We start from the raw sequence: 120,460 nt of genomic DNA, 5'->3' as shown, positions 1-120,460 counted from the left end.
ATTTTCATGAGTAAGACATTGCGTCAAATATTCTTCATCATTTTGAATCTCTTATTTTAAGGTATTTCTCTGACGGGCATTAATTACGGACTTCAAAATTCATTAAATACGATTTGGCGCGCGGATTTCAAACCGCCGATGTCTTTTCAATTGCCCTAGTAATAGTTCATCTTCCACGATCACACTTCGTCACCACGTCTCACTTCTGCACTTTGTCTCCTCAACCCACGTCTCATGTTTTTACTTTATCTCTCGCATTCCTACTAACCATCTTCCACAGCCTTCAACTGTGAGAATTCTCCCTATTCCAAAACTCTCTTTCTGCAGATTCGCAGAATGACCAAATCCGACGGAAAGAAGTCTGGTGCCTAGAAAATCGACTGCCTAACTAAAGGAGTTAGATTCGACCAGTCGGTGGATTATCCATCACTTGAGAAGAAACCGGAGTACCCAAAAGTAGAAGAAATTCTGATTCAACATCAATGGAAGACCTTTGTGACCAAGGAAGCTGATTATCTTCTCACCGATGTTGTTAAACAATTTTATCAGAATCTGAAATTCAACAATTCTGGTGAACTCTTATCCGAAATCACTGTGTTCATGACCCCAGATTTCTCAGATAAATAAGAAGAAACACTCAATGTTACAGACATTGTCAGAATTCTGTTCAAACTCTCGAGCAGAGGTCCTTTACTCTCCACCATTTTAGATGACGAAGCCAATGCCACTCTCAAAACGGCAATGAAGAATCCAGACGAGTCAACCGAAGGGACACTTGTTCTATCTCTTCTCAAGCATGAATACACTCTATAAGGCAAAATCATTCAAAAGTGCTGGATAGGCGCGACAGGAACGCCGGACAAGGCTTCTCAACCTTAGAAGAACATTTTGGCCACTCTCCTGAAGGAATGACCCTTCAATTGGGAAGAGGCGTATCTCAAACTCATCTTCAGCGAGCGTAAGAACTCCAAGCCGACAAATTTGCTCCGACAGGGAAACAGGGTTTCCCAAATTATCATACAAGGGACGAAGTATCTCCCTATTGTTTATTGGCCGGAGATACAGCCTTTTACAGACAATTATCGACTTTTCAAAGTTGCAAAAAATGGACCCAAACCTTCCCCAAAAATGAAGGTAATCGTTCTCTCCTCCCCTGAGTCAACTGAATCAGAACTCCCTGAACCCTCCACCTCTGAGCATCCCATTCCTTCTACCACAAACGTACCTCGTTGTTCTCATTCCTCCATTCCGAAAATAATATCAAAAACTGTCTCCAGACCAAAGCCTAAAGCTCCATCAAGAACTCCCATCTCTCCCAAATCCAAAGGCAAAGCTGTACTGCAGACTACTTCAGAACCAACTCCCACTGGTTCATCAGCTAAAAACCAAGCAGTCACAGCACTGCAGTCCGAAGCTCGACAAGATGCAACAAATCACTTACGGCATCTTCTTGGTGATTTTGATACAACTCTTGAAGTCTACCAGAATCTCCATAGACTTCTCACCTACACTTTCATGAAGACGGCTCCCTGCCCTCAGGTTAATGATCTTCAAAACACTGAAACTGAAGATTCATTTGAATTTGAAGAAGCCTCTTTGACCAGCCTCTTCCAAATTACAAGAGTCTGGGATGTAATCTATGGCTTTGACAAATTTGCCATGGATTATCTTGAATCCCTAATCTATTCCAGGCATACTCTGATTCTCAACTAGGATGCCGGCACATCCAAAATCATTGAAGAGCCTACAATTCCTGATTCTGTAGATATATTGCCTCTTCCATCGCCTCTTCATCAGGATCCAGAATCTAGAATCCCTCTCTGAGAAACATCTGCATCTGAGACTGCTCCTCAAGCGGACTCTGCAGCTGATATCACTTCTCCAGAGCAGCTGATGACTGATCCAATCAGCCAGTTGCTGATTGAAACTTCAACTGCTATGCCATCCTCCTTTGAGGATATTCAGCCCAGTGACATTGATAAAGCTGAACCTCCGAGCTCCCTGCCTGCAGCATAGATGAAATCAGCTGACAACGCTGATCCCTCATCTCGAGAAGGACGTGTTGAGGATATCACAGAAACACCTCGACCTTCGTCACCGCCCATCTTCACCAGTGATGAGCCCACTCCAACAGAGGGCCACAACATCAGTAAAGGGCGTATGTTTGCTCCCTCCTCCCCCACTGAAGAAGAAGTTCTCCCTTCTGCTCCAACCACAGCCGAGGTTACTTCAGCTACTGATGCTGCTTCAACCTCTCAAGGACCAGCACAGGCACCCCCTGCTCTGTTGGATTTGTATACTGAAAGCAAGAACCTTTTATGCTTGTATGCAATGATTCTTATGTTCACTGTTTAATCTCCTATCTGATTGTGTTCATGAATGCATATGTATGTTCCTTATCTCTATATAAGTAGATTATATGGTGTGTTGTAGATCACAGAAGGCCATATAATTGGAATAACCTTAAGAGATATAAAATGATCACAACCGAGATGACTTCAGGACGTGTCATTGGTTTAGGTTGCAGTATAGATGGAAGCAGTTTGTCTTGACTACTTGTCTATACTGGTACATCATAACGTATTGATAGGACCACAGTGAGATGAATTCTTCTGTCTGACTTAAGTGAAGAATCAAGATCTCGGTGACTTAATAGAATCTTAATACTAATAAGATTTCAAATATATATGTTGATTCGTATAGCACTTTGACAAACTATGGGTGAGAGTTATATAGTAACTTGAGTACTCTGTATCTTGGGTGATAGCGGTCAATATATGATATTTGATTATCTGTATTTGTACCCTGATGCGTCTTCGACTTTTGGGCCATTTGGCCCTCTTTTTCTCTTTATTTGTGTCAGTTCAGGTCTGTCCAGGGGGAAAACAAAGTTGTGGAGGAAGGAAGATCGGTAGAGCGGAAACGAAGGAAATACGATCAGAATGGGCATTACCGAGCCCAGATTGCTAAAGTCATGATTACCAGCATGGAGCTTCGGCCAACAAGTACCTCTCCAATTCAACTTGGGGCATGGGAACCTGGAGCAACCTGGTATGAGCCACACCGATAAGAGCAGTCAGTCTGATCGTTACCAGAAGAAGCAGACAGCCAGAGCCATAAAAGGAAGGTAAATCGCGGAGATTTCAAGGAAACAAGTGGAAGATGGAAGAAGAGGCTGGAAGGATCGAAAGAATGGGAAAGGTTGACTAAGCTTGCAGCTGGACGCCATCTTCAATCGGATCAATCAAGGATCGAGCTAATTAAGGAAAGAATATCCCGGCGAAGATTTGGAACCGGCACAGCTAGGGTTAGGCCTCTACCATCCGGCAGTATAAAAGATCAATGATGTGCAGCGTGCACAAGCTCTTGGCACCCCTGAAACTATTGCTTTTACTCTTTAGCTATTACTTTAATTCGCCGAGTGTGGCATCCAAAACAATTCTACATTTCCGTATTTTCTCTATTCTGTTGTGTTCCTACTTTTGAACAATATCAAAGGCTCGAAGCCTAGGTATTATTTTATCTATTTCAGTACTTCTTTTGTTTAATCATGTGTTCAAATCTATTTTACAATCATGAATTCTGTTATGTGTGAGTAATCCTTTAGGTGAGGTTTAGGGGTGGAAGTGATTGTTGTTAACATGTAAACATTCGTGAGGCACTTGTTCTTTCGGTTGAATCTCGTGGTTCCAGACGGTTCTGTGCCAAACCATGGACAGTAGGGGCCTAACGGGAGACCCTCGTTCGGTAAAACGCTGTCCGTGTCAAGCAAAGGCCAGGGTGTACCAGGGTACAACATTTGGTATGCCCAAGACCGAGTAGCTGAGCAGCGTCAACAAAAGGCGTTGTAGATCCGGAAGGTGAGGAAAGGATTGATGGGATACACTGTCCTTCCTCAGTCTTGGGCTTCTCTAGAGAATATCCATCAACTGTGACGAGGCATAAAGCCATGGTTATCAAACGAGGAAAGCAATCTCGGCGCCGTAGCATGTCTATGACTGGTCGGTCGACAAGGCCGGAAATAGTTGAGTCCAGGAGGCATGTGTCACTCTAGTGCGGAGTTGGGGACCTCGGGAGAGAAGGTTGGTGAGGGTCATACTTGGTGAGTAACGGGTGTGACTACCATCTAAGGAGAAGTGAAGCATTGCCTTGTGACCGGGGATTGTGTGACCTTCGGACCAAGTGACCACAATGAGATCAACCATCCTATATGTGAAGTGTAACCCCGTGAAACGCCCCAATGTCTTTGGGCCACGCCTTGGGTTTGCATGGATCATAGACGGATCATCAGTGTGCCTATGACCGAAACGAATGTTAACAACAGTTATAACCTAACCGAATAACCTCACCCCCTTGTTATTATTGATCTTGTTTATTTATTGTGCAGAGTATACGAATTGAGAATTGTGACACCTCAGTTTGTCGTAGGAGAACAAAGTGGTTCCTCACTCCCTGTGGGATTCGACCCTGCGCTTACCGCTAAGACTAAGTTCTTATCGTGAGAAGTAGGAGCGTGTATTGTCCGTACTGGGCTTACACAGGTATTTTGTCCACACCGCACGACGGGTGTGCGTCAAAATTGGCGCCGTTGCCGGGGAGTGACGCGCAGCAATTTTGTTCTCTCCTCATTCCATTTTCCGCTACTGGTGTATGCGTGGAACTCGTAGAGCTGTAAGAGCTTTGGTGTTTGACCCTGATATTGATCGCACCGAAAGACGACTACGCGCAGGAGCACGGATAGCGAGACGCGAAGCTATGGCAGAAGATGCAGAGCAGGCCGAAGCCGTACCGGAGCAGACCCTCAGACAGTTGGCATACCCAACTAACCTCAACTTGAGGCCGAACGGAATCACTTTACCCGCAAATCCGTTCGCACCTCGTCGGTATGACATGAAGCCCTCATTACTTCAGATCTTACCGAAGTTCAATGGTTACCAAGGAGATGATCCTCATACTCATCTCCAAGATTTTGAGATGACAATCATGCACCAATCAAATGATGAGCAGCAAGAGTATGTCAAGTTGATACTCTTCCCTTTTACCTTGGTGGACAACGCAAGAAGATGGCTGTATGACCTACCCGAGGGTAGTGTCACTACATGGGCGCAACTGCAACAGGCCTTCTTGGAAGAATTCTTCCCAGCAGCACGAGTGGAACGGATGAGATGGGATATCCGCAGCATCAGGCAAGATGGGCTAGAATCCTTCTACGAATACTGGACAAGATTCAAGAGAATGTTGAGCAATTGCCCCCATCACCAAATCTCTCCGAAAGATCAGGTGGAGAGTTTTGTAAAGGGCATGCGGAGGAATGACCGCAGTTTAGTCCTAGCAGCATGTAACGGATCATTGATGAGTAAGACCCCGTTGGAGGTCTTCCAGTTGTTGGGCACCATGGCAGAAGAATCACGTGATGAAGGGCATGAAAGGAATCTGGAAAAACCAAGGAAAGCTGAAGAGAAGGGGGAGATGTCTAATCTGGAGAAAACAATGGAGAAGAGCATGAACGAACTCAAAGAACTTCTTTCGGGCCTGACTATACCGAAGAAGATTCGCCAGTGTGGCCTCTGCGATGCCACCGGACATCAATCGGAAAACTGTCCAAATTTTGGCGAGGATATTGTTGATGTCAATGCTATTGGAGGACATGATGGGAATCCACGAAAGTATGATCCTTATGCAAATACTTACAATCCAGGGTGGAGAGATCACCCCAACTTTCGGTGGAAGCAAGATGGTCAACCCCAACAGCAGAATAATATGGGCGTACCAGTGCAACGTCCTCAGTATAATCAGAACCAGCATCAACAACAGTACCAGTTAGGACCACCTCAACACCACAACCAGAATCAGCAACAACCCCCGTACCAACCACCACATCGGAGAGCACCCTGGGAAGAAGCAATTGAAAGCATGGCCAAGGAAAGTGAGAAATTTCGCAACGAAATTCGTGCCGGCATGAACCAAACCAACCAGCAAATTAGTCATTTGACTAAAGCAGTGGCCAAACTGGAGGAGAACGCTGGTAAACTCCCAGCCATGGGGATCAACCCCAAGGAACACGCCCAAGTTGTGCTAACTGAGTTTCCCGAGGGAGAAGAAAGGGAAGAAGAGTTGTTGGCAGAGGCTGAATTACTTCAAGGAGGTTGGAATAAAAACAGGAAGGGTCCAACTGATGAACAAGCTGAGAGTAGCAACCCAACCGAGGCACCCTACCCAGGACGCCTGAAACAGAAAGCTAGAGAGAAAGAAGCAAGTGAAATGATGAAGATGTTTCAAAGGGTTGAGTTGAGCATACCTCTACTAGATGCTATTAGGCAAATTCCAAAATATGCCAAATTCTTGAAAGACCTTTGTTCAAGAAAAGTTAAAATGGAGGAAGAAGTCCGATACGTGATGGGAGAAAGTGTTTCGGCGGTGATCCAACGGAAGCTACCCACTAAGCGGAAGGATCCAGGGATGTTCACTATTCCATGCAACATAGGATGGACTAACATGGATAAGGCGATGATGGATCTGGGAGCCTCCATTAATGTGATGCCATTGGCTGTATACAAGAGACTGAATATTGGCGAGATGAGGAACACCCGTGTGGTCATACAGTTGGCTGACAGGTCCAACGCTTACCCTGAAGGAGTAGTGGAAGACGTGCTGATCAAGGTTGGGGATTTGATTTTCCCAGCAGACTTCTATGTTCTAGATACCGGACCTGAAACTGGAGAGAACGCCATACTATTGGGAAGGCCGTTCATGATGACCGCCGGAACCAAGATCGATATGAAAACCGGAATCTTGACATGTGAGTTCGATGGAGTTCAAGTGGAATTCAACATCTATGAGACCATGAAGAGGAAACAAGCAATAGAGACGGTGGACATGGTCGATGTATTTGAACCCCTGGTGCAAGAACAGGGAATTAATTTCGGTTCCAGGGATACCACAGAAAAGGTGATTCAATATGGTCTGACTGATCGAGATGCCGAACAAATGGAGGACGAGGAAATGAAGGAAGCCATCATGGAGCTTTACTCTCTCCGAGAAAGCACTCTAGAAGCCGAGGTGGAGGTAGACCAGAAGATCAAGGAATTAATTCAGGAAGTCTATCTAGCTGGGGGAACAGAGACAAGCAAACCAGAGTTATTGGCTCAGTATGGGCAGAACGAGAAGCTGCTGCCTTCAATCCAGAAAGCCCCCGTTTTGGAGCTCAAGCAACTACCTAAGCATCTACAATATGCTTATCTGGGACCAGAAGAGACGCTACCAGTTATCATCAATTCTGATCTAACCGTAGTGCAGCAAGAGCGATTGGTCAGAGTATTACGGGAGAACAGGGAAGCCATCGGCTGGACCTTAGCCGATATCAAAGGAATCAGCCCCACGGAGTGCATGCACCATATATACCTCGAAGAAGGAGCCAAACCCGTTCGAGACTCTCAAAGGAAGATGAACCCGGTCATGAAGGAGGTGGTACTAAAAGAAATTCTTAAGCTATTGGAATTGGGAATCATTTATCCCATATCTGATAGCCAATGGGTGAGCCCAGTCCATGTCGTACCGAAGAAATCAGGGATACAGGTTGTGGAGAACGATCAAGGCGAGCTTGTGCCCACTCGATTACAAACTGGATGGAGAGTTTGCATTGACTACCGGAAGCTGAATGATGCTACCAGGAAGGACCACTTCCCACTACCCTTTATCGACCAGATGTTGGAGAGATTGGCCGGTAATGCCTATTACTGCTTTCTAGACGGATATTCTGGATATATGCAAATTTTTGTGGCACATGAAGACCAGGAGAAAACTACTTTCACCTGCGTATTTGGAACATTCGCATACCGGAGAATGTCGTTCGGACTCTGCAACGCACCGGGAACATTTCAACGGTGTATGATGAGCATCTTCTCCGATCTATTGGAGAATTGCATTGAAGTCTTCATGGACGACTTCACCGTATATGGTAGCTCTTTCGACACATGTTTGAAGCATCTAGAGCTTGTCTTGAAAAGATGTGTGGAGAAAAGCTTGGTCCTCAATTATGAAAAATGCCATTTCATGGTGAGAGAAGGAATAGTGCTTGGGCACGTGATATCAGAAAGGGGGATTGAAGTGGACAAGGCGAAAGTCGATTCCATCGCCAAATTGCCCTACCCGACAACCGTAAAGCACATACGGGCATTCCTAGGTCATGCAGGTTTCTACCGGCGATTTATCAAGGATTTCGCCAAGATTGCCCAGCCCATGACCAGACTCCTTCAACAAGATGTGCCGTTTGAGTTTGATGATGATTGTAAGGAGGCATTCACAATTTTGAGAAACAAGTTGGTGTCGGCCCCCATCATTCAACCACCAGTATGGGACGCACCGTTCGAGATCATGTGCGATGCCAGCAACCACGCCGTTGGAGCAGTACTGGGACAGAAGAAAGGCAAGGAGAGTTGCGTAATCTACTACGCATCTAAAACACTGAATCCAGCACAGTGCAGCTATACCACTACTGAGAAAGAACTCCTGGCGGTGGTGTTTGCCATAGAGAAGTTTCGTTCCTACCTTTTGGGAACAAAAGCAGTGGTCTACACGGATCATGCCGCGTTGAAGTATTTGATGGCCAAGAAGGAATCCAAACCTCGACTCATCAGATGGATCTTGCTATTACAAGAGTTCAATATAGAGATAAGGGACAAGAAAGGAGCTGCAAACCTCGTAGCAGATCATCTGAGCAGGTTGCAACTGGAAGAGGATGACGGTCTGCCCAAAACCGATACCTTCCCAGACGAGAAGCTATATTCGATGAGCATTTTAGAGGAAGAAGAAGGGCTATATGCTCTAACCAAGCAGGAGCCCTGGTATGCGGATATAGCTAACTATCTGATTACTAAGGAGTTACCCTCAGGATTGATAAGATTCGAACAACGGAAGTTGCTCGCGCAAGCACGATACTACCACTGGGAAGATCCCTATCTCTGGAAGACTGGAGCAGATCAAGTCATACGGAGATGCATACCTGAGGATGAGCATGCCCAAATTTTGGACATGTGTCATGGAACAGCAAATAGCGGACATTTTGGAGGAAAGCGCACGGCCCACAGAATTTTGGAGAGTGGATTCTACTGGCCCACCATATTTGCGGATGCAAGGAAATGGGTACAGAGCTGCCCGAAGTGCCAAATGACTGGAGGAATTACCGCAAGGGATGAAATGCCACAAGTTCCAATCATGCCAGTCGAAGTTTTCGACGTATGGGGGATTGACTTTATGGGACCCTTCCCAAAGTCAAGGAACTACGAATACATTCTAGTGGCAGTAGATTACGTATCAAAGTGGGTTGAAGCCAAGGCAACCGCAAGTAATGACGCCCATACCGTGGCAAGTTTCCTGAAGGAGCAAGTGTTCGGGAGATATGGTATACCTAAAATCCTAATCAGTGACCAAGGATCTCATTTCTGTAATGCCATTATCAGAGCGCTAACCAAGAAAATGGGGGGTGACACACAAGGTCACCACTGCTTATCACCCCCAAGCAAATGGCCAAGCCGAGATTTCCAATAGGGAGATAAAGAGCATCCTGGAAAAGGTGGTGCACCCCAACCGAAAGGACTGGAGTGATCATTTGGGAGATGTGTTATGGGCATACAGAACTGCTTTCAAGACACCCATTGGAATGTCCCCGTTCCGCCTACTCTATGGCAAAAGATGTCACTTGCCCGTGGAAATTGAACACAAGGCGTACTGGGCAATCAAGCAAATCAACCTCGGTATGACCCTAGCTGGAGAAACAAGAAAGCTGCAACTGAGTGAGTTGGAGGAACTTCGGTTGGAGGCTTACGACAATGCGGTGCTCTATAAGGAGCGAACCAGAAGGATCCATGATGCCAAGATCAGGAAGAAGGAATTCCTAGTGGGACAGAAAGTCCTACTCTTCAACTCACGCTTCAAGATGATGGCTGGAAAACTCCGCTCAAAATGGTCAGGACCATTCGTGATCAAAGAAATCTTTTCAAATGGAAGCATTGAAGTATATGATCACAATGGAGTTGATACGTTCGTGGTGAATGGGCACCGCCTTAAGCCCTATCACGAGCTTGCTGAAATAGACAAAGAGAATGAGGAATGTCACCTTCTCGACCCTGAGTACGAGTGAAGAATGAAGGAAGGTCGAGCTCAAGACGAGAAACAAGAGCGCTTGCTGGGAGGCAACCCAGTGTGGTACTTCGGTATGGCCTTTACCGAACTCTCTTTTTCCTTAAGTTTGTTTTGTTTTGTTTGGATGCACTAACATGTAGGGAAGTCGGGCCGAGATAATTTGGAAGAAGGCCCAGAGGTTGATCCGAGCCCACTTTGCGTTGCAAAGTGTGTAGGTGGAGAGTTAGGGATTGGAACGGTCTGGAAGAGGGCTTACGAAGGGAGGTGACGCGAGCGTGTCAGAGGCAGGCGGCGATGTGACTGCAACTCTTCGGTTTCCGCAGATTTTTTGAATTTCAAATTTTTGGCCATGATTTTTATTTCCTTAAAAATTCTTTTCTGCCATAACCGTCGCACTTACCTTCTTCAAAGCCTTAACCCACGATTTTCTCCCCCACAAACCCTAACCTCCGATAACCGCTACACCACGATCACCACTCACCCCAAACCCTAAATTTCCATAATTACCGATCACCCTTCTTAAAGACCAACCTTGCCTCCGAAAATCCCATAAAATCTAAAACTGCTGCACAAATTCTAAGTCTTTTCGAGCTCTACAAATCACAATGGCGAAAACCAAAGGAGCAGGCTCTGGAAATACTCAACCACCGAAGAAGAAGGGCACCAAACTTCCACCTCCAAAGCACACCACAAGGCGAAGCGCTTCGGAGGAGACCTCCACCAAAATTACTGAAGATCCTTTGCTGAAAATCCAGCCCGAAGACAGAGGGCGTGCCGAAGTTCTCCAACAAGAGGAGCAAGAAGTAGCAAAAACAGCCGCCGAGTCAACCCAACCGGAAGAAGGGGAGCCCGAGCTCACCCCTCCTGTGAAGAAGCCAAAGAAGGCTCAGGCGAGCAAAGCAACTCCGGCGCGAACCACTGTCGCACCACCACTTGTTCAAGCCCAACCGCAACCACAAATTCCAGAAACCTCCATTCAGGAAGGAAGAACAGCCTCTGAGGATACGGAAGAAGAAGAACAAGAGAAAGCGGAGGAGGAGGCTGATGAAGCAGAGGGAATTGAGGTCGTTCAGGAGAAGGAAGTGGAAATCCCAACACCCCAGAGCAAGAGACCCGGAGTGAAAAGAAAACTGGATGTTGCAAAACCCCCATTACCAGCTAAGGCCAAACCAACGCAGGCAGGCAGTAAGACCCGAACCAGAACTGCACAGAGCAAGAAGCCACGGAAACCCACTGCAGTCGAAAAAGGGAAGGCCAAGGAGATGGAGGAGCCAATGGAGGTAGATCCAGAGATAACCGAGACGGTTGAAAGCTCCAACTCAGAGGATGTGATCGCCCCTGCTAAGCCGGTGACGAGCACACTCACCTCAAAACCCAAGGGCATCAAGCGCAAGGGAGTGGTGCGACCCAGCACTACGGAAACGGTCATACCAAGAGACAGTGAGAGGTATGCCGTCCTGAAAAATCGGGAGATAACCCCTTGGTACTTTCTGGTGACTGAAGTGTTGGAGGATTTCGGGATAAGAGAACGTGTGGAAGGATATTTCAAGAGCATTGGCTGGGGGAAGATTCTGAAGTGGAATGTGTTGGCATTCAGAAATTTGTCGGAAGAGTTTATGAGCACGGTGGAGTTCAAGCCAAAGGGAAATTACTTGATCGAAACACCAGGTACCTTTCGCTTCCAATTGCGGGGGAGGATGTTCCCGCTGTCCATCAACGATTTGAACATCCACCTGGGAGTAATCGAGGACAAGGAGGTGTACGATGATGAGTACAAGCAAGCCGAAACCATGGCCCCACCGGAGTGGCGCATTCAGATTGACCAGTACTGGTCCCAACTCTCAACGGGGGCCAAATATGTGAAGAATATCAGCAAATCCAATGAACTCCGCGACCCAGCCCTGCAGATTTGCCATCGATGGTTGGCCTATAACATCTATGGCCGGATCGAGGGATCCAACGTCGTCACGCAGCAGGAGCTCTTTGTGCTCTGGTGCATGGTGGAGAGAAAGAGGGTGAACTTTGGGTTCACCGCTGCACTGCAATTTCAGTATGGGGTAACCCATACCAACAAGTATCTCTCCCTATGCCCACTGGTGACCCTCTTGGCAAAGAAGCTTGCTGGATTCAACGAGAAAACCCCGGATGAGGCGGCTGTGGCAGAAACCCGACTCTTTGATATCGGGCGGCTGGTGCGTTGGCGGATTGTTGAGATGGATGAAGGTGGTGACTACCGTTTGATCCAACCAGAAGGCAGCTCAGTTTGACCTGAACCAAAGATTGCACAGGAACAGGGAACTTCTCGCCCAATCAGTGGCGAGATTATCAAGTTGACGATCGAACTGAAAGAGATCAAAGATGAGCTGGTGATGCTGGGAGGAGAAGTGGCTACGCTGAGGGATACTGTGGAGGAAGGATTCAAAGCGGTGGAAGCTTGTTTTAAAGAAATCAAAGAGATGATGGCTGCGGAGGCGAGATCCTCCGACCAAAATGACTAAGTCTTTTCCCCTGAACTTGTAGATTAGGTTTTATTTTATCTTTTGCTTTTCCTGTTTTAGTGTCTTTAAATCTGTGTTTGAGTCGAGTCCACTTGCATTGGTTGATGGTGAAAGATTGTGCATGCTGATTTCTGTCTTGGTATGATTGGTGGATTGAGTATGAAATGCATGATGGTAGTTGTGAGGTTACTGAGAGTACCCCACCGGTGAGATCAGGGCCAAAAGTGAAAAATGCATGTTTCTGGTGAGAATTTGCTGTGACTAGGAAATCTAGACTTTGTTTGAGGACTTATTTTGCTAGTACATGACTTGTGTGATTTGGGCACGATTCTTTGATTAGGGCCCCAGATTCTTCTTTGTGTTTAATGTGAAAAGAATCCCTTGTATGCCAATTTGAGCCGAATTCATTCTTTCTTGAGCCTTGTTATTGCTATATCTAGGAGAAAGAATTTATGAAGTATATGAAATGGTGGACAGGGAATTATAGAAAAAGAGGAAATTCTGGGCACAAAAGAAATATATTTGATGAATGAAAATGTTTGCCCACAAAAGAATCAAAGAAAAGATGAACCCCATTGACAACGGGGGGATAGAGGGTTGGTTGTAGCTGTGTTGAATGAGTATATTGAGTAAGGGTGATACTAGCCACTGGACCATATTTGCCTCACCTTAGCTCCGTATACCCCATTACAACCCAATAAAGACCCTTTGATGAGTCATACTAGTGTGCTTAACTTGTAGTCTTTAATCAAATTCTTAGAGGAACTAGCACAGCAAATTATGAGTGCAAACACAAAGCACGGTGCTTGAGCGAGAAGAGAGACTACCATCACACTTTATGCATGATCATTACTCTGGTTTGTGGTTTGACTGAACTGAATGATGCATGTTGGTATGATCTGATCCTGAAATTTATGCAAGTTTCGTGTCTCTTAGTTTTATTCCTTTTCTGTCACCCTTTTCGTCCGTGTCTTCTGTGAATCCACCTACATACTTGAGGGCAAGTATGCTTTAAGTGTGTAGGTGTGATGCGTCTTCGACTTTTGGGCCATTTGGCCCTCTTTTTCTCTTAATTTGTGTCAGTTCAGGTCTGTCCAGGGGGAAAACAAAGTTGTGGAGGAAGGAAGATCGGTAGAGCGGAAACGAAGGAAATACGATCAGAATGGGCATTACCGAGCCCAGATTGCTAAAGTCATGATTACCAGCATGGAGCTTCGGCCAACAAGTACCTCTCCAATTCAACTTGGGGCATGGGAACCTGGAGCAACCTGGTATGAGCCACACCGATAAGAGCAGTCAGTCTGATCGTTACCAGAAGAAGCAGACAGCCAGAGCCATAAAAGGAAGGTAAATCGCGGAGATTTCAAGGAAACGAGTGGAAGATGGAAGAAGAGGCTGGAAGGATCGAAAGAATGGGAAAGGTTGACTAAGCTTGCAGCTGGACGCCATCTTCAATCGGATCAATCAAGGATCGAGCTAATTAAGGAAAGAAGATCCCGGCGAAGATTTGGAACCGGCGCAGCTAGGGTTAGGCCTCTACCATCCGGCAGTATAAAAGATCAATGATGTGCAGCGTGCACAAGCTCTTGGCACCCCTGAAACTATTGCTTTTACTCTTTAGCTATTACTTTAATTCGCCGAGTGTGGCATCCAAAACAATTCTACATTTCCGTATTTTCTCTATTCTGTTGTGTTCCTACTTTTGAACAATATCAAAGGCTCGAAGCCTAGGTATTATTTTATCTATTTCAGTACTTCTTTTGTTTAATCATGTGTTCAAATCTATTTTACAATCATGAATTCTGTTATGTGTGAGTAATCCTTTAGGTGAGGTTTAGGGGTGGAAGTGATTGTTGTTAACATGTAAACATTCGTGAGGCACTTGTTCTTTCGGTTGAATCTCGTGGTTCCAGACGGTTCTGTGCCAAACCATGGACAGTAGGGGCCTAACGGGAGACCCTCATTCGGTAAAACGCTGTCCGTGTCAAGCAAAGGCCAGGGTGTACCAGGGTACAACATTCGGTATGCCCAAGACCGAGTAGCTGAGCAGCGTCAACAAAAGGCGTTGTAGATCCGGAAGGTGAGGAAAGGATTGATGGGATACACTGTCCTTCCTCAGTCTTGGGCTTCTCTAGAGAATATCCATCAACTGTGACGAGGCATAAAGCCATGGTTATCAAACGAGGAAAGCAATCTCGGCGCCGTAGCATGTCTATGACTGGTCGGTCGACAAGGCCGGAAATAGTTGAGTCCAGGAGGCATGTGTCACTCTAGTGCGGAGTTGGGGACCTCGGGAGAGAAGGTTGGTGAGGGTCATACTTGGTGAGTAACGGGTGTGACTACCATCTAAGGAGAAGTGAAGCATTGCCTTGTGACCGGGGATTGTGTGACCTTCGGACCAAGTGACCACAATGAGATCAACCATCCTATATGTGAAGTGTAACCCCGTGAAACGCCCCAATGTCTTTGGGCCACGCCTTGGGTTTGCATGGATCATAGACGGATCATCAGTGTGCCTATGACCGAAACGAATGTTAACAACAGTTATAACCTAACCGAATAACCTCACCCCCTTGTTATTATTGATCTTGTTTATTTATTGTGCAGAGTATACGAATTGAGAATTGTGACACCTCAGTTTGTCGTAGGAGAACAAAGTGGTTCCTCACTCCCTGTGGGATTCGACCCTGCGCTTACCGCTAAGACTAAGTTCTTATCGTGAGAAGTAGGAGCGTGTATTGTCCGTACTGGGCTTACACAGGTATTTTGTCCACACCGCACGACGGGTGTGCGTCATACCCGTATCCGGTATAGGATAATGACATCCCCTTAAGGAACTCAATAAGGTTTATTACGTTAAACCCTGCAGGTTGATTAAGTTCAGACGCAATAATAAGGTTTGAGTGGTACTGCTTAAGGATTATCAAGAGATTAATTAATTTAAGCTGTCAGAGCTCTAATTAATTAATGGGTGTCGGATATTTTAAATACGAAGATTTAATAAGTCTAAATACAAGCCCCAACTCATCACCGGTAATAAAGGGGTAAGTCAATATTGGTTCTCTAATGGAATGAACTAATATTTATAAATTAATTATGGTCTGGGCTGACCATGGATAACTAATTTATTTGAGGCCCATCTTTATTCCTTGTATCTGGTCCCTGGACTGGCCCAAAGTCTCCTAGCCCTAGAAGAGGCAGAAATCGCCCAGCACAGAGAAGTAGGGGCCCCATAGCTTATTTAATCTATTTAAATACAGCTGTCTGCTCTCAAGAAAAAACAAAAATAAAAATTAGGTTTTTGAGAGCAGAGCAATAGGCGCCAAACGTGTGGAGCAATTCTTCTCTCTTGGGACTTTCATAGTTCGTTGTCCATCCAACGGTGAAAGTTGAGCGGGATACAATTCAGAAGGTCAGAGCTGGAGTCGTTCAACATGATCATTGACAACCTCTGCGTACAGTTTACAAGTAAGTAATCCTAACTCCAACGTGCAGCACTTAAATTCATAGGAGCATGTTAGGATTAATCGTTGTATGGTAAATTAAGATATCCAAGAAACGATCCTGTTGGGGCTAAAAATCCTTCAATTGGTATCAGAGCCTGGATTGCTTTTCTTGGCTTTGTCAGTTAATTTACGTACGATTAATAATGTGCGTTGTTTTTACTGCTGCTGTTCTTCGTTGTCTGTTGATTCGTGGGTTACGTCATTTTGACGTTGTAATTATTTTTCACCATGAGAAAAACTGTGGTTAGATTAGGATTTCAAATTGTATTTTGTTTTTCCGTTGTAATCTGTAATTGTTGAAAATCGAGACGAAGACGACGACGAATCAACATCGAATGAACGGTGGTTGGAGAGCCGGGAGGCGGCGACCGCCGAGGGCACGAAGGGCTGCGCACTGCGCGAGCTCCGTGCGCCATGGCGCGCGCACAAACTCCCGGGCTGGATGGCTGCTGGCGGATCGGGGGTAGACGAGGCCGCTGCTGCGTGCGCCGATGAGGGTTGCGCGTGCGTGTGCGCTTGCACACCGTGCGCTGCGCGTGCGGTCCGGTGCCGTGCGGCTGCTGCTGCTCTCGGTGCTGTGTACTGCCGAGGAGGCGTGGCTGCTGGAGTCAGGCTGGGGCGAGGGTTGTGCGTGCTGGGGCGGCGCGCGTGCGCGTGCCTGCGCGCTGTGTGCTGCGCGCCCGGCGCTGCACTGCACGGCCGTCTGCCCGCTGCCGACGTGCTACTGTCGTGCCGAGACTGCTACTGCCGAGCCGAGGTCGCTGCTACCGCGCTGGGGCTGATGCTGCCGCGCTGACCTGGCTGCTGTCGAGGCAAGGTGGCGGCGGCGCCTAGGGGTCCCAAACCCTAGGTGGCGCATTTTTCCCAAACCCTAGGGGGCCCAAACCCTAATTCCCTATACGGGCCTGATGGAGCTGTTCGGGCCAAGTTTTACTTTTGTTATTAAAATGTAATAGATTAGTATTGGGATTCCACGAATAGGTCACGAAGAACTTTTTCTTTTATTCTATTCTTTGCATGTCGTGGTGTTAATCCTTTATGCTCTTTACCTGCTTTATTTGTCTTTGCTTGTTAATATGTGTTTATTAACTGCGCTTTGACAAGCATGCTAGGTTTATCGTTTTCTTAAGCATGTTTTAGAATTCTGCGAGCATGTTTTACGTGTTGCGTTCTAGAAGAGCATGTTTAGGATTATGTGTTTTGAGCATGATCAAACCTTTTGAAAGAAAAAGACTAAGCAGTTTTAATAACTTTTAAGCACTTAAAAATTATTTTAGACCTCCACATGCGGCCTCTAGACAAAGTGATTGGCAAATTTGAGTAAACGTCCACACAGCGTGGCTTACTTCATATTTGTTTTTCATAAGTTTGTCAGATGAGGTTTCTATTAAAAATATTTAAATCCATTAAAGTAGTGGGAGTTATGCAGTAAACGTCCACACAGTGTGGCTTACTTGTATAATTTTCACAAGTACTTTGGAGAATAGAATTAAATAAGATAACCAAGAAAATTAAATTGAAAGCGGCATGGTCCGAGTGAGTATGTCAATTTCGAGAATTTAATTATCAAGGTTAAATTGTGATCATTGCTTAGATATCATATCAAGTACAATGTACAACTCCCCGAGGAGTCCCTTCTTGATTATGATATGGTCTAGTTAAGTTCCAACTATTAATTTCCTTTGTCAAAAGGTTAAGTTGACATGGATGGAAATTAAAAGACTAGGTAAATAGTCTGGTTGAGAAGTTCATGTGTAAACGTCCACACAGCGTGGCTTACATATGGGATTCTTTGGGCTGTTGGAGGTTTCATTAATATTGTTTTATCAAAAGGTTACAATATTATTGTTACGAATTATGTGCTTCATGTTCTTACATGTTTATTTTGTTTACATTCAGATATGTCTATGTCTCCAATCATCTCTATTCTTGCAAACCATCCTCTCACCGGTCCAAACTATACTGAATGGAAACGCCATATTATGTACATTCTTGACGCTGAGGAGCACAATTTTGTGCTTACTACTCCACGTCCCGCGGCCCTTACTGATGAGTCAACTGATGCGGAATGTGAGGCGCATAGAAGGTGGCACAAGTCAAATAATATGGCCAAGTGCTATATTATGATGACTATGTCACAAACTTTGCAACTCCAACATCAGGTCATGAATGACGCGGCTGACATCATGTTGAACCTCTCTGAGGTTTATGGGGAGTCCGAGAGATCTGCTCGCTTTAACATAATGAGAGAAATCTTAGCATGTAAGATGAGCAAGGGCAGTTCTGTACACGAGCATGTCATGCACATGATAAATTTTTTTGACAGGCTCGAGTTGCTCGGAGGAGGTATCGAAGGCAAAGCCAAAGTCGATATCATCCTGAACACTCTTCCCAAGTCTTTTGAGAACTTCCGTCTCAATGCCGTTATGAGCAAAGTCAACTATACTCTTAATGAGTTGTTGAATGCTCTAGTTACGTCAAAGGGAGTCTTGGGTAATAGGAAAGAAGTATTTGTCACTGCCAAGGGATCTGCTTCTACATCGAAAGACGGGAAAAAGAAGCGTAAAGGTCCGAAGGGCAAAGGTGGCAAGGAAGCTAGTAGGAGTGGCAAAGCGGGCGGCCCTACCGGCAGCGTGAAGAAGCCAACTGGAAAGGAAAAGTGCTTCAAGTGCGGCAAGACTGGGCACTGGAAGAAAGATTGTCTGGTGCTCAAGGAAAATGGACAAGGTACGTCACAAGTTCTAGTAATTGAGACATGTTTAGCTTCGTTTTCTACTCATTCTTGGGTAGTGGATACGGGGGCCACTGACCATGTTTGTTACACCTTACAGGGCTTCAAGCCGACAAGGAATCTGGAAAGTGATGAGATCACCATCTCCATGGGCAATGCGTCGAAGGTCGCAGCTGTTGCTATTGGAGATTTATCTTTATGTTTTGGTGATGACATTTTAGTTTTGAGAGAAATTTTATATGTGCCGGAATTTCGGTGGAACATAATTTATGTTTCAAAATTGTTTTTGGATGGATATTCTGTTACTTTTGATAGAGGTGTCTCTATCATGAAAAATAACATGACTATTTGCTCCGAAATTTTGAACAACTCTCTCTATACTATTACATGTCCAATTAATAACTCTGTCCATGTTGCATCTACATTACAAATCTGTCCGAATCCAAATAAAAGGAAATACTTTTCTCATGAACAATATACACATGCATGGCACCTAAGGTTATGCCACATCAATCTAAATAGGATCCAAAGGCTCGTATCAAATGGAATCTTGAAAGACTTTCAAGTTGTTCCATTTATAACCTGCGAATCCGGTATAGAAGGAAATATGACGGCAAGGCCTTTTAAGGCAAAGGGGAATAGGGCCTCGCATATGTTAGAATTGATTCACTCTGACTTGTGTGGACCGATGTCCACAAAAGCTCGTGGAGGGTATGAGTATTTCGTCACTTTCATTGACGATTACTCAAGATATGGGTATATTTACCTACTTCAACGCAAGTCTGAATGCTTTGAGAAATTCAAAGAATTCAAGGCGGAAGTGGAGAAGAGATCGGGTAAATCTATCAAGTCATTGCGGTCTGATCGCGGTGGCGAATACCTCGGAAACGAGTTTTTGCAATACTTGTCAGATTCTGGGATTGCATCCCAAGTGACTGCACCAGGTACTCCCCAATAGAATGGTGTAGCGGAGAGAAGGAACAGAACTCTTTTGGAAATGGTACGATCAATGATGAGTTATGCGACGTTGCCTATTTCGTTTTGGGGATATGCCTTGGAAACAACGGTTTACTTGCTGAATCTAGTACCGTCCAAATCGGTTCCAAAAACTCCTATCGAGTTATGGTCTGGGCGTCAGCCCAGCTTAAACCATATAAGGATATGGGGTTGTCCTGCATATGTGCTAGACAAGGAAGCGAAGAAACTGGAACCTAGATGCGAAGTAATGTTGTTTGTAGGATATCCTAAAGGAACGAAATGTGGTTATTTCTATAATCCTAAGGATCAGAAAGTGGTTGTTAGCACCAACGCATGATTCTTTGAACAGGATTATATAGATAAACACAAGTCTAAGTCCGAGATTGTCCTTCAAGAAATCGAAGGCAATGGACAGGCGATTCCATCACCCCAGCCAAGTGTGCAAGTGAATGCACCACAGGACACTGCACAAACCATTGTCACAACTGTACCACCACCGCTTCGTCGTAGTGGGAGGGTTATCGTTCAACCCGATTGATTTATATTCTTGGGAGAATCTTCGGATCTTTTTCCTGTTTGTAAACAAAAGGATATCGACCCTGATAACTTTAGACAAGCGATGGAAGATCTAGATGCAGATTCTTGGTACGACGCCATGGTTTCTGAAATAGAATCCATGACTGCTATGGATGTATACGAGAAAACTAAACTACCAGATGGCTTTTTAGCTATAGGTAGTAAGTGGGTATACAAGAGAAAGAGAGATTCGGATGGCGAAGTCGCAGCTTTTAAAGCTAGACTGGTGGCGAAAGGTTATACCCAGGAACAGGGTATAGATTACGATGAGACCTTTTTGTCGGTTGCCATGTTTAAGTCTATCCGAATACTCCTTGCAATAGCAGCCCACATGAACTTCGAGGTCTGGCAAATGGATGTCAAAACCACTTTCCTAAACGGTTTCCTTGAAGAAGAAAGGGACATCTATATGCAGCAACCCGAAGGGTTTGTGAAGAAGGGCGAAGAGCATCTTGTATGGAAGCTGAAGAAGTCCATTTATGGACTTAAGCAAGCTTTGAGGTCATGGAACAAACGTTTTGACGAGGTCATTAAATCCTATGGATTTACTCGTTGTGAAAATGAAAGTTGCGTGTACCGTTTAGATGCCAATGGTGACGTGGTTTTCCTTGCACTTTATGTAGATGATATCCTCCTCATTGGCAACAATGTGGCGCTATTATCAGACATAAAGAAGTGGTTATCCGAACAGTTTCAAATGAAGGACTTAGGAGATGCAGCGTACATCCTGGGGATCAAGGTTGTTCGTGATCGCCAGAAAAGAATGTTGAGCTTATCTCAAGCGTCCTACATCGATACTATGATTGCTCGTTTCAGCATGCAAACTGCCAAGAAAGGTTTGCTACCTTTTAGACATGGCATTCCTCTGTCTAAGGACATGTGTCCTAAGACGCCTAGTGAGGTTGAGGAAATGAGGAAGGTACCATATGCTTCCGCTGTAGGTAGCCTCATGTATGCAATGCTTTGCACGAGACCTGATATTTGCTATGTCGTTGGCATGGTTGCAAGATATCAGTCAAACCCTGGACCAGGACACTGGACTGCGGTAAAGCATATTCTCAAGTACCTGAAAGAACTCGAGATTATAGGCTAGTTTACCAATCAGACAGTCTAACTCCTTTGGGTTATACCGATTCGGATTTCCAGGCTGATCAGGATGAGAAGAGATCTACCTCTGGCTATGTGTTTACCTTGGGAGGTGGAGCCGTATCATGGCGGAGTGCAAAGCAGAAGTGCATTGCAGACTCCACCATGGAAGCCGAATATGTAGCTGCTTCTGAAGCTGCTAAAGAGGCTGTATGGTTCCGGAACTACCTCTTGGATCTAGGAGTGGTACCTAATTTGCCTAGAGTATCATAATTTATTGTGATAACTCGGGTGCAGTGGCAAATTCTAAGGAACCCAGGACCCACAAAGCGACCAAACACATAGAGAGAAAGTACCACATCATACGAGAAATCGTAAACAGATGAGATGTGCTGGTTGAGAAGATTAATACCTTGGAGAACTTAGCTGACCCTTTCACGAAGAGCTTGCCGCAAAAGGCCTACGAGAAGCATGCTCGAGGAATGAGATTGCGGTTGATGCCACCCACTTAGAGAAAACTTTCAGTATAAGTGGGAGAAGAAGTGAAGTGATTGTGTAATAGCTAGTATTTAGACGCATTGTATACTAAAAGATTGTTTTAGTATAAGTGGGAGATTGTTGGATTTGTATACTGAAAGCAAGAACCTTTTATGCTTGTATACAATGATTCTTTTGTTCACTATTTTTATCTCCTATCTGATTGTGTTCATGATTGCATATGTATGTTCTCTATCTCTATATAAGTAGATTATATGGTGTGTTGTAGATCACAGAAGACCATATAATTGGAATAACCTTAAGAGATATAATATGATCACAGCCGAGATGACCTTAGGACGAGTCATCGGTTTAGGCTGCGGTATAGATGGGAGTAGTTTCTCTTGACTACTTATCTATACTGGTACGTCATAACGTATTGATAGGACCACAGTGAGATGTATTCTTCTATCTGACTTAAGTGAAGAATCAAGATCTCGATGACTTAATAAAATCTTAATACTAATAAGATTTCAGATATATATGTTAATTCGTGTATCACTTTGATTTACTATGAGTGAGAGTTATATAGTAACTTGAGTACTCTGTATCTTGGGTGATAGCGGTTAATATATGATATTTGATTATCTGTATTAGTACCCGTATCCGATATAGGATAATGACATCCCCTTAAGGAGCTCAATAATGTTTATTGCGCTAAACCCTGCAGGTTGATTAAGTTCAGGCGCAATAATAGGGTTTGAGTGGTACTTCTTAAGGATTATAAAGAGATTAATTAATTTGAGCTGTTAGAGCTCTAATTAATTAATGGATGTCGGATATTTTAAATACGGAGATTTAATAAGTCTAAATACAAGCCCCGACTCATCACCGGTAATGAAGGGGTAAGTCAATATTGGTTCTCTAGTGGAATGAACTAATATTTATAAATTAATTATGGTCTGGGCTGACCATAGATAATTAATTTATTTGAGGCCCGTCTTTATTCCTTGTATCTGGTCCCTGGACTGGCCCAAAGTCTCCTAGCCCTAGAAGAGGCAGAAATTGCCCAGCACAGAGAAGTAGGCGCCCCATAGCTTATTTAATCTATTTAAATACAGTTGTCTGCTCTCAGGAAAAAACACAGATAAAAATTAGGATTTTGAGAGCAGAGCAATAGGCGCCAAACGTGTGGAGCAATTCTTCTCTCTTGGGACTTTCATAGTTCGTTGTCCATCCAACGGTGAAAGCTGAGCGGGATACAATTCAGAAGGTTAGAGCTGGAGTCGTTCAACACGATCATTGACAACCTCTGCATACAGTGTACAAGTATGTAATCCTAACTCCAACGTGCAGCACTTAAATTCATAGGAGCATGTTAGGATTAATCGTTGTATGGTAAATTAAGATATCCAAGAAACGATCCTGTTGGGGCTAAAAATCTTTCATGCTCCCCCTGAGCAACAAGAGGAAATCATCGTTGCTCCCCCTGAGCAACCAGAGAAAATCATCGAAATCTCTCGCCGACCCGGTGTCATTCGATATGACTCGGATGTTGACACTGATGAATTCCTCACTGAGTGAAAAAAGAGAGAACTCAGTTCAAAATTCCTGAATGAACTGAAAATCCAATTGATGCTCTGTTGGATGTAATCTCCGATCAACAATTCGCAATAGAGACACTCAAGCATGAAAGGGAACGATAGGACATCTACGGCGCCAAGTTCCTAAGGTACCTCAAGGCTGTTGAAGCTCAGGCCCAAGACGACATGATCAATCATGATGCTCACATCATCGTTTTTCGAAGAAGAATTCATCAAGCCGAAATTAATCATCTCACTCTCCAAAGGGACCTACTTCATGAAGCATTCCAAAAGTTTAGACGGAACTCAGCGATCTTCATCAATACGTCTTGGAAGCATAAATAAAATCCAAGCAACAACTTTTTGATATTCAAAATCAACTTGGAAAAATGCGCATCGAGTTCATGACAGACTTCATGACTGCTACAGATGCTCAACTGATGATCGCGCAAGAACTCCAACGAATCCTTGTTCGCCTAGCAAAAGTTGAAAGTGAGCCAAATTCTGTTCGTGAGTCTTCCAACTCATCACTCATTCAAACGATGCTTAGGGACATCAAGGATCTTTAAAGAAAAGTCAACTCTCTCCCTGGAGATGATGCCAAAAAGGGGGAAGAGTAATTAGAACCTTCCTTGCCTAAAGATCTGGCACAAAGCTTTGCCAGAGCTCAAGCCATCTTCTCTGGCGCTACCAACACCACTGCGCAAACTCCTTCTGTCTCAAGAGATTTCAGCAGAAAGAGCTCAAGAGAAGAAAGCTCATCTTCCAGAAACCCAGAACCGAAGGCCAAGAAAGTTCTCTCTATGGGCGAAGATACTCCACAACCCTTCCCACAGAGGCTTCAAGAACAACAAAGAATATTGCAATATATCAGCGAAGGCCTCTTGGCATCCCATCTGGATAGATGTGAACGACAAGATCGATGGATACCGACTGATATGAATGAATAGTGGGAAAAGCTGAAAGAAAGCTACACCAAATGGGTTATTTTCGCCAATCTCGACAGGAGCAGAGATTTCCAAAATGAAGCTTGGAAATACTTTCTTGTACACTGGCCTGAAAGAACAATGGTTATAAGAATGCAGTCTGCTCATAAAGATGCTGGGATTCCGACTTCAAATTCTCTGAAGAAGACAGTTTGTCCTCCAAGAACCAGAAGCGACATTAACAGAGATTCCATCAGAAGATAAGTCGAAAGCATCTGCAAAATTTGGAAGGTGCCTACTAATGTTAATTCAATAGCATATGACAATATCAAGAATGCGGTCTTCAGTTTGTATGGTCAGAAACCATAGTTTCTGTTTTGATTCCTTAAGAAGTCTTTTTACGTGTCCTGTAATTCAAACTGATGTCTTATCAGCTATTCTCTTTCTTTTAAATGAAAAGAACTTCTTTTGATCTCAACCTGAAGACAATGACTCTTTGTCCAGGCTCTGATTAATGTTTTACTGTCTTCTCCTCGTTCTTTGTTTGAACTATTGTGTTCTTTCTCTAAGTACAAGTTTTTAGGTTCTATTGTTAAGGGGGAATAGTATTCACCCTGTTTTAGAACTTGTGCTCTGAGTTCAGTCTTTTTCTTGCCTAGAACTATTGTGTGGTTTTTGTTGGATTTGTATACTGAAAGCAAGAACCTTTTATGCTTGTATACAATGATTCCTTTGTTCACTGATTTTATCTCCTATCTGATTGTGTTCATGATTGCATATGTATGTTCTCTATCTCTATATAAGTAGATTATATGGTGTGTTGTAGATAACAGAAGACCATATAATTGGAATAACCTTAAGAGATATAATATGATCACAGCCGAGATGACCTTAGGACGAGTCATCGATTTAGGCTGCGGTATAGATGGGAGTAGTTTGTCTTGACTACTTGTCTATACTGGTACGTCATAACGTATTGATAGGACCACAGTGAGATGTATTATTCTATCTGACTTAAGTGAAGAATCAAGATCTCGGTGACTTAATAAAATCTTAATACTAATATGATTTCAGATATATATGTTAATTCGTGTATCACTTTGATTTACTATGAGTGAGAGTTATATAGTAACTTGAGTACTCTGTATCTTGGGTGATAGCGGTTAATATATGATATTTGATTATCTGTATTAGTACCCGTATCCGATATAGGATAATGACATCCCCTTAAGGAGCTCAATAATGTTTATTGCGCTAAACCCTGCAGGTTGATTAAGTTCAGGCGCAATAATAGGGTTTGAGTGGTACTTCTTAAGGATTATAAAGAGATTAATTAATTTAAGCTGTCAGAGCTCTAATTAATTAATGGATGTCGGATATTTTAAATATGGGGATTTAATAAGTCTAAATACAAGCCCCGACTCATCACCGGCAATAAAGGGGTAAGTCAATATTGGTTCTCTAGTGGAATGAACTAATATTTATAAATTAATTATGGTCTGGGCTGACCATAGATAATTAATTTATTTGAGGCCCATCTTTATTCCTTGTATTTGGTCCCTGGACTGGCCCAAAGTCTCCTAGCCCTAGAATAGAGAGAACACGCCTACTACACTAATTCTGGCGCCTCCTCCGTGTTTTATTATTATAAAATACAGCTGTCAGCTCTCAGGAAAATACACTGATAAAAATTAGGGTTTTTTGAGAGCACAGAGGGGCGCAGGAAACGTGTAGAGCAGATTTCTCTCTTGGGATTTTTCACAGTTCGTTGTCCATCCAACGGTGAAATCTGAGCGGGATACAGTTCAGAAGATCAGAACTGGAGTCATTCAATTCGATCATCGACAGCCTCTGCATACACTTTTCAAGTAAGTATTCCTGACACCAACGTGCAGCTGTTAAATTCATAGGAGCATGTTTAGGATTAATCGTTGTATGATAAATTAATAATAATCCAAGAAACGATCATCGGGCATTAGAGTATTAATTCAGTTTGATATTCCTTCAATTTTGGCATCATCAAAAAGGGGGAAATTGTTGGGAACTTAATGGAATATCCTAATCCTTGTTTTGATGATACCAAAATCTGTAGGCTTCGTTTGTAATAGACTAGAACTGTTCGAACTCAAGTGTTAGAGTTCTTTTCTAGTTTAGTTGTTATTCTGAAGACTGAAAACTAAAGGACGAAGTACTAAAGACTGAAGACTGAAGTTGCCAACTGAAGTATCAGTTGAAGAATCAGTCATGAACTGATTACTTAATGCGTGCCACGTGGAATCAGCGGACTGATACTAAAGTCAAGTATCAGTTAAACATTATTCCTCGGACTGAACATCCAACATTCAAAGGAAGCCACGTACTCCAAAAAGTACAGCCGCATTAAATGCAGAGATCTTAGGATCATCATTTCTCTGCAGAGGTCATTCCTATTTGGTGACTACTTTATCAAAGACGTCGCATCTCCTACTCTTCAACATAGCCGTTCTCACCAAACAAGGAACCTCGAAGATTAAAGCCTCAGCCCAAATTCAAATTGCTCTCCAACGGAAGAAATCTTGAAAACCTTCTCCGCCAACGGATCTATTCAAGACCTCTCCTATAAATAGCGCTCGAGGATCACTTCAATCTTCACCGATTCAACAACATAAGATGAAACTCTGCCAAAATTAGTTCTTAGCCAAAGCTTAATCTCTCCAAAGCTTGAATCGAAGAAGAGAATACCAAAGCCAAACATCAGTCACTGCTGATTACATATATTCTCTTAGACCTTAGGTAAACCTCTGTTTACCCAGAGCCTAGGTCAAAACTAACTCCAAAGAACTTGTTCTTTGAAGTTTAGTTGGCAAGAATTCAAACCTCCCTTCGACCGATAGAATCGAGTGTTTGAGTTGCAAAGGAGTTCAAGAAGGTACTCTGTCTCCGTGAGGTCCTAGTGCCAGTTCGTGCTAGGAGTGAGAAATCCAACAAGGTGTGTTGGTACTGAAGATTGGATCTTCAGTTGATTCGGTTGTGTGCACCTGCAAGCACACATGTTGTGCACTCGTAAGCACTAGCATCGGTTTGCAGTGCACTCGTAAGCACTTGCAGAGTGAAATTGTTGGTCTGATCAACCGACCGTGGATATAGGAAGTGTTTTCCGAACCACGTAAAAATCTCTGTGTTATTTACAGCTTTCAGTTTTACTTTCCTACTTGTGTTCTTACATTTGATAAACTGAATACTGATTAATTGCAAAGAGAAACTTAAGACTAACAACGTGCTCAACAAAGGCTATTGCGAAACAAAAGTATTTCCGCTGCGTATATTATCAGATTGACTGATCTATCCTTTGATAGTCAGGAAGATTTATAACATCTCTATTTATCAAACTCGACTGAAACCTTACGTGCATTAGTTAAGATCTTGTGACTTAACTGATAACTCCTTACTGAAGAGTCTTTCAGTATCAGTCGTCAACCCTGTTCTGGTCAAAACTATTTTCAGTAAACAGGTGTCTGAGCTTGTGTGTAAAGTTTCATTTTGATCTCTGTCTTGAGATCCATTCTGGTTTTAAAAATATCCTATAGGTGTATTTCCCCCCCCCCTCCATACACCTATTCGAGACCCTCCGGACCTAACAGATTATAGTGACCTTGTGATCTGACATGGTTGTGGGTTGACAGAGATTTGCAGCTAGATTCTGATAAACTGAACGGTGATTCGTGATTGTGTAGTGTAGTCTGTAGATAAACATCAGCATCAGGCAGCGAGAATTGTTGTTTGGAAATTTATACTTTGCGCCTACGAATATGGATCTCTAGTTAGTCTTTTGTTTGGCATCACAAGGGCCCAAAATCTAAGCCTACTATACATACATTTTCTCCTTTCTTCTATTGGGCTCATCACGTACATGTGTTTGGATTTTTGCCAAACATAAAATCACATTAACCATTCAAAACCTCACCACCATAATGTTATAAAATCAAATTCTTAATCTTTGTTAAGAGATAATCAAGCTGTAATACCCCGTTCCTTTTAGCTAAGTTTAGAATAATTTTAAACTTAGAAATAAGATGATTCACGCGAAAACGAATTTATTTTTAATTCCAACAAGGATTTTATTTCATTCATATTACAATTTCCCTACGTCTTTTAAGCTACACTATACAATAAAGAAAGAGCAATATATATATACACTCATTTATACATACACATACACACATGTGTGAGGTACAAAGTACACAAACACCAACCTTCCTCCATCCCCTGCGACACCCTTACCCTGCAGCCCCACTTTTCATTTCAAACCCAAAACCATGCTTATGGTACAACATGTCAAGTCAGCCACCCTAAACCTACTGCCTCTTGTCATAGGAGAGTATATAGGGGTGGGCTAACGTGAGAGCACATCTTAAAATAAGAAATAAGAGAAATTTTTAATGTATAAATTTTATGTAGAACACGTATGAATTCGCTATATAAAGGTATGAATTGTGAAAAATAAATTTTTGCTACCTTTGGGATTCGAACTCAGGACTATAAATCCATCCAACAGGATTACGAATCAACCGTAGATCTTGATGATCTAAGGGCTGAAAATGATTCTTATTTTATATCTTAAGAAATTATCTTATATATATATATATAGATATATAAATGGATAATTGCATGTAAATACACAAACTTTGGCCAAAATCTATTTTTGACGCGTATTTAAAAAAGTTCAAAAAAATACACAAACTTTATTAGTTATTCAATTTTGACTCCAATTTTATTTTTTCCAAATTAAAAAATGACGTGGCATCTACGTGGGTCATCAGAAATGATATGGCATCTACGTAGCGTCTACATGGAGTCCACATAGTATCTATGTGGCTCATCAAAGTCAAAATTGGACAACTAATAAAGTTCATGTATTTTATTGAACTTTTTTAAGTATATGTCAAAAATGAATTTTGACCAAAGTTGATGTATTTACGTGCAATTAAGTATTAACCGATATATAAACAAAAAATCATATTTTGGGTCGTTGGAAAAATTACATCTAATAATAGTAATAATAGTGGCATTATAATAATAACATGTTTAAATTCGAAGTCATCATATAATAAAATGTTTAAATTCAAAGTCAAGTGACAGATTTGACAATTTTGGGCCCTTAATTAATAATGAGACCAATTCGCATTACAACTTTGGGCCCTTAAGAAACAATAATACAGCCCACATCTGCAAAAGTAATAATAGCATGGGTTTTGAAAATTAATAAAATGTGAATTGAACAATGCAACAGAAAATAAATAAAAGGGCACGAACCCTAACATTTGCGAGCGCCGCTGCTGCTCCTTCTCTTTCTCCTTCTTTTCCACACTATTTATCTTCCACTGCAGTCCCCATTTTATTGTGTTAATTTGGCTGAAGAAAATATATTCTCTTCCTACAATAATATTGTCGTGTTCTTCCTTAGAGTTACGAAATCAATTACAAAATCGAAATCGCTGTGACGACTCGGAAAATTCAAGCTCAACAGACCGGATTGCAGGTCTCTCTCTATTCAGAGATTGTTACTTGCATGTCGATTAACCCGCTGAACTGAGCGATTCTCTCTTATTTGATTTAGTTTATTTTTTAATTTTTTTCATTTATGAGCATTTTTATCGATGTTTTTTTTTTTTTTTTTTTTTTTTTTTTTTCTGGATTCGTTTACTGTGACGATAAAAAGCTCCCTCTTCTGATGAACATTGAGGACGCTTGCCGGCAGAATCGAACCAATTACTTAATTTGCCACCACTGAGATAACGAATACATTTCTCATTTTGAGATAATTATTTCCTATTTCTATTTTCTATTTAAAACTATTTTCTATGTGTTCTACATTCTGAATTTGATTGGGATGAAGCAATATTTTAATTTCCAACACTTGGACTGAGAGGTAGGAAATCTCACCTCTAGTGATGCAATGATTTGCTACTGAATCATGTTTAATATAATCACCGTTTATTTTTTTGTATTTTTTGCTTTTTTATGTTAATTTTAAAGGAATTATGTGGATAAAGCATATTTATTTTTTGATTTTATTGGAGGATCATCATGTGATGAATACATTTACAAATCTTAGGACACCCTTGGACACAGTCTCTTTCTAGCTGTGAATGAAAGACTAACTATAAATTTCCAAACAATAATTCTCGCTGCCTGATGCTGATGTTTATCTACAGACTACACTACACAATCACGAATCACCGTTCAGTTGATCAGAATCTAGCTGCAAATCTCTGTCAACCCACAACCATGTCGGATCACAAGGTCACTATAATCGACGGCAAAGCAGTCGCCCAAACAATCCGATCGGAGATCGCCGCCGAAGTCTGCCGCCTCTCCGAAACGTACGGCAAGGTCTCTCTCTCTCTCTTTCTCTCAGCATCGGATTTACTTTATTTGTAGCTCTGATATTGGCAGGAATGCTAAATGATCTATTAATTGTAGGTTTTTGGAGTTGATTTCAGGTTCCTGGTCTAGCTGTTGTGATTGTGGGGCAAAGGAAGGATTCACAGAGCTATGTGAATATGAAAAGGAAAGCTTGTGCAGAAGTTGGAATCAAGTCGATTGATTTGGACCTACCAGAGAATGTATCCGAATCTGAATTGATTAGCAAAGTTCATGAACTGAATGTAAATCCTGATGTTCATGGTTGGTGAGCTAAATTTGTTGCAGTCATCGAGTTTCTTGGGTTTGATTGTTTTCTAGATATGTGTATTTTGCATGTTTGTTCGTGTGATCATGTTGTAGTTGTATTGGCTTGGATGTATCATGCATATTGAGTACTGTGCCAAGAAATGTCTTTTTGTATCTCGTAGACTCTGCAGAGATGAATTTGATGATTTACCCGTTTGAAACTTGAGTCTTTTGCTTGTTCGGAGCAGTATCCGAATCTGAGTTGATCTTCGAAGTTCATGAATTGAATGCCAATCCTTATGTTCATGGTTGGTTAGCTAAATGTGCAAATTTTGTCTAAGTTTCTGCGGTTCAGATTAGTTGCTGGATTTGTGTTTGTTGCTTGTTTGTTCGTGCAATCATTTTGTAGTTGTATTTGCCTAGATGTATATTTCTTAGTGTACCTTAACCTTTGAAACTCATAAGTTTTGTAGATTGTAAGATCCTTTCAAAATATACGTTGTTATGACTCAATATTTTGAAGTTGGAAAATTGAAAAGCAAAAGAATTTATGTTTGGTTGTTGTAGGTATACTGGTTCAGCTCCCGTTGCCTAAACATATAAACGAAGAGAAAATTTTAACTGAGATATCTCTGGGAAAGGATGTGGATGGATTTCACCCTCTGAACATTGGTAAATTAGCAATGAAAGGCAGAGATCCTCTGTTTGTCCCGTGCACCCCAAAGGTAATAATATACAAGTGCACTACCTTAGATGCTATTTAAGTGCTATTTCCTAATTGGCTTTCCATTTCTGGAATATATTACTTCACTAGATTTTTATGGAGTAAATTCGTCACTTATATCAGTGTTTTTTCTCATAAACAGGGTTGCATCGAGCTTCTAACCCGCCATGGCATTACTATTAAGGGAAAGAATGCTGTTGTGGTAGGTCGGAGTAACATAGTTGGTTTGCCGGTTTCCCTACTCCTCCTAAAGGAAGATGCTACCGTCACTATAGTCCATTCTCGTACCAAAGAACCCGAGAGCATTGTTCGAAATGCTGACATTATCATCGCTGCTGCAGGACAAGCAGCAATGGTAACGAGAATCATATCACGATTTCCTTTGGCCTTGTTACAACTTAACTTTGTGTAGTGTTTGCTCCATGTGATGTGCTGATGTATGAAAGATTACTTTTACTAACGGATCAAGCTACTTGATTTTCAGATCAAGGGCAGTTGGATCAAACCCGGTGCTGCAGTAATCGATGTGGGAACCAATGCTGTGGATGATCCTAGTAAGAAATCTGGTTATCGGCTTGTTGGGGATGTAGATTTTCAAGAAGCATGTAAGACGGCCGGATGCATCACTAAGGTTCCCGGTGGTGTCGGGCCGATGACAGTTGCCATGTTGCTAAAGAACACTTTGGATGGAGCTAAGAGAGTAATAGAGGGTTAGTGTCTCATTTGCCGAGCATTAATAAAATATTTTGCGATGTTATACTGGGTGGATTTCGTAGGTGTGGTATCCCTTGTTAAAATAAAGGGTGTGCGTAAACGGAGTGTGGGTATTGTACACTATATATTTCATCGGGTGTAGCATCTAAGACATGTTTAGTTATCTTTTTGCATTTCTTCAAACTTTTGTGATGTGCATTGTATTGTATGGTATCCTTGTTTAAGGCCTAATATATTTTCTTCAATATTTAATGTCCCACAAAAACGCTTACTCGACTCTTTCCCTTATTTCAATTTGGAAACTTAAAAAGTCCATTTTTATTTATTTTTTGAGTTGGTGGTTGGGGCCTTGGGGGTAAAACTTCTTTAATCTAGTCTTCTATGTCGACATGTGCTGAAATGGAAATTTTATTGAAAAAAGAAATTCGGAAAAAACCTTGAAAGCACAGGCGCAAACAAGGAGTTGAGCCTAAAAAAAGAAAGTCCAAAAAAACGGAAAAAAACAACTAAACCCTCGCAAAAAGGGAGCAAACAACGCAAACGGAAAGCAGCAACCAAAACAACGCAAGGATGAGCAAGCCACCCTTCCGGCCAAGGCTGCGCAGAGCAGAGCAGCAAGCCAGAGCAGCAGAGACAGAGCATACTACACCAAAGCGACAGAGTCAGAGCAGACAACACCAGAGCAGACCACGCCAGGGCAGCAAACACCAGAGCAGCCAACACCAGTTCCCCAGAGCCAGAGCAGACCAGCATCAACTCGGCAGATCCAAAGCAGACCAGCATCAGCTCGGAAGATCCAGAGCAGACCAGAACGGAGGGACACAAGAACCTGCAAACCAAGCAAGACTAAGCGAACATAAGATCGTCCTCGTCAAAAGATTTTTCGTCCTCCAGCATATCTCCCCATTTTTTAGAAACCACAGCCGACATAGCTCGAGCTGCGTCTGAAGAAGAAGAGTGAACCACAAAATTTTGCATAATCATTCCTCCAGAGTGAGCATTGTGCACTTTATTCAAGAACTCCACCGGCGACGGCGTGTCAAGAACGCCGCCCTTATTCATAACCCGCATGCTTGGACCCTCTGCATTCCTGAGCCGACTTTTTATACTGTCATTCTGTCACAGCCCAACCTAAGCTAGTGAATAGTTAAGTCGGGAAAAAATGTGACTGAAAACAAAATAAGAAAATGAAAAGAAAATAGATCTCAATAAAAATCACTAACCTGCTTAAACAATAATTTACCAAAATATTTGGTAATCATAAGCAATCTTTTCTAAAACTCAAAAGCAGACAACTCACAATACATAATGACAAGTTGTCTAAGTGTCAAGTGACATAATTCTGTAAGCTATTAGTTTGAAATCTTTGCAACACATCAATAAAGTAAAACGCACTAAGCGTTGCAGCGGAATAACTTAAGTGGATTACATGTATGAAGACATGGAATCCTGAGCCTAATTTAATACTTATACATCAAAAGCTTTGCTCTGCTGACATCCATATGCATCACAGCTTAACCTGCACATTTAGAAAACATATGCAGGGCTGAGTACTAAAAAGGTACTCAATGGTCACATGCCGAAATAACTTGAAAGTTTGCTCTTAGAGCTATATATTGAACTTGTCATCTCAAGCATCACACAAGAGTTTTATTTAAATAACTTGTGCACGCCAAAACTGTAAAACTTCTATATATCATTATAACATCATATACGTCTGCAGACAATTAACATGTATGTACCAAAACTACGCATCATGTAACCTCGTGTTGAGAAGTAGGCCTCCTTCTCAAACACAGTGATCGGCCCGAAGGCTCCCGATCACAGTGACCGGCCAACCCGCTCGATGACTCACGGTCACAACTATGTGCACAAACCCTTACTGACATCTCGCTTCAGCATAGGGCCGATATCGTCTATCTCTCGTAGATGGTAACATACAAGCTCATAAAATAATTTGGCAAGTCAATAACTTTAATATAACTTCATTCATATAATAACATAATTAAATAGTGCGCACTTCAAATTATGAGTTTAGAAAGCCCACAAAGATTAAACGGCCCAAGTAATTATCCAAGAATCAGTAAATTAAAACTAAACTACAAATCTTCTTTTTTAAAACAAGCAATTAGATTTCTCTCTCTTCTCTCTCTCCTCACACACGTTCTCCCTCTCTCTGCGTTCTCTCACTCTGCGTCTTTTTACTTTCTCTCTCTTCCGGCGAGTGTCGCCGGTCCTCCCTGCCTCCACCGCGGCCGGCCCTCTCCTTTCCCCCTTTCCTTTCTTTCCATTTCTCTTTTCCCTAAGTCTCAATCCCCAAATTATAAAATCAAAATCCTAGGGTTTCTACCTCTCTTCATCCCCTCTGGAATTCGTCTCTCCGGCGAAGCCTACCGCCCCGCCGTCGTCTCTGTCACGCCGCCGCCTCCTCTGTTTCAGGTAAGTCCTTGTCTCTCTCTCTACTTCTGTCTCTGCTCTCTCTCTCTACTTCTGTCTCTGCTCTCTCCCTCGAACTCCCTCTTTCTCTGCCCTCTCTTGTTCGCGGCGGCTGCCGCGAGCCGCGCGGCTGCGCAGCAGCGCCGGCGGTCGCCGCTTCCAGTCGGGCCTCTGCCGCGGTGGTTCGCGGCTACTGCTGTTGCCATCACTTCCGTGTTTGATCTCCTCCTCTCTTTTATTACAGTTCTATTTTAAAACTTAATACTACTACTAACTAATCCCAACTATTTCCCTATTTCAGGAATTACTCCGGCGTGGAAGCTCGTCTACCGATACTGCAGCTCAAGTTTCTACCTTTTTCTTGTCCTGTAAATTTATTCTCTTTTGCTGATTTAATGAGAAAATAGTTAGGGACTGTTGCAACTATGCTTGTATCTACTTGGTGTAGCTATTATTCATCTCTATTGTGAATAAAATACTTGACCAAAAGAATTCTTACCTGTACTCGGATGATTTTAAGAGGATTCAATTGTTCCGAAAACTTGGTGAGGAAACAACAAAAGAAATGGAAGAACAAGTGGGAGAAAGTAGCGTCTGAGCAAGGAGCTAAAATGAAAAGTAGGTTTTCATGGTAAAAGAAAATTGGAGATTATACGCATGAAAGGGAAAGTCGTAGGGAAGATAAGGATAGAGAAAGTAATGACTTCTCCCATAAGCTTTTTTTTTCTTCTTCTAATCCAAAAACTAGATATACATACTATTTTATTAATAAAGTTTTAAGGAAAATGTTGTAAAATTCACTCCAATTCATATCATGCGATTCACCCCATATTATTCCTTGTGCATATATCAAATCAAAATCCATAGACATAAGTGAAATAGAAAATTTTAAAATAAATAAAACTTCAAAGGCTAACTTATACTCAAATTTCTTGTGAGATAAAATCCCAAATAAATTCACTCCTAAAATTAGGAAATGAATTTGCTAAAATAAAATTCTTGCTATCTCCAATATAATCTCAAATTCATAACTTAATATTAAACCATCACTATTAAAATCAGAAAGTTCATAGATAAATAATTAAATAACTTCCGTCACTTCGATTAGTCGAGCGATAAGTCGACTAATAATATTTCTTATTTATCACCATTCTCATCTCCAAAAGCAATAAAATAATCTATAATGCACGGATTCGCCGGAAATCACCCCCGTGCAGTATCCGATTCGCGCGGGGGGCGGGTGCGGGCGCGATTCGCGTCCGATTCGCACGGGATTCGCCACCTGGCGAATCCCCCCAAAAATCAAAAAAAAAAAAAAATCGGATTCGCGAATCGGGAGTTGTTGGCGACCTCCCCTGATTTTGAGAGACGAGGGTAGAACGGCGACTAACAGTCGCCGGATTTGCAGGACGCGGCGGCATCAAACGGAGGCGGAGGCGGATTCGATTTCAGGAAATTCAGGGCTCCTTTCGATTTTAGATTTGGGATAGAGGAAATCTGAAATTGAGAGATAAGAGAGACAGAGGTGTGAGACGGAGAGAAGGGGAAGACGACGGCGCAACGAGGCGGCGGCGGCGGCGCCGGACCCGTCGCCGGGAACAGGATCGAGAGAGAGAGAGAGGGCGGGCAGGCGCAGCTATGAGGCAGTTTCCGACAGAGAGAGAGGTTTAGAGAAGAGACAAGAGAGGGTCAGAGAGTAGGAGACTTCAGGGAGGGAGAGAGAGAAGGAGTCGCCGCTCGCCGGCGGCGACAGCGACGCCGTTGAACGGCAGCGGCGGAGACAGAGGGAGGCAGCGGCGGAGACAGAGGGAGGCCGAGAGAGGGATGAGATGGGAGGGTGCGGCGTATGTGTGTTGAGTGTGTGTGTGATGGAATGTGTTTAAGTGTGTGTTATTTTAGGTTAAGTATTAAAATGGGCTTTGGGCCGAGTCAATATATAAGAATACCCACTTTCATATAGCAAAATTAAATTTTACCCACACAAATAAAAACTTTAAAAAATACCCACTTTTTACGTGAAAAGACTAAAATGTCCCTCCTTAAAAATGGGCAATTCTCGCCCCAGCTTCAGAAATTCAGAATTTCTTCAATCTGCACTATCTCTCTCTCTCAATTACCAGACCCCGGCAACTACGTCCATTCTCCGGCGAGTCGCGGCGGCGGCGGCAATAGCAGTTTATCGGCGAAGAGTGGATTGCCGGAGATCGAAGGGAGTGGGTTTTTTATTTTGGGATCTAGGGTTCGAGTGATTTTTGATTTTTTTTTCTGGTTCTAGATCAATTTCCTTGAGCACTCTCGAAGATTTCAAGGTAAATCATTCACAAAACTCCTGTTTTTTTCGTTATTTACTTTGCAGATTTAGCGTATTCTCACGTTACTTCAGTTTCAATTTCATCTACCTCTCCGTAATTTCCTCAGTGATATAAGATTCAAATTCTAGGGTTTGTGATTTCAGCTCGTTTTGACTTTCAGAACTTTAATCTACACGAAAATGTTCAATGGAAGCCAATTAGAATTAGATTTCGATATGCTTTTGTTAAGGTTCAGTTAGAAACTGATCGAAAATGTTAAAATGTGTTAGCGTTGATATTCTTGCTGCATATAACAAGTTTTTCTTTTTTTGAAATATTCATATAGCTAGTTCGTTTAGTAGGATGCTTGCAATGCTCAATATTATGTGTTTGATGATTCACTGGTAAAATAGTTAAAAGTTTCTGCTGGATGATGAAAAACTTCAGTCAATTTGCAGCTAATATAGCTAATGTCAGGTGCTTGATTTCGTATCAAATAACTATGTTTCATCATCTCTGAAATCATCTCTTTTTTTGCAGAACTCTTTGGCTCCAGTTCATCCAGCAAAGACACAATTATTAGAGTCAGATACTGTCTCGGATCTGACTTCAACTCTATCCTCCTTCTCCGTGACTGCTACTCCTTACAAGTACATTTCCATTGAAACGCCCTACACCGACAAATCTGAGATGGATTCTCTCAAGATGGGAGGATCAGTTGAGGCAGAGGTAGTGATAAAACATTTAAGAGAAGCTAGAGTTCAAGTCTCGAAATCAAAAGATGTCGGCCCTTCAAAGAATGTCGTGGAGGCTCTCATAAACATCATCATCGAAGAGTTTCGTGGTAGTGTTTATGAAGAGGATGAATGGCTTGATAAACTCCTGTCGAGTAAGCGCAATCAGGTTTTCTTGATCTGTATTATGGTGTTATTCTCTCTGTTGATGGTTTGGTTCCTCAGTTCAAGTTTAAATGGATCCTTCACTAGACCAAAGCCAACATAATGTGCTAATTGTGACTATTTGTGGATAAGAGATTGGAAGAGCAGCTGCCGTGAAATAAACAAATGTGAGTAGGAATCCATGAAATGGAAAAAATTCTGCTATCTACCAACTGTTTTTATTTCAATGTTGCTTTAGCAGCCAAATTATGCATAAGCATGAAATGAAAAAACTCTACTATCTACCAACTATTTTGTTTCAATGTTGCTTTAGCAGCCATATTTTTGCCTCTTTTTTTAATGTTCTTGAGCTGTGATAATGCCTTGATTTATAGATCAGTTATAGAATGCATTATATGTGTCCAAGTTCTTAATAATGAACTCTATTGCCTTCTTCATTTGGTTTCTAATAGCTCTGTAATGTTGGATTTTACTCGACACACCGGGGCACTTGCTTGAGAGGCCATCGCTGTTTGGGGCGCTGGTGCAGGAGTACGCGAACCGGTCGGCGGAACTGTGACGAGACAAATCTGCAGTTGATCTGTTGGAGGGCTCCTTTCTTTCAGATATTTCTCCCCAGCTCGATAGGCGCTGGGTTTTTGAGATGTCGGATTTGGCCTCTTTTGGCTATCATTCTTGGCAGCAAGTCTTTCTCTTTTGCGTGGACTATCACCGGTTTTGCTGCCTATTTTGGTGTTCTGCCATGGGGTTGTTAAGTTCTCTTTTCTGGACTTGGTCGACGGGGGGGATTGCTAGGCTGATTTGGGTTGCTTTGGTTCGTCCTTTGCATTTTTTCATTTCAGTTTGTTAATTTTGTTCCTCAAGATAAAACAAATGAGTCGTTTCCTCCTATTCTTTTCTAATATAAATTGAAATAAATAGTGAAGTTGATCAAGCAATGGTTGCTTTTGACAGTGTTTGTGATCACTGAGATTCCAAAATCAATATAAGAGGGCGAGATGGGGGCGAAGCTCTCCAGCAATGGAAGTTTTATCCGTAGGAATTCAATCACCCATGGCCATGGATCTTCTGCTGCATTTTAGTTTTTCGTTTTTTTTTTTCGATTTCTTGAAACAGCCGCATACTGTGTATTCTTTGTTGGTGGGAATTCCATTTTTTTTTCTTGAAACAATCGATTCGTTGAACCTACTTTTAATAGTATGGTTAAATTTATAAAAGGGAAATTTTTCATTCTCATATGGTTAAATTCACAACTTAATATTCTTAAATTCACAACTAGCTAGATTTATAGTTTACAATTTAATGTTCTTGAATTCAAAACTAGCTAGATCTATAATTCATAACTAAAATTAGAATTCACAATTAAAATTAAAATTTACAATTAACAATATTTGTAGTTGTGAATTCATTTAAAACTTGAATTCACGACTAACAATATTTCTAGTTCTGAATTCACGCGAATTCACGACTAAATATTTATAGTTGTGAATTCATTTAAAATTTGAATTCGCAACTAATGTTATTTATAGTTGTGAATTCACGACTAACAATATTTCTAGTTGTTAATTTATTTAAAACTTGAATTCACAACTTAATGTTTGAATTCACTATCAGATCTGTGAATTCACAAATTAATATTCTTGAATTCACTACCAGATCTGTGAATTCACAACTTAATATTCTTGAATTCACAACCAGATCTATAAATTCACAACCAACTCTACAATTCAAATTTAGAAAATTTACAACCAACTTTATTGCTGGTTGTGAATTCAAATTTTAAAATTTAAATTCACAACAAGAAAATTCACAACCAACTCTCTCTCTCTCTCTCTCTCTCTCTCTCTCTCTCTATTTTGAATCCGGCGCCGCATCGCCTAAGGCCGACGAGCTCGCCTCTGAACACTTGCCACCGCCATAATTAATTGGAACTCATAATTGATAATTAATTAATTGGAACATTTTGGTTAATGTTCTTGAATTTACGATCAGGTCTATGAATTCACAACTTGATATTCTTAAATTCACAATCGGAATTATGAATTCACAACCAGATCTATGAATTCACAACTAATTGTTCTTGAATTCACAACCAACTCTATTACTTGTTGTGAATTCAAAGTTTAAAATTTATTCACAATTAGTTATTTTGGTTGTGAAATCAAACTTTAAAATTCAAATTCACGACAACTTGAATTCACAACCAAAAAGCTCGAATTCATAATTACTTGTTTTGGTTGTGAATTCAAATTTTAAAATTCAAATTTACGATTACTTGAATTCACAATCAAAATAAATTATGGTTGTGAATTCGAGTTTAAAGCTCGAATTCACAACTAGTTGTTTTGGTTGTGAACTCTAGAATTGCTAGTGTTAGTTGTGAATTCGAGTTTTAAACCTCGAATTCACAACCAACTCTATTGCTAGTTGTAAATTCACAATTAATGTTTTTAGTTGTGAATTCAAACTTTTAAACTCAAATTCACAACTACTTAAATTCACAATCAAAATAAATTATGGTTGTGAATTTAACTGGTTGTGAATTCATTTGTCTGGTTGTGAATTCACAACCAAAAAATCCTGATTGTGAATTCCACTTGGTTGTGAAATGCGGAAAATTTTTGAAGGGTAGTGTTTGAAGGGGTAAAATGGTAAGTGTGGGTATTTTTTTAAGTTTTTATCTTAGTGGCTAATTTTTTATTTTACTAAAGGAAAGTGGGTATTTTCAAAATCCACTCTATATTTTATCATACACGATATATTCATAAAAAATAAATATAAGTTCATTAAAAATATAAGAAAATTCAAAACAAATTTTTAAAAAGTCTGACCAAATTTCATTAAAACATTATGTTCAATTATGTTTCAATATGATTCATTCCACCAATATTTCTATTTTTTTATTAACAATTCTTTTCAATTTGAAACCCCAAATATTCTATACACATCATCCTTGAAGTATCTAATAACGCTTTTATTCGACACACTTAAAACAATGTTCAGAGCTTATTTGTTGTTGTATTCATTTATATATTTTATCATGCACACTAAATTCAACAATATATATATATATATATATATATATGTTCAATAAAAACATACAAAGATTCAAAACTAATATCCAAAAAAATGTCTAAATTCCATTAAAATAATATACTTCAATCTGCCTTAGACAGACCAAATAAAGGAGAAAAAGCAAAAGTCTCCTCGTATATTATTTCAAATCAAAAACTTAAAAATAAATATCAATCATAAAGCATAACATATGCCAACTCCATCAACAACAAGTTTACATTCATACTTGGGTTCATACAAATTTCGCTATAATGCACCAATGCTTCCGTTGCAATGTCACCACCAACATGATTACCTTCCCATTTATGTTAAATATTTTATGTAATTCGAATATTCTATTTAGATGAACGTAGTTTTGTTACGCTTGTTCTAAAAGGTCTATGTTAAATTTTGTATGTCTCAAAAAATATTCGAATAATTTGTTTAGATGTTCGTAAATTTTATTACGCATGTTCGAAAATTTTTGTAATTTTAAATCAAATATCAATATTCAGACTTTTTTATTTGAATCTTCATAATGTTATGACGTTCATTGGAAAAGTTTCCTATTAATCCATTTTTTATAAACCGCTGAACAAAAAAATAATAATAATAAAGAACAGGACACAATTTCACAATGAACATAGCACAATTTTTTAATGAATATAACACTATATTTCAATAAACAATATACAATTCTTTAATGAACAAAATACATTTTTCAATGAACATGCATAAATTTTATGGCGTTCATTCGAAAAGCTTCATGTTAATCCCTTTTTTATAAACCGTTGAACAAAACAAAAATTTAATGAACAGAACACAATTTTTAAATGAACATAACACATTTTTTAATGAACATAGCGTTGTATTTCAATGAACAATATACAATTCTTTAATGAACAAAATACATTTTCCAATGAACATGTATCCAAATAAAAAATCTCTGCAATGCAGAATCAAGATCCTCTGCTTCAGTTCAACATAAATTCTTCAAAATTAGCCGATATCATGTGTATATATTTTAGTGCCTCCAATTAGCAGATAACCTGAGTTGACATCTCAACCATCATATCCTCACCTATTTCAGAATTTGTGCCATGATGCCTCAACATCAAGATTACCTACCTCAGAGAAAAATAAGTAAGAGAAAACTAAGTAATTAGAATCCGGTGGTTTCAACATCTGTGAACATGGTTTCAACATTCAATACATTTCCTCCGAACATATTCACAGTTGTAATTAACGGTAATAGTTATGACATTCAGTCGATAGTTATAGATAACATTTCCTCTGAACATATTCAAACTACGATGCATAACTAGAACACAGAGAACATTCCAATAAACTAATCATCACAAATATACATTTTGATTTTCAACCGTCGGTAATTTCCACCGGAAATCAAAACGTATACTTTGTTAGCATCTTAGGAAAGCATCTACGATTTAAATTTTTACCTGTGTTTATGCAGAATCTGGTGTATGGTTTGGAGAAGGTGTTGTAGAAACCAAGCATCAATGGACTTCATATTGTGCCTGAATCTTGATTTCTGTCTCTCACGGAACACATTCCACGTTTTCTTCATTAAAAAGTGGAATTAATTACATATTAGCTGGAAACATCAGCATAGAGAGAATGGTTCTTTGTAACAGTCTTTCAAGGAAACGTGTTACATTCTTTTATCTTTTTCCCTTCAACAGAGAATGCTATTGCATCAACTTTCATTATCTAATATCCTTCATCAGACAAAATATTTAGTTGAAGGCATAAGATAAAACCATAATTTCTCATGCTAATTTTGAGTAATTTTCAGGCTAAGATTTACCTCTAAATTTGTGTAACCAAGCTTAAATTAAAGTTAGTCTTCGAGCATCAAAGCCCTCAGATATAAAAGGTACATCTGATACACTACAACATTTCGTAATCTCCATAATAAGCCTAACAAAAGAATGTCAATTTTTCCCCCCTATTGTTATTCTTCATTCTCCCCTCTTTCTGTCTCTTTTCGTATAAGGTGTTTGTGGATGAGTTATTTGAGATATTAAACCAAGTAGGCTATACTTATTTCTGTTGGTACAAGCTCGGTGAAAGAACTATATATGCAGTTGGGGGGCCTTTACAATACAATGAAAATGTGGTAACTATGTAAGAATATAAACTAACTACTTATTGTAACAGCCCGGCTCCAGAGTTGACGGCTGTCCCCACAGACCAATACGAGTCTTTTCTAGCGTGTTTTGTCCTCACTCGCACGCTCCCTGAGAAACTTCCCAGGGGGTCACCCATCCCGGAATTGCTCCAAGCCAAGCACGCTTAACCTTGGAGTTTATTCCGTGTGGGCACCAGAAAAGAAGATGCATCTTATTGATATGAGTAGCACCTATCAAATCACTTAAGCTCTCCTCGAATATGCAGTCTCATACCTGCATATTCTTGGAATCCCTCTCGTTCGGGTGTGTTTTGGTTCATCCCTGCGCCCCTCCGCTTGGAAGTCTTAACCGGAGCCGCTCCTTGTCCGTGCCTCTTTTGCACCGGCGATCACTCCGCACTTCGTACCCGGGCGTCACAGGCCCACCAGCTTCCGCTTGGTTCGTCCCCGAACTACACCGTACTGGGAGAGGTTCGGCTCTGATACCACCTGTAACAGCCCGACTCCAGAGTTGACGGCTATCCCCACAGACCAATACGAGTCTTTTCTAGCGTGTTTTGTCCTCACTCGCACGCTCCCTGAGAAACTTCCCAGGGGGTCACCCATCCCGGAATTGCTCCAAGCCAAGCACGCTTAACCTTGGAGTTTCTTCCGTATGGACACCAGAAAAGAAGATGCATCTTATTGATATGAGTAGCACCTATCAAATCACTTAAGCTCTCCTCGAATATGCAGTCCCATACTTGCATATTCTTGGAATCCCTCTCGTTCGAGTGTGTTTTGGTTCATCCCTGCGCCCCTCCGCTTGGAAGTCTTAACCAGAGCCGCTCCTTGTCCGTGCCTCTTTTGCACCGGCGATCACTCCGCACTTCGTCCCCGGGCGTCACAGGCCCAAAGAGAAGCTCCATAGCTAAATCAGGAAACTATAGAATTTTCTGAGAGATTTCGTAGTAGAATCACGGCACACAGGATGAATGCATGCAAGGGAAGAGTATTAAACATCAAATCATCAATAAGACTCGTGCAACACCTTTCTCTAATGAATGGAAAATAGGGACAACCAACACATGCGCAAGATCAGTGATCGACAATTTTCCGCAGCTGACTAAGAGCACCAAGCCAAGGCCATTGACATCGGGAGAGGGTCCTAAGAACAATATTGAGGAAGTTATCACAAGAGATTCACGAGAGAGCAATTGCCTGCATACATTATTAGTTTAGTAGTGGTGACAATTGTTTAGAATAACCTTACTTTTGATAAGAACACCTCACTTTGTGACTGTAAGGTCGAACTCGTCCACATCCTACCTATACCTTGCCTAGACACCCCAATTCATTTAATAAATTCTTGTACTACCTAAACACTTGGAGTACTCTATTATATTCATTATACTGAAAGTCCTCTTTTGAGGCATATGATACATAAGTATTTTGATCATGCTTTAACGCGTGTTATTCAACTTTTCTTCGCGTAACACGCCTAGTTATTATGGTTAGTTTACATCTGAAGTTGTTCAATCGTATTAACCAAAAGAACCTCTTTGAGAGACACTGTTATTTTGAATTGATCAAATTATGAGTTATTACTAAATTATGTGAGATACATCACGACTATATTAATATATTTTTTTTTCTCTTTCATTATTTTTATGCCACTATCATTTTGGCCCAAACTTTTGGATTTTCTTGGCCCAAACACCATTCGTGAGAAAGGAATAGCAGGAGAGAGAGAGTTTTACATTTCCTTTTCCACCAAGTTTTCTACAGTGCATTCTCTTTTAATACATGAAAGCAAACAAGCCACGTATACATGATTCTTTACAAATTGTTAACTCCACAAATTCACCCATCCCTACACGTCAGTTTCACCCTTCATAAAAGCTTTTCCCCTCTTGTTTCCCCCACCATCCACAGCTTGCTCCAATCATTGGGACGGTAATATTCTTCTCCAGCTCTTTATTGCCTCTGTAATTCTTCAAGCCACCAATTAACACTTTTACTCCTGCAGAGCAAATCAGCCAACACAGCAGCTATTAAGAAGATTTAAGCATACGGGACCACATCTCCAACCTCACCCTTGCATAAGGTTGATTCAAACTTCTTTAAAATTCTTATTCTTTCAGTTCTACATTCAATAGCATGGACTAGAGGACTCATGAACTTAATACTCCCATTTACAGTAGACCAATTCCTCATAAACTTCAAATACTCATTCTAACCTTATGAACCGAAATCTGACCTCATAAAACATCTTCAATCATAATCAACCACCACATCAGAATCACAAGCAAAGACTCACGTTTCGATAAAAGTTGAAAATTTCTCAAGATTCAATTTTTGTTTTCAAATCTGAAAATTTGTTTTTAAAACTTATCTTGTTTGAGAACGAGTCGAGAGAATGGGGGGGGTAGAGTATCCTTTCGTTTCTGGGGCTGAATGTCTGATCGGGGAAGTCGGCGGCAGCGACTGGTGGCTGGACGATGGCGAGACAGACCGAACGACGGTGGCGGCGTGAGGCGGCAGACGCCAGAGCAGCAGGGGCAACAATCTTTCTTGAGCTGCTGTTTCCGCTGAGAGCGTGAGAGGAAGAGAGATAATGGGATCCGAGGGAGACGAGCGGGGCGGCGCGGCCGAAGGCCAAGCGCCGCTGGTCACAGCAGAGGGGGAGAACGGCAGTGGCGGCGACCCTCCATGGCCGCTCGTCGACTGATATGTGCGAAAGAGGGAGAGGGGCTGAGCGGCGAAGGAAGGAGAGCATTCCAGGGGTGTTGTTCCAGCGACATTTTTCGCCGGGAGGAGGAAAGGGGTGGCTGCATGTTAGAGAGGGAGGTGGGCGGTGGTGAGAGTGAGGAGAAGTGGTGAGAACCGATGGGTTTGAAGAGAGAGAGAGAGAGAGAGAGTTAATTTTCTTTTAAAATATCTTCACTTATGTTTATTTTATTTAGGGTTTCTTTTGATGATGGGCTTCCCTAGAATAAATCAATTGGGCTTGCTTTTGTGATAAAACCATTTGGGCTAATTCCTTAAAGCTGACGGGCCTTTATTATTTTATATGGGCCATTTTAATGAACAAGCTTAGTAATTATATTTATTTTGGACTCTATTATTTTTGGTATTTTAATTGACCCTATATATTCTTTGGGTTAATCTTATATTTTATTTATTATAAATTGCTAATTATTTTATAAGTTTGGATTGCTATTAAATTATTAATTATTTTGGGGATTTATATTATTATTATTAGAGCATCCGCAATGGGGTTACATGATAGCTTACATGATAGCCTAATTTATGATGGGGGACCACATGGTGTAAAGATGCTGCAGTGGGGTTACATGATAGCTTACATGATAGCATTAGTTTTATAAAGAGAAGAAAAAATTAAAAAAAAAATTTGAACGTGTAAAGGGCTACACGATAGAACGTGTAGCCCTCGTGTAACCATCTCCCGCAATGGTTACACGATAGCACATTTACACGATAGCCCTATCGTGTAATGGCTATCGTGTAACCATTGTGGATGCTCTTAGTAATGTTATTTTCTTAATCTGGGCAAAGTGTATCAATAATTAGTATTTCCTGTTACCTAGAAATTAGAATGAAACCTTGGGATCTATTTAAGAATAGATTTCTTGTAGGTTTGAGTGACCAAGGGCAGTGAAGTCTCAAAGCAAGCCAATTATCGAATCTCCACTTGAGGTGGGCTTTATTTTACAAATGTATCTTGAGTTATATAAGCTCTGATATTTCATGAAAGTTGAAAATGTTCGTTTATCCAATATAAATATTTTTATGTGCGTTCTGTAATTGTTTAATGCTCGCATAAGCATCGATCGAGATTCTCATTTGACCTAACACGTTAGATGAGGATTGTGTACACAAGGTTAGTTGCTCAATGGGTTGATCGCCATTTGGGCACTAACGAAGCTAAGCAGGCGTTATAAGGGTGCTCCTGGACACGTTCCAAGCACATATGATGATGTGTTCCGTCTGGGTAGCGTCCCGGGTTCACTTAAGCGGCGGTAAGCGATCCGACGGTGGTTAAAGTCCCGGGATCATAAGCAGCGAGTAACAATCGAACGTCACATGGCGCGCCACTTAATGAGAAAAGCTTTGTCATGCTTAGAAGTGGATTTCTGTTTTAAAACCTTCTGAGTTATGATTATGATATTGGATAAACTGCTCTATTTAATTATTTCATAAAATATCTTGTAAACTCTTGTTCACTGAGTACACTAGTGCTCAGCCCAAATTCTTTTCAAATATTTACAGGTTGATCGGTTGGTGCGGACGGGGCTGAGCTGAGGCTAGGGTTCCACGTTGTCTTTTGCTTCCGCTAAACGACTAGCTTGCTATCTTGTCTTTCAATCTCCTAAACTAAGAACTTCTATTACATGGTAAAATATTATCTCGTTGAGTTTAGACTCTTAATTCGTATTTCAATTAGTGAAGCCATCTTCTATTATGATTAGAGTCACGAAACTAAACTTATGCGCTCCTGGAAAGTTGAATGATTGTTAATCGATTATGTCACTTAATACCCATTCATTTATTTTATTTTATCTTTATTTTATTAATCTCTTCAAAACACAGTTACCTAATCTTTTGGGTAAATCTTCAATATTGATCAACGCATATCACATTATTTTCTTATTTCTTTTGTTTGGGAAGTTGGGTCGTTACACTTATGCAGTCACTTGAACATATTAGTCATGGAAATAAAGATTATATAATGAGATCAATAATAGTCTGGATTCTACGAATGAGGATAGAACCCTACCACTAAATTTGTTGGCAATGGAAGCTATCCATGCTTTGTCTTTATCAGTAAATGCATAGTCGATTCCAGAAGCCAACAGGATGAAACCCTTCCTCATCCCTGTTTGACTGGAGCTTAATTCACAAGCTTCTCGAATAGGTTGGACAAGGAGAGACCTAGTCCCCACGGGAACCATCTCCTTCAATTCCGAATCTGAATTATTTACGCATTTCACCAATGCAACTAATGAGAAATGTTTGACCATTTGTAAACTAGATTCAGTGAGGATAAAGGAAGCATTTACTTTTCATAATTGATAAGATACATGATTGAGTATTTTTGTCCTCATTACTACGATGTCTCCAATCTCACCATTATGAATCAAGAAAAATTAGCTTACATGATAGAAATTATCAAGGGCCTTGTAATATCAGAAAGTTGCAATCCATCTTAGAAAATAATGGATTAACCTCTACTATTTTTATCTATTTAAACTAATTCTCAAGGGGGCGTTTCGATTGGTGGATGAGAAAGATAAGATTGGTAGGATAGAGTAGGATTGGAGGATGAGTAAATAATCAACCTAACTTTGGAGTGATAAACAATCATGCAATTAAATTATGAGAGTTCAGGCTGAGTTATCCATCATGCTCAATCATGCAAACCAAAAATTTGTAAATTGGATTATTTTATCAATCATGCCTTGTCACTAAAACTAAACTCCTTTTAAAAGTAAATGCCCCCTTGAAGAATAAAGATGAAGCAATTCAAACTGAAAGGTGGCTAAGGAAGATGGCTAATTCTGATAATTATTATTATACATACAAAATGAAAGGTGGCTAGCTAAGGAAGATGATATTAGGTCATATGATTAAGCAATTAACAGTAATGGCTTGACCGGAACAATTGTCAACGTAGCAGGTGATTTTCAATGTCAATAATAATACACTATTTATGAAATTGCAAAAACATTTAATTGTCAGCTGCTCTTTAATGTATATAAAGGGTAATGCACAACAAGATCAATGAATAGAACGAGAGAACTATAAAATAATTTCAATAACAGACAACTGATATAAGGAATCTGATATTTAGGATGACTTCATTATTGGCTTGCAGGAGAAATTCGTTTAGGAGCCATGACGTGCATACAACTCAAAGTAACAATATGCGGGAAGAGGAGATTAATTAAGTTCTTCAAATTTATTTTCAAAATGACTTCACATAAATTCATTAGAGCCAAAAACAACATAAGCTTTATAAGCTTCCTTTCATAAACAAAACCCAATATTTTAATTGTATCAATTCAATAATTTTGCCCACATAAATAAGATCATAATACTATAAAATAAACTGGGTATTCTCTTCTCTTGTGTTAGTTTCTACCACTTTTTCCTTCCCCTCTACACCCCACCTCCTTCCTTCTATCACCTTCCAGTAAGTTTTCTTGGTAGAACCACATTACTTGACAAGACAACCAGAAAGCAAGTCATTGTCATATTTGTTGAAATGTCATATTATAAGAAACTTCCAATAAGTTTATAGGTGTTTCCGAATTTCTTTAGAAAGAACCTAGATTATATAGTGCGGCCATGATAAGTTGATGGGATATGTACTTAGGTGATCATATAGTTGTTGAATCAAGTCTATTTGAACAAGGTGTTCAATAAAAAATATACTTCACGAAAGGCATGTATTGTTATTGCAATCAAGCATTGAAGTTGCTACATAATGTTCGGTAGCTTATTCCTTGAAATTAGATTGGGGAAATTCAGAACCTTGAAATTAGATTGGAGATACATGACATCCTGCTTCCTTTCAATATGCTACAAGAACTTGAAAGCATACCACTGATATTGAGTTTGTATTACGCAACAAGACGTATGTTCCCCAAGCCAAATCTTTCTTCAAGTCAGCAGCAATATCCAGTGACATGACAAAGATTTGCTCAACACCTTCAGGGATGTTTTTTTGAGTTGTTGGAGTAGCCCCCTGCATAGCCAAGTAATAACATTACAGGAGTTTCAATTGCATCCATATGTCTACTTTTAAGTTCCCAAAAACTTTTATGCTAGAGCTATTATAAATGAGTTCATCGCCTACACATTAACAATCACTTATCTTCGTAGATATGCAAAGTAGTATAAACAATCATATTTAAGCATTAGTATAGCACCCCCAACACCAAGTGCATATCAAACAAGATACTCACAATTGCTTCTACCAAATTGTATAGCAAAATTGGGCCCACAAACTTCAAACTAGAATCCGCAATTCTCAGCATCTTTTGTGGCATAATATCAAAATGAAGTAAACAAAGTGATACCTTGAGAAATTTTCCAAGATACGGCACAACTGCAGAAAACGATGCAAGAGAAAGTCCTAATGCCTCCGTCCTCTACAAAATACCCAAGAAAAAGGCAAATACTCAACATTAAACCATAGAACAGAATAATTACGATGAATATAAAGCAAAACAAAAAACAAAAAAACAAAGAAATTCATTACGAGCTGAGCTGGAGTGATGGATGAAGAATCGGAGCCCAGAAAATGATTTAACACTAAGAGCGCCCCAAATCCATATCCTATGTATCTGGGCAAGTAAGATTCGTCCAATCCAGGTATCCCTTCAAAAAAAACAATAGGAAAGAAATAAGATTGGAAAATTTTTTCGTACAAAGCAATAATATGCCCTAATTATGTGTTCGGCTGGTAAAATCGTTGACTTTTATGTGTCCGACCAATAAAATCATGTGTCCGGCCGGTGAAATTATGTGTCCGCCCGGCCGGACACATGATCTAGCCACCCACCGGTCATATGTACTCTTGACTGATAGCTGTCAAATCGTTGACTTTTTTTATTGATAGCTGTCAAATCGGTCAAATGTGTAAGACTTTCACAAAAAACCAAGCAAACCCATCAAATCAAAGGGTACTTAAAGAATATGGCATAGAATGCTTTGTATAATAAGATAGGGCATTTTTACAAAAAAAGATAAGGAAGTGGGCATTTTAAATTTTTACTCTTTGGAAGGCTAATGCTTTTATTTTTCACTCGTCAATTGCAATAGCACTTCATTAACTCATTTTCTCGAGTAAGTTGGAGGCATTCTACGTTCTGGGAGTTCAATGTTAATCTAGGGGGATAATTACAGTTCTCAATTTAATTTTTAGTATTTTTAATGTTTTTCTACCAGATATATTGATTTCTGTAAAAATTAATGATTTTAATACGATGATTAAATATAGGGATGTAATCACGCTAATTCTTTTGGGTTATTGGACTATTCAGTTGCTTCTTATTCAGATTAAAAAATTTGCTTATTCTAAATTATTGACTCTAACACTCTTTTTTATTTTATCTATTTGGATCAATTCGTTAATTTCGGACTGAATTAATATCATTATACATCTTGGATATGTTTTAGTATGTGTAACTATAACAAGATAAATATTTTTTTAGGAATATTTATCGTAAAATATACGAATTTTCAACAAGTTTATTTTTCTCGGGACTTTTTAATTTTTTTAAAAAAATATACAATCTTTTAACTTTTTCTGATTTTTCTCACATCGACTCTTTCCAATTAAATTTAAGCTGAGGTGGAACAATAGTGTCAATCATCAACATGTCATCATGGCGATCACAAAGCCTTGACTCTATTTCCTATGAATTTAAAATCCCTCTTTTACTACGAAATAATCTAAGGTTTCGTTATCTTTGGTTGTAAAATTATCATGAGAAAATGATGGAAATGAAAAGGTGGGAAAATTTTATCATTTCCACTCTTGTTATCTCATGTTCTCTTTGATGGAATTTTTTTTTTTATCCTATACTTCATTTATCCTATACACATATTCTCTTTATTGGAAAATGATGGATAAATTGTTAAATGACAATATTGCCTTTATTATTGACTTTACTTATTTTATGCCATACTTTCAATTTTATTTTATGACATACTTTATTTTTTTTTATAATTTTTCTCGCCACCCCCACCCCCTCTCCCCCCAATTTTTTGTTTTGTTTTAATTTTTCTCGCCACTTCCACCCCACCCCACCCCACGCCCCCACCCACCCCCCTCCCCACCACCGCCTCACCCCCAAAAATTAAAAAAAATTAAAAAATTGGGGGTGGTGGGGAGGCGATGGGTGGGGGGCGTGGGGTAGTGGGGTGGCCGGGTAGGGTCGAGGTGGCGAGAAAAATTAATTTTTTTTTAGGGCGGTGGGGGGTGGTGGGGATGGGGTGGGTGGGGGCGTGGGGTAGGGGAAAGTGGGTGGAGGTGGTGAACAAAAAAAAATTAAAAATTGGGGGTTGGGGGGGAGGGGGTGGGTGGGGCCATGGGGTAGTGAAGGGTGAGTGGAGGTGACGAGAAAAATTTTTAAAAAAAAATTGGGGGGGAGGCGTGGGGTAGGGGGATGGGTGGAGATGGCGAGAAAAATAAAATAAAATTGGGAGTAGGAGAGGGGTCGTGGGGTAGGGGGTAGGTGGGGGCGTTGTAATGCCCCGACTTTTTATTAAGGATTATAGACTTTTGATTACTGATTTAATGATTAATTATGGTAATTAGGGTTTTGCATTCATTAATAAAATGCAAACTTATATGAATTGGTGATTTATAATTATTTCAAGTGAATGATGCGCTCAGAATATTCTTTGAGTCCATTAATTTATTATCGATGATTTAACACTGAAGTGTTAAATAAAGCTTGTTGATTATTAAATTGAGCTCATGAGACTATTTAATTTATTATATGGCATGCCCATATTGATATTAGGATTTTATGTGAAAATGGGGTTATATGTAATGTTGGGCCTACTTAAGTAAATAATTAGTATGTTAATTTTTTAGATATTTTGCTAATTGAGCTTAAGGATTGCATGGACTACATTCATCCACAATACCCTATTCTTCCATTATAATCTACATCATTTTCACCTCTCACATTCATCAACCACCTCTCTCGCAGCCAAGCTCTCGCAGCCAAGCTAAGGTAAAGAATTTCAGTCATCACTGTCTATGATTTACTAGAATTCATCCTAACATCTATACAAAATGCTTATGCAGAACCAATATCATCAGCCACACCACCAAGGTACTGAGATTATCCAATTCTTGTTTTAATCTCAGAAATTCTAACAGAGAACCACCAACACATACGAATTTCTCATATTCCATTTTATGTGCATATGCAGCCTGTTTATAAACAGCATTTACATATACAAATGAAGGGTTGCAATTACAAGAATGAATGCTTAAGTGCAGTATGCTCGATTGAAGAACATTTACAATATTTGAAAATGAATTCAGTAAAAAGCCTATTTCTATGTGTTGACTGAAATCGGGGCTGAATCCCCTGATTCGTGTGTGAGAAGTGTTCAGGGAGGCGGCTGCCGCGGAGGCACGTCGTCGTCGGCGGCGGCGGTAACGTGACAGCCGTGACGTCGCCGTTGCTCCGATTCAGCCAAATCGGAAGAGAGAGAGAGGAGTTTTCAGTTTTAATTTGAAAGGGGAAGAAGATGAGGAAAGTAGAGAGGGAGTTAGGGTTTACCTGCTTCACGGCGGCGGCACCGCGGTAGTTGCTTCGCCGGAGGCCGAGAGAGGGAGAGGGAGAGGGAGAACAGGGGGCAGCGGCGGCGCACCGCGGTGGTTGCGTCTGCCGCCTTGTCTCGGCAGTCTAGAAAGAGGATCTGGGGTCAGGGAGAGGAGAGATGCCGAAGAAGGGAGAGCCGCGCCGCTCGCCGGCGGCGACGGCGCCGTTGAACGGCAGCGGCGGCGGACAGACCGTCCGAGAAAGAGAGATGAGAGGGTGCGTCTGTGGAGTGTGTGTGGGTGTGTGGTTTAAATGTGTTTTAGTGTGTGTTTATGTTAGGGTTAGCATGAGAATGGGCTTTGGGCCTCCTTTTAATTTAATTAACTGATGGGCCTTTATTTTAAATTGATTGACTGTTTTAAAATAAAATGTTTGGGCCTTATTTAAAGAAAAATAGGATGGACTTAATTTATTTAATTAACTTGGGCATATATCTATTTAAATTATTTGAGCTTTTATTTAATAACTTAAATTGAGCTTGATTAATTTAATTACATATGAGCCTTTAAATTAATTATTTAAATGGAGTCTTTTATTTGATTATTTATAAATGAACTTTTAAAATAAAATATTTTGAGTTAAACTCTTATTTAAAGAATTCTTTTCAAATGTCTTATTAATATGGTTTATAAAAAAGGGATTAAATTGTTTTAAGTATGAGAAAGCATGATTTATGATGATATAATTTGTCTATGTGATATGTTTTATGTTTTGTAGTTAAATGACGGAATGTTTGACTTGATGGCGTGAGTAGAACGAGTTATGATTGATGTGCATGATGATGTTCGAATAAATAGTTTCGAACCTAAATGTTAGTTATGTGATAACTGTTTTGAGTTAAGGTTTTGATGCTAGAACCCTAAAATCATTAAAAATGAGATAGCTTAGTTTAGAGATCAATCTTCCTTTCTTTCACGACTTCTTCTCGAACTTATCGATTCTTCGTCAATAAAGGTCCAGGCGGGAAGTGATAGCTAAAGAGGGAAGTAACTCTACGCCCGTTGTGGGAACGAATAAGGTGAGCTTTCTTAAAACACGTATATAGAGATCCTCTGCATACAGGCCTCAAATTAAATAGCCTCATGGGCTCAATTTAATAATCAACAAGCCTGATTTAACACTTCAGTGTTAAATCATCGATAATAAATTAATGGACTCAAAGAATATTCTGAGCGCATCATTCACTTGAAATAATTATAAATCACTAATTCATATAAGTTCGCATTTTATTAATGGATGCAGAACCCTAATTACCATAATTAATCCTTAAATCAGTAATTAAAAGTCTATAATCCTTAATAAAAAGTCGGGGCATTACAACGCCCCCACCCACCCCCCTCCCCACCCCCCAATTTTTTTATTTTTTAAATTTTTCTCGCCATCTCCACCCATCCCCCTACCCCACGCCCCCACCCACCCCCTCCCCACCCCCCAATTTTTTTTTAAATTTTTTTTCTCGCCACCTCCACCCATCTCCCCTACACCATGCCCCCACCCACCCCCTTCCCCCCTCCCCCAATTTTTTTAAAATTTTTCTAGCCACCCCCACTCACACTCCAAAAAAAATTGGGGTGGGGAGAGTGGACGGCGTTTGGGTAGGGTGTGGTGAGAAAACAAATTGGCGAGGGGAGGGTGGGGGTAGGGTGGGTTGGGAGCGTGGCGTAGGGGGTGGGGTGGAGGTGGCGAGAAATTTTTTTTAAAAAACATTTAGGGGGTGGGTGGGGGCGTGGGGTAGGGGGATGGGTGGAGATGGCGAGAAAAATAAAAAAAAAAAATTGGGGGAGGGGGGTGGGTGGGGGCGTGGGGTGGGGTGGAAGTGGTGAGTAAAATTGAAACAAAAAAAAAAATTGGGGTGGGGGTGGGGTGGGGGTGGCGAGAAAAATTATAAAAAAAAATGAAGTATGTCATGAAATAAAATTGAAAGTATGGCATAAAATAAGTAAGTTAATAATAAGGGTAATATTGTCATTTAACAATTTATCCATCATTTTTCAATAAAGAGAATATGTGTATAGGATAAATGAAGTATAGGATAAAAAAAAATTCCATCAAAGAGAACATGAGATAACAAGAGTGGAAATGATAAATTTTTCCCACCTTTTCATTTCCATCATTTTCTCATGATAATTTTACAACCAAAGAGAACGAAACCTTAGATTATTTCGTAGTAAAAGAGGGATTTTAAATTCATAGGAAATAGAGTCAAGGCTTTGTGATCGCCATGATGACATGTTGATGATTGACACTATTGTTCCACCTCAGCTTTAATTTCATTGGAAAGAGTCGATGTGAGAAAAATTAGAAAAAGTTAAAAGACTCTGTATTTTTTTAAAAAAATTAAAAAGTCCCGAGAAAAATAAACTTGTTGAAAATTCGTATATTTTACGATAAATATTCCTAAAAAAATATTTATCTTGTTATAGTTACACATACTATAACATATCCAAGATGTATAATGATATTAATTCAGTCCGAAATTAACGAATTGATCCAAATAGATGAAATAAAAAAGAGTGTTAGAGTCAATAATTTAGAATAAGCAAATTTTTTAATCTGAATAAGAAGCAACTGAATAGTCCAATAACCCAAAAGAATTAGCGTGATTACATCCCTATATTTAATCATCGTATTAAAATCATTAATTTTTACAGAAATCAATATATCTGGTAGAAAAACATTAAAAATACTAAAAATTAAATTGAGAACTGTAATTATCCCCCTAGATTAACATTGAACTCCCAGAACGTAGAATGCCTCCAACTTACTCGAGAAAATGAGTTAATGAAGTGCTATTGCAATTGACGAGTGAAAAATAAAAGCATTAGCCTTCCAAAGAGTAAAAATTTAAAATGCCCACTTCCTTATCTTTTTTTGTAAAAATGCCCTATCTTATTATACAAAGCATTCTATGCCCTATTCTTTAAGTACCCTTTGATTTGATGGGTTTGCTTGGTTTTTTGTGAAAGTCTTACACATTTGACCGATTTGACGGCTATCAATAAAAAAAGTCAACGATTTGACAGCTATCAGTCAAGAGTACATATGACCGGTGGGTGGCTAGATCATGTATCCGGCCGGGCGGACACATAATTTCACCGGCCGGACACATGATTTTATCGGTCGAACACATGGTCCAACCGATAAAATCATGTGTCCGGCTGGTAAAATCATGTGTCCGCCCGGTCGGACACATGATCTAGCCACCCACTGATCATATGTACTCTTGACTGATAGCTGTCAAATCGTTGACTTTTATGACCGATGGCTGTCAAATCGGTCAAATGTGTAAGACTTTCACAAAAAACCAAGCAAACCCATCAACATCAAAGGGTAAATTAGGCACTTCACATAATTAGGGCATAGAATGCTTTGTATGATAACTTAGGGCATTTTTACAAAAAACTTAAGGAAGTGGGCATTTTTGCCTATTAACACGCCTTCCAAATGTGTCTCTCAATTTCTCAAACTGCAGAAGCAAAAAAATGAGTAGCTGTGGCACTTTCTCCCTCTCTCTGAATCCATTAATTATTCACAAAGGCAACCACCCTTCAAAGTTAACCATTAGCAGACCATCATCACCGCCCGCTAAAATCTGTTGCTCCCAGAATCAACAACAGCCTAATCTCTCAGTTCTTCTCTTCACTCTTGGTAAATCATTACGAGTATTCCCTCTTCCACTCGTCTTTCTTCATTTCTTTCTCTTGTATTTTACGAACGAAAAAATTTCCCACTCTTATTTCTTTCCTATTGTTTTTTTTTCAAGGAATACCTGGATTGGACGAATCTTACTTGCCCAGATACATAGGATATGGATTTGGGGCGCTCTTAGTGTTAAATCATTTTCTGGGCTCCGATTCTTCATCCATCACTCCAGCTCAGCTCGTAATGAATTTCTTTGTTTTTTTGTTTTTTTTCTTTTCTGCTTTATATTCATCGTAATTATTCTGTTCTATGGTTTAGTGTTGAGTATTTGCTTTTTTCTTGGGTATTTTGTAGAGGACGGAGGCATTAGGACTTTCTCTTGCATCGTTTTCTGCAGTTGTGCCGTATCTTGGAAAATTTCTCAAGGTATCACTTTGTTTACTTCATTTTGATCTTATGCCACAAAAGATGTTGAGAATTGCGGATTCTAGTTTGAAGTTTGTGGGCCCAATTTTGCTATACAATTTGGTAGAAGCAATTGTGAGTATCCTGTTTGATATGCACTTGATGTTGGGGGTGCTATAGTAATGCTTAAATATGATTGTTTATACTACTTTGCATATCTACGAAGAGAAGTGATTGTTAATGTGTAGGCGATGAACTCATTTATAATAGCTCTAGCATAATAGTTTTTGGGAACTTAAAAGTCAACATATGGATGCAATTGAAACTCCTGTAATGTTATTACTTGGCTATGCAGGGGGCTACTCCAACTACTCAAAAAAACATCCCTGAAGGTGTTGAGCAAATCTTTGTCATGTCACAGGATATTGCTGCTGACTTGAAGGAAGATTTGGCTTGGGGAACATACGTCTTGTTGCGTAATACAAACTCAATATCAGTGGTATGCTTTCAAGTTCTTGTAGCATATTGAAAGGAAGTAGGATGTCAACTGCAAATATGATTCACCAAAGTATATTGAATTTGTGAGTGCCTTCATTTTTATGATTCCTAATGTGTCTATAAACACTGTAGCTCATTTCCGTTGAAGATGCTATATGTGTGCGTGGCTATTGGAGTATGCCTAAGGATTTATCAAAAGATAGCATTCCTGATTGGTTCCGGAAGCAGACACAAAGGATTGGGTTGTCCGAGTTGAAGGATGCCATGTATCTCCAACAGTCTGCAGGTACAAGTTGAGTTTCTTAGGTTTCATATGCCCACAATTGTTTGTGCTAGAGTATATAAAAAGGTCATATTCGTGAAAACTGGGGAAAGGGGTTAAGTAGGTTCTGAATTTTCACCAATCTAATTTCAAGGAATAAGCTACCGAACATTATGTAGCAACTTCAATGCTTGATTGCAATAACAGTACATGCCTTTCGTGAAGTATATTTTTTATTGAACACCTTGTTCAAATAGACTTGATTCAACAACTATATGATCACCTAAGTACATATCCCATCAACTTATCATGGCCGCACTATATAATCTAGGTTCTTTCTAAAGAAATTCGGAAACACCTATAAACTTATTGGAAGTTTCTTATAATATGACATTTCAACAAAGATGACAATGACTTGCTTTCTGGTTGTCTTGTCAAGTAATGTGGTTCTACCAAGAAAACTTACTGGAAGGTGATAGAAGGAAGGAGGTGGGGTGTAGAGGGGAAGGAAAAAGTGGTAGAAACTAACACAAGAGAATACCCAGATTATTTTATAGTATTGTGATCTTATTTATGTGGGCAAAATTATTGAATTGATACAATTAAAATATTGGGTTTTGTTTATGAAAGGAAGTTTATAAAGCTTATGTTGTTTTTGGCTCTAATGAATTTATGTGAAGTCATTTTGAAAATAAATTTGAAGAACTTAATTAATCTCCTCTTTCCGCATATTGTTACTTTGAGCTGTATGCACGTCATGGCTCCTAAACGAATTTCTCCTGCAAGCCAATAATGAAGTCATCCTAAATATCATATTCCTTATATCAGTTGTCTGTTATTGAAATTATTTTATAGTTCTCTCGTTCTATTCATTGATTTTGTTGTGCATTACCCTTTATATACATTAAAGAGCAGCTGACAATTAAATGTTTTTGCAATTTCATAAATATTGTATTATTATTGACATTGAAAATCACCTGCTACGTTGACAATTGTTCCGGTCGAGCCATTACTGTTAATTGCTTAATCATATGACCTAATATCATCTTCCTTAGCTAACCACCTTTCATTTTGTATGTATAATAATAATTATCAGAATTAGCCATCTTCCTTAGCCACCTTTCAGTTTGAATTGCTTCATCTTTATTCTTCAAGGGGGCATTTACTTTTAAAAGGAGTTTAGTTTTAATGACAAGGCATGATTGATAAAATAATCCAATTTACAAATTTTTGGTTTGCATGATTGAGCATGATGGATAACTCAGCCTGAACTCTCATAATTTAATTGCATGATTGTTTATCACTCCAAAGTTAGGTTGATTATTTACTCATCCTCCAATCCTACTCTATCCTACCAATCTTATCTTTCTCATCCACCAATCGAAACGCCCCCTTGAGAATTAGTTTAAATAGATAAAAATAGTAGAGGTTAATCCATTATTTTCTAAGATGGATTGCAACTTTCTGATATTACAAGGCCCTTGATAATTTCTATCATGTAAGCTAATTTTTCTTGATTCATAATGGTGAGATTGGAGACATCGTAGTAATGAGGACAAAAATACTCAATCATGTATCTTATCAATTATGAAAAGTAAATGCTTCCTTTATCCTCACTGAATCTAGTTTACAAATGGTCAAACATTTCTCATTAGTTGCATTGGTGAAATGCGTAAATAATTCAGATTCGGAATTGAAGGAGATGGTTCCCGTGGGGACTAGGTCTCTCCTTGTCCAACCTATTCGAGAAGCTTGTGAATTAAGCTCCAGTCAAACAGGGACGAGGAAGGGTTTCATCCTGTTGGCTTCTGGAATCGACTATGCATTTACTGATAAAGACAAAGCATGGATAGCTTCCATTGCCAACAAATTTAGTGGTAGGGTTCTATCCTCATATTCGTAGAATCCAGACTATTATTGATCTCATTATATAATCTTTATTTCCATGACTAATATGTTCAAGTGACTGCATAAGTAGTTAGTTTATATTCTTACATAGTTACCACATTTTCATTGTATTGTAAAGGCCCCCCAACTGCATATATAGTTCTTTCACCGAGCTTGTACCAAAAGAAATAAGTATAGCCTACTTGGTTTAATATCTCAAATAACTCATCCACAAACACCCTATACGAAAAGAGACAGAAAGAGGGGAGAATGAAGAATAACAATAGGAGGGAAAAATTGACATTCTTTTGTTAGGCTTATTATGGAGATTACGAAATATTGTAGTGTATCAGATGTACCTTTTATATCTGAGGACTTTGATGCTCGAAGACTAACTTTAATTTAAGCTTGGTTACACAAATTTAGAGGTAAATCTTAGCCTGAAAATTACTCAAATTTAGCATGAGAAATTATGGTTTTATCTTATGCCTTCAACTAAATATTTTGTTTGATGAAGGATATTAGATAATGAAAGTTGATGCAATAGCATTCTCTATTGAAGGGAAAAAGATAAAAGAATGTAACACGTTTCCTTGAAAGACTGTTACAAAGAACCATTCTCTCTATGCTGATGTTTCCAGCTAATATGTAATTAATTCCACTTTTTAATGTAGAAAACGTGGAATGTGTTCCGTGAGAGACAGAAATCAAGATTCAGGCACAATATGAAGTCCATTGATGCTTGGTTTCTACAACACCTTCTCCAAACCATACACCAGATTCTGCATAAACACAGGTAAAAATTTAAATTGTAGATGCTTTCCTAAAATGCTAACAAAGTATACGTTTTGATTTTCCAATTACCTTGAGACGCACTACTTTTCTTATGGCTAGAAGCAACCCTAGCATGAGAGATTGCACGTTGGTGATATCATGTTTTAGGGTGTAAACCTGTTCAAGGAAACGAGAAGATCGTATCAATTTCAACCCATGAATATCTCGTCTTTTCTTTTCTTTGAAGTAGATTGAAGGACTCACTAGCATACCTCGCCTAGCCGGGAAAAGTAGGCTGTTGTACTCAATGGAAGGCCTGGAAGAACCAAACTATGCACCTGCACTCCATCTTCTCCCAGAACTTGACCCCTCGCCTAGAATATTTGTTTGAGAATGTATGTAAGTTCTTATCCTTTACCAGTTGAATGACATGATCATACTTAAAAGACTAGGTTTACATTTCTTCTAACCAGAATGTCGGTTGACACATCCTATCTATTGTACATATGCCTGAGGTTAGTGATATTATTTGCTATTTGTATTGCCTCATGCGACGGTAAGTCCTGTTCCATGAAAATAAAGTGAATGTTTAGGATGCCTTTGTTGTATTGCTACTTTGTGAATCTTGATCTTTTCAAATTACATTTTGAAGAATGTCATTTTTGCTTTGGATATAGAATGCCTGAAAGAGAGATTCTTGAAAGATAATGTGCATGAATGAGACTATGAGAGTGCAAGCATGACCTCAAATTTACTTTTTTTTCATTGTGAAACCAAGTTACTCTAGCTGATACAGAGCTAGCCCATATCTTGTCCCTATTTTCTTTTAACTCAAAGAACTTATGGTTATTATATTGATAAGTGTCAACCATAAACTTGGGACTTTCTACCATTTTGCATGAATTATTTCCTTCAATTGTTATCGGAGTTTTGAAACTAAACTTATGGTCCTTGAAATAAACAAATTTGGGGAATAGTGCATCCTATGTTAATCCCCTTTGTCTAAAATAAAGCCCTTTCTTCAATACTTTTTATTATTTATATAATTTTTAAAATTGGGGCGTTACAAAATTAGACCCTTCTACAATTTAACATGGGTCTAGAACTGAGATTTTCATCGACCATTGAAAATTAAAAGTGATCGAGATCATTTGAATAAGAGTAACATTGTTCATGAATAAATGTGACTACTATTGAAATGTAGTGTTGACCTAATAGTAGAGTTGTTAATGATGAGATCAAATTTCCCGAGTTTGAATCGTGGCCCTTAAAATTTCTATTCTATTCAATTAAAATTGTTTGTGATTATGTGCGTTGGTGCATTAACATTTAAGATTTTTAAGTTATATAAATGCGGATTTTTTATATAATTATTTTGTTATGTGTAGTAATAATGGTTGTAAATATTTGTTCATATTTATTTGATATATAATGTTTAAGATATTTATTATTAATACAATATATAAATGACAAGAATATTACTTCCTTCATCACCCTATAAGTGGCTCAAAACTTTTCGGCACGGGAATTAAGGAGAATGTGTAAATCGGTTTGTTGGGAACCTTGTGGAATATCCTAACCCTTGTTTTGATGATACCAAAATTCATAGGACTTAACTGTAATAGACTAGAATTGTTTTGAACTCAAGTGTTAGAGTTCGTTTCTAGTTTAGCTTGCGGTGTCAAAGACTGAAGACTGAAGACTGAAGACTGAAGAACGAAGGACTGAAGACTGCAGATACCAACTGAAGTATCAGTTGAAGAATCAGTTGAAGACTGATTACTTAATGCGCGCAAAAGGACTGATACTAAAGTCAAGTATCAGTTGAACATTCCTTCTAGGACTGATCTTCCAACGTTCAGAGGAAGCCAAGTACTCAGAAGTACAGCCGCATTAAATGCAGAGATCTCAGGATATCTTTATCTCTGCAGAGGTCATTCCTATCTGGTGGTTACTTTTCAGAGACGTCATATCTCCTGTCCATCAAAGAGAGCCGTTTCCACCCAGACAAGGAACCTCGAAGATTGAAGCCCTCAGCCCAAATTCGAATTGCTCTCCAACGGAAGAAATCTTGAGGACGATCTACGCCAACGGATCTATTCAAGAGTTCTCCTACAAATAGCGCTCGAGGATCACTTCAACCTTCACCGATTCAACGACATAAGCTGAGCCCTGCCGAAATTGCTACTCAGCCTAAAGCTTAACCTCCCCAAAGCTTGAATCGAAGAAGAGAATTCCAAAGCCAAAATCAGTCACTGCTGATTACACACATTCTCTTAGACCCTAGGCATATATCTGTTTACCCAGAAGCCAAAGGTCAAACTTGCTTCAAAGAACTTGTTCTTTGTAAGTATAATTGGCACTCGTTCAAACCTCCCCTCCATAAGAGTGTTTGAGTGGTTCGGAGTTCAGGAAGGTACTCTGAACTCTGAGTGAGAAGTCTGAGCACGTGTTGTGCGGAGCAGAGAAATCCGACGCGAGTGAAGCATGGGTCCTGAAGAAGGGTTTTCTTCAGTGTGTGGTTGTGTGCACCAGGCAAGCACACGGGTTGGTTTGCAGTGCACCTGTTAAGCACTTGCGGAGTGGATTGTTGGTCTGATCAACCAACCGTGGATATAGGAAAGGGTTTTTCCGAACCACGTAAAAGTCTATGTGTTGTTTACAGCTTTCAGTTTTATATTCTTACTTGTGTTATTTCAATTGATAAAACTGAACACTTACTAACAGCAAAGAGTAACCATAACCAACAACTTGCTCCACCGAGGCTATTGCGAAACTAAGTTTAATTTCCGCTGCGTATGATATCGGTCTGACTGATCTATCCTCTGATAGTCAGGAAGAGTGATATCATCTCTGTTTTAGCAAACACGACTGAAGCTCTTACTTGCATCAGTTAAGTTCCAGCAACTTAACTGATAACTCTTTACTGAAGAGCTTTCAGTATCAGTCGTCAACCCTATTTGGTCAAAACTGATTTCTATTAAAACAGGCGTCTGTGTTTGCATGCAAAGTTTCGTTTTGATCTCTGACTGAGATCCCTCTGATTGAGGATTGATTAAAAATAGCCCATAGGTGTATTTCCCCCCCCCCATACACCTATTCGAGACCCTCAGGACCTAACACGGTTAAAGGTGTAAATTGGTTAAAAGTAATGGGACCTATATTTTTTTAAGAGTTAATTTTTTCCATTTATAGAAACAGGTCATTTATAGTGGAATTGATCAAAATGGAATACAGACCACTTTTAGTGGGATGAAGGGAGTATAATTAATTAAAATTTATTGGCAAATTGTAATGAGAAATCTATTAAAGTATGGGTGTTCTTTTGGAGGAAAAGTTACATTTTTACAAATTTGTCGTAACATTTGGGTTTTATATTTGTAAACTATAATTAAAGAAAACAACAGCAGCGGCCCTGGTATACACCAACAACAACCTCATCTACGGCCGAAGATTAGTTACGCTTCTGGCGGCCTGATCCTACGGTCCAAAAATGTAGGTGGCAAATATAGAAAGATGTAAATTTATAGTAATTGTTGAAATGTTTGATTGTTTTATTTTATTTGATTTCTAATGAGCAGGCATGTTAATTAACAAACAATTTTGTTTAAGTCAACGATACTAAAATATGTAGCAACGATATTAAAATATCGAGAGTAGTTTCATAAATCTTGAATTTGAGCAACTAAGTTTGACTTGGGACTTTTGGTTAAAGCACCGACTTGAGACCTATTATATAGTAATTCTCATTAGGCAAATGAACTAAATGAGATTACATAATTCCCGAACGTTCAAGGCCTCTATATATATTTTCCCTAAAAAAAAAGACCTCTATATATATATAGGGGATGGTTATTCAATAAACTACCCTTATTTTAAGAATTACGAACCAACAAAAATGCATGAATTTTATGTATAACACGCATGAATAAACTGTATAAAGGTATGAATTGCAAAAAATATTTTTTTGTTACCTTTGGGATTCGAACTCAGGAGCATGAATTTATCCAACAAGGTGATGAATCAACCGTAGATCTTGATGATCTAAGGGCTGAAAATGGTTCCTAATTTATATTTTAAGAAGCGTTCTTATTTTAGCCTTCCCCTATATATATATATATATAGAGTGGGGCTATAATAAAAACACATCTTTTTGTAAAAACTAAAAACGGCTGAATTCTATGTAGAACACGTATGAATTAGCTGTGTAACTGTATGAATTGCGAAAGGTCCTGAGTTCGACTGAATTCTATGTAGAACACGTATGAATTTCGCAATTCATACAGTTACACAGCTAATTCATACGTTTTAGCCGTTTTTAGTTTTTACAAAAAGATGTGTTTTCACCCTAGCCCAACCCTATATATATATATATATATATATCCGATTTTCATAGATAATATAGTTCTAATACATTTCAAATAACATAACTAAAAAAGTTTCAATACATTACAAATAACCTAAGAATAAATACTTGGTGAGTAAGGGTTTCAAAGGGATTGAGTTTTCCAATTTCCTATATTTTATGTGTGTGTGTGTGTGTGTGTGTGTATATATATATATATATATATATATATATATATATATATATATATATATATATTAAAATAAAAAAAATTATATTAAAAAAAATCAAAATTTGGGGGGGGGAGGGGGCTCTAGCCCCCCCTGGCTACGCCCCTGCTCGGTGGTACAAAATACTTTGTTACACACTTTTCGCGATTATTACATGATTTTGAAAAATTGTGCAAATTAGGAAAAGTGTGTAATCATATTTTATATTGTTACACACTATATGGATATTTTGATCAAAAGTAATATTTTTATAATTTTATCCACATAACTAGAAGATTTGTTTACAATATTATTTTGACTAACACTACAAAAAAACTGGAAATTACCGACGGCGATTTCCCGTCGGTAATGACGACACGGCCGCCGGTAATGTAGTTACCGGCGGCGTTATCGGCGGCAAATCACCGTCGGTGATTTGCTCGTCGGTAACGCCATTACCGACGGCGATTGACCGCCGCCGGCATTTCCGCCGTTGAACGGCGGAGAGTTGCCGGAGCATTACCGACGGCAAATGTCGTCGCTAATTAGCGGCGGTGAGACCACCGTCGTTAATTTCCACCGAACGGTGGTGGCGGACTCGCCGGACTTGGCCGATGTATTACCGACAGCAAAATGCCCTCGCTAATTACCGACGACAAAATGTCGTCGGTAATATTTTTTTAATTTTTTTTTATATTTTTTTAATTTTATTTATTTATTTTATTTATTTTATTGTATATATCCACAATTTATTTTCATATTTATACAGTATTGCATAATTTAGACGAACTTTCCAGTCGGTCACCCATCTTAGTTGTGCTCTAAGTCAAGCCCGCTTAACCTTGAAGTTCTTTTCGAGTGGTCACCAGTATAGAACGCTCGTATTATTGATATATCTAGTACCTATTAATTCATTTAAAGTCTACTTCAATATACAATATCAAATATATTCATAACCTTAGAATATGTCGAGATGATATCCAAAAAATGTTGTTAATTACGGATTGGGCTCGTTTCCTTCCTTATTTTTATGTCGGAAAAATATTTATTTATTAATTTAATTTTTATTTTTTTTATCAATCTAGTTTATACACCATAAGTATTTTATCAATGTAGTAACAATCTTGAATTCTTATTAGGAATATTATCTTAGATTGGTGATGATTGATGAGTGAATCACTAATCAAATTAACATTCTTAAGTTATAATTATAAGTTTCTTACTAAGAATCTTGAATGCTTAGTAATAAAATTAGATTGGTGATGATTGATGAGTAAATCACTAATCAAATTAACATTCTTAAGTTATAATTATAAGTTTCTTACTAAGAATCTTGAATGCTTAGTAATAAAATTAGATTAGTGATGATTGATGAGTGAATCACTAATCAAATTAACATTCTTAAGTTATAATTATAAGATTCTTACTAAGAATCTTGAATTCTTAGTAATAATATTAGATTAGTGATGAATAATCACTAATCAAATTAATTAACATTATTAAGTTATAATTATAAGTTTCTTACAAAGAATCTTGAATGCTTAGTAATAAAATTAGATTAGTGATGATTAATGAGTGAATTACTAATCAAATTAACATTCTTAAGTTATAATTATAATATTGTTACTAAGAATCTTGAATTCTTAAGTAATATCTTACATTAGTGTTGAGTGAATCACTAATCAAATTAATTAACATTCTTAAGTTATAATTATAAGATTCTTACTAAGAATCTTGAAGTCTTAGTAATAATATTAGATTAGTGATGAGTAAATCACTAATCAAATTCACATTCTTAAGTTGTAATTACAAGTTTCTTACTAAGAATCTTGAATGCTTAGTAATAAAATTAGATTAGAGATGATTGATGAGTGAATTACTAATCAAATTAACATTCTTAAGTTATAATTATAACATTCTTACTAAGAATCTTGAATTCTTAAGTAATATCTTACATTAGTGATGAGTGAATCACTAATCAAATTAACATTTTTAAGTTATAATTATAAGTTTCTTACTAAGAATCTTGAATTCTTAGTAATAATATTAGATCAGTGATGAGTAAATCACTAATCAAATTAACATTCTTAAGTTATAATTACAATTTTCTTACTAAGAATCTTGAATGCTTAGTAATAAAATTAGATTAGTGATGATTGATGAGTGAATTACTAATCAAATTAACATTCTTAAGTTATAATTATAAGATTCTTACTAAGAATCTTGAATTCTGAAGTAATATCTTACATTAGTGATGAGTGAATCACTAATCAAATTAACATTTTTAAGTTATAATTATAAGTTTCTTACTAAGAATCTTGAATTCTTAGTAATAATATTAGATTAGTGATGAGTGAAGAGTGAATCACTAATCAAATTAATAATATTCTTAAGTTATAATTATAAGATTCTTACTATGAATCTTGAATTCTTAGTAATAATATTAGATTAGTGATGAGTAAATCACTAATCAAATTAACATTCTTAAGTTATAATTACAATTTTCTTACTAAGAATCTTGAATGCTTAGTAATAAAATTAGATTAGTGATGATTGATGAGTGAATTACTAATCAAATTAACATTCTTAAGTTATAATTATAAGATTCTTACTAAGAATCTTGAATTCTTAAGTAATATCTTACATTAGTGATGAGTGAATCACTAATCAAATTAACATTATTAAGTTATAATTATAAGTTTCTTACTAACAATCTTGAATGCTTTGTAATAATATTAGATTAGTGATGATTGATAAGTGAATCACTAATCAAATTAACATTCTTAAGTTATAATTATATAATTTTTACTAAGAATCTTAGATTAGTAATAATCAATGTTTAAATTTTCACTTGTATTTCAATATATATATATTTAATTTTAATATTTTTGTATTATTATCTTTGACCAATTTATTAGATGCTAAATGAAAAAAAAAGCTAAAAAAAAAATTAATTATCGACGGCATTTGCCGTCAGTAATTAGCGTCGGCGGCACCGCCGTCGGTAATTTTGGCCGGACGGCGGTGGTGCTATCGCCGAATGTCACCGGCGGTGGTGATTAGCGGCGGCCGATTGCCGCCGGTAAATAGCGACGGCATTTGCCGTCGGTAATAAATAATATATATTTAAATTAATATATATTTAAATTAGCGACGGCGCAACCGCCGCTAATTAGCGGCTGTTTTGCCGTCGGTAATAGGCAAAAGACGGGTCGCTGTTTTTGCCGCCGCCGTGCTGTCAGTAATTGCTGGCGGCGGCGCCGCCGTCGCTATTTACGCATTTTTTTGTAGTGTAAATTGAAACGCTGCTCTTAATTTATATCTTACTATATTACTCCATAATTTATATCTTACTATCATTTTAGTTAGAGGGATAAAAAGCAAACATGTATTCCCTATGTTCTCATAAAATGTACTCCCTCCGTCCGCCAAAAGTGGACCACTTTGGCTAGTCACGGGATTTAATAAAATTGGTAATGATTTTGATGTAATGGAGAAAGGGTCCCACCACTTTATGAGATGTGTGGTTGAAATTGAATTTGGAGTGGTTTTTTTGTAAATAAAGAGTGTTTGTAAGGATAAAATATTAAAGCGGATGGTGGGACCATTTCCAAAAAAGGAAAGTGGTATACTCTTTGCGGACGCCAAATATAGTAAAAATGGTCCACTTTTGGCGGACGGAGGGAGTAGTATTTAATTTATTTTTAATAAGTTTTTTATTTACAATAAATTAAGTGTGATCTTTACTCTAGTTACAACATATTCAACTAACTTATTAAAATTCGTATCATTTACAAAGAGTTACTTTTTATAAGGACGGAGGGAGAGTATCATGTATACGTTGAGTACCTTTGAAATCGCCAGGTTATGTAAATGACACGTGAAGCCATATTAATTGATTTTCATAGTAAATTTGAGTTTGTGTAGCACAACATTTCCTTAAGTAGTCTTAATTTTGTTTTTCCAAAATTCAAAGCGTCTGAACGTGAGACACTTCTCCGATTTAATTATTTTAAACATTTTTACGATAACTTTATTGGGTAAGTTTTGCAAGTAATAAATTCTATAGTTGTGGTAATGATTTAAGCTCCATATTTTATTCTGTTTGATATCCATACATTTTCTTTACATCACTGATCACTCTCTTTCTTCTCCAGTCTTGTTTCTCCAGCCAACCGGAGAGAGAGAGAGAGACAGACAGACCGCCCTACTAAACAAAGCTTAATAATCATTTAATGGTTGTTTTTTTATTCAATCATTTCTTGGCTGACATTGATTTTCACGACGAATCTCCACCGACCTAATCGATTGAATATATATTCTTGGCAGAGCGAGGTGAATTGATTTTTCACCACATTCATCTATTTTTGTCGGAGATCTGAATTTCTTATTTCCTTTCAACATTTGCGGTTTTGAGGTGGTTTTTGCATTTAGCGCGCGCTGCAGCCGTCACGATCCGGACAGTGATTATTTCATGTAAGAAACGGATTGGATACATAGCCTTCCATTGTAAATCACCTGGATATCTCAACAATCTATTTAATTAGCGATACAGCTAGCACAGAGTTGTGTGTGTGTGTCGGCAAGGAATTGGAAAATGACGAGCATCAAGACCGAGACCGGTTTCTTACCACCGCAAACCAACGGCGGCTTGGGCTTGAGAGAGTGGGAGCTGAGGCCCGGCGGAATGCTGGTCCAGAAACGCACCGAAGCCGACCAAAACTGCGTGCCGCCGCCCACCATCCGCGTCCGGGTGAAATACCCTTCGATTTATCACGAAATCCATATCAGCTCACAAGCCACATTCGGTTTTAAGAGATTTCACTTTGAGCAAAAGTGGATGCTTGATAAATCTTTTACTGCGGACTTCCTGGTCAATTGGCGTATGTTGGGGGGTGAGCCAATGCATTCCAGGCTCGCTCTTTCCCAACAATACCTCTCTAAATGGGAGAAGTCAGAGTTCAAGAATCCGACGCGCACCATCGAGAAACTTAGAAAGAAAAGAGTTCGGATCCTTAACTGCTTGGACAAGAAGGGTGCGACAAACGAGCTAATTCAGGTGGATAAGGATTTGGAGAAGCTTACTGAAGCTGAAGAGATTAATTGGAAACAACGTTCAAGAGTGAATTGGCTGGGCCTCGGAGACAGGAATACCAAGTTTTTTCACAATTTTGCCTCTCAACGGAAGGCGAAAAATAAGATCCGGCATCTGCTTGACCCGTTTGGAGTTATCAGAAAAGATGATAAAGATAAAGCGGCTATTGTGCAAGCCTATTTCGACGAGATGTTCAGGTCTGCTGATCCGGGTGAATCTGATTTCAGACGTATCTCTTGTCATATTACGAGAGCGTTAGATGAGGAGGCGAGGAAGATGTTGGATGCTCCGTTCACTGCTGAGGAGGTTAAGAGAGCTATTTTCCAGATGAATGCACATAAATCCCCAGGACCCGATGGATTTCTCCCACTCTTTTTTCAAAAATTGTGGGGTGAGATTGGCAATGGAGTGACGCATGAAGTGCTTAATATTCTGAACAACGGAGCCAGCATCAAATATTGGAATAAGACTCACACTGTGTTAATCCCGAAGACTAAGAATCCAACTACGGTCTCTGAGTTCAGGCCGATTAGTCTTTGTAATACTTCTTACAAAATTGTTACAAAGACTTTGGCTAATAGGCTGAGGGGAGTTCTTGGAAGTATCATCGATGAGTACCAGAGTGCTTTTGTTCCGGGGCGCCTTATCTCGGATAATATCCTTGTTGGTTATGAATGTATGCATTGGATGAGAGGTCGGCAGAAGGGTAAGGTTGGTTATGTGGCGGCGAAGCTGGATATGAGGAAAGCTTATGACCGTGTGGAATGGGGTTTCCTAAAGGCGATGATTGAGGCTTTGGCCTTCCCTGAAAAGTGGATTGCTCTCATCATGGATTGTGTTTCCTCAGTGGAGTTCTCCTTCATTATAAATTCGAAGGTGTTTGGGTCGGTTTTCCCTTTGAGGGGGTTGAGGCAAGGCTGCCCTCTATCACCTTTTCTATTTGTTTTATGTGCGCAGGGATTATCCTCTACACTCCAGAAGTTCGAGCGAAGTAAAGATATTGAGGGAATCAAAGTAGCGAGACATAGTCCAGCAGTGTCTCACCTCTTTTTCGCAGATGATAGTCTCTTGTTTTTTAAAGCTTCTGCCGGGGGAGCTGCTGCCGTGAGAGAAGTGCTTGACCTTTATTCGAAGGCATCAGGTCAATCTGTTAACTTGGAGAAGTCGGCGGTGAGTTTTAGTCCCAATACGGCTCAATCGGATGTGGATAGTGTTACTAGTATCCTCGGCATCAAAGAGACCCAGGGTCATGCAGTTTATCTTGGGCAGCTGCGGCGGAGTTGGTGTGGCAGTGCGTGACTGGAAGGGAAGGTTGGTGTTAGCTGTGGCTCAACGAGTGGGCTATACTGCTACCACTCTCATGGGTGAACTACAAGCTATGCTCTTGGGGATTGGGCATTGTCTTCAGCGAGATCTAGGACCGATCATGATTTATTAGGATTCGCTTCTGGCGGTGCATGTCGTCCATGATGATTTGGTTAGTTCTGAGACTCTGTGTGATGATCTAAGATCGACGTTTACCTCTGCGCGTGAAGCTTGCATGGTGGATTTTCGCCATATGCGACGTGAAGCTAATTCTGTAGTTCACTCTTTAGCTCATTATGCTCTTTCGTGTAATGATGTTGTGATCTGGGAGTCGGTTTTCCCGACTTGGCTCCTAGACTTGACTCAACGGGATTTAAGTTAATAAAATTCCGGACTTTCTTCTCAAAAAAAGGGAGTAATGCTTTGTTTAGTTTTTAGCATCAAAGAAAAGCTCTAGTAAAATTAAGTTTTAAGTAAAACAACAATTTAACATGATATAACATGAGAAGAGTCTCAAGTCTAGTCCACATCACATCCCTCCACCAACCTAAAAAGAAAAGATAAAGATGAGATTGTCTGTGTTGGCCAAGCATTAAGGGTTTATGCCTAAGGTCAAGATTTTGGGTTCGAGTCCCATGTGAGTCATGTGACGTGGTCTTTAAATTTATTTATTTAATACTGTTAATTTATCAAAAAAAAAAAAAAAGATAAGACGAGATTGATCAATATGAGTGATCAGAGAGCTTTAGTCTATTTTAGGAGGACGCAAAAAAATAATTTAGGTGTGCGACCGTGTGTGTGTTAGTGTAATGGTAGGTGGTTAATGTTCAAAATCTGAAGTTCTGGGTTCGAGTCCATCCCGATGCGGTACTGACTTATTCATTAATCTAACTTCTCACAAAAAATATCAATCTCGCGTGATTCCTAAATTCACTAGATTGATATTTTTCATTTAATACCCTTTCACCTATCTCCACCAAAATGAGTTAATCATCTTAACTAGATTGCTATTTTTCACTTAATACCCTTTCACCTGTCTCCAACAAAATGAGTTAATCATCTTCTCAAAAACGAGGTCATACAGAACATCCTTCTCGGTGTTTTAACCAGAATTAGATACCTAGCTCCCCGTGTTAAGATGTTTTGAATAGCAGCACCATCTCTTTGAAAATTGAGCAAATCAAACGCTCCTACTTTAAAAGGAAAAACTTCAACTTCATTGCATTCCGATAGAGTAGCATAGTATCAACTTGATGGAACCACTTATTTTCAAGCCACGGTCTGGAACTATATTCATAGTGAAAAGGCCGTAGGAATAGATGATTCATCACAGTCACAACGCATATATACATTTTTCCCTCTGCTAAACACTTTCTTTCATTCAAACTCCAAAGCTTTGGTTGTCCACCAACTCCATTCCTCAGCAAACCAATCCAACTCCATTATTGGATCGTATCTGCTTCAAAGCATGCTGTAGCTTATCAATATTTGAATTTATCTCCCCTGCCATCATCGTACAAAGCATTTCAATCCAGTGGATGTGGATCAAAGCAAAGGCTAAATTCCCTTCGCTGAGGAAGAATCCTTATCCCCAAGAATGAGGAAGAGTTGATTAACCAAATGGAGTAGAGAATCAAGTCGTTGTCAGTCCTCAACTGGAAATATCGTATGTTACGAAGGTTGACAGCTTCATATTCATTCAACTCATGAGAAAGCGAAAAGATCTAGTATTTAGAAAGTGTCCCATGAGGGAAGTTTGAATCTTTCTTGTTCAGATGAAGCTCTGAGGGATGCCTACTACGATGTGATGTGATGTGATGTTATGTAGCACTTGTAGTTACGAGTCATTTTCTCGTTACTTGGGTCTTTCCATAAGCTTGATTTAGCTTCATACCATTCTATTTTCTTCCACTCTTGTATGATTGGTAAAGAATCAATGGCCTCTAGCCAAAAGGGCGGAGCTAGGCTTCAATCTTGTGATGCATGAGCTATCTTGCTTCCTCATTGAAGAGAACGGACAAGCGAAGAAAGTCATTTTTTCATGAATTCTAGACGGTTGTAGAGGTCTCTCAAGCCTCTACTGATTCTTTGGTTTATATGGGGCCAGAAATGCAGCTAAGCACAAAGAGAGGAAGGCTTACTCTAAAATATTAAGAAACAAGGTGATACACCACTTGAAAATGGCTCAATCCCTAAAAAATTCTTCATCAACAATTTTGGCTAGACCCGGTTTCATACCATATCAATACAAATCAATCTCGCTAGCAGGTAAGGAAAAACTACCTGCTTTTTCAAAGCCAAGGCACCAAGCTAAGACCCATTTGACATCTTGTACTCAAAATTGCCACATAATTTAGTGAAGCACTTCAAGTCTTTCTTGGGCATGTGCATTGACAACTCTGATTGCTTTAGTTCATGAATCACAGCATGTCTTCAATCTCATTTAAGGACATCTTCATATAGCTTACGGTTTTATCTTATGCCTTCAACTAAATATTTTGTCTGATGAAGGATATTAGATAATGAAAGTTGATGCAATAGCATTCTCTCCTGAGATTTCAAAGTTGCATATCATCATTGAATTTGAAGGGAACAAGATAAAAGAATGTAACACATTTCCTTGAAAGACTGTTACAAAGAACCATTCTCTCTATGCTGAAGTTTCCAGCTAATATGTTAATTCCATTTTTTAATGAAGAAAACGTGGAATGTGTTCCGTGAGAGACAGAAATCAAGATTCAGTCCATTGATGCTTGGTTTCTACAACACCTTCTCCAAACCATACACCAGATTCTGCATAAACACATGTAAAATTTTAAATTGTAGATGCTTTCCTAAGATGATAACAAAGTATACGTTTTGATTTTCCAATTACCTTGAGACGCACTACTTTTCTTATGGCTAGAAGCAACCCTGGCATAAGAGATTGCACATTGGTGATATCATGTTTCAGGGTGTAAAGCTGTTGAAGAAAACGAGAAGATCATATCAATTTAAAGCGATGAATATATCGTCTTGTCTTCAGTAGCATACCTCGCCTGGGCGGGAAAAGTGGACTGTTGTACTAGATGGGAGGCCTGGAAGAACCAAACTATGCACTCGCACTCCGTCCTCTCCCAGAACTTGACCCCTGGCCTAGAATATTTGTTGGAGAATGTGTGTAAGTTGTGGTGCTTACTAAGACCACTAGATTTACATTTCTTCTTACCAGAATGTCGGTTGACACATCTTCTCTGTTGTACATCTGGCCGAGGTTTGTCAGATTATTTGCTATTTGTTTTACCTCCTGCGACGGTAAGTCCTGTTTCATGAAAATAACGTGAATGTTTAGAATGCCTTTGTTGACTTTGATCTTTTCCAAATTACATTTTTACTTTGATTCTTGGAAGATAATGTGCATGAATGAGAGTGCAAGCATGGCCTCAATTTTACTTTTTTCATTGTGAAATCAAGTTATTCTGGCTGATGTCTCATGTCAGAGTCTAAAGGTACGAGGGTGTGCATGAAATTTATGGTGAATAATTCCACAATTAAAGAAGCATTATTACAACTTAATTTGAAAATGAAATGTTCAATAATATTGAAAGAGACCAAAATTTCCAGCTGTTGATGTAGGGAAAATTGAAAGTTGATATTCAAGAATTCATGGGTCATCAATTTGCGCAAATAAGGAGTAGTTGTGTTAGGTTTGCTTCTAGTTCTAATGTTGTTGATTAACACGACCCTTTCAGCACCTTATATTCTCATTTGCCAATAATTATTAATTGAAAATTTAATTGAATCTTGAACCAAATCTTTGATCCAAATTGTGAATTCAATAGAAATGCTATTCGGACGGGGCAAGCTTCCGGTGAAAATTCTAGAGCATAAATCATTTACTATTATTATTGTCAATTTCAGTAGCATAAAATTCCAAGTTTGATTGGATTTCTTGAATGTGTAAGGTAAATTTGAAATGAATAATGGTATATACGAGTAGGCCGATAGACGTACCCCAACAGTGGCTTTTGATTCAACAATCTCAACATTGTTGTAGTGAAAAGATGCTGAAATTGCAGCTTGCTGAAGGAGTATGCTTCCAATCGAAAGTGTTGGTGCTACTATGCAACCCTATATCAAAATCATTAATTTCTCAACAATATTAATATTCTTTTTTGATAAATTAAGAATTAAATAAAAAAAATTAAAGACCGCTCCAAAGGTGGACTCGAATCCAATCTACAATGTTTTCCTATGGAATTTAAAAAGTAGTACAAAAATAAGATCTTGGTGTTTAAATCTCACCCTGTGCTCACCATGGTGGCTTTTTCACAAAATGCTGATAATGCAGAAACCGTCTCCATTTTGATTCGTGGCACATAAACTACACTTTTCATTCCAAATGCTGTTGCCTGCTCACATTTTTCAATTTAATAAAGGGGAAAAAAGAGAGAGAGGATTAATTGGCCTTGATTAATTACTTTTATAATATTGTGAAGAGAAATGAAACCTGTTTGACATTGTCGTAAACCGTCGAAGCATCGGTAAAATCCACCACAACGGCGGTTGCTTTCAACTGCAACATTTTCCGACACGCTTAAATAACAGTGAATTACTTTTCAAATACATAAATGAAGAGTCCAATATCATTTGAATGTTGAGATATTAAGCAGATTCTTTAATGATGAGCACCTGTACTAAATTGATTCTTGAAAATCAATTGTTATATTTTTATTCTCTAAAAAAATAAAAATATAATTATGCATGCGGTTAATATTATTAGTACAGAAAAAAGCAATTCAAGTAACATCACCTGTGATATGGAACCTAAGACCATAGTAATGTCATTTAATATGGGTATCTCCAAAGGCTCTCCCATGTCACAAACCTAACAACAATTTCACAAAGATCATCACATTGAATTTTACTGTAGGAACCAAAAAATTTAATTTAAAAGAAATAAAAACTATCAATGGAAAATAAGTAATGAATACACAGACCTTTCCTATGTCTTCTCCAACAAGGTGAGAATCAATAGCACCAGCAAGCTCCATCCCTCTTGCCTTTGTCACGGCAACCACAGCTGCCCTACCAATTTCCTTTGCTGCTCCATTTATGATCACCTCTTCCCACCAACTCCAAATTCTTAGATTTCTTTTTGTTATAACATTATATATTTAACTCAAGTAAGCTTATATATATATAACTACCTTAATGTTGGTCTGAGAAGGCTGAGCAGTGCAAGAAATGTAGGGAGCAACTCTTTTTGCAGGTTGAAGAGATTTATAGTTTGTGGGATAGAATTTGCAGCTTGATGCTGCCGCCATGACTGTTCTCACCAAACAAGGAATTGGGTAAGTTTCAATTTTATGAGATAAGGTTTCGTTGGAGGGAAACGTGGGGACAATAGGCCGTGTTTGGCATTGGAGATAAAATTCAAGATGTTGAAAAATCCAACTTTTTATTGTGTCATAATATAGCCTGCTTATTAATAAAATAATAATAAATAATAAAAATTGACTATTTTAATCCTATAATAGAACCCCCAAATGGCATCCTTTTATCCTACCCTGCGATATTCTTCACGAAGGTAAAGTGATTTTCCCAACTTCATCTCATTCATTTTCTTCTTCACAACAGCTCTAACTACAGCCAATTTCCTCTACAGAATTTTGCAACACAAACGAATCCTCCTCGAGGTTCCACCTTTAACTCATGTCAAATTCTGCAAATATTTCCTTTCCTGCTTTGTTGATGTTTCTATATGAAGGAAATTGTGATTAAATTACAAGAATGAGAACACATAAGCATAGACATTGAAATGGAATCAAACAATTAATGAACTAAAAGCAGTAAGAATGGGACGTGTGGTGTTGTTGCTGTTGTGTTTGTGTGAGTATCGGGTGTTGGCCGTGAGTCGACGGACGACAGGGGTAGCTTGCAGCTGCTGTCTGTCCGGTAGAATGTGTGCCTGAGAGAGGGTTGGTGAAGGAGCGAACAGCTCGCCGGTTTGAGGGGAGAAGGTGGCGGTGGCCGTGGTAGCCACTGGGAGCAGCTATTTGGGGTTCTAGGTTTTGAACAGGGAAAGAGGAGGAGTCGGTCGGGGCAGCCGCTGCTGCTCGTGACGATGGCGTAGAGGCGGCGATTTGGGTGTAGGGCTTAGTCTGTATAGTGTGAGAAGACAGAGATAGTCTAGAGGGGGCCGTGGTGGCTGAGGGCGGCGCCTTTCGCCGGTGGTGGCGAGGGCTCTTTGTGACGGTGTCATTTTCATATTATGAAATAACGTCGTTCTTTGATGAAATAACATTTGAGCATCTTCAAATAAAAAACTAGTGTATAACTCGTCGAAATTCGACGGGACTTTAAATTTTGATTTAAATTATTTATATTATTTTTAATTAATTTAACTTGATGTAATAGAGTTTACGTTATATTAATTTCAACAATATTCTTCAATTAAATGTTCATTTTTTGCTAGAATAATAAAAATACTCTTTTATATAAATTTTGTACAATTTTTTTATATTGACGGATAAAAATTAATTTAAGATCTCATATGCCATATAAGCATCATCCCATCTCATCTCTATAAGATCAGAGGATCATCAAGAATTCGAAACACAATATTTAACTTTTGAACGCCAAACTTTTGAGGATTATCTCGTCTGGATCCTGAAACAATATATCTGACTTTTATGTGTCAATCGTTTGAACATCACTATTTCATACTTTAAATATCATAACTTACTTCTAAACATTATTTTCAATAGGAGCTTGAAAGACCAGGACTGATTTGTGAGATTATACAATCTGAAGCTTATAATGTGAGATTATACAATCTGAAGCTTATAAGATCATAACTAACTTTTAAATATCATCTTGTATGGAGCTTGAAAAACCATAACATGATTATGTGCATCATCTCATTTGGAGTTAAAATACCATAACTAACTTCTAAACATCATCTTGTATGAAGCTTGAAAAACCATAACATAGTTATGTGCATCATCTCATTTGGAGCTTAAAATAGAATAACTGAATTTCAAGCATTATTTCGTTTGGAGTTTGAAAGAATAAAACTGGCTAGTAAGCATCATCTTGTTTGAAGTTTGAAAGACCATAACTAAGTTTTGAGAATCATCTCGTCTAAGGCTTAAAAAAATTGATACGAGATTCAAATTAATATTATATATCAATTTATTTAGTATTTCAATTGGTAAATTTTCATAAAAAAATCAATGTGGGATGAGAATATTTAGATAAATAAGAATTAATAAATATTTTTTTTTTTTTTTAGAAATAGGATAGATAAAAATGCAAAAATATGGTGATGCTACATAGGAGTATTCCATTTTTTAATTATATATGTGATGATATTAATATTATTATCGTCCCAAACCCATATATATACATACATATATATATATATATATATATATATGTGTGTGTGTGTGTGTGTGTAATACAAATTAATTTCTTGAATTTATTTAAATTTATAAAATATGTATATAAATAAATAAAATATAAATCAATAATTGGTTAATAATCTCGACAAAATTTATACGAATAATCATCTCGTTAGTTACTCCAAAATATCTCTATCATTAAAAACTTCTGGATTGAATGCAGTATGCAATATACTCCCTCCGTCCCATGAAGCAAGACCAAGTTCTTTTCGGCACGAGAATTAAGAAATTGGTATTTTGTGTGTTAAGTGTGGTAGGTGAAAAAGTGAAAAGGTGAATAAAGAGTAAATTTTTTGCTACTTTTAGAAACTGGTCTTGCTTCGTGGGACAGACCAAAAAGGAAACTTGATCTTGCTTCATGGGACGGAGGGAGTATATTGTAATTTTTTTCTTTTCATTATATCAATTTTTATTATTGTAATTTTTTTATTTTTTCAATATACATTTCAAATATATTAAGTTAAAACTATTTTTTAATTATATTTATAAATATGATAATTGAGTTGATATCAATTTTATATAAATATAAAAGTTTAAAGTTTTCCGTGCATTGCACGGTGTGCAAATGCTAGTATTACTTTAAACCTCAAATTATTTTTACACTATCAATTATATCCTTAATTATAGATCTTTTTACAAACCTTGAATTATTAATTTTGTATCAATTGCACCACTCGTCTATTTTTTTTGGCTCTGAAAATTTGACGTGGCTCGCCGGATGCTATGATTATTCAAAATCAATCCTTCTTGAACATGCTTTATACTCCATAAAACAACATCATTATATGATTTATTAATTGAAAATTTAAAGAGTGAAACATGGATGAAGGGTACAATTAATATAAAATCGATAGTTTAAGTCTTAAAAAATATTTTTCAATAGTTCAAGATATAATTGATTGTGAACATAATTTGGGGTTTAAAGTAATATTTACCGTTATATCTAATCCTTATATGTATATATATATATATATATATATATATATATTCTCTAGTAGTCATAGACTACTATAAATTAGATATAGGATTGAAGAATATATGGATAAAAATGGTTAAAATAAGGACATAAGAAAAATAAAAATAGAGAGTAGACAAAATCGTATAATCATCCATGACAATTTCTAAAATCCGGAAAATATTTTCTTCTATTTATTTACTCAAATATATATATATATATATATATATATATATTTGCTCAAATATTTAGCATATAGAGAAATGAAATTCTACATTTCTTCAAGTTACGCCAACTTGATAATTTTATGAAACTAAATATTCTATAATCTATAATATCTATACTATATTAAAAAGGCAGTTTCCAATTTGAAATCAATTTCAAAATTAAGTTTCAATTTTGTAGTTATAATAAAATTGAAGGTTTCTGTTTAAACTATATTTTTCTTTTTATTTTTCATTTCTTTAACTTCTTATTTGTTGTTTTATTTCTTTCCAAAATTATGAAATTCGATTAATTATAAAATATTTAATATACCTATCAAATTAAAGATCACGATAAGAGCTTTAATTTGATATATTTTATGTAAATATTTGATTTAAAATGTACAAATTAAATTTATTTATTATAATTTTATAAATTTCTCTCTCCTCCCTCATCATTTTGAAAAAATGTATTTTAAATTCTTTTTTATTACATTTTTAAAAAAAAATTAACTTTTTTTTTGCTTTTCATAATATCAAATTTTATAATTGTAAATTCTTTTTTATTTTTTTATTTTTTAATATTCAATTCAAATATATTTAGTTAAAATTAATTTTTATTATATTTATGAGTATGATAATTGAATTAGTATTAACTTTTATATATAAAAAAATAAAAGATATTTTCCCGTGCGTTGCATGGGATGCAAATGCTAGTTATATTAAAAAGACAATTCCCAATTTGAAATCAATTTAAAAATTGAATGGCAATTTTGAAATTATAATCAAATTGAAAGTTAATTTGTAAACTATATTTTTTCTTTAACTTCTTTTTTATTTTATTTCTTTTCAAAATCGTGAAATTCGATTGGTTATAAAACATTTAATATGGATATCAAATTAAAGATCACGATAAGAGCTTTAATTTGATATATTTTATGTAAATATTTGATTTAAAATGTAAAAGTTATATTTGATAATTAAATTAGTATTAATTTAATATAAATATAAAAATTTAAAATATTTTTCCGTTCATTGCACAGGGTGTAAATGCTAGTTAAAATTAAATCATTTACTTAGCTAGACATCTTAATAATAGATCAAAATAATATTTTCAATAAAAATAAAATTATTTATTTGACCAACTAATTAATTGACCAAATTTAATTGGAGGTGCAAAATAATTCAGGGATGGGAAAATACATATTATATCTACTCCTTTTATATATATTCTCTAGTAATGATAGACTACTATAAATTTGATATGGTATTGGAGAAGATATGGATAAAAATGATTAAAAATAAGGAATAGAGAAAATCGTATAATCATACATGTTAATTTTTTCTAAGAGAAGTACATTGATTTTATCTTATACTATCAGTTTAAAAGTTTATGTTTCACAATTATAATAATCTTTCAAATATTTTCTTCTAATTATTTGCTCAAATATTTAGCATACGGAGAAATGCAATTCTATATTTCTTCAAGTCATTTACTTAGCTAATTAGTATTGACATCTTAATAATTGGTCAAAATAATTTTTTTAGTAAAAATAAAACTTTTTTTTAGAGAATAAAATTATTTATTTAGTCAACTTATGAATTGATCAAATTTATTTGGAGGTGCAAATACTTGAAATATGGTAAAATACACATTGTATCTAATCATTTTATATATGTTCTCTAGTAGGCATAGACTACTATAAATTTGATGTGGGATTGGATAAAAAATAATTAAAATGAGGACTTGAGATGAATAAAATTAAAAAATAGAGAAAATCATATAATCATGACAATTTTTTCTAAGGGGCTACATCAGTTTAAAAATTTATGTTTCAAAAATTATAAAAATCTAGCAAATATTTTCTAATTATTTGCTCCAATATTTAACATATGGAGAAATGCAATTCTACAATTCTTCAAATTACGTCAACTTATAATTTTGTGAACTTAAATATTTTCTAATTAAAAAAATCAATTACTTAGCCAATTAGCATTGACATTTTAATAATTGATAAAAAAAATTCAATAAAAATAAAACTATTTATTTGGCCAATTAATTAATCAACCAAATTTAATTGAATGTGCAAAATAATTGAGGGATGGAGAAATACACATTATATCTAAACCTTTTATAAGTGTTCTCTAGTAGTCATTGACTACTATAAATTCAATGTGGGATGAGAGAATGTATAGATTAGAATGATTAAATGAGGATTTAAGATAAATTAGAATAGTGAATAGAGGATGTGCCACATAGGATCTTGAATTAAGGGGAGTCCTTGAATATGTAATCTATTAAATAATAGATAGATTATGGGATTCATTTGTCGGAGTTAGCATTTTAGGACTTTTAATTAAGATAGCCATGTCCATGGGCAGCAATTCATGCTCATCCTCAAATTTCCGAATGGCGTTTGAAATTCAACGACGAATTTGCAAGCACGAAAAAGGGATTTTGACTTAGGGTGCGTTCTCTTTGTGGGAAAAGGATGGAAAACAAATAATTTCCTTCATTTTCCATCTTTTTCATGTGTTCTCTTTGTTAGCAAATTTTCTCCGAGCAGGAAGGAAAATTTTCCCGGACAGCCCCTTTTCCCCCATTTTCATCCCAAATCATGATAATATTATCATGACCTGCAAGTGTGATAAAATTTTCCCATGATGTATATTTTTTTGATTTTCCAATTTTGCCCATAACACTAGGAATGTCAGTGAGTGAGTCTTATTCGGATCGAAACAATTAATTTTTTTTTCTTTAATTTTACTCCCCACCCCACACCCACCACCCCACGCCCCCACCCACCCACCCCAACCCCCAATTTTTTTTTTTTTTTTTCTCACCACCTCCACCCACCCTCCACTACTCCAATTTGTCTTGAGTATACCTTCTTGTATGACTTTTAGCTGATGATACCCGATCCTCAAATCGATCTTGGAAAACACACTTGCATCATTGAGTTGGTCGAACAATTCATCTACCCTCGGTAAAGGATATTCATTCCTGAGTATTAGTTTGTTCATCGCTCTATTGTCTGTGCGCCTTTTCAAAGTACCATATTTCTTCATAACATACAAAATATGTGCTCCCGATGGGAATGCACTAGATCAAACTTAGGTCTAGTAGTTTCTGCAATTGGATCTTTAGGTTCTCCAATTCCTTTAAAGTCATCTTGTTCAATGCTTTTGATACACGTGTCGATCCTGGTACTAGGTCGATGGTAAATTCTACTTGTCTATTGGATGGCAGTCTTGGTAAGTTCTCCGGATAATCATAATGAAATTCACGTATAACTTCTACGTCCTCATCTGTCCTTTCTGTTCTAGCTCCTCCGTTTAGGTATACAAGGAAAGCTTGGTATTGTTTCTTATTTATCACCTTCATGGCTTGTATGTATGAAATAACTGATATCCGCTCATTATACTTATCTCGTGAAAACTTAAAGCGTCTATTCCTGGAGGTTTGAAGGAGATTTCCCATTCATTGCATAAATCATAGCATATTGTTCTCAGCTAACCAATCCATTCTTAAGGTTACATCTACGTTCCATATTGGTATAACATCAAGTTATTCGCTACCACCTTAAGTGATCCTGCATTCAATTACAGGTTCATATAACTACGTGTTACTATCGTCGTTCCTTCTACGGGGTGAAAAGTTTCTCATGTCTTGATCACCTTGTTCAGTTTGAATTTGTGCCGGGTGATCCCCGTGCATAACTACCTCGACGTCTAGAGTTTTGCTGAGCAATTCAAGGTACGTAAAATAAAAGACTCCATTTAAATAATTAATTTAAAGGTTCATATGTAATTAAATTAATCAAGCTCAATTTAAGTTATTAAATAAAAGCTCAAATAATTTAAATGGATATAAGCCCAAGTTAATTAAATAAATTAAGTCCATCCTATTTTTCTTTAAATAAGGCCCAAACATTTTATTTTAAAACAGTCAATCAATTTAAAATAAAGGCCCATCAGTTAATTAAATTAAAAGGAGGCCCAAAGCCCATTCTCATGCTAACCCTAACATAAACACACACTAAAACACATTTAAACACACACACTCAGCCACAACTTCACACACCCACACACACTCCACAGACGCACCCTCTCATCTCTCTCTCTCTCTCTCACGGTCTGTCCGCCGCCGCTGCCGTTCAACGGCGCCGTCGCCGCCGGCGAGCGGCGCGGCTCTCCCTTCTTCGGCATCTCTCCTCTCCCTGACCCCAGATCCTCTTTCTAGACTGCCGAGACAAGGCGGCAGACGCAACCACCGCGGTGCGCCGCCGCTGCCCCTGTTCTCCCTCTCCCTCTCCCTCTCTCGGCCTCCGGCGAAGCAACCACCGCGGTGCCGCCGACGTGAAGCAGGTAAACCCTAACTCCCTCTCTACTTTCCTCATCTTCTTCCCCTTTCAAATTAAAACTGAAAACTCCTCTCTCTCTCTCTTCCGATTTGGCTGAATCGGAGCAACGGCGACGTCACGGCTGTCACGTTACCGCCGCCGCCGACGACGATGAGCCACCATGGCTCCGCCGCCGACCGCCGTCGAAAACAGGTAACCCTAATTTCCCTTCTCTCCTTTCCATTTTCTCCTACCACCTTCTTCATTTTAATTAAAAGCTGAAAACCCTCTCCTCTTTCCCCTTGTGGCAGTTTCGCCGCCGCCGCTCCGACGCCGGCGACGTGCCTCCGCGGCAGCCGCCTCCCTGAACCCTTCTCACACACGAATCAGGGGATTCAGCCCCGATTTCAGTCAACACTTAGAAATAGGCTTTTTACTGAATTCATTTTCAAATATTGTAAATGTTCTTCAATCGAGCATACTGCACTTAAACATTCATTCTTGTAATTGCAACCCTTCATTTGTATATGTAAATTCTGTTTATAAACAGGCTGCATATGCACATAAAATGGAATATGAGAAATTCGTATGTGTTGGTGGTTCTCTGTTAGAATTTCTAAGATTAAAACAAGAATTGGATTGGTTCTGTATAAGCATTTTGTATAGATGTTATGATGAATTCTAGTAAATCATAGACAGTGATGACTGAAATTCTTTACCTTATCTTGGCTGCGAGAGACCTTAGCTTGGCTGCGAGAGAGGTGGTTGATGAATGTGAGAAGTGAAAGTGATGTAGGTTATAAAGGAAGAATAGGGTATTATGGATGAATGTAGTCCATGCAATCCTTAAGACTATATTTATCAATAATCCATAACAATCCAACTTTTATTGATTTCGTCCAAAAAAATAGACATGAACAAATGCGAAGACAGACCACGAGAATTCACAAATCTTGCAAATTCCCCGCTCTCGCTGGGTGCCAGTGCCCGCGGCCAAGAAGCCAGCGGCCGCTGGACCCAACGGTCGTTGCAAACTCGACTCCAGATTTTGAAATCTTGCGCACAAAATGTTTGATAAATTGCGGCCACAAGGTCACTTTCAAAGCTGAGAACAAATCCTGTCCACACACATAAAAATCATTCAGTTTTATATCTATGTGGCACTATAAGACAAAGTTATATATAACACTATCAGATACATAAGTACGTACCTCAATTTATATACCAATTAGCATGGGTAGAAATTAATCATGGAATTGATATTGTGAAGAGCAGCCTCAGATTTTAAAAGCTAGCGGTCGCTGCTGGAACCCAGCGCTGGCCACAAACCCAGCGCTCGTTGGACCCTTAGCGGCCGTTGGGTGCCTGTCCATCGCTCGTTCAATCCCCGCGCGCGCTGGATTTGTGGATTTCACATCCGAAAAAATCAGGTCAAATTCTTGCTAATTCATTAAAAATCTCAACGAGAATTCATTCAAAATCATGAAGAATCCGTGAGAATTCTAGACTTTTAAACCCCACGAACTTTTAAAATCTTCATAAATCTTGAACTAATACACCCTCCTAAAAATAATTAAATATCTAAAAATCATTATAAAATGAGAATAAAATAATAAAGAGTCACTAATATCAATACTACTAGAATTTTTATAATAATAACATATTTGCAAACATAATTACTAAAATAAGATGAGAGTAAAATAATTGAGTGTCACTAAGATCAACACCACAAGAACTCAACATATAAAACAAGTATTCCATTAATGCATATAAAATAAGTATTCCATTAATTACGATATAGTGTTCATTCTAATTTGAGGTGTTTGACTTATAGGTTTATTTTAGAAATCTAATAGGCTCCACCATTTAATCTTACTCTATTTAATAAGAAGTTTCAAAATTTTATAAAATTTAACGTTGTAAAAATTTATAAATTGTCAAAATATTTTGATAATTGAATTTGTACTCTAGATAGCGAATAAAGAATTAGAGAGGGAGAGAATTATGAATTAGGGATGGCTAAAATGTGAATGGTATATGTTGGAAATTATCACAAAATATAGTAAAGTTATTTTTTCAAATTAATTGTTGCTCATAAAATCATAAAAACAAAAAAAAATGTTGTTGTAATTTTTTTTTGATTTCGAGGATGTCAAAACCAAAATCTTCAATTCTCTAATCAATCTCTACTTCTAATCAAACTCCACCCACCTACTAAAAAAATTATAAAATAAATTGTTATTTTATTATTTCATCTTATCATGAATTTAAATATATTTTATATTTTTCAATTGTTATTTAATTGTTTCATCTTATCATGAGTTTAAGTTGAGAATGGATTAAAATTACTTTTTTAATCGGGTTTGACACGGGTAAAAATATATAAATGTTAAATGAGTGTATAGATTGTAGAGCTAATATATAAAACTATCCACTTTCATATTATAAAATTAAAAATTGTCCACTAAGATAAAAATAATAAAAATTGAGCAGTTTTTGTGTAAAAGTACAAAATTACCCCTAACAATAAAAATTAAAAAAATAGTCATTTTTCTCTCCCTCTCTCTCTATCGTACTCTCTTCTCTCTCTCTCTTCTCTCTCTCTCTCTTCTCTCCCTCTCCCTCTTCGGCTCTCCATCTCGTACTCGCTGTCGCTCCACAATCGCCGGCCACCGCCTCCGCCTCCGCCGCACAGCGAACCACCACCACCGCGACGCATAGCGGCAATGGATCTCTGGAGGCGGTGAAGAATTTCGACGATCTCGTCGGAAACCGTGCGTAATCGGTTGATAAGCTCTACAGTTTCATTCCTCGGTTGCCGCCGATCGTCGAGGAATCCGATCGAAAACTGCTCAAGGTTCTTGCCGTGTAGGCGACTCTCTTCCTCGGCCGCGGCGTCTGCATCGAAATTACCATAAAATCGATGCCGCCGCCTTCATCTACATCGATGCCGCCATCTATCTTCACCGCCTTCATCTCCATCGCTGCCGCCGTCTATCTCCACCGCCTTCATCTCCGTCGCCGCCTTAATCCTTAGGTTGCTGGTTCAAATCCGGCAGCGGTTGTGGGGGGATGTTGCAGATCTAGGGTTCCAGACCTCCAGGCGTGGTAGATCTAGGGTTCCAGGCGGCTTGGGGCTTGAAATCCGTCGCGGCCGCCCGTCCCTCCCTCTCTCTCTCTATCTCACTCTCCCTATCGCCGCCCGTCCGCCGCGCCGCCGCCACTCAACTAACCGCCATGATTTGGGCGGAACACATACTGATTTGCTGAACCATCACCTAACCGCCATGAAAGACAGCGGCGAGCTTGTGTTTGTGAAGAGCAATTACCTCCGGCCGAGCTCTGATGCTCCTCCGAAGCGCGGGCGGGGACGCCCCCGAAGCCCAAGGATGCTCAGGCCGCAATCGTGGCCCCATCCCCTCGCCCCCGTGGCCGCCCAAAGAAGGACCCCAACGCCCCACCCGCAGCGAAGATGGCCAAGAGCTGTGCCCCGGCTGCCGCTCCGATCCGCCTAGCGGGAGGCCGAGGGGCAGGTCGAAAAAGGTGCAGCTGTTGCAGAATGGTGTGGAGGCATGAAGTTGAAGTTCTTCCATGTTGATTTGAGTTTTCTGTGACGTTTTATGTTGTTACTAAGTTGATGTTTGTATCAAATGATCAGCCATGTTTGAGATTTAGTGTACTCGGGTAGCGATTTAGATGTAAATTTGGTAAGTACTTGCTTAATCAAATGCTATTTGCTGCTCAACAACTCTGATTTACTGTTGCTTAGTTCACAAAAACATATTTTCCCCAGTTTGTGCTGTTTTGGAAGACGGAATATCAGGGTTCATTGAAAGCTGGTCTCAAGATGCATGTGGATGGAGAAGAATCGCCACCACTAAAATTGGATAGTACGATGTCTGGTCTTTTTTGAGTTGGAGTGTGATGTCAAATTATTTTGTGTTGTTTGTCAGGATCAATGTTTGTAATTAGTTCCTTTTTTATTTGTGTTATTTGAGTTGGAGTGTGATGTCAAATTATTTTGATGTGTGATGGTGAATTTCACCCGATCTAATTAATATTTCTCTTATTTCGCTATGTTCTTCTGATTTTCTCATTTAAATTTGATTTCACGACTAGATCTATGAATTTGCAACTTAATGTTCTTGAATTCACAACCAAATCTATAAATTCACAGCTTAATGTTTTTGAATTCACGACCACATCTATGAATTCACAATTTAATATTCTTGAATTCACAACCAGATCTATTAATTAACAACTAAAACTCGAATTCATAATCAAAATAAATTCTAGTTTTAGTTGTGAATTCAAATTTTAAAAACTCAAATTCACAACTACTTGAATTCACAACCAAAATAAATTCTGGTTTGTGAATTGAATTCTGGTTGTGATCAATTCACTAAAACTCGAATTCACAATCAAAGTAAATTCTAGTTTTAGTTGTGAATTGAAACTTTAAAAACTCAAATTCAAAACTACTTGAATTCACAACCAAAATACATTGTGGTTGTGAATTCACAACCAAAAAATTCTGGTTGTGAATTCGACTGGTTGTTAATTCACATTCAATTTTTTTTGGCTATGAATTAAATTTTGGTTGTAAATTCACAACCAAAAAATTTCTTGTTGTGAATTCGACTGTGTAGGGTTTAGGGTTTAGGTCAGGTTTTAGGGTTTAGAGTGGGTTTAGGGTTTAGGGTTTAGAGTGGATTTAGGGTTTAGGGTTTAGAATGAGTTTACAGTTTAGGATTTAGGTTTTAGGGTTTAGGGTTTAGAGTGGGCTTAGGCTTGTGATTTCACAATCAAAAAATTCTTATTGTGAGTTCGACTGTTTAAGGTTCAGGGTTTTGGGCTTATGGTTTAGAGTGGTTTAGAGTGGATTTAGGATTTAGGATTTAGGTTTTAGGGTTTAGGGTTTAGAGTGAGTTTAGGGTTTAGGGTTTAGAGTGGATTTAGGGTTTAGGATTTAGAGTGGGCTTAGGCTTGTGAATTCACAATAAAAAAATTCTTGTTGTGAGTTCGACTGTTTAATGTTCAGGGTTTATGGTTTATGGTTTAGAGGGAGTTTAGGATTTAGGGTTTAGGGTTTAGATAGGGTTTAGAGTTTAGGGTTTAGTGTTTAGAGTGGATTTAGGTTTAGGTTTTAGGGTTTAGGGTTTAGTGTTTCAGTTCAGTTCAGTTGTGAATTCACAATCGTAATAATTCACAACTAGGGTTTAGGGTTTCAGTTCAGTTCAATTGTGAATTTACTGTTTCAGTTCAGTTGTGAATTCACAATTGTAAAAATTCACTACTAGGGTTTAGTATTTCAGTTCAGTTCAGTTGTGAATTCACAATCGTAATAATTCACAACTAGGGTTTAGGTTTAGGGTTTAGGGTTTAGGGTTTCAGTTCAGTTCAGTTGTGAATTTACTGATTAAGTTCATTTGTGAATTTACTGTTCAGTTCAGTTGTGAATTCACAATCGTAATAATTCACATCTAGGGTTTATGTTTAAGGTTTCAGTTCAGTTCAGTTGTGAATTTACTGTTTCAGTTCAGTTGTGAATTCACAATTTTAATAATTCACAACTAGGGTTTAGGTTTAGGGTTTAGTGTTTCAGTTCAGTTCAGTTGTGAATTTACTGTTTCAGTTCAGTTGTGAATTCACAATTGTAATAATTCACAACTAGGGTTTAGGTTTAGGGTTTAGTGTTTCAGTTCAGTTCAGTTGTGAATTCACAATCGTAATAATTCACAACTAGGGTTTAGGTTTAGGGTTTAGGGTTTATGGTTTCAGTTCAGTTCAGTTGTGAATTCAAAACCAAAACGTTGTGAATTAAATTTTGATTGTGAATTCGACTGGTTGTGAATTCACAAACAAAAAATTCTGGTTGTGAATTGCGGGATTTTTTAAATGGGTGATGTAAAGTGGACATTTTTTTAATTTTTAATGTGAAGGGCATTTTGGTAACAGTTGACATTTTTAAGTTTTTTTATTTTAGTGGACATTTTTTAATTTTACAATATGAAAGTGGCCATTTTAAAAATCCACTCTAGATTGTATAGCTTTTATTATTTGTACTATCTATTTTGATTGAATGGTTTAATCCTTACTAAAATAAAAGAGACTTATCTTACAGAATCAGGAGTAGTATTTGAATGATCATAAGTAGAGTACAATAGTACCTTTTTTTTTATGTTAACTGCCCGTCGAAATTCGACGGAAATTAATTATTATATATAAATTTTATTAATAATTTTAACTTTTAAATATCCAATTAAAAATAATTTTACTATTCTTTCTCATTTTAAATTTATAATAGTAATATTCGCAATTACTTGACTATATTTAATTTTATCGAATATCTAAATCATCAATATAAGTTGTTACGATAATTAATTATCCATCTCAACAAACACTCGGAAGTTCGGAACATTTCAAAGTAATCATTTACAATAAATAGTAGTAGTAAAATATTATCAATATAGAAAATTTCACATAATCATGTATATAATATTTTATTTAGATTTTTCCATTAGTCTAGTCACCCGAAAAAATAAACGTAGAAATGATACATTTGAAGCGGGAGGGAGGGAGGGAGGGAGTAATTAATTATTGTTAAAATTTCAGTATTAATCAAATTTTAGAATATTAAAAATTCATATACTAATTGATAAAAAATTAGGAGTATTAATTAAAAATTAAAATTTCGATATAGTTCGTGTTTGCTTGTATTTAGTCAATTAATCCTTATTAATTAGTCAGCAAATGGTGTAAGCTGATCCGAGCCTCATTTCTAAAACCCCAACATTTTGAAATAATCATTTCCGAATGCCACTTAAACCCTAAACCCTCAACTTCTCTCTCTAGCTCTCTCTCGCCAGTTCACTAATGGCGCCGGTGGCAAGCAAAGCAAACCCCCTACTCACAACCATACCATGGCGGCGGATCAAATTCCGCACCATCTGCGGCGGTCGCATTTCCCACGCGCCTCCGTCGTCACCCGCACAATCACCCACGGCCACAGACTCCGAAGCTGCCGGAAAGAAAGTTCTCGAGACGTTCACCGAAGAATTCGAGATCGGAACGCGGAAGATCACTATGGAAACCGGTAGAATAGCTCGATTCGCAAACGGCTCCGTCGTTTTGTCCATGGAAGAGACGAGAGTGCTGTCCACAGTCGCTTCAGCTAAGAGCGATGGCAGCCGCGATTTTTTACCCCTCACTGTACGCCTTTTCTTTTGTTAGCTTCACATTTTCTGTGCTAATTCACATTTTGAAGTAAGGAGTTTGTTTGAATTTCGTGTTTTGATCAGGTCGATTATCAGGAGAAGCATTTTGCTCAGGGTATGATCCCGAACACATTCATGCGGAGGGAGGGAGCTCCGAAAGAGCGTGAGCTATTATGCGGCCGCCTCATTGATCGACCTATAAGACCCCTTTTTCCTCCTGGATTTTACCATGAGGTTCAGGTAAAGTATCATTGCAGAGTATATGTTCAGCTCGTTATGTTAGACTTGCTCTGCTTCTGTTTCTGAGCTCACATTCTAATTCTGAAGGTTATGGCGAGTGTCCTCTCGTCTGATGGGAAGCACGATCCGGATGTAATGGCAGCTAATGCTGCATCTGCTTCTCTGATGTTATCAGATGTTCCTTGGGGCGGTCCTATTGGAGTGATTCGTATAGGGAGGATTGGTGGTCAATTGATTGTCAATCCCAGTATGGATGAGGTGTTTGAAATGCCTTCTTGTGTTGACTAACATTTAATTTGTTTATATGTATTTTCAGGGGTGTATAAAATGTATTTCATTGTTAATTACACGTCTTAGCTAGGTACTGTCTGTTGGGATATTAAGGTATTCCATTTTCTTTTTTGTTTAGCCTACTCAACCTGCCTAAATTGCATTCCTCCTAAATTTTGTAATAGAAAAGAAATGTTCTCTAGGTTTAAGCAATTTATATTTAGAATATTGAGTTACAATAAATTTTTTGACTGGTGATGACATTCATACACTTGATTGCTGGTTTTTTCTGGATTTCAGTTTTAGTTGCATAGGCTAGAAAATGACAGATGAAGGCAAAACAAATTAACTTGGTCATTCTCCTAAAGGCTGATCTCCCCCCCCCCCCCCCCCCCTTTTGCCTCAACCTCGAGTCATATTGTACGGAATACAATGTTTGCTTTGAATAGCTCTGATGCTGTTGCTACAATCTAAATTGTATCTCATGGATGTTTCTGCAGCTTTGTCTGAGCGATCTTAACTTGGTTTATGCATGCACAAAAGACAAAACATTGATGATAGATTTTCAAGCACGCGAGATATCTGAAAGAGACTTGGAAGCCGCTTTACGATTTGCTCATCCTCAGGTGAGTTTTTTACTTCTTCAATTGATTGGTACTTGCTACTTATTATGTGATGCTTACTTTTGCTTGTTCAGGCAGTCAAATATCTTGAGCCTCAGATAAGGCTTGCAGCCAAGGCTGGTAAACAGAAAAAGGATTATAAGTTATACACAGTATCCGGGGATACTTATGAAAAAATAAGGAGCTTGTCAGAAGGTCCCATTGAAGCTGTGTTTACGGACCCTACATATGGCAAGGTTCATTCCGAATACAAAAAATAGTGATACTTCCATAAAGAGTTGTACTATCTCACACTGCAGCATCTTACATTTCTGTGGTTCTTTATTTATTTATCTGGATGTGTTGTGCTTTATTATGTCTGCACAGTTTGAAAGGGGTGAAGCCTTAGATAATATTGGACGGGACGTGAAGAAAATACTTGAGGAAGAAGGTGATGATGAAGGTCTTAAAGTTCTATCAAAAACAGTAGATAATGTGCGGAAAAAGGTATGTGCATCAATCTTAATATTTAGCACAAAATTCATGTTTCTATATGAAGACCTATGTATCTCACTACCTTTCTTTGTGGAGGGAAGGGAAGAATCAAGGAACGGGATGCCCTTGAATAAGCATTTAGTGGCAGGATGGAAAAATATTTAAATTGGTTGCTAAGAACGTCAAATCCTTGAAAATAAGATTTATTTTGTTAATATGGGAACTCTGTTCCCTTGTTCAACACTACATTGAGCACTGGCCAATAAATATACTGTCACTTTATTATGGTTTCAAAATTGTTTCTGGCCATGTCAGGTTGTTCGCAGAAGGATAATTGGTGAAGGAATTAGAGTTGATGGAAGACGCCTTGATGAAGTCAGGCCCGTGTATTGTGAAGCTGGTCATTTGCCTGTGCTACATGGTTCATCTATATTTTCTCGTGGAGATACTCAGGTAAGCAACTGAACTGCCTAGGTGCCAGAAGATGATCGAAAATAGCAAACTTGATGACATTTGATGTTGAGAATAGTTTCTTCTGAAGTGCTTACTCTTGTTGCCGTATTTCACATGTTGGTTATAGGTTCTTTGTACTGTGACCCTTGGAGCACCTGGAGAAGCTCAAGTTTTGGATTCTTTGGTTGGTCCTTCATCAAAGAGATTTATGCTTCACTACAGTTTTCCACCATTTTGCACCAATGAAGTTGGTAAGCGAGTTGGACTGAACAGACGTGAAGTTGGGCATGGTGAGCTACTGGTGTTTCCAAGTAGTCATGATAACTTTCTTGTTTTGTTGTAATATCGTCACTTTATCTTCCTAGTTATCATACCTTGATAAATGACAATTGACAAGTAATGACTTTTCTTCTAGCTTATTAATAGTTGGACAGAAATTTAGTGCTTACACAACACACAAGGCACATGTAGTTGAAATTCTATTATTGTAATATATCAGTATATTATTGTAATATTTCAGTGGTTGCCTCTGTGATTCACATTTATATTAAATGATTGATATAATTGTAAGATGCTATTATTGTGAAACTGCACCTAAAGTACCCATCTGTTCAATTGCCTGTATTTGCCCCTTCACCATGTAGTCCTTGCTTAGTGACTGTTATGTTTTCCAGTTATTATACTTGGTAAAAATGTAATAGGTACCACTTGTGGTAATGCATATTTAGTCCTTGGCCTTTTGCATGCTTATAGTGTTTTGCTGGTGAATTGATTGTCTGTTACTCTGTTTGGTTATTTGACAATAATACATCTCTCGTTGAAGGAGTTTTAAGATGCTAACAGTTTTCTTATCATTGTCTTCTATTTGCAAATTCCCGCCTTAAATTCATATCACATCAATTTTACTGTCTTACTACTTCTCTCACATTGGATTGTAATGAATCGTTATTTTGCAGGTTCCCTTGCTGAGAAAGCACTCCTTGCTGTAATGCCTCCAGAAGCCAATTGTCCATATACTGTTCGTATCAATTCGGAAGTCATGGCCTCAGATGGATCAACATCAATGGCATCTGTTTGTGCAGGTTGGCCTTCGAGACTCTGTTCACGAACTTTATATCCTGTTTGGTGAAATTTTACCTACTCATTGCATGTAGCAATCTATTTAAGTTCCTTGAGAATAGCATCATACATTTTTATTCGTAGGTAGCATGGCCTTACTGGATGCTGGCATTCCATTGAGGGAACATGTAGCAGGTTTGTCAGTGGGACTTATCAGTGAAACTGATCCTGCAACTGGTGAAATCACTGACTACAGAATATTGACCGATATTCTCGTAAGGCTTACCACTGTACTGTTGAACTATATTAGTGCTTCATCGTCTGAGATTTTTTTTTTTTTTTACTTATTTTCTCTTCAAATTTGATTCACTGAGGTACTCTTTTTAAGAGAATTTATTTAGGCTAAAGTTGAAGGTTACTTGATCACACTTAAGATTAATATTTAGACGATTTGACAACTCTTTTGCCTATTCAATCTTGTGTTTGAAGTTCTTTCTTATTTTTTCCTTAGATGTAGAATCAATTCCATGAAACTTGTTTGTTGTTTGCGCTTGTCCGAGGGCAAGTATAGGTCATATTGCTGTTTTAAGTGCTTGGTTTTTATGAGAGTTTTTTATTGACAAAGACTAGTTATCAAGGAAATTTTAATGCATAAGGGCTGGAACCGAAAAAAAATTAGAGAGTTGTGAGACATAGTATAGTGTAGGAATTATTGAGAAGTAGCATAAGGCAGAGGTGAAGGAAAACTTTTTCGTTAATAGAATCCACATGTACCTGAAAGTTACCTTGCAATTTACTTATGGTATTACTCAGTGTATCACTCAAAATGAAAATTCAGTCTGATGTGCATTACTTTAAATTCTCAAAAATTGGTATTAAACCAGTTGTGCTCCTTTATGTTTTTTCTATTTAACTTGTGGTTTTAAACCATAGTGCTTTATGTCCGCTTACGTTCCTGAATGATCCTTTGGTTGTAGATATGAGGTTGTTTATGTGTTTCTTTCTATATTTTGACTATAGGGTTTGGAGGATCATTTGGGAGATATGGACTTCAAAATTGCTGGAACCCGAAATGGAGTTACAGCAATTCAGTTGGATATAAAGCCTGCAGGAGTCCCTTTAGATATAATATGTGAGTCTTTAGAGCCTGCACGTAAAGGCCGCATTCAAATCCTTGACCATATGGAACAAGAGATAAATGTTCCACGTACTCAGGATGGCAGAAACTCTCCACGGATATGTAAGTGTAACTGATGCATCCTCTCCCCCCTCCACCCATTTTTAAAGATGACACCAATCGTTTGGAACCTGGAAGTCACTTTTTCTTGCCCTCTTATTTAGTTATTTTCATAAGTTAACACTTGTCTCCAATATCAGTGAACTTGAAGTACAGCAATGAAGCAATCCGTCGCTTGATTGGTCCTCTCGGTGCATTAAAGAGAAAGATTGAAGAAGAAACAGGTTTGGTTTGTTCTTCTAGTTACATGCGGCGACATCTATAAGCCTGTGTGCATGTATTGCTTTTTGCCACCAATACGACTTAAGTGGTGTCTATCACATTCAAAAAAATTAGTGATGATTGAAACGAGTTTATATTCATAGCATCGCATGGCCGAAATTACAAAATACTTTTCTATGTTTTTACTTGTATAAGAAATTGATTTTCTTCTTGGATTGTTTTGTAATTGTTTGTGCATCATTATACTTTCAACGAACAGTGTTAAAATTTCATTCTTGTTATCAAAGCAAAATAAACAGTGGGTAACTTTATTGCCTTGAAAAGGTTATACTATCACTATCCTATAGATGTCCCCCCTGTTCTGTTGATTATTTCCTATCAAGGGTTCACCTATTTCTTGGCATTTTATGGTCTTGAAGTCAAAAATGAAATAAATTGTATGGATATCTTCTCTAAGTTTCTGCATTCACCCTTTATTCCGGATAGTATTTCATTGAGACCATGTTTATGCTACAGGTGGAAGGATATCTGTGAATGATGGTTCTCTTACTGTAGTGGCTAAAAACCAATCAGTACTCGATAAAGTGATGGAAAAGGTAAATGTTTGCATTGCTTGCATATAGTTGGTTTGTATGTGCTGTTGTTTCTTTCAGGTAACAATAACATCACATCTGAAGACAAATTGTTGTTTCATGGTTACCCAAATTCATTTAATTCTGTTGGCATTTAACTTTTATTTCAGATTGATTTCATAGTGGGTCGTGAGATTGAAAAGGGAGGTGTGTATAAAGGTATTGTAACTTCAATTAAGGAATATGGCGCCTTTGTGGAGTTCAATGGAGGCCAACAGGGCCTCCTTCACATTTCCGAATTAGCACATGAACCGGTTTGTGAATCTTTATTACCTTGTGTGGTTTTGTCACTATCTTATTCTACATGTTTTTTTTGTTATTCTTAGAGGATATATTTATTTCTGTCAGGTGTCCCGAGTTTCTGATGTGGTATCAATTGGCCAAGTTCTAAATTTGATGTGCATCGGCCTAGATGTGCGCGGTAATATCAATTTATCTCTCAAGGCCATTTTACCTAAAACAGGAGCAAAAGCAACTCCTGTAGTTGGGGGATCCACTACTCCTGTGCAACAAACACCTAAAGTCTGGAAGCCTACTAGCAATATTGAAATGAAGCAACAAAATAAGGATTATCAACCTGCGAAAGCTGTGGACAGCTTATCATCGATTGTGATTAGAAGTGCTGCTGAGTGTGATGAGGCAGACAAATCTTCTGGTCTAAATAATCCTTCAAAAGGTGGCAATTAGTTCTACTTTGGAAAAATATTCCCATGTCGACTGTAGTAAACTTAATTTATAACATGATAGAAAATGTTTAATTGTTGCTTAAGATGTGTATATTCTAAGCATGTATAAATCTACAGCTGATGCTCCTCTAGATGCAAAGAAATTGAAAATTGGAACGGAGCTGACAGCCAAGGTTCAACAAATTCGTGCTCATGGACTAGTCCTTGATTGCGGAAGTGATATCCGTGGGATGTACCGGTTTGAGGTAAACAGCAATCTTATCTCCTGTGGTCCTTTAGTTTGGAATTTCAGGCTTCTCAAGTAAATTTTATTTCCATTTTTTTTAAGTCTCCTAGTAATTATACTTTTTACCTCAAACTTGAAGTCTCTAATGTGACTTAACGAAAACAATAAGAATACCGTGCTGTAATTTGTAGTTAATTCCATCAAACTTGGTCTCTCTACCTTGCAGGCTGGTTCCGGAAGAAAGTTTGTGGTTGGTGACAAGCTGCGAGTAAAGTGTACCAGTTTCTCCGGCAAGGGAATCCCAGTGATGTCTTTGGTGCAGGGGTAGGAATCACTCAGACTCAGGTATGAGGTTTGGCAACCGACTTAAATTTTTGACATAAAATACGACTCTGCCAGTACTTGGAAATGTCTATATACCATCGGAACGTGGAATTACTTTTATGAACTTTAATGCACGAAACTACTAGAGTTTCTTAGGAGAATGGTTAGATAGGAGAACATGATCGGCAACTTGACCTAGACAGAGTAACGGATAGAGCAATGATTTTGAGTAGGTGGCAGTGTAAATTGAGGTTTTCTTTGTTCTTGAAATGTTTCTAGATCATCATGTACATTTAGTAGCTCATTTTTTTATTACCTAACTAGAACTGGATATTAAATTGTTTAAGAGATGTGTAAAATTTCTCCATCAGAATCTCTGGAAAGGTTAAAGTGTGCTTATTTAACTAGTCAAATATTATTGCTATCATATTCACACGCTATGGTGGCTTATTACATAAAATGCGATGCATGGTGGGCCCAGTCACAATTTTTGCTTAGTCTCTTGTAAATTTGTGTCAATAATTATATTTATATTGAAATTTATGTGCAAATGGTGTATTTGTAATTTTCCAAGTGTTAGGATACAACTTAAGACTACCCTACTATCTTCTAATCTTGGGGGTTTTCTAGTAGCCTTGTGCTAGGTATATGTAACGTTTTATGTTTTGATTTTGATTATTTCGGTTGAATAATTCAAAAGATAGATTTGAAAGTTTGGGCTTTATTGGATCCGACGTACCCTCTTAGGTTCCCATAAACAGGTAACATGTTCATAAATATTCATTTTCAAGAGTTATGCTTGTTATATTTAAAGAAAATATCATAATCCTCTATAATACAAATCTACACTGCAAAATATTCACATGGCATTTCTCAGAATATATTCTCCAAAACTTATATATATATATATATATATATATATATATATAGGGTGTGTTTTAGAGAGAATTACATTATTTGTGAGAACGTGAGAATCATCAAATCTAATGCATTCACTGATAAAATGAATGCACTCAAGAAAATAAAAAAAATTGCTCCCTTCAAAATTTGAACTTAGGATCTGCATTCATCCAACAAGATGATGCATCCACCGTAGATCTTGATGATCAAATGGCTGAAAATGGTTCTCATTTAAATTATTTTTTCTTAAAATAAAAACTTCTTGTCGGGAGAATTGTGAGAATTCTTGTATAGGACATATTCCCTTAGTTTCATTATTTTTGGGCACGGAGATTAGGAAATGAGTAATTAGTAGATAAAGTGAGTTGGTGGAAATTGTTTAAATATTAGGTATAAAGAGAAAATATGTTGCCAAAAAAAGAATGAGACATTTATAAATGGTAATGAGACATTTCATTATGAAAAGTGAGACATGTATAATGGGATGGAGGAAGTACAATATATTTGCGTAAATGTACAAATCATTGTTGCGTAAACGTACAAATCACTGAATGTGAATGTGAGAACCATTTGTAGTCTTTGGATTGTCAAGATTTACAACGAATATATTACCTTGATAAATGAGCGTAGCACTCGAGTTTGAATTTTAAGAGAGATGATTTTATTTTTTTTCCAATAAATTTATATGTTTTTTTTAGATGGAGTAAATTTATGTGTTTAATGCCGTGTTTTTAATTTTCGTAATAAAATTATGATTTTTTACGTTTATCGATCCATATATATAAGGAAAGTATAAAATAAAGTAAGCACTAGACACACTGGAGAATTGACATCATTAATGCGGTTCCTGTCTATTAAAAGCTTCAAATAACATTCTTATTATTCTATGTCAAAAGAAATAGATGTCTCCCACATGCACTAATCAAGAAACTTTTCCTACAATTTCTTCTTTTCCAAATTAAAAGATTCTAGATTTTTTTGAACCCTACGTCTACGTGATTTACTTTGTATTCTTCTCATTCAGTCAATTCTTATCTTCCAAAGTTCCAAACATTATTCTTCAGTTGTAATCATTTTTCGTGGCAACTATTAATCAAGTCATCCATTTTAGTTTTGACTTCAGAAGTAGATATATATATATAGAGAGAGAGAGAGAGAGAGAGAGAGAGAGAGAGGGAGAGTTTTATTTTAATTTATTTGTCAAAGTTGGAGAATTTTCAAATTATATCCATGTGTGTAGCCGTATGTGTTGAAAAATTTCCTTACAGCTGATTCGAGTTGCCTTCTTTACCAACCCACCGAAAGCAAAATAATAAAATTAGTAATAATATTTAATTTTTTTCTTTCCAAAAATCCGGCTTCGTTAGTTTATTAAAACTACTGCTAATTTACATTGAGAAATGAGCCAATTTATCTAGTTTCAACTCTTTACTGTGAATGTTATATAATTAGGTTTTTGCATGCAACACGAATAAATTATAAAAATAGATAGATTAAGTTTCATTTGAATTTGTTTAGTCTTTTTTGTAACATTTGTAGATCAGAATTTTAGCATCTGTTGACTTAATTAGTTCTATTCGGCTGGACTTTGTTATTTTTCTTTTTGTGGAGTTCCATATTGTTATTTCAAGATTCACAAAATGAAATGTTATTATTATTATTATTATTATTATTATTATTATTATTATTATTATTATTATTATTATTATTATTATAAAATACATCAAGTTTGTCAATTTTCTGATTTATATCATCACTTTTTTTTTGGTCAGAAAATACATGAATTTATAATTTGTTCGTAAAAATCCCACAGTGAGTCTCTCCGGCGAAATCGAAACTTATGTGTCATTTACGTGGCACGGACGTAGCATTTAATTTATTTGAAAAATGATGATGTGTTGCCACAAAAAATCCACCCCACCCCTCAAAAAAAAAACCCCAACCCAACGGACCCTTCCCACCGACCATCCCCCTTCCCCCCTTCCTCACCCTCGCCGCGACCACTTCTCCTACCCGGTGGGCGGAGCCTTCCCCTTCACCCTCACCCCGCCGCCGCCACTTCCCCCCACCCAACAGACCATCCCCTCTCTCTCCCCGATCCAACAGACCTTCCCCCAACCTTCCAGGAGCCGAGAAAGCGAGCCAGCTGCCCCTCCTCGAACTCCACCGTCATTCTTTCGCCACTCGACTGCGCCGCCGCTACAATTCGGATTCTTGGCGGCGCACTTCCACTCGACTGCCTTGCCAGCCACTTCTCCAGCCCGGCGGAGCCTCTGCCAACCCCATCGCCGGTGAAATTAACACTTCTGAAAGATGGATCGTGGTGGTGATTCCATGAATCTGGTGAAACCATTAAGCTTTGGTGATTTGTGGTGAAATCGTTGATTGATGGCTTTACATCAGATTTTTTGATGGAAACCCTATTGTAACACCCCAATTTTCATAAACTTTTCAATATAAAATCTTTGAAAAACTAATAGATAAAATAAAATTTATTGAATTATAAAAGTTTAAACCAATTTAAATTCAACTCAAACTTCTATAGAATTACTAAATCTCTAGTCATTCTCGACTTCCACGGCCGCCTCAACTCCAGAACTGCAAAACTGAAAAGATAAGGGGTGAGCATATTGAAAATATACTCAGTGAGGAACATAACAAAAATATTCATATACGTCACATACGTAATCAAAACATATTATCATACTTGCAAACATACGTCAAGAGACCGGAGCCCCTTGACAAACATAATCATAGTTCGAGTCGATGACTTAAGTCCCATGACCAAACACATACATAGATCAATGGCTTAGGTCCCATGATCAACTTATCATCATAGATCAATGGCTTAGGTCCCATGATCGACATAACATCATAGATCAATGGCTTAGGTCTCATGATCGCACATAACAACATAAATCAATGGCTTAGGTCCCATGATCACACATAACAACATAGTCATAAGATGCACGTAAACAAGTAATCAAACGCGATAATAAAAACATATATAACCATATGAATAAGCGTAAAATCCCTCACCTTAAAGTCAAAGGCAATTAACTAAAATTCGGAGTGAAGGTCTTAATTGCGCAGCACCGATTTTGCTTGCTTAGGCTCTGCATGTATGCCTCTATTTATATTGATTTTCAAAGAGTTTTGATAATTATAAAGACTGTATTTTATGTGTATCTGTTAATAAGATAAAAGTAAAGATGCTAAAAGAGTTCTAGTTCTAATAGGAATCGAATTAATGATGATAATAATAATAATAATAATAATAATAATAATAATAATAATAATAATAATAATAATAATAATAATAATAATAATAATAATAATAGTCTAGATAAAATTTAATGGTGTATATCTATATGTATCATGTAATTATCTAAAAATAATAAATTGTACAAGAAAAAAAATTAATAATTAAACTCATATAATAAATATAAATATTTGGGGTGTTACACCTATAATCTCCATGGCTCCAGTCAAGTTGTAGATTTGAGGGGGCGGCAATCTCTGTTGGTGGAGGAAGGCGGCGAAGGGGGGAGGGAAGCACTAATAGCTGTTTTCCCCTGCAATTTCTGCCATGCCTGAGAGAGAGAGAGAGAGAGAGAGAGAGAGAGAGAGAGAGAGAGAGAGAGAGAGAGAGAGAGAGAGAGAGGTGTATGTGTGATTTGACAATTCCAGCAGCCACGTCGGCGATTCCGGCTATCACGTTGGTAATCCGACTGCCACCTCAGATTAATTTGGGTGAAATTATAAATGGTGGGATAATTGCGAATAAATCTTAAATTCATGTATTTTCTGACAAAAAAATAAAGGTCATGATATAAATCAGAAAATTGACAAATGTAGTGGGCAAAATTCGTCAACTTGGCTCAAGCCCAATTAACATTCCAAGCTAGACTAATGAGCCGAACAAACCCGGCCAGTCCAGCCCGACAAACCTCGAACCAACTTGGATCATTAACAAGGTTGACCCAATTACTTAAGAAAACTTGTCGTCTAGCCCAATAAGTGAAGTTATACTTATCACATGATCAACCTGGACCGACCCAGGTTGACAATCCACTTTAGGTCCAAATTGTCTAAACAGTCGGGCTGCATTCGGCCTAAGCCCACCTAGCTAGTTTGCCAGTTTGGCACAATCCTAAAAAGCCCAACTAGTCAAACGGACTGGTCCGTCTAGCCCGAAAAACTATAGATCGACTTAAATCCACAACCAAGCTGGATATATCGCATGCGGCCCAAGGGTTATAGCCGACCTGGATTGACGAAGTTATAAGACCTAGCCGTCAAAACCCTAAAAAAAGTCTCCCAGCCGTCAAACCCTAAAAAGACGTCTTCCACCAAGCTGACGCGGTCAGAGGGGTATCCTCATGATCCCATCCAAATCGCAACAACCGGAGGGATGAGGGTTTTGACGAGACCAGGTTGTAAAAACCCTAGCGGCTGGATGTCTTCTATATAAACATCCAGACTAGATCATCAAGGGACACGAAAAAATCTTACTTGCTATCGACTCCTTGAATTCTCTCTACTCCGCCGCCTAGCCAACTTGGCCTATCTCCGCCTCCCATATTCCATTATCACAACACACTGTCACCGTTTCCACCCTCCGACGCCGCTTACAGCCTGGAGTAACCGCACACTCCAGCCTGTCTTTCTCTCTATTTCAATTCGCTTATCATTCTATTTTGCTATTCCGATACTGACTTGAGCGTCGGAGGCTCTACGGTCGACACCCCCACCCGGTGCTCAACCTAGGGCTCTTACGTGTTCTTGTGTTGACAGGTTGCTAGTGCCCAATCTATCCGGACGTGCAGACGTCAACTTCAATTGTAGATTTTAGCCTCTACAATTTGGCGCCCACCGTGGGGCCCTAGCAATCAAGCGAATCAACGCACTTTCCTTAGATCTCTACACGAGCATCAATCATGTCTGATGGTTGTGACGAATCTGAAACTCCTGATGTACCCCACGTGGCTACTCTGGCTGACCTAGCCGCCCGGATCGCCACCAAGATGGAACTACATCACTCTTGATCCCGTCAAAGGGTACGTAGGCAACTCTACGGAGCATGGCTCTACGGAGCACAATCTGGCCCAAGAACTACATTTAATTTGATCCTCGCCGGATGTAGGTAGGAAACTCTCCAGAGTGCAGCCACCAACCTCAAATCGACGTGTCTCAGCCTGTCCTGCGACGTTAGCACCTTGCGAAAGACAAGTAGCCAATGATGATCCGTTTGTGACGACAATATCAATTTATGTCAAAAAATCATCTTGATCATCAAATTGGATGGACTACCCAGCTTGAAGCAATCAACGAGATAGTCAAAAAGTTTGTAAATATTTACCTTTTTTAAAGCTAGAATTAGCCACTTGTTCAAATGTCCACATGGTACTAGCCACAGTTGGTCGAAGTCAGTACGACCCAAATATAATGAATTCCAACTTGCTTCAATTTCAAATACTCGACTTGGACAATTTAGAGCCAACAACTCTACGATTCCATATTTTGCTTCAAAAAATAATCCCAAGCCGACATGCTACAGAAAAGCATTAAATCAGCTAACACACCAAGATGGGACACAATTCGCCCAAATCAAAATCCAGTCTGGTCTTGCTAAAAAAACAATAAACTCTCCAACATCCGGTCCAACTTGTATAACCAAAAGAAAATCAAAGTCCAGCTTGGCCTTGCTCACAAAATAATAAACTCTCCATCATTCGGTCCAGGCTGGTACAACAAAATGAAGAGGAGAAGGACAAGCTGCATCTATTCATCTCTTCGACATATTGGTGTTCTTTCAAATATACAAGCTACATTGTGTCAATCCATATGATATTGAATCCATGATTTCAATAAGGCTCATATATGCCCTAAACGGATTTATACGCAAAATAAATACAAGTATACATATCAAAATCACATACAAGGCGACACATATGAATCCAGCCTGGTTCTGTCTAGATGCAATAAAATTGTCTAACATTAATTTCAGGCTGGAAAATTCGAAATGAAAATAAAATGACAAGCTGTGTCTATGCATCTCTTTAACATACTGTTGTTCTTTCGATATACAAGCTGCAATATGTTGCATCAATCCATACGTTATCGAAACCATGATAATCAAGGTATTTACCTCATCAAATGAGATATTCAAACATGTTCACATGCAAAATGGTGATACAAGATATCAACAAACCACATCAATCTATAGAATAAGACAAATCTCTCAAATATCTAGCAATGTCGACTTTCCAAAAATTCACAAATGAAACATCCTAATATGATAAATAGCTCAAACTGACCAAATGGTTTAAAGCTCAAGATGGAGATAAAACAGGCATATGCCAATCTAGGAAAGTCACTCCCCCGTCTGAGGTCGGTCATCTCTGGTGGTCATCCCGACAAAATTGCTAGCAAGCTACTCCTGCTCCTCCTTGTCAGCCTTCCACTCATTAAATTCATCTATATATTGATGGACATCCCAAGTCCTAGGAGGCTGATTCTCGAGATACGCCAAGGCCATCTCACCCAGAACTCGAATCTCCGTCTCACAACTTGCATAAAGGATTTGTTGCTTCAACACAACAACCTTATCTTTGAGATCCTTGCAGTCCGCTGCAGCTCACTCCAGCCGACGAGCGTCTTACAACTTGGTAGACTCCAATTTCTTGACAATCTTATTGGCCTTATCACGCGCCTTCTTGTCGGCTACCATCTTGTCTTGCCAACTTGGTCGTTCAGCCCTCAACTCATTAAGCTCCGCCACCATCGCAAGAGTTCTTTTCTTAAGGAAGGCAGCTTTCTGCATACTCTACAACAAACACAAAAGTGCAACAAGTTGGTGTCCCTATTTCGACAATTCCACGTTGGTATACGGTGCAAATTTCGTACAATTAAATAGACTCAGCTCGACTCATATATTTACAGGCTGATGTTTAATTCTAAATTGGTCCACGCCATCTACCTTCGCGATAATCTCCAAGCTGGCAAGCCAATTCATATATATATATATATATATATATATATATGTGTGTGTGTGTGTGTGTGTGTGTGTGTGTGTGCACAACGCCAAAAAAAAGAATCGGAAAGGGAGTGGGAGAAAATCTCAACTTTTGGAAATAAAATTCCTACAACCTATTATTTTTCTTTGGAACAACTCCAAGCTGGTAAAATACCACGATCCATGTTGGCAAACAACTACAAGCTGTATTATTTCTTTGAAAAATCCCAAGCTAATAAAACACCAAAATCCATGTTGGCAAACGGATTCAACTTGGCTTACGTATATGGGTTGTCATTTAATTCCAAATAGACTCATGTCCCACGACCCCGAATAAACGACGTCAACCTTAGCAGCACCGTGTGAGATGTGGTAGCATCGCCGGACTGGACTGAAATCACCCGAACAAGAGTCGAAATTTCGAACCACTTACAGCTTCATTAGACTATATCAATTCAATCCAACAACAACTATGGGTTAACACTTATGCTGCCAATGCCTCCAAAATTTTCGGCAAAAAGCCGCCGGACTCAACTCAGCTCGTCTCCCTCACTTCATTAATTAGCAACGGCCGCCGGCAATGCCACACTGCCGCCGCACGCCTCGCCTCTCCATCTACCACCAACATATGCAACTAAAGAACTTCAACCATTTATTGCTCTCATATAAATCACATGTCAAAAATCACATTATTTTTTAAAGACATGCATCTTGAATTAGCTTAAGAAAATTCAACATAATTAGAAAATCCTACCAAATAGCCTATTCGCACAAGTTCACAACGAAATCACATTCGTCGACCAGCAAAACCGAACCAAGTATCATTTCCTGTTGCCAAGAAAAAAAAATAGCATACATAATTCGACACTTGAAGTCCAATCTCATGAGCAGGTTCTGTACAGAAAAGCAGTATCTCATTTTGAGCTTCAACATAATTGCTCATTTAACATCTAAGAGCCAAAGACACCATACATCCACAGAAACACGAGAAATAGGGGCTTATGTCAGGAGGAGTTGTCGATCAACTCACGTAGAAAGATCTCTTTATCGTTGTAGAAAGCTTAAAACCTACGAGAGGCAAACGAAAAATCTGCTCTCCCTGTTGCCAAGCTTACCTTTCACAAACTAAATGAATTGTTTGTGAGGAATGAGGCTTCTACTATTTTTCTGCAGACAATGATACAATACTAATAAACTCACCAAACCACCAAAAAGCTGGAAAATAAGAGATTTGACAAAATTGTATATTTGCTGATGAAACTAAGCAAGATGCTCCAACTGCAGAGACTGAAATCAGTCCACTTTATTCCTTACATGATGGATCTTACTTCATTACAAACAAAAAGGAGAAAATAGCTGTAACTCTATTCATTAATAGGCAAGATTAATACACCAAGCTCAGCTGCTATACAATTGCTAGTGATAAACACAAACCAATATCCAAGAAATTTCCTTTTGCTGTAAAGGCCACACAAATATGTCTAAGTAATGCATTTGCAGAAAAACTCCACCACCATCTCCCTCTCAAACTCTCTCTCGGCTAGAGCGTCACCTCCACCGCCTGAATCCAGCTCGTCCCCCTCATCTCACAAATCAACGGCCGCCTCTCCATCCACCAACAACAACAATCAAAGCTGCAAGAACTCCCCACTCAAATCTATCCCAAATTACAAAAACTCCAAAAGGGAAAAGGAATTATAGAACGATTTACCTCAGAAAGCTACCAGATGCGACTTCCCCAACTCGTCTCTCTCATCTCATAAAACAGCAGCGGTCGCCGGAGACACCACGTCGCCGCCGCGCATCTCGCCTCGGGCTGCCACCATCCGTTCAGGGCAACAACTAGAAGAACCGACGCCGCTCCCTCTGTCCTCTGGCGGCCAAGAGCCATCTTCCTCTATCAATCTCCTCTTCTCCCTCACACAAATCACAGATCCGGCCCGGAAAAACACAAATCTCTCTCTCAATAGCAGTCACCGCCGTCGCCTATTGAACGGCGGCGTCACCCAGATCCCCAAATTGAAACCGACGCTGCCTCCTCTCGTCTTCTCTTCTCCCTCGCACACGGCCGAACCGCCACCTCTCTCTTCAGCCGGAACCCACTGTGGTGGCTCCTCCTCCGGCGAAGCAACGTCCGACCACCGCTCGCCTAACAAACCGCTGGCCACGCCTGAAAAACCCTAGGCGCGCCAAGCGCCGCCAACTTTTCCCCTTCTGGCAAAGCGAGAACCTAAACCGCGTTGTCCATTCATGAGACGGCAAAACGGCGATGGCCGCCGTATTCTGCACGACGGGAAGAAAGGGGCGAGAAAGAGAGATCGAGAGAGGCAGAATTTCTCCATTTTCTTCCTTTTTTTCGAACCAGGCTGGAAAGTAACCAATTTGAAGAATTAATTATTCAATTGGACTCAATATGTTGCATACAGCCTGGAGCAATTAATTATTTCGACGGATAACCAAGCTGGAGATTAGCCAAATTGAAAATTGAATTCGATATACTGTATACAGGCTGGAGTAGTTAACTATTTCAGCAAATAGGCCAGGCTGGATGCCCCTCTTTTCTATTTTTCGAACCAAGCTGGATTTATTTATTTATAACATATTTTACTTTTCAAAATCAGGCTGATATGTCACATATATTTTCTTTATTTCCTTTCTTCAATTTTCGAGCCAGCCGGGAGAATAATCAATATGAAGAATTTTACCCAATTGGACTCAAAATGTTTCAGACAGGCTGGAGCAAATAGTTATGTCGACAATGAGCCAAGCTGGAGCATTGGAAATTTGCTCCATTTCAAAATTTCAAGCTGGGGCCGTCTAAAAAAAAAAAATCCAAGCTGGAAGATATTCACCTATCTCAAATTATCAAAGCTCCAAATTTCGATAGAACAAGGGGAAAAGAAACCCCAAGCTGGTGAAGCGCTCCAAAGCTCTACAAGCTGTATTTCGAAGAAAATAAACTTCAAAATTGATTAATTGCACCAAGCTTATAAAGTACCAAATCCCACGTTGGCAAACCAATCCAACCTAACTCACATATTTACAAGTCGGCATTTAAAAATTCGAACTTGACCACGTCGTCTACTTTCACGGTATTTTTACAGGCTGGTAAGCCAAGTTGCATATATACGTTTTACCTAGTGCATTACTATCAAATTGTTTCACGCCAAGCTGAGAAGAATTTGTCTCCGACTTCAAGTTAATTGTGCAATCTCCTTCAATTTGGAAATATAGTAGTCGGTTAATGCAACCAATTGGCTTTTTACAACCAACTAGCTATACAACCGAGACAGTCCGATATTTTGAGAAATTCACCTATGCGGAACAGCTATAATCAAATTAACTCTCCAATTAGAAAATTCTAATTGTAGAGTGGGGGGCTAACTGTAGTGGGCAAAATTCGTCAACTTGGCTCAAGCCCAATTAACATTCCAAGCTAGACTAATGAGCCGAACAAACCCGGCCAGTCCATCCCGACAAACCTCGAACCAACTTGGATCATTAACAAGGTTGACCCAATTACTTAAGAAAACTTGTCGTCTAGCCCAATAAGTGAAGTTATACTTATCACATGATCAACCTGGACCGACCCAGGTTGACAATCCACTTTAGGTCCAAATTGTCTAAACAGTCGGGCTGCATTCGGCCTAAGCCCACCTAGCTAGTTTGCCAGTTTGGCACAATCCTAAAAAGCCCAACTAGTCAAACGGACTGGTCCGTCTAGCCCGAAAAACTATAGATCGACTTAAATCCACAACCAAGCTGGATATATCGCATGCGGCCCAAGGGTTATAGCCGACCTGGATTGACGAAGTTATAAGACCTAGCCGTCAAAACCCTAAAAAAAGTCTCCCAGCCGTCAAACCCTAAAAAGACGTCTTCCACCAAGCTGACGCGGTCAGAGGGGTATCCTCATGATCCCATCCAAATTGCAACAACCGGAGGGATGAGGGTTTTGACGAGACCAGGCTGTAAAAACCCTAGCGGCTGGATGTCTTCTATATAAACATCCAGACTAGATCATCAAGGGACACGAAAAAATCTTACTTGCTATCGACTCCTTGAATTCTCTCTACTCCGCCGCCTAGCCAACTTGGCCTATCTCCGCCTCCCATATTCCATTATCACAACACACTGTCACCGTTTCCACCCTCCGACGCCGCTTACAGCCTGGAGTAACCGCACACTCCAGCCTGTCTTTCTCTCTATTTCAATTCGCTTATCATTCTATTTTGCTATTCCGATACTGACTTGAGCGTCGGAGGCTCTACGGTCGACACCCCCACCCGGTGCTCAACCTAGGGCTCTTACGTGTTCTTGTGTTGACAGGTTGCTAGTGCCCAATCTATCCGGACGTGCAGACGTCAACTTCAATTGTAGATTTTAGCCTCTACAACAAACTTTATAAATTTTATGGCAATAACCCCTTATTATTAAATAAAGTATAATTAATTTTAGTGTTCGGATGAATATGTGAACTAGGATATTTCTTTCGAGTATTTGCATGAATCGCAAAAATGGAGAAAAAAAATGAATAGTAATTTCTTAGTTATTACTATTCGTTTTTAAGGACAGTTACAGAATTGTTAAATTACGTGTGGCGATAATTTCCGATTAAAATAGAAATCATTTTAGAATAAAAAATGTTGTCAGAAAATTGCGTTATATTTGTATTTGTGAATTGTGATTTAATTTAAGAGTAAAATTTTGAAGTAGCCAAAATGAAGCATAAAACACAATTTATGGCCACACATTGAAAAAACACAAATTTTGGCCATTTTTATAGCTTTGGGACGTTTTTGCCCTTAATTGGGCGGACTGGGTAGGGTCAGGAGCGCGGGTCGCGTGCCGGGTAGGATCAGGCACGCGGGTCGGGTTAGGCACTTATGGCACTATAAGTGCCATAAGTGCCATAAGTGCCAACGAAATTTTTTTTTTACTCCCCCTGCCCTGTCTACCCCCCAGACCCCCGACCCCACCCACCCCACCCACCCCCAAGCCAAAAAATTATACTTTATTATTTTATTTTATGGCACTTATGGCACTAATAGTGCCATAAGTGCCAACGAAATTTTTTTTTTACTCCCCCTGTCCTGTCTACCCCCCAGACCCCCGACCCTACCCACCCCCAAGCCAAAAAATTTTACTTTATTATTTTATTTTATGGCACTTATGGCACTAATAGTGCCATAAGTGCCAACGAAAATCCAAAATAAAATAAAGTAAAATGGTCTTTTTATCACTTATAGCACTATTAGTGCTATAAGTGCCAAACATGCAGAACAAATATAGAAACAACAGCATCATCTAAGCCCTAAATGGAACATTTAAACCCTAAATGGATAATCTAAACCCTAAATGGAATATCTAAACCCTAAATGGATAATCTAAACCCTAAATGAAATATCTAAACCCTAGGGGAAGTGTTTAAAAAGTTCCTTTTGGCTTGGGGGTGGGTGGGGGGTGGGGGGTAGGGTCGGGGGTCAGGGGGTAGGCAGGGCAGTGGGAGTAAAAAAAAAATTTATTGGCTTGGGGTGGGTGGGGTCGGCGGTCTGGGGGGGTAGACAAGGCAGAGGAAGTAAAAAAAAATAAAAAAAAATTTGGCTTGGGGGGGGGTGGGTGGGGTCGGGGGTCTGGGGGTAGACAAGGCAGGGGAAGTAAAAAAAAAAAATTGGCTTGGGGGTGGGTGGTGGGGGGGTGGGGGGGTGGGTGGGGTCTGGGGTAGACAAGGCAGGGGAAGTAAAAAAAAAAAATTTTGTGGCTTGGGGGGGTGGGTGGGGTCGGGGGTCTGGTGGGTAGACAAGTAGGGGAAGTAAAAAAAAAAAAATTTGGCTTGGGGGGGTGGGGTTGGGTGGGTGGGGGGGTGGGTGGGGTCGGGGGTCGGGAGGGTAGACAAGGCATGGGTTAATCCCTAAATCTGGATCCGGGTCAAAGGAAGTTGTTGGATCTATTGGGTTAAAGGGTAGATTAGGTAGAACACATAAAAAATGGCCAAATATTGATATTTTAAATTTTGTGGACAAAATTTAAGTTTCAATCACCAATAGGGCATCCGGCCCTATTGTTTCTTAATTTAATGTACCTCCTTCTCAAGATTCACGTGGTCGCCACCTTTTATGATAATGTGAATCGCATATCATCTTGTTTTTTTTATAGTAATTAAATTAATTTACATATAATAATTAAAATAAATATAGTACTCGCTCGCTCGTCTATTTTTGCAGCTTTGTAAATTTAGCAATCCATTCCTCGCACAAGCTTAGCGTGGATAATGTGAAACAGACAGAAGTAGACACAGACAGAAAGGGCTTTCTTCTATAATTTTATCAATCAATTTTGGTACAAATATATATGCACAAACCAAAATAAACCAAACTTATTCTCTTTCTTCTTCTTTTTTCTGCTAGTTAATTTTTTTTTTAAATGATAATAGTGATTAAATACATGAACTTTCACATATTTCTAATTTTGCAATGAACTTAAAATCAGTCTCTTAATATATGAATTCTCCATTTTTCTTTTCCTCCTAATTTTGCATACGATGAACATTCTTAACGAATAAATATTTAGGTGCAAGTGAGAATATGCTATCTACGTGGCTTACACGGAAATCTTCCTATATCACATACAAAAAATATGAAATATGTGAATCACATGTCTTAATGATCATCATACAACTGTAAAACATTTCTTAATGATCATCATGATACAACCGTATAACTTTTGAGTAATTAAATACTGATAATTATGATGGAGAAAATTTCTATATTAATCTTCCCATTTTGTTAAGTTTCTTCTTTACTGGTTTTAAATTAATTGATCACGCGAAGTCGATCATTAAAAAGAGGTAGTATTAATTAATTATTAATTGTAAATTAGCTTCTAGAAGTATTATTTATATTATATTAGTGAAATGATGCATGTAAACAATTTTATTCAAAATAAACATTAAAAGTCTGCTTTAACTGCATGAGCAGTAGAATCTGATCTCATTCTTCTGGAAAGGCTATTATTAATTCCGAATTATCAGCAAAGATACGTCGTGATAAAATATTTTAATACTAAACAACTAAATAAAATAAAGATAAATCTTAGAGTAATCCTCACGAAATGATGAATAAAAATGGTGAACATAAGAAAAATGTAACCTTAAATTTGGCAGTATATATACTTTCTACCACACGTTCGTATATTTACTGTCACATATTTGACTATAAAACACATACCACACGTTCGTATATTTACTGTCACATATTTGACTATAAAAATCAGAAAAATAAATTTTTATTCCAACACATGACTTCTTGTTTCCGTGAGGAATAATTACTCATTTATTGAGCCATTATATATTTACTGTTATCATGTTTTAGTAATACAAGTACATATAATATTTTGGGGTATAGCGATTAAAATACACAAATATTCACACATTTTTTATTGAGTGGATTTTGAAAATAGCCATTTTTATATAGTAAAAATAAATTTTACCCACTAATATAAAAACTTAAAAAAATACCCACATTTACCATTTTACCCTTACATATAAAATTTTGAAAATACCCATTGTTCACTGGTTGTAAATTCAACTCGAATTGACAACTAAATTCAAGTATTGGTTGTGAATAACAAGTGTTGGTTGTGAATTCGCGTGAATTCATAACCAACATTATTTCGAGTTGTGAATTCACAACCGATAAAACTTGAATTCACAACCAACATTATTTCAAATTATGAATTCACAACCAATGAAACTTGAATTCACAACCAACACTATTTCAATTATGAATTCACAACCAACGCTGATAATTCAGTTGTGAATTCATAAACCTGGTTGTGAATTCAAGAACATTTGTACAAAATTGTGCGATTTTCATCAATTTTTTCGTTACTTTTATGTTTTTTCGATTACATTCAATTGAATTAGGGAGAAATTTATCCAATCTGCAGAAATTCATTCCAATCATTCTCATCGGCATCAAAATTCATCTCAAAATTCATCCCTAAATTCAAAATTCATTCTAGAACAAAGCTTCATCAAATTTATTTTTTAATAGTACGATTAGTACCCACTTTTATATAGTAAAAATAAATTTTACCCACTCAAATAAAAACATAAAAAAAATACCCATTTTTTGTGTTAAATGACTAAATTACCCTTCTATATAAATGGGCAAACCCTAATTTCATTTCATTCTCTCATTTCTCTCTCTCTCTCTACCCGCTCTCTCCTCTCTCTCTCATTCCTCAGGGCTCTCTCTCTTTCTCTCTCTCTCTGGCGATTGAGGCGGCGGATCGAATGGAGCACGGCGGTGGCGGCCGAGGGCGGCCATTGAGGCGGCGGATCGACTGGAGCACAGCGGTGGCGGTCGAGGACGGCCATGGCGACATCGGCGTTGCCGCCGCGCGTTCCTCTCCTCATCTCCAATCTCGGCGTTGCCGCCGCGCGGTCTCTCTTTCCTTCTTCCTCTGTCTACACGCACCTCCGCCGCTGTCTGCCCCCTCGCCGCGGTCGAGGCTCCGGAGAAGGTCATCGATCTCGGCGATCAGATCTCGAGCCTCACCATCGCCGCCTTGCTATTTCTCTTCTCTCTCTCTCCTTTTTCTCTTATCTGGTCTCTGATCTATCAGTAGCAGCAGCGAAGGCGGCGCCGCCTCTTCCTCTCTAGTCTTCTCCAAATCTGAAGCTTTAATTTTGTGATAATTTTTCATTTGAATTTAAGGATCAAGTTTGAATTTTGATGAAGCTTTGTTCTAGAATGAATTTTGAATTTAGGGATGAATTTAGAGATGAATTTTGATGCCGATGAGAATGATTGGAATGAATATCTGCAGATTGGATAAATTTCTCCCTAATTCAATTGAATGTAATCGAAAAAACATAAAAGTAACGAAGAAATTGATGAAAATCACACAATTTTGTACAAATGTTCTTGAATTCACAACCAGGTTTATGAATTCACAACTGAATTATCAGCGTTGGTTGTGAATTCACAATTGAAATAGTGTTGGTTGTAAATTCAAGTTTCATTGGTTGTGAATTCACAATTTGAAATAATGTTGGTTGTGAATTCAAGTTTTATCGGTTGTGAATTCACAACTCGAAATAATGTTGGTTGTGAATTCACACGAATTCACAACCAACACTTGTTATTCACAACCAATACTTGAATTTAGTTGTGAATTCGAGTTGAATTCACAACCAGTGAACAGTGGGTATTTGTAAAATTTTATATGTAAGGGTAAAATGGTAAATGTGGGTATTTTTTTTAAGTTTTTATATTAGTGGGTAAATTTATTTTGGGTTAATTGCATCAAAATACCTGACCTTTTTCCAAAATTTGATTTTTTGACAAACTTTTTAATTGTAGCAAAAATTTTAGCTACGTTTCAATTTATTGCAATGTCCGTCCCGCGTATATTTTTGGTCAAATCCATGCTGAGGTGGACCTCCGTAAAGCTTAGGTGGCATGTCGTGCCGGGTAATGAAACATTGTCGTCTCAAATCCATTGCAATAAATTGAAACGTAGCTAAAATAAATTAGCCGTAAATGAATGGATTTGGCCGGAAATATACACGGGACGAACATTGCAATAAATTGAAACGTAGCTAAAATTTTTGCTACAATTAAAAAGTTTGTCAAAAAACCAAATTTTGGGAAAAGGTCAGGTATTTTGATGCAATTAACCCATTTATTTTTACTATATAAAAGTGGCTATTTTCAAAATTCACTCTATATATTAACACTTTTTTATTTTACACATGAACTTAAAATTATGTCTTTAAATATATATATATATATATATATATATATATATATATATATATATATATATATTCACATGATGAACATTTTCAACGAATAATTAGTAGAATTTATCTAATGTCTTACTACCTAATTTAAGAAGAATTCTGTTTAAGCCATGTAGATAGTTCCAACTTCTACCTCAACATTTATTCATCGAAAATGTTTATTGAGTGCAAAATTAAAAATAAAAATAAAATGAAAGTTCGTGTATTTTTGGAGTTAGAATTTTAAGTTCATGTGCAAAATAAAAAATGTGTGAAAGTTAGTATTTTGGCACTATTACCCTAATATTTTATTATTTGTAGTTTATAAAAACAAAATTTATTCCAAAAGATGTTCTAAGTTTAATTCTGTACTTTAAATACAGATCAATTATTGATTAGGCTTTATATATGAATCCAACATGGATGTAATTTAAATTATATTTGAAGCTTCTCTAGGAAAATAATTCAGTCCAATATTCTTTCCTTATAAGAAATTAATTGATTCATCCAAATAATATGATTTTCCTTACTTTCAAATAATGATTGTGATGTGTCATCATAAACGTTGTTTTACTCTCCCATCGATTATTTTACGTCAATTGTCTACTCATATTAATAGTAAATTTGGCCGAAATTTCAATTGATGACAAGATTGGATTAAATGAATAATTTAGCAACTATAGTGCATTTTAAAATTTATGTGCAAAATAAAAATTTGATAAAAAGTTCAATAATTTGTAGACAATTAACCTTTTAAAATTCATCGATATCTTTCAGGTTAAGCTGCAGATTTGCTTAGTATAGTTACAAATTACTAAAGAAATAGTAACGACTGCCAATTTCTTTCGTCGAAAAAAAAAGAGAGATGACTTGCTTCTAGCTATGAACCAATATTCTTACATTGACTGAAAACATATTTTAGAATAATCCTTAGATTTTACCAATTCTTCCATTTCTTGGTTGACTACAAAAATGACCTCAAACATTAGAATGTTCTAATCTATAGTATTTTGCGTAATTTAATGAAACGAATTGATGGTTTAGTACATAAGTTTTTATCCATTTTCGTTGTTTCGTTTTTTCTTTTTTCTTTTTTTTAATAAAAAAAATTAATACCTGAAATTTATAAAGAAAACGGTTCTGAGAAAATTACGAAATTTGAAGAAGAATAACACTAATATGTTTTAATTAAGGGTTATTATTAAAAAATAGTTCGAACTTCGATCCCATATGGTGATCTTTTTAATTCGAATTTGTAAATATAGCTCCTACTTATCTCCGGTGTCTAGTTTATAGTCGATATCAAAATTTCGTCGTTGATCAATTTATAGTTCAAGTCAAAATTCTGATCAACTGAATCTAACGCATCTCGCTGGAACAACAAAATTCCACATCATATTCCAATCAATAAAAATAAATTACATAAGAAATTCACTGTCTGCATCATTAAATGAAACAACAAATATAAATTTGGATTATATAAATCCAAATTAAAAGGTTATTTATAAGGTCCAAATTTGGATTATTTTTAATAATAACCCTTTAATTAAAATTCCTAAATGTGAATGGAAAGAAACAAATAGGAAAATGAGTTAACGAACAGGCTCATTAAACCCAACTTAGCAATTGGGCTTTATTGATATAAATTTCAGTGTTTTAGTATTTAAATTTTATTTAGTTATCAATAGTTTTACTCATTTTATAATACTCCATCCGTCCCACCGAAAGTGGTGCGTATTTTTTTTTGGACTGTCCCACCGAAAGTGGTGCATTTCCTTTTTTGATAATAATTTTACACTACAAACAATGTGGCCCCACACACATTTACACATTTTTACATTACAATCTTATTTTCCTTAAATCCCGTGCCCAAAAAAAGTGCACCACTTTCGGTGGGACGGAGGGAGTAGTTGTTAAAACCAAGAAAATGAAGTACGATTTTTTGGTTTTGGGTGACAAGTCAACCCATTTTATTATTAAAAAGAACAACTAATAAAGATTATTCTAAAAAAAATAATTTATATAAAGAAAGATAAATCTAATTTATTCTTTCTCTATTCTTTTTTAATAGCTACTAGTGATGGTAGGTTCCAAACTCACTCTAACACGTATGGTCTAACTTTGACTAATATGCCACCTCCAAAAAATTAACTAATGGTGACAAATTGTGTGGTTAAAGAAAAAACAAAAAATCGATCTTTGGATATTGATTAATGGACTACACTTTTTATTTCGATCAAGACATTAGTTGAAACTTAAAATAATTTAGTGGGTGTTCATGTTGAGATTAAACAATTTTAATTTTGTTTGAACTCAATTTAAAAGAAGTTAGTTGATTAGGACTCAACAAAAGGGGCCATTTGAACTGAGAAAATAAATTACTATGATTACAACAAATAATGTTGACCACCAAAACTCTTGTCCAAAAATTGAAATTTTATTTTATGTTCAATTATTTGCACCTTCTGTGCAATGTCATTATTGATGCTGCACTTTAATAGGTTGTACTATTGAAATTATGGCTTAATTTTAATTTTAATTTTTAATATACTCCCTATAAGAGATTGTGAGACATGAGAACTATTTTTAATATTTAGATCGTCAAAATTTACTACTGACGATGCATTATGTTGATGAATAAATATGATATTCGAGTTTGAATCTCATGAGGGACAATTTCTTATTCTTATTATTATTATTATTATTATTATTATTATTATTATTATTATTATTATTATTATTATTATTATTATTATTATTATTATTATTATTATTATTATTATTGTGTGCAGTTAATTTCATATCAAATTCAATAACTTTTATTATTATTATTATTATTATTATTATTATTATTATTATTATTATTATTATTATTATTATTATTATTATTATTATTATTATTGTGTGCGGTTAATTTCATATCAAATTCAATAACTTTGTACGTTCGATCTATAACTTAGTTTTCACAATAAAATATTAGCTTTTACGTTAACCAACCATATATATATATAGCATAATTCTTGCAACTAATCTTTATTACAAATTTCATGATAGAAAATTAAAAACATGAGAAATAGTGAAAAAAATAGTAACTGATGAAGTATGGGATCCATAATATGATCATCAAATTTCTCTTCAAAACAAAATTAATTTTATATTGACTCGTGAACTATGACGTGGAATTGATAGTTAATTATATCTTCCATAGTTCCATATACTTACATTTTCGGTTAATTGTCGGAATTTATCCAAATTTTTGTAAATACACAAATTTCCAACTTTCCCCGAAATAATACTACTATATTTTAATGGCGTGTATATATATATATATATATATATATATATATATATATATATATATATATATAGGAAGGGCTAAAATAAGAGCATTTCTTAAGATATAAAATAAGAATCATTTTCAGTCCTTAGATCATCGTCAAGATCTACGATTGATTCGTAATCCTGTTTGATGAATTTTAATGGCGCATATATATAATTATTTCTGAGGGATATTTAAAAAAAAAAAAACTCTGCTTATGTTTTTTTTTTTTAGGGATAAACATGCATTCTACTACCAATAAAAGAATATGTTAGGTCAACGTCTATTAATAGTAAGGTCACGATTGAAAGATCATAAAATTAAGATTAATTGCCATTAATTTACCAAACTCTCATCAAATTCTATTTTACATATAAACTTTAGTATTTGAAGCGAAAATTAATGAACTATTAATTTAACCTTATTTTACTACCAATTAAATTCTGACCGAATAATTCTCGTGCGACAATCAATTGGCATGAACAATATCAATTGTTCGACTAACTATATCAGTAGTAAATTTCGTCGAAATATTAATTATTAGCATAATCAAATTAATCAATAATTGAGTAATTATTACGCCAAATCTTAAAGTTTAAATATAAAATTAGAATTTGGTGACAAT

The 120,460-nt window shown here is 37.8% G+C and overlaps 5 protein-coding genes, 2 long non-coding RNA genes and 3 other non-coding genes across 24 annotated transcripts; 8 read left to right on the top strand and 2 right to left on the bottom strand.

The window, feature by feature from the left end:
• Window positions 1–29,788: 29,788 nt before the first annotated feature.
• LOC130989363 (bifunctional protein FolD 2-like) lies at window positions 29,789–32,861 on the top strand. Of its 2 annotated transcripts, XM_057913326.1 has the most exons (6): window positions 29,789–30,019; window positions 30,696–30,873; window positions 30,984–31,167; window positions 31,720–31,877; window positions 32,019–32,231; window positions 32,361–32,861. In XM_057913326.1, exons 2-6 carry the CDS (start codon window positions 30,769–30,771, stop codon window positions 32,589–32,591), a joined length of 891 nt encoding a protein of 296 aa, XP_057769309.1. In that variant the 5' UTR covers window positions 29,789–30,019; window positions 30,696–30,768; the 3' UTR covers window positions 32,592–32,861. The 2 variants fall into 2 exon arrangements, with proteins under 2 accessions (XP_057769309.1, XP_057769310.1); XM_057913327.1 differs by lacking the exon at window positions 29,789–30,019 and having other exon boundaries at window positions 30,736–30,873; window positions 30,964–31,167.
• LOC130991073 (small nucleolar RNA Z107/R87) lies at window positions 29,971–30,079 on the top strand. Its single transcript, XR_009091037.1, has one exon. It is a non-coding gene; the product is annotated as a small nucleolar RNA Z107/R87 (small nucleolar RNA).
• LOC130991096 (small nucleolar RNA R30/Z108) lies at window positions 30,176–30,275 on the top strand. The gene has a single exon (XR_009091059.1). It is a non-coding gene; the product is annotated as a small nucleolar RNA R30/Z108 (small nucleolar RNA).
• Window positions 30,362–30,457, top strand: LOC130991079 (small nucleolar RNA snoR31). The gene has a single exon (XR_009091042.1). It is a non-coding gene; the product is annotated as a small nucleolar RNA snoR31 (small nucleolar RNA).
• Window positions 32,862–37,073: 4,212 nt separating the features above from the next.
• On the top strand, window positions 37,074–39,452 carry LOC130989362 (uncharacterized). Of its 2 annotated transcripts, XR_009090585.1 has the most exons (4): window positions 37,074–37,335; window positions 37,858–38,383; window positions 38,669–39,030; window positions 39,171–39,452. It is a non-coding gene; the product is annotated as an uncharacterized LOC130989362 (long non-coding RNA). The 2 variants fall into 2 exon arrangements; XR_009090584.1 differs by having other exon boundaries at window positions 37,858–39,030.
• A 3,224-nt stretch (window positions 39,453–42,676) lies between these two features.
• LOC130990849 (protein COFACTOR ASSEMBLY OF COMPLEX C SUBUNIT B CCB2, chloroplastic-like) lies at window positions 42,677–53,195 on the bottom strand. Its single transcript, XM_057915080.1, has 6 exons — window positions 53,123–53,195; window positions 50,690–50,808; window positions 50,508–50,579; window positions 50,030–50,173; window positions 48,203–48,488; window positions 42,677–42,852 (listed from the first exon to the last, which is right to left on the bottom strand). Exons 1-6 carry the CDS (start codon window positions 53,193–53,195, stop codon window positions 42,830–42,832), a joined length of 717 nt encoding a protein of 238 aa, XP_057771063.1. The 3' UTR covers window positions 42,677–42,829.
• Window positions 53,067–61,840, top strand: LOC130989361 (protein COFACTOR ASSEMBLY OF COMPLEX C SUBUNIT B CCB2, chloroplastic). Of its 12 annotated transcripts, none has more exons than XR_009090583.1 (11): window positions 53,067–53,177; window positions 53,252–53,279; window positions 54,732–54,795; window positions 57,250–57,425; window positions 57,541–57,659; window positions 57,774–57,845; window positions 58,180–58,323; window positions 58,455–58,608; window positions 60,270–60,461; window positions 61,146–61,267; window positions 61,496–61,840. XR_009090583.1 is itself a non-coding variant. In XM_057913322.1 (9 exons), exons 4-9 carry the CDS (start codon window positions 57,260–57,262, stop codon window positions 60,485–60,487), a joined length of 873 nt encoding a protein of 290 aa, XP_057769305.1. In that variant the 5' UTR covers window positions 53,134–53,177; window positions 53,252–53,279; window positions 54,732–54,795; window positions 57,250–57,259; the 3' UTR covers window positions 60,488–60,714. The 12 variants fall into 12 exon arrangements, 4 of the variants coding, with proteins under 4 accessions (XP_057769305.1, XP_057769307.1, XP_057769306.1 ...); XR_009090578.1 differs by having other exon boundaries at window positions 53,113–53,177; window positions 61,493–61,840; XR_009090580.1 differs by having other exon boundaries at window positions 53,135–53,177; window positions 61,369–61,840.
• A 12,910-nt stretch (window positions 61,841–74,750) lies between these two features.
• Window positions 74,751–78,504, bottom strand: LOC130989360 (dihydrodipicolinate reductase-like protein CRR1, chloroplastic). 2 transcript variants are annotated; one of them, XM_057913320.1, is made up of 11 exons: window positions 77,748–78,504; window positions 77,389–77,507; window positions 77,179–77,301; window positions 76,992–77,066; window positions 76,689–76,754; window positions 76,495–76,590; window positions 76,193–76,309; window positions 75,408–75,500; window positions 75,233–75,334; window positions 75,075–75,161; window positions 74,751–74,992 (listed from the first exon to the last, which is right to left on the bottom strand). In XM_057913320.1, exons 2-11 carry the CDS (start codon window positions 77,503–77,505, stop codon window positions 74,960–74,962), a joined length of 909 nt encoding a protein of 302 aa, XP_057769303.1. In that variant the 5' UTR covers window positions 77,506–77,507; window positions 77,748–78,504; the 3' UTR covers window positions 74,751–74,959. The 2 variants fall into 2 exon arrangements, with proteins under 2 accessions (XP_057769303.1, XP_057769302.1); XM_057913319.1 differs by having other exon boundaries at window positions 77,389–78,504.
• Window positions 78,505–84,816: 6,312 nt separating this feature from the next.
• On the top strand, window positions 84,817–85,747 carry LOC130989359 (uncharacterized). Its single transcript, XR_009090575.1, has 2 exons — window positions 84,817–85,358; window positions 85,457–85,747. It is a non-coding gene; the product is annotated as an uncharacterized LOC130989359 (long non-coding RNA).
• A 6,154-nt stretch (window positions 85,748–91,901) lies between these two features.
• On the top strand, window positions 91,902–99,248 carry LOC130989358 (polyribonucleotide nucleotidyltransferase 2, mitochondrial). The gene is made up of 17 exons (XM_057913318.1): window positions 91,902–92,357; window positions 92,447–92,602; window positions 92,690–92,860; window positions 93,373–93,498; window positions 93,570–93,731; window positions 93,862–93,981; window positions 94,285–94,422; window positions 94,550–94,712; window positions 95,379–95,504; window positions 95,626–95,756; window positions 96,502–96,721; window positions 96,859–96,942; window positions 97,457–97,536; window positions 97,683–97,826; window positions 97,921–98,248; window positions 98,376–98,503; window positions 98,711–99,248. The coding sequence occupies exons 1-17, from the start codon at window positions 92,022–92,024 to the stop codon at window positions 98,810–98,812; spliced, it is 2,715 nt and encodes a 904-aa protein (XP_057769301.1). The 5' UTR covers window positions 91,902–92,021; the 3' UTR covers window positions 98,813–99,248.
• Window positions 99,249–120,460: the final 21,212 nt, after the last annotated feature.

This window comes from Salvia miltiorrhiza, chromosome 6 (genome assembly GCF_028751815.1).
Source record: "Salvia miltiorrhiza cultivar Shanhuang (shh) chromosome 6, IMPLAD_Smil_shh, whole genome shotgun sequence".
NCBI lineage: Eukaryota > Viridiplantae > Streptophyta > Magnoliopsida > Lamiales > Lamiaceae > Salvia > Salvia miltiorrhiza.
Note: the sequence above shows the minus strand (reverse complement) of the source record. Positions and strands in the feature narration are given on the sequence as shown.

What these genes read in the sequence shown, in the direction of transcription:
- LOC130989363 (XM_057913326.1), top strand. Translation starts at nt 30,769, where the DNA reads ATGTCGGATCACAAGGTCACTATAATCGACGGCAAAGCAGTCGCCCAA. An exon ending in TTGTCCCGTGCACCCCAAAG is followed by an intron (nt 31,878 to 32,018) that starts GTAATAATATAC and finishes TCTCATAAACAG; the next exon opens with GGTTGCATCGAGCTTCTAAC. An exon ending in CTGCAGGACAAGCAGCAATG is followed by an intron (nt 32,232 to 32,360) that starts GTAACGAGAATC and finishes CTTGATTTTCAG; the next exon opens with ATCAAGGGCAGTTGGATCAA.
- LOC130990849 (XM_057915080.1), bottom strand. Translation starts at nt 53,195, where the DNA reads ATGACTGAAATTCTTTACCTTAGCTTGGCTGCGAGAGCTTGGCTGCGA. An exon ending in GTGGTTGATGAATGTGAGAG is followed by an intron (nt 50,809 to 53,122) that starts GTGAAAATGATG and finishes TTTTTTTTGAAG; the next exon opens with GGATACCTGGATTGGACGAA. An exon ending in ATCTTGGAAAATTTCTCAAG is followed by an intron (nt 50,174 to 50,507) that starts GTATCACTTTGT and finishes TTGGCTATGCAG; the next exon opens with GGGGCTACTCCAACAACTCA.
- LOC130989361 (XM_057913322.1), top strand. Translation starts at nt 57,260, where the DNA reads ATGAGTAGCTGTGGCACTTTCTCCCTCTCTCTGAATCCATTAATTATT. An exon ending in ATACAAACTCAATATCAGTG is followed by an intron (nt 58,324 to 58,454) that starts GTATGCTTTCAA and finishes TAAACACTGTAG; the next exon opens with CTCATTTCCGTTGAAGATGC. An exon ending in GTATCTCCAACAGTCTGCAG is followed by an intron (nt 58,609 to 60,269) that starts GTACAAGTTGAG and finishes TAAATAATTCAG; the next exon opens with ATTCGGAATTGAAGGAGATG.
- LOC130989360 (XM_057913319.1), bottom strand. Translation starts at nt 77,505, where the DNA reads ATGGCGGCAGCATCAAGCTGCAAATTCTATCCCACAAACTATAAATCT. An exon ending in AATCAAAAGCCACTGTTGGG is followed by an intron (nt 75,501 to 76,192) that starts GTACGTCTATCG and finishes TTCATGAAACAG; the next exon opens with GACTTACCGTCGCAGGAGGT. An exon ending in ATGTGTCAACCGACATTCTG is followed by an intron (nt 75,335 to 75,407) that starts GTAAGAAGAAAT and finishes CAAATATTCTAG; the next exon opens with GCCAGGGGTCAAGTTCTGGG.
- LOC130989358 (XM_057913318.1), top strand. Translation starts at nt 92,022, where the DNA reads ATGGCGCCGGTGGCAAGCAAAGCAAACCCCCTACTCACAACCATACCA. An exon ending in GATTTTACCATGAGGTTCAG is followed by an intron (nt 92,603 to 92,689) that starts GTAAAGTATCAT and finishes CTAATTCTGAAG; the next exon opens with GTTATGGCGAGTGTCCTCTC. An exon ending in AATGGCATCTGTTTGTGCAG is followed by an intron (nt 95,505 to 95,625) that starts GTTGGCCTTCGA and finishes TTTTATTCGTAG; the next exon opens with GTAGCATGGCCTTACTGGAT.